At 41.1% G+C, this 114,556-nt stretch overlaps 3 protein-coding genes across 3 annotated transcripts; 2 read left to right on the forward strand and 1 right to left on the reverse strand.

The window, feature by feature from the left end:
• The first annotated feature begins 22,531 nt into the window (after positions 1–22,531).
• Positions 22,532–33,839, forward strand: rab4b (RAB4B, member RAS oncogene family). Its single transcript, XM_044354384.1, has 8 exons — positions 22,532–22,736; positions 26,100–26,180; positions 27,394–27,508; positions 27,724–27,786; positions 30,406–30,560; positions 30,726–30,821; positions 30,975–31,151; positions 31,256–33,839. The coding sequence occupies exons 1-7, from the start codon at positions 22,721–22,723 to the stop codon at positions 31,088–31,090; spliced, it is 642 nt and encodes a 213-aa protein (XP_044210319.1). The 5' UTR covers positions 22,532–22,720; the 3' UTR covers positions 31,091–31,151; positions 31,256–33,839.
• Positions 33,840–34,617: 778 nt separating this feature from the next.
• On the reverse strand, positions 34,618–41,045 carry ap2s1 (adaptor related protein complex 2 subunit sigma 1). The gene is made up of 5 exons (XM_044354701.1): positions 40,880–41,045; positions 40,221–40,370; positions 39,627–39,740; positions 37,129–37,188; positions 34,618–36,292 (listed from the first exon to the last, which is right to left on the reverse strand). The coding sequence occupies exons 1-5, from the start codon at positions 40,880–40,882 to the stop codon at positions 36,191–36,193; spliced, it is 429 nt and encodes a 142-aa protein (XP_044210636.1). The 5' UTR covers positions 40,883–41,045; the 3' UTR covers positions 34,618–36,190.
• Positions 41,046–46,776: 5,731 nt separating this feature from the next.
• Positions 46,777–112,871, forward strand: arhgap35a (Rho GTPase activating protein 35a). Its single transcript, XM_044353269.1, has 7 exons — positions 46,777–47,553; positions 87,529–91,378; positions 97,508–97,649; positions 103,228–103,305; positions 104,931–105,062; positions 106,521–106,626; positions 108,552–112,871. The coding sequence occupies exons 2-7, from the start codon at positions 87,641–87,643 to the stop codon at positions 109,033–109,035; spliced, it is 4,680 nt and encodes a 1,559-aa protein (XP_044209204.1). The 5' UTR covers positions 46,777–47,553; positions 87,529–87,640; the 3' UTR covers positions 109,036–112,871.
• Positions 112,872–114,556: the final 1,685 nt, after the last annotated feature.

Here is a 114,556-nt window from a genome sequence, read left to right on the forward strand (position 1 = left end):
ATACAGTATATCTCCCTTTGGAGGTTTTCTTTCTTCACCAAGACCATGAAATTTCCCTAACCTTAACCAGGTGCACTGAGTTCCTAAACATAACCATAAAAAACATGAATCATGCTTTAGTCCCTATGAGCGGATATTGTTTGAAAGATTAGATAATGTAGGGAAAACAAACTAAATACTGTATGTTGTCAATAATCATTCAGCCACTTAGAGAATATGTTTATTACAAATGTTTTATGTGTTGACAAACTGTTGTGTTGACAAAAAAGGTAATTTATGTGGCATTGCCTTTCTGTCCACTTCTTCAGCTCTCTTTTATTTAAATATTTGCATTCTTTATTGCCCTCCATTTTTTAAAGAGATGAGCACTATTCCGGTCATTACTCTCTGTTTGCTAAATTATAATGAATTATGCAGCACATTCTACCTCATTTCACATTCATTTCCCTGTTTGCCTTAACAGTAGGCTTTACCTCTCCAAATATCTCCCCTGTCATTCACCAAAAAGCACACACTCATTCTATCTATTCCCCCTCTTTCATTTAGACATCCTGCCATTCTGTGTAGCCTAAAATGAATGTTTGCCTGGTGACTGTGTTGGCCAGCTGCTGCAGATGTCTCAGTGGGCCTATAGATAGACTCTCTCTAGACTGGCAGGCCAATCTCCGAGCTGAAATCAGCTCATCAAACTACACACACACACACACACACACACAGGGGAAATGTGGCACGGTCAGGCAGCACTGCTTTCAGTGAAATCCAGATGGATTTAAGGCTGCAAGACATATCACACAATACAAAAAAACCCAGCTTGAGTCCCTGTTGCTTGATATTCTATAATATATTCAAAGTGGAGAATAGAAGCAGTTTTTACATGGCAGTATATCAAATACCGTAGTACCCTAATTGTAGTTATTAGTATCACGTTGCCGCCGAGTGAGTTAAAGTTGAGCCAAAGCACTGTTAGCCATGGAAAACTTGAGTCCAAGTGACACCTGACATCTGTTTAAACAGTGTTGTCATCAGGGTGTCTGTCTGCTGTTTCCACCTGGGTCTGTCGGAATAACAATGTGTCTTTATTGTACCAAACTGGCTCACAATCTCTTATCTAAAATAATACAAGCCCTGGGCAATCAGCTGACTGCGGAGACTGAACATTCAGTGCAGTTAGCTTGTGGAAAAGAAACCAAAGAAAAACTGCACGCTCCTACATGTTATTGAAGAAACATGGGTGGGATGCTATTTATAAAGATATTATACTGAGTATGTTTGTGTTTTTGAATGGATTTTTTGTTTTGTTTGATGGAGGTGGAACACAAATGGGAACGTTTGGGGGGTTTTGGGGGGGTCAGCTGGTGGGAATGAGCAGCAGGTTGACGAATGACACAAAGTCTATCTGTGTCTCTGTCAAAGAGCCTTATTTATGAGTCGTGAAGCGTAGACGCAGATAAACAAGAGGCGGCATTCTCCTATCCCAACATGTCACAGCATGGAAAGACAGTGTACTGTATGTCCGCCCTTATGCATTACCCCATCCTTCCATCAACCACCCCTTGTTACATAACCCACCCCAAACCTCAGCACTGTAATGTACTATTCATCCACACACACATTCACACTCCAGTGAACAATGGACTAACTGATAGGCACACATGCACACAACCCACAGACCTTTGCAGTCAAAAGTCCCATATTTACTGTACTGAGCAGAATTTGCACATGATTTAGAATCCCCCATGCACTCTGTGTTTTATAGTCTAAATCTATTAAACAGACTTCTCTCAGACATTTATCCAGCACTCGCAGCTGCTTCAGACCCCACTGACTGCAGAGTGAATCACACACTAGAAACACCCAGTAACATAAATATAGTAAGATAAACACAGCCGACAAGCTGCTGGATGAGGCTGCTGCGTTATATAAAGCTGACGGCCTATTTAAGACATGGTGGCTAACGCAAATGCTGTCTCATCTCTTCGGCTGAAATTAGACATGCAACCGTGGCAACTTACACCTTACTACCAAAGAAAATATAGAAAAGATGTCATACCAACAATATAGTAAGTGATATAGTCTGTGAGCTGATGGAAAGTGGGCAAGGTCGGATGAGTGCTGTTTTATGGCCTGTTGAATGACAGAAGCCCCAGGCTGCAGACGGAGGGTATGACGTAACAAGGGGATATAGAAAAAAGGTAAATGATGGGTGCAATGGTGCGACTCCAGGCAAGACACTCTGGGGGGAGAAAAGGGGTGTTTGAAGAAAGGAGATAGTGGAGGACACTAGGGGGGTGGGAAGCAGACCAGAGGGGGCATAAAGAACCGATAAGGAGGTGGGAGTTGACATAAAGTTTAAAAAAAAAAAACAGTGTGGAAAGTTGGAGAAGAAGAAGAGGAGTGGGGGAGAGACGTTATCATAAATCTTTTGTTAGTGAAACAGATACAGGCCATAAAAACTGTCCCCAGAATGAATTGCTGTGAAATATACACTTGAGCCGCAGAAACACTCATCAGTATCTCTGACGTCAGAGTCTCTCAGTATAAGAGGGAGAACAGTAAATATCAGGCTGGTTTGGAAAGTGGTTTGTGAGGATTAGGCCTAACAAAGGACACCTGCTTACCATAGCTGCCGCTGTGAAAGGCGGTAAGGCCGTTTACTGGAAGTCAAGCACACACACCCTCTCTCTCTCTCTCTCTCTCTCTCTCCCTCTCTCTCTCTTTCTCTCTTTCTTTGAAGGGTTATTATGGTGAACCTATAGTGGACTTTGTTCTCCTATGTGACAGAGGGAGCCCCTTCCAGCAGTATAGATAAGGCTTAAGAGGCCTGTGTGTCAGTGTGATCATGGAACCATGTAATAAAAACAGCTCTGGAATGCCTGTAGATGTTCATGTGTTTATTTAAGTCCACTGACACACACACAACACACCTGAGCGGCCACAGAGGTGTGGTGATGCAACTCAACTTGACCTGACTAATGCAATCAACCAACTCTCCACATAAACATTATTAATGTACTGGGTTTGTGTGTGTGTCCATGCATGTCAAACCCAAAATGTGTGTTGTTAGGATAGAAGGGTGATTCTCAGGTGTGACATGACCAGTAACTAAAGGCCGACGTATTCTCAGGTTTGAAGGACCTGTCAGTTGACTACATCTAAAGGCAAACATGTTTATAGCTGTTCCGAGGGGTATAACTTCACACACTTGCAGACAGTCTCTCCTGGAAGGTATTATTGGCATTGCACTCTGTTGCACACACAAAACGTGACAAAAGATGGCTTCCCTCAAACATATGCAACTGTGGAATCTCTTCTTCTTCGCTCTATTTCAGCTGCCAAACAACAAAACTGAGTCACAACCAACATCTGGCGAACGGTTAGACAAACACAGCCCAGTAAACATTAAGTTTTTCCCTTCCACTCTCTCACTCTCTATCACTATAGCCAAATTCACAACTTAGTGGCTCTACTAAACTGGTTATTTCTATTGTCAGACAACTTAAAAAGCATGAAATAGTGATTTGATCACAGCTCATAAATGATACCTGTTAACCAGACAAACAGTAATTCCTGCATTGAAATTAATACAAGTTAATGACAACAGCTGTATTGTGTGATTGCTATATTAATATTTAAAATGGGTGATCACAGAGTGGGATAGAGGTAACAGAAATAAAGCTGTCCCCTATCTTTACTTCACAATGTCTGTCCACAGTAAAACACAAGGTATCCATTTTCCACTCAGGAGAGAAAAACAAGCAATTTTTAAAATTTAGCCAGCTTAGTGTGGACATAGTCTGATATACAAAACATGTGATGGACATCACTCTGTCACATTTGTCCCCTGACTCCCTTGAGAGGAGGAGAATATGGACAACGAGGGCTGGAGAGAAGAGAGAGATTAAACACCCCTGCCGGGCCAATGAGGGCAAATAGGGGGCATGCATGTCACACTGCTGAGAGCAGAGCCCCTTTAAGCCCAGTCGCAGGGGTTTATCTCACAGCTCAGAACTGTAAACCACATATCAGCCTTCATGCCAAATATCAGATTTAAGGCTATATAGAGCATACATGTTACTTAGAATACTTCTTTAATGTTTTTGGCTCTCATCACTCCGAATCTAAATGTGAGTGTCAGCAAGGTCAAGTTATATCAACACTTTCTGGTTCTTTGGAAGTTTCCTTTATCCAAAGTGATAAGAACTCAGTGTTGGAAATGTGTGTTTGGTGTTTAATAAATAATATCCCCTATGCTCTACATTGCCTTGAGTCTCATGTTTGGCCTAAACACAGACACGTGTTTGATATGAGCCAAAACACTGTCGCTGTTCAAATATGTTTTGGATTTACTGAATATCAATAAATTCTTAAATAAAAAGTCAGGACACATCAAAAATGGTCTCAGTACTTAGAAAGAAATAGGTCGTCTATGAGATTTTCAGGTTTCTAGTCCTGGAAACATTTTGAATGCTTATTTTCCTGATCTCTCCCACTCTCTGTCCCACTGTCTCCATCATCCCCTCCAAACAAATAATCTCTATGGGACACATTATTTGCTCAGTCAGTGGACTGTTTGGAAAACAAAGATTTCATCAGAACCTTCCTGTTTGCAATGTGACCTCAGGACCAGGACACACACACACACACACTTTGCATTCGTGGAAACACACAAACACGGGCACGTGTTGACGGGCACACACACAAACAGGGAAACAGAGGAGAGACAGATGCAGGAGTGTAATTTAATGTTTGTAGTCAAGCAGTATGCTCAGGACAGCATGAAGCAGCATTGTTGTGGTTGGAGTGCTGTGAATCATCCTGTTCAAATTCCTGACATTTAACATGTGCTCTTGAGGACACTAGTGTATTGATTGTCCACTTGTGAAACTGCCCCTCAGATATGACGAAATTACTTGCACCTGATTCAAGCGCAGAGGGCAGTTAAGGCTCAAACTCGGATCCATCATCCTCACAGATTTAGCGTGGGAATCTCGTGACAACTGCTATCTCTGCGTTAGACATCTGCCCCTGGACACTATCATGTGTCACATATGTATGCAACACACATAACATATGCACATGTATGAAAAAACACACACATACCATGTTCCCCAGCTGCTGTGGGTCACTTGTTTTTGTCACAGTGACCCATGTCTTCTGTCACTTGGGAGAAAACCAGAGCTCGTCTCAGGTTACGCTCAAGCATCTGCCACGTTTGACGCATATCTTACCCTCTCTGTCTTTCTCTCTCCCACTCACACACACACACACACACACAGGATTTATCATACTAAATGACTGCAGTAAAAGTAGCAATTCCACCTTTTAAAAATACAAGTAAAAGTTATGAATTCAAGACAAGACTACAGAGGTACAAGTACATTGCCAAAAGTATGTGGACACCCAAATCTTACACCTAATTCATTAATTCATGGGGATTAATTAGCTACTATAACAGTGTACGCTCTTTTGAGAAAATTTCCACAAGAAAGTAAAGTAAAAGTACCTAAAATGGTTCTTAAGTACAGTATTGGAGTACACATACTTTGTTACCTTCCACCTCAAGCCCCATTGTGATTGTGAGGGTGAAATTTTAGCTCCTTGTGCCTTTTTTCTGAGTTGGAGAGATTACTCAAACAAGACACAAAGGGCCAAAACATTTGTTTAGGGGGATTTTGAAACCTGGAGTATTTACATAGTGCAAGCTGTCCTCATGACAGAAAATCTAAATCAACTCTGCCTTAAAATTGAGAAAGGAAAATATCAGAAACACGATATCTTTCCTGCTGCCAGGCTGTTCACCAAAATCCCCCTCATTTCTCCAAGAAAATCTCCATTGTGCTGATTCCCTAGAACAACCCCACCACCCTCCCTTTACTTTGCTGAAACTGAATGTTTCACTCACAGGGACTCATGTGATATGAACCATTTAGCCTTGTACACGATCATCATTACCTGCCTGGCTAAATGAGATGTTTGCGCGTAATGAAGAACACATCCTTACATGAACTTCTCTCTGTATCTGTGCCAGCAAATGTTTTAATCCAGAGTCTGTGATTTAGTGTAATTAAAGAGCAGGCAGAGCAGCTCATTTGAGAGAGTTATTGCATTTTTTTAAAACTTTTACTCAGTGTTCATAGAAACCACACAGGTGAGTCAAACACTGGTGTTTATTTTCGAATGCATCTGACACAAGTCTGAAAGATCTCCTCCCCACCTTATCTTTGTATCAATTAATCAACGACTCATGTCTGTTGCAGACACACAGACACACATTCCAGCGCTGATATGAATAGCAGCCATTGATGCATCTCCCTTTGAGGCCTGCTCCCAGCATGAGTGTTGTGCTGAGCAGGTAAGTGGTGGTGGGTAAACTGATCTACCCCTGGGCTCTACAGCACCCCACCTCCTGCAACCACATACACACGCACACACACATACACACACACCGCTGCTATTGTCCCTCCCTCTATGTTTTCCCATGTCTCCCTGCTTCCTGGGCCCCTACGCTACCTGCCGGCACATTCCTGCCCAGCCGTGTCAAATCTCTTTATGTTCACACTCTTTGTTGCTCTGTTTCCACTGTCACTCTTTTTTTATTACCCTGTTTGACTGTTCCTCTTTCCCCGCCGTCTGCGTGTGTGTTATCTGTTATGCTCTGTCCACCGCTGACCAAACACAACATGACACACTGTCAGGACAACACGGCAGTAGGTGTACATAGACTCTGATCAAATATGACCACTTATAATTTAATTTCATTGTATTTCCTGCTAACACAATCTTGATTTACCATCATTTGACTTTATTTTTTAAAAAGAAAGGCCTATCACTTCTGTGACATTGAACGCTTTACTCATAATATTTAAAATATTTAATTTTGAAAATATTTTTACTGACACAACCTTGTAAAAATTCATTCATGTTGTATGATTACTGGCATTTGCCATATATGTTTTTTTTTTTCATTGTGAAATTTGAATGTAAAATGAATTTCTTGGTGTGTTGTGAGAACCTTGTGAAAATACATTCATGCCATAGAATAACAAGCGTTGACATTATTTTAAAAGAAAGATTAACTGTTTTTTGGAATTATAGAATTTAATTGTAAATTGATGGCAGAAAATCTAAAAGCAACTATTAACTGTAAATTTATAGACATTTAACAATATTCTTCAAAAATGTGAAATGCAAGTAAAATGATGTGAAATTTTACCATATTGTCTGTAAATTTACATGTATTTTTTTACAGTTAAGATCTATATTGCAATGGTATATTTTTAGGGCTACAGAGGTTTTCTTAAGCTTATAACTCCCTCATGTAATCTGAATTCACCATGCATTGCAATGATAAATACATAATTTTCAATTACATTTAAATTGTCATATTTCAAATAATAACATTTCTCAGTATTTAAGTGCCAAAACCTTGTGCTGTTTGTTTTGAATACTTAAGCCCATTAACTTTAAATTGTGTAACTTTGAGTAATAAGCACACCATTATGATTTTACATTGATTTCCTTCCTTCCAGGCAGCCATTGACTAACATTAATTTCAGTAAGGTATGAAAATCTTAAAACATTATTGTTTTAAGATTCTTTTCCTGCCGACAGTCACAGAGGGGAAATAAACTGAAATTGCAATTTATTTAATATGTGCATATCATTAAAGTGATATTTTGAATCCATTTTTTAAAATCACATTATTGTGTGGCCATGCATTTGTTACCATGTACATTTTCAAAACACTCCTTGATGGTCTGACATCTGAGAATTATTAGTCAGCTGTCAAAAGCACCACAGTGACGAGTGATGCTGTCAGAAAATCAAATCCAAAACAAAACATTAATTTCAAGAGAGAGATACTGTAAAGTGGAGGTTTTAGTTTCTTGCAATAAATGGTTGCTGTCTATCTGTAATCAAATACTACTCACAACATGATCACACAAAAATAATGTAACTTTGACAAAAGGATATTGGTGAAAGGTGTCTGACAGTGCCTACAGTAACCATTCAGAAACACTAGTGAGACTTTACAGCCTGATGATGTGCTGGCACAATCTGGCAGCTTTATTGGGGGTGCCTTCCTGCCTGGTGAATGCCCTGGGACCATTATTTGGTAGGTGATAAAGAGAGATTTACAACTCAGGGACAAAATCAGTCTATCTTCACTCCATCAGTCCTCCTCACTCCTGCACCAATGTTATCACTTCACCCTGTAGCACCAACCATACTTCAATCAGTGAGGTTCTTCATCTTTCTGATAGGGAGGAGCAAAATCACACAAATCAAGTAAGACCACATCCTCAGGTGAGGATAAGAGAGATACCAGTTTCAGTACAAGCATATTCCCAGATGTCAGTGTTCAGTGTTTCCCTGTCTGTCCTTTGGTGGTTTAATGAGGCACTAAGTGACCCCGACACCCATTCACAAAGTTTAAAGCCCCTTTCACCCCTCCCTCCCTCTTTCTTCCCATCCTCCGCTCAACTCTAAACCCCACCACCACCAAATACATGTCTCTGATCTTCTTCCCCTTCCCTAACCTGCCATAATGCTGTACCCTGAAGTCATAGCCCCACACCCATCAGCCATCTTATCCTCAGGGGGCCCCCTAAGAGCCTGACTGGGTGGTCCCTCCCCCCTAGCCCAATCCAACCCCCCTCTTCAAGGTCAGAAGTCAGAGGTGAACCCCAACAGTGTGTGAGAAACGTGCTGCACCGTGTGCTGTGCTGAGCCAGGCAAGGAAGAGAGGAAGGAGTTGAGGCTGCCCCGTTTCCTCCCTGGCCCCTACGAGAGCCAGTTAATGGGGCTCCTGGGGTCAGCGGGACAGAGAAACACAGGCGTGGTGCTGGTGTTGGTTACAGATTTGATTTATAGGACCAATTTCTTCTCCAAACGTGAGTTTGTTTGGGTTGAGAGGGAGGCAGAGCAGACTGGCTTAGGCTGAGGGGATCAACAGAGACGCCGTACAGGATGATGAGGGGAGATTGTGTGTGTACTTGTCTCTGTTCATGTGCTTATGTGTATAAATGTGTCTGATGTCTGTATATGTGTGTGGCAACCTAGATCCCTTTGCTGAGTGTGCGCTAACTTGAAGCATTTATTAGGGACTGTCTAGCCAGTGCCGTGTCAAAGGAGCTTAAAGTGATTTATTTGAATGGCTAGTAGAAGCTGGTTATTTAACTGGCAAATTGCTGTGTATTTTATAAATGATGGCCTTGATGCTGTCCAGCAGAGGATAACAAGCCTAGCTGGCAGGCAGAACCTATGCTGAGCTGGAAAATCTGTGATAATAACCGTTTCGGATGGATAACTGAGATAATATGAGGCCACCTTCAAAATATTTCTAAAAAACACAAATATACAGACTGGAGGTGGAGGAATAACTGTGAGGTTCATGTATTACACACACATGCCAACATGCAAATCCATGCATGTAAGCATATTAACAATCATTTTAAACTGAAGGGGTGTAATTATACACACATCATGTGCAGTAGGTGCAAGGCTAATAAAAACGGCATCAACAGGAAAAGAGTAACGCCTGCACATATATTCCAAAGCCACAAATATCTTCAGATTTAAAACATTTCGATCCAAGTTGGATCTCTGTCAGATCAAAATGTTTTAAAAAATACCAATAGGCTGCCAGCCTATTCGATCCAACTTGGATGGAAGTTTTTAGATTGATGTTGTCTACTTTCATAAATTTATGGCTTTGGGGTAAGTATGCAGGCGTTGCTCTTTTCCTAACAGTAATTTTGGAACAATAATACACAAATTTTAAAAAAAAGAAGAATACCTTCATGTTCTGTCCAATCAAAAGGAAAAGTGTGTCTATTGGTAAGAGGAAGTTCCTTGTCTGTGGTCTTATTAGACAGTTTGAATCATGGTTTGACAGAGATTCATTTTCTGGATTTTGATTCAAAGTGCTGAAAATGTCCACAGTTTTAGTAATAATCAGAGATAATAGATTGGGACAGGGTCATGAGCTACAGAATGATGTTCTGCCTGCGTGACTTCCAGCACTGGTCCAAATAAGGCCCATTATATGCAATACCAGCACACCATTCATATTATTAAAGACATATTAATTTTAAAAAAGTCAAATACATGTATTTAAAGCTTATTTAAAGTATATATATGAATATATGTTATATATGACACATCCCTGTAATCTTATAGGCTTTCTGGCACTGATTCCAGTGAAAATTAAAAGCGTATTCAGCTCTGTGTTGCTTTCAGCCTCTTTTAGCTCATTGTTTTGGTTTTCTGGTCGATAAAGTTGAATTATTTTAGCTCTCACAGATCTCAACCATGAAAAGTAAATTCAGAACATATAAAACTACAAGAAGCTGCTCTCTGCATAGAAGGCTACTACTCAAGGACATTTTTGCGGCCTTTCCTAGCTAACTGCCCAATTTTAAGCTAGCCAAAAAGATTCAGATATTTTTCTTAGGAGTGGGTTTACCAGAGTGAATATCAGACTTGTTTTAATATCAGATACATTAGCTAAGAAACTTAAGAAGTTGCTGTATTATGTCTTGGAACACTACTGTGTTTGTTTAAGAGTCTTCTTTCTGCCCTCCAGCAGTTAATAAAAGAATACTGTCTCTATGCAGGTGTGTGTGTGTGTGTGTGTGTGTGTGTACAAGTACCTGTACCTGTAAACATACTTATTATTACAAAACACATGCCTTCATTCAAAATCCATATGTGCTGACAGATCTGTGTCAGTCCACAGTTGCATTTACAAAAGGGAGCATTTATGGCTGTGAAGCTCCACCTCTCCAGTTCTGCACCTTTGTTTACGGGAGCCCTCCGGTGATTTCATCACTTCTTCCCAACATGTAAGGAATATGCATTGAGTAAGTGCAGCATGATTTAGTAATGGATCAGAAAATAATCACATTTTCTGTGATGTTTTGTAGAAAATGTGTTGTAAGCATAAAATCATCCAAGTTGTTGATTCTAAGAAAACAATAGTATACAAGTAAAGTAAACCAGATGAGTGATATTCACATTATTTTACCAATGAGCTCAAAATATAAGAGGAGACACATTTAAATACAGGGGACAGTCATTTTTGTGTATTCAAGTGATTCTGCAACAGTTTAGTTTCTGAAATTCACTTGCACAACCTCACACCCACAATGTTTCATATTGAAAAGTATTATATTCATATAATAGTCTTCATTGATGTGATTATAGGTGTGACCCATTTAGATTGAGGCGTAAACAAGTAAAAAACAATAAATAGATTAATTAAATTGGATACATTAATGCCTAAATAAATGGTGGTATTTTTTAATCAAAACAAAATTGCTTTTATAAAAGGAAATTACACAGATAATTCTTCAATTTGCATTTTGATTTTCAACTTTACATTTTCATTTATTAAGTAAATGATTATTTATGCTGCACGCTGAGATCTGTGATTTATTTGTACATGTTGAAAGTTTAGTCTGAAAACAAGTACAGGTTAAAACCAATGTTTTTGTCCTATTAAACATAAATCAATAAACTTTTGGGCCTTTCATACTGAGTTCTTACAATCCATTGTCCTGTGGACCTGAATCAATACAAAACCTTGAAGACAAACAATCTGTGGAAGCCAGAAGCAAACTTCCTGAGTTTCACTAACAGTCCCTCTGTCTCCACTGAAACCCACAACAACAAACACTTAAAAATAGAAAGATGTTAGTCACGTGTGTGGTGTTGTTTTGTAGGCTTGAACTTTAGTCAGTCAACACACCGGTAATGTATGTTTTGATCACCAACTTTTCCTTTACATTGTCACACTTGAGTGCTATCATCCATCTTATATGAACATTACTAACTTTAAAATTGCAAGTAAATGTTGAGTGGAGCTTTTTAAATACAGGTTTATAATAGTTGTGTGTGTTTATGTGCATATACGTGTGTGTGTGTGTGTGTGTGTGTGTGTGTGTGTGTGAGGGGATTCTGAGAGGGGAAGTGACATCATGGAAAGTGATTGCTGTGCAAACAGAGGCTGCAGCCCCCAGGTGGGCTCTATGATTAAGAGATTAAAGAGGAAATGAAAGAGCTTCACATACACACACACACACACACACACACGTGCATACACACATGCATACCCATGTCCCGATGCAATAACTAACCTGGATGTCTAGAAAGTACTGGAAGTTTGTTTGTGTGTGTGTGTGTGTGTGTGTGTGTGTGTGTATTTATGAGTCAGAGTGTGTCTAGAAGGTAAAGGAAGTTAGGTCATCGGGGTTGCCTGTCCTGGCCTGCAGCCACTCACAACTCTGAGTCAAGAGTGGAGGGAGCTGATTCAGCATGGCTACAGGCAAACAAATCCCAAATAAGCCTCATCCTACATCCATTCATACAAATTAACACACACACGAAGAAAGATACTGTTTCCAACAGTGATTTCATTCTTCATCTTTGACAGTTAAATTCCATCTTCCACACAAGCACCACCCAGATCTAACATTTTCCACCTGAGTGACTTTGTTCTGCAGCTTCACGTGCTGTGTATACTCTGTTGCCATTAGTTACATGTGTGGTGATCAAAGTGAGGAGCTTACACAGTTTCCACTGCAATCACAGCATCGAGGCGATATTTGGCTTGGCATCTAATCAATACCACATTTACACCAGAGAGTAATTGCGCTCTCATTGAAAACTTTACATGTAAGGCGAAGAAGCAGGCATCTTGTGAGGTATATGCTCCATATGTTGTCCATATGTTCTTATATTGTTTACTGTATGGTTAAGTCACACTTTAAGCGCCAAAAGGTTCTCAAGTCTTCTCCATGCCAGCCTTCAGCTGCTGGACACGGGAACGTGATCAGCAGCTCTGCACCGCTGAAGCCTCCTGCTGAGCCCTAGTGGAGGTTATTTGTTTCTGCCTTTAAGGGGGACTGGGGAAAGGGGAGTGGGTGTTCTGGTAGGGGGGGGGGGGTCCCTATAGAGAAACTGTCACAGCCTGAAGGTCTGCTTTTGTCTTAAGTGATGAGCAGGTTAATCAGTAATTAAGCATGTGAGACCGGGGGGAGTTCATTATGGGGAAAAAGTGGATGAAGTGGATTATAATGTGATGCATGTTTATGCTTGTGTGTGTGTGTGTGTGTGTGTGTGTGTGTGTGTGTGTGAGAGAGAGAGAGAGAGAGAGAGAGAGAGAGAGAGAGAGACAAAGAGGGTGAGACATTGTTGTCACAGTAACTAAAGAAGGGATCGGCTAAATTGCCACTTTCCCAGGTGAGCTCAAAAGGCCTTCTGACCCCCCTTACTTGGCCTCAAAACTTGTCACTTCCACAAAAGATAATGGCTTTGCTCCATTGTGTCCTGTCCACCCACCATTCAGGCCCCTGGACAGAGTGGTGAGACCAGCTAATGTAAAGCTGGGCTTCTAAAGGTCTACTGTTGGGCTAGGGTTTAACTTTATTAACTGAGGGTCCTTTGAGGCAGACAAGTCAGTCCTGATCCTTCAAGGAAATGAGCCTTTATGAAATAATACAGGAAAATGGTGACAGAGAGGCTAAAGAGAGAGAGAAGCCAAGATTAATTGAGCCAAGATGACAAGTCTGTGGGCTGTGTTTTGCGGCGGGGACACAAGGCTCAGAGAGGCAATGAAAAGAGAGGAGGCTCAGTAAACACAGAGAGGCACACTCCTGCTTGAAATGAGAGACAGTTTTGTTTGCGCAGACCCCGTCATTTGAGGTGAAGAGCACCTGCAAGTGAGAGGAAGTAAAGACAGGGCAGCAGCTGGACTACCTCAAACTCAGAAGACAAACTCGTCATCACCACATCACCACAATAAGATGTTTTTTCTATCCTCAACTGACCTTGGAATTTTGTTTAGACTGTTTTATTTCTATAAGGCAATTGTCTCAGTCAGAAAACTCACCCACATCGAGGCATCGAAGTTTTGTCTCAATGCACTGTTTCATAGTTGATTTATATTTTACTATTGATTGATTATTTAAATAATCCTTTTAAAGTCATGTGTTGGCCAAATCGTTGCCTGAGACTGCCAAGCAGCAATGATATATTTGAACAGAGAGACAAAGTTCAGCCTCTGCAGTGAGACTTTATAAATTACTTCTGATAACATGAAACTCTTTTTTATATTTACATTGGTCCTGCTTTTTGTGGTTGTTTTTATTGTTTTAGTTCTCTGCTCTACCATAGTTGTATTTCAAAATGTACTCAATAAATAAAGTTTATGATTATTCCAAACCATACAAAAATCATAAAAAGAAAAACATTTCCTTCCTTCCTATGAACAAGTGACTATGAATTCTCTTCTCGTTCTTTCAGTTTGATGATTGAGTGCACATAGAACGATACTTTATTGTCCTTGGATGTCTGCACGTCTAGTAGCTCTATTGGCAACTAGTCCATTACATATTGAAACAGTACACATTCCTCTGCGTGAGAAGAAATGAGAAGAGTAGAATAAAGGGGAATGGCAGCATGAGGCGGGGCTGAGTTTGTGTTTGGAGCTTTTGGAGGGGATGTGGGATAAGAACACAATTAGAGGAGCTTAAAGGAGAGCAGCGGGGGGAGCAGAGCAGTGGGGAGGGAAAGGGGATGAGGGTGAGCTGCACACTCACCTGCACAAGCGGTCCGACCAAAGCACAGGTGTTGCACACCTGGGCCTTTGGGTGTCCCCATTAGCCATAGATTAACCCGTCTCACTGAGGTCAATGACCCTCTCTCCTGTTACAAATAGAGAGGGGATTTTGTGAGGTGGAATTAGGACACATTAACAGGTTCAAGCTTTTGACAGCTTTTCTGTTTACCTTTATTACATCAAAGGCTGAAATATATGATTATTTTTTGTTTTGGATTAATCTGATAATTATTTTTTCAGTTAATCAATGAATCATTTATTTTATAGAAATAGTAAAAAAAAAAATGCCCTTCAAAAATCTCAGGTTGATGTCTTCAGATTGCCTGTTTTATACCAACAGCCCAAAACCCAAATGTATTCAATTTACAATGATATAAAATAGAAGAAAGCAGTAAATCTTCACACACTTAGTTGACTAGCGAAATCTTGAAAAAACAGATTCATTTTCTGTCAGTCAACTAATCGATGAAGACTAGAGTTTTCAGCATGACTGACATGTTTAATGAATTAAACCTTACTTTGCATGTTTGTTTGTGTGTCACTGGTTCAGAATTACAATGGAAAGAGTCAAAAACAACTGAATCAAAAACATTTCTTTGGTGAGTAATTCCAACTTGAAATTATTCCAACTTTTTCAGACACAAAGAGGATGTGCCCTGACATCTCTTGATTTGTGGACACATGGGTGTTGTGGTCAGTGATGTCATCCATCACTGCTCCTGACATCATCCTTAGGGGGCGACTGTTTTCTCTCACTTGACACATTGCTGCAGGGCCGACCAAGGGCATGCATGAACTTGGGAGAGCACACAAATGAACCCCACGGCTTGGAGAGAGACTCCTGTTCGCATACTCACATTTGGATTTCATTACAGATAAGTTCCACTGACCTAGATTGTGGCTGTTATCCTAGGATTTATTATATCAACTTCAGTATGGGATTTGTTTTAGAAACGGGCCTTCTTTTACTGCTTCAGTGTATACCTGTTAAAGAATTCACTACATAATTATCCCTTCAGGCAGGGATTTGTGTAACATTTGCATTTACGTGTCACATATAGTAGGGAATCATAGAGTAAAAATACATAAGTTGTCTTTACATAACAAAGTGAGAGAGTGGGATATGGGAGAGATATGAGATTATATCTGTCTGAAAAGGATAAATTCTTAGGCTTTCTGACAGGTGTGAGAGGAAGGAGACGGCTATAGAGAGGTGTTGGGTATATATGTGTGCCTGGGGGAGGTATATGAGCTCGCTGTGACTCTGTGAGAACGTGAGAGATAACCTTGGAGATAGGAGAGTTAGTGGCAAAGAAAGCAATTCAAGGAAGGAAAAGGTAACATCAAAGACAGATTGAGTAACTAATAATTAGTGTGATGTTTTTAAGTTTGTTTTTGCTCTACGTACATAGATACCATATCCTGGAGTCAGAGAAGATAGGTAATGAGGATTTGTGAGCAGCAGGGATTTCCTCCCTCCTCTGCACACACACAAATACATACAATGTAACGGAAAGACCCTTTTCTTCCCAGCAAGCATTAAGCTTTGTGTATGTGCAGTCTGGCATGTTCCTGAAAGGTTTGATGTTTTCTGGAGGGGTCTTTTCAGTTAAGTGTGCGTTGAAAGATGAACTGACAGTCACATTTGCAGAATACCCCTGAATGAAGAAATATGAGTTTCTGTTATTTGGAGTGGGAGAGAAAACAAGCACTAACAGTCAGCTACAGAAAAGGGGAGATGTGGCACCTTTGGCTACCCTTTCACTTTTTATCCCTGAGGAGCTGCAAGACGATCTTCGCAGCAGTATGAATTCCACACACTGTGAATGACATTATGCAAAGATTCCTTAACAAGTTACATCCAGCAGGCATGCACTTGGATCAGATGATAAGATTTTCCATATGTCAATATGTGTCATAACATGAGGCGAAACACTGTGATTGGTTAATTTAATGGGGCCAAGAGAAGACAGGAACAGATCAGGGCATGTTACTAATTGAAATATCATGTGGTAATGTTTATTTCCTTATGATTTCAGCGATGGTGATTCCAAACTTTTACGCAACTGTGACTGATGCAATATTGATGTTAGCTGAGATTTGACTGAGCCTCTTTGGAGAATGCACAACAGGAACCTTTAGCAGTAACATGGTGAGTAGGACAAGGATTATGTGTCTTCCTTTAAGATGTACACTGCCATTAATTTTCCTCAATAACTTCTACAATGCTCTTTTTTACTTTCAGCTCTTATTTTGACATGAAAGCACGAGTTTTCTCCAGATAGTACGGAGTGAAAAGTTAGCAAATGCCACACTACTGCCGTCAGGCTGTAGATACAGGACTCTAAAGAGCTCACTTTGGCAGGATATATACATTCCAGACTCATCTGTGAGTGCGTGTGCAGGCACATGTGTATGTGTTGGGATACAGGCAGGGGAATGAATGTTATGTGTTTATGTGTATGGGTATGTTGCAGTGTGGTAACATGTATGTATGTTTCTGTGTGGAATATGTACAGGCTGTGAAAACAAATTTCCTGAGGGATAATAACGACTGTACAGTAGGAGTCAAAAGTTTGAACACACCTTCCCTTTCACTTGAATGAGAAAGTGTAAAGCAAATTTATTTTCCGTAATAAAAGGTTGAGGAAATGTTGAAGAGCAAATTAAAAAAAAAAGATTCCAGATATATTAAAACTATGGCCAGTTTTGAAGACAAGGATTAAGTCTAGTTTCAAACAGAACAGACAGACATTTTGACTTGTCATAGGAGGAACACAGGCGTTACTAATGATGTTAACAATGGCTTCTGTTCAGGTGTCCCAGTAAGCCATGACAGTGTGACAGTGACCCAGCATGCACAGTACCAGAACCTGAAACTGTAGCAGCCAAATGGTTCAGCCATCATTAGTTTTATTATTTACACGTGTGCTTCTCTTACAACGACATGTCAAAATGTCTTCTTTTAAAAAGGACTATTATTTTAGTCTAGGACGAGGCTTAATCCCTGTTTGGGAAACTGGCATTATGTGTTTACACCCACAGATGCAGAAACATTGGCTGTTGGTAGATTTGAATATGTTTCTTTTACTCATTTTACTTCGCAGTGAAAAAAACAAATCAGTTGTAGCTCAAAAACCTGCCTGCTCTTAACACCGGACCACAAACAACATTTGGCTGCCCTCCCCGCCTCCAGGCTGTGGCCTGACAGTGTGAAAAGCGGAAAGAGACCAGAGTTAGTGCTGTGGAAGTGAGGAGAGGTGAGTTTGAGCACTGATAGCAGAAGATGATTGAGTGTGGAAAGTATGGTTGATGCTGCTGGGGTTTAGATAGTGATCTGCCGCTGGAGAGGTCAGCAGGATTCTTTCTGCTAACACAGCTGGTCCTGTCCATGCTCTTAACCCTTGACCTCCACTAACAACATCTCTACTTTAACTAACCTAAGTCTTAATCACAAAAACAATATTGGTTAAAGAACCCAATAAACATATTTAATCTGCCCTTAATAGGGTGGACAAAATATAACTAACACCTCTCAATATAAATCCTCCAACATGGCTATAAAGTTGAATCAACACCTCTTTAAAACAATTTAATAAAAAACTGAACATTAGTTCCTCTTTACTTTGATCATTTTCTTATTTTACACTATATACATATATATCTGACATGTGTGTGACACATTGATCTTGTTTTGTTACTGTTTTATTTTTTATATGTTTGTAAAAATAATAGAAATATAATAGAAAAAACTGAACATTATAACCTTTGTTAATATGAAATTTGTTGTACGGCTGTTGTATTAGACTGCATTATTTTTAGTTAGGTGTACCTAATAAACTGAGAATTAGCTATACTTCAGAAAGGCATTTGTACTTTTTTGTTTTGCTGCAAAATCCTCTTAACTCTGTTATTTGCTGCAATATTCCTTCATACTTTTTCATTTAAGTGGTTAAAGTTATATCATTTTGGCTTCACTGTCACTTTGCCTGGGCAACACCTTGGTGTGACCCTGTGGTAAATGTGGACAAACTCTATTTGACTCTGACTAAATGGGTCATAAATCCTTGGTTCATTCAGGCAACTCATGTGGAATGGATTAACTATGTGAATACTAAGTACATAGCTGATATTTTGTGTCTAGGCTCTGACCTTGTCACTTCCTGCAAGCATACAACAAGCTTAGCACAGAGGAGATAGTGGGGGGGGCTAACATGATATTATGATATCCATGTTAGCCTAAGCAACAAGTACAGAGCTTGTCGAAGTGAAGTAGTGACCCCACAGACACAAGCTCCCAACAACACTGACAGAAAACTGCTTTCAGCTTGAATTGGAACAATTATTCTTCCTAAACACTGAGCTAAAGTGACATGGTCAACCCCTTAGCATCACACTGGGTTATGGAAGCAGTGGTATGAGATGCCTGCGTTGTTGCCGTTCTGGGTTTGCTTAGACCCTTGAACTCATTGACATTCTTCTGTTTCTTTGGTGCTTGGTCTCACCCCAGTGTCTCCTCATGTCTCCTACAGAGACAAATGAGCACTCAATATGTGCGAATATCTTAATGCTGCAGTTCAATCTGTAGTTGAAATCTACACCAACAATGTCATACATGTTGTAATGTCAATTATCTGATATACAGTCACTTAGTATAGACGTGTGCTGCATTCAATATTTATGAGATCTGAAAGATATGAATTTATGTTATTGTGTAACTGAGAAATTCTAAATGGCATTAGCAGTAGCTGTCTTCTTGTTTGTAAAAGCACAAGACGCATGTCTTTCCCTGCCTGGTGTAAACCAATAGGTCTGTAGGTCTCTGGTTCTGTTCTATTTTGGACCTGTCTGCTGTGGCCTTAAAAGAAGTTGGTTTTTAGTACGTAACCTTCACGTCAGAAAGACTTCTTATGAGGAGAACAGTAGACGTGACCACATGCTAGCCTTCCACCCTAAACCAAACTGAAACAAACATGTCCAGATTTGTCTGTCGTCAGAAATGTTTCATGTCCCTTTTTTTCCCTCTTTTAGCAGTGTCAGAACAGACAGGTGTTTAATCTGATCAGAATAATATTAATGATTTGAACAGCAGTCACACAAAATATGAAAAATAAAAACATGACACAATAAAACTATATTATAAAAATGATACTGGAATGATAAGATATCCGTCTTTTTTATGGTCTTGTTTTCATAGATAAAATGAAATGATTGTAGAGTAGACTGTTGTCTATTTATAGCTGACTCTAGGGCATCCACAGCAGCACATCTCTCTTGATAAAGATGAAAGAGCACTGAACTATGAATAGCTAAAAGGAACCTGATATGCCAGACCTTTCTTTTTTTATGTGTGACCCCCAGTATTACTTTAAAAGATGCTCTCTAATTATTATCCCGCATTTCTTGATTTCAAAGACTGCAGTTCTCCTTTGTTGACGTGTGGCTCCCACTCCTTTACTTACAGTAAATCAAATAGCCTGGGGTGTCTGTGCTAATGTGTAGCACTCTACTAGGGGTTTACTGATATGAGTAGTGCAGGGTGCAGTTCAGTAAGGTGGGGTAGAAACTGAAGTGGATGCCCTGGCTGGCAAACAAACAGTTGCACAAGAGCTACTGTGTAAAGTATGCACATAAATACACCCCCTCAGTCTGAATCAGAGCTGTACTATTTGTTCTCAACCCCAACTCACATGCAAGTCTGTCTGAATGCCCCATTCAGTTTTAGACAGTAGGTTTTGAGATTTTTTCAGTTTTTCTGTTTCTGCAGTCACAGTGCCTCTGTAGTTGATGCCTGTTAGCTGTAATAAAACTCTTCTGCCAAAAAGCCCTCACAGAATTCTCATTAATGCATTCACACCTCATGCCTATTTTTATAGCGCTGTGTGTCTTAATAGCCCTTACTTCATAGAATCCCTTTGTTTCTGTATATAAAACAGCAGGTCATCACAAATCCCTCTGTTTTACTGTATGACCAATGAGTCATGATGTGACAAACACCTTTATGTTTTACAGCGATGCCAGCCAACTGCAGAGCTCACCTGTCTTGAGAAGTGAACCGCTCAAATTATCCTCTGGAAAATGACTCATTGTTTGTTGTAAACATTGTGAATGTCACTTGGTTTATGTGGGGCTTCCCTTATATGATCATCATGAAAACATTTCTTTTGATCTTGGTTTGAAACTGTCTGCAAGGGGCATTAAAAGGGTCTGATTCTCCCCCCTCCTCCCTTCACGTGTATTTGTCTCATGCCTCTCTGAAAGTATGCGTGAGTCCATCAGTTCTACCTGCTGTTAGTCTAAACTGGCTGTTAGAGACACAATAGTCCAAGGTCAAAATCCCCCAAAAAACCCACACACAAGCCCAAACAAATATCTGCTCTGACGATGACACCTGCAACGGACAAGAGGACAAGAAAGAGAAGAGAAACAATGAGCAATGAGACACCCACAAAGGTAAGCAGGGCAACTAACGGAAGCAAAGGCCTCCCTCTATTCTTTCTGCCTGCCGCACACCTTTGAGGTCATCCTTTCTTGCAGCCCACCTTAGGAAAACATCCGTGCCCCCACACGACGCTGAGCCTTGTGTTTCCTTCTGTCTTTAATCTCAGTGAAAAGAGCTTTTAACAAGGCCGGGGAGGATGAGGGGATCTGCCAAAGCAGAACAAAGGCAGGGAGGAACTAGGAGAGATAGTAGCAGAGTGGAAGAGCTCTGTAATTTATCACCTGTTGCCCCTGGGCGGCCCTGCACTCCACGCCCCGGGCTCTGTGCGATTGTGTCTGTGTGTGTATGTGTATGCAGGTATGGAGAGGTGATGAATGAATAAGCAAAGAACAAGAAAACAGATATTCCTCATTCCTCTAAAACCTCAAAAGACATTGCTTTGAGCAATTATCTTCAGGGGAAAGTAGTCATCTGCTTGCCAAAGACACCACATTTATGCATAATTCTCTTTGCCACAGATTTTGTATTCATTCATTCATTCATTCATTCATTTTTGACAACGCACATTTATATTGTGATTACAATATAATTTAAAGAGAATATCTGATATATTTCCCCAAAATATGTAGCGGTACAAGCAGTGTGGCCAATAAATCAGTTTCCATCGCACATATCTTGAGTATAACAGTGCAAAAAAGAAAAGAAAAAGAAGTAAAATGATAAATACAAATGACCCAAAACTGTATATCATGTTATGTCACGTCATGTTGAGGCTTTAGGACTTGCAGACTGTACAACTGCTTTGACTACATCTCGCAGTCTCTAGAAAATTCAGTCCTCAAGTCACTTTATCTTTGTCTGCCACCTTGTGGCTTGCTGTTAGACGTACACTGCAGACATGTGATACTGTGTAAGTAAGGTTTAATTTTAGACTATAATATTAATTACCGATTCAACTAATTCTGACTAGACTAACATTGTGTTTTCTGAATAAAACTGTTTTAATTGATAATGAGAAATGCCGGTAATTAGACTTGAGTGGTAATGGTGCCTTCAAATTCTCTAAGTGGAGACTTTCTTTACATTACTAAAAACGACTTTTCGTGAATTTAGGTTAATTAACAATAAAACAAAATGGAAACTGTGGTATAATAGTCTTTTGTAATCTTTTGCTTTACTTAAAAATCCACGGGGACACAGTTTTGACAAACGGAAGGAAACAAATGCCAACTTAATAATAAATTGTCTAATTCCATCTAATTTTATTGTTGATCTTTGGGGGTATTAATGAGGTATACGATATAGACTCAGAATATGATATGTGTACAAACCAAATCTCATCAAATTCCTGTTACTCCAAAGAGACACCGGCTTATTTTCGACCATTTTATCGGGTTTGTGCCGTTGATCATGAATTAAAAATTCCAACATGGCCAACGATACGTGAAGGCAACACTAGATGACGAATTACGTAGCACGCAGCCGCTGTGTTTGGTTATGGTCGGAGCGAAGGTAGCTAGGAAGGGATCAAGGAAACCTCTAGCATCGTAGATAAATACACCAAAGAGGTGTGAACCCAGCGATCACAGCTGTCACAACACCGAGACAACAGTAAAAAAAGGTCCGACTGAGTCCTTAATACAGCGAGGGTCAACATGTCTGAGACATACGGTATGTTTGTGCGAGGCGGTGGACTAATTTCACGCTTGCTAGCTGTTACATACACTCAGCTCTGTGGTCTGATGTGACAGCAAGCTAAATGAGTAGCTTAGGTTAGCTGCTGGCTAACCTGCCACCTCATCATGTCTGATTGTTTTAATAGTGATAACTACTGTTTGCTGCTGACATTTCATATGAGTAAACCGCCGTAACTGATGTGCTTCATGTGTATTAATTGGCACATCTATCCTACGATGGCGGAGCGCAGTGCTTCCTGAAACGGTCAGTAACATCAGCAAATAACGTTAGATGGTGATTCATTTCCAGGTAAAAAAAAAAAAAAAAAGTTAGGACAAACTTCAGACACAGAGCTGCAGTAACATGTCGATACTTGAAGGACGTGTACACAGACGCTGAGGTAACCCGAGCTTGCTGAAAGTGAAGCAGATTGGGTGACCTTGCAAGCTGTAATAATGTTGCATGCAATCATAGGTGCTGTGTATTTTGACAGAAGTAACGTTAGCTATTTAGCTGCAAGGCCTAAATGAGGAAGTTGGGTAGCTGTGGCTAATCATCCCTCAGTTACCTGTCGAGCAGTTGCAAGAAAGGCGTGGTCTCCACCACATCCTCAATCCCTGTAGCTTCACCTCTGTACTGCAGACAGTCTAAACTAATGTTTATAAAAAAAACATAGTTTTACCTGTCTGCGAGCATTGGCATTATATGCGAAACCACTAGTGCTACTGACAGGAAGGTATTTCTATCCTGTATAAATTCATTTAACACGACTCTGTTTGATAGTAGGAGTTGCACAATAGGCCAGACACTGTAGACTGAGTTGTTTTGAAATGTCACACCATCAGTCTGTGCTGTTGCATCCCCCCCCTCCCCACCCCCCTCCATCTCTCTCACACACACATACTCTCTCCATCTGTTTCTACTTGTTCCCTGTATCCCTCATTCCTTGTATGAAACTTTATCCCAGTGGGCAGTATTTATGTAAAAGTGCCAGCGCTAATGGTAGCTGTAATAGCCTTTTATTGATTTCTGTCTCAGTCTCCTGTGCTGTCTCCTCTCCTGGAGGGCCAGTAGTCTGGCCAAAAAAAATATATATATATTACAGTAAGTACAATAAGTACATGGCCACAATAAATTTTCCCAGAATTTCATTACATTTTTCATTCTTTATGTTTTTGTTCCTTCAATAGTTTATTGTATAGTTATAGAATTTTTTTTCTAAAAATCAAATATTATTATCTGATAGATTTTACCCACTAATGTATTAGAAGTCATTTTTCAGAGTGATTCTGAAGTAAAGCTCTACATGGATACTACTTTGATAAAACAAAGAATGTTTTTTAGCATTTGTTTGGTGTTATTGTTTAGTCTGTAAAATGTCAGAAAACGGTAGTTGATGTTGTTTTGATCAACAGTCCAAAACCGTGAATATTAAATTTATTGGGATATAAAACAGAAAATAAGAAAATCCTCACATTTGAGAAGCTGGAACCAGAGGATGTTTTGTGTTTTTGCTTCAGAAGTTACTGAAACAATTACTTAGTCATCGAAATTGTTGGCAATTAGTCATTTCAGCTCTATTAACATCATTTAACATCATCTTGCGTATAAAAAATAGTATGTTGTGTTGCTTTGCATTAACTTTAACCATTAGTACACATGACATTTTGTATCATATTTTATTACTAGTGAAATTAAATCTAATATCTCCAATATCCATATTTGCCTTCTGTCTTGGGCTGCATTCATGGATGAAACAGATGCATATGCAATCAAGTGCCCTGTGCACCAGACATAAACCTTAGGTAGATCTGGGCCTGATTGTGTTAAATGTTGTCACAGTGTAAGTGAATGCACATACCACTGATAGTCTGTCTCCCTCAGGGGTTATTTAATATTGATGTGTAAAAGAACACAATAGCCTGAAAGGCTGCCATTGAGGAGGGCAGCGCTGCACTCTTCTCTCCATATTGCTTTGACATATTGACAGCTTGATTGTTGTATGCAGATCTCACAGGGGAATATGTGATGCCTGTGAAGACGCCAAAAAGCTGAGGCAAGCTTTTAAAACAGAGCTGTTAGCTTTTGATCCTGTCAGTTTTGCTGTCACGGCCATTGACGACGCGTGTTTGAGATGTTACACTGACTGCTGTTGCAGAAGAAAACTCAAAGTGCGTGTTGGCACCTTCGCTTTGCTGCCGCCACTCTGTTACCATGTATTCGACCTCTAGCTCGTGTTGCTTGAGAAAACACCTGCTTCAACAAACAAAGGTGCACTATAAACTGTGCTGGCAGCGTGTGTGTGTGTGTGTGTATGTGTGTGTGATAGCAGATGAAGGTGGCCTCAAGAGCACCAGCATAATAAGTTTAAATGTCACACAGGAACAAAAGATCAATCTCATCCGCTCTCCCTTTTTTCCTAAACAACTGCCTCTTCTGTTGACCTTGTGTGGAGCTGAATATTCACAGGATGTTCACCTGGCTGCTAATCTCAACAGTAGTCACTAATCATTTGCTAGGCCAGCACCCCTGCCTGCAGAGCCAGCGCTTAAACTTAAACCGAAAATTGCTTACTGTCCTTAAACTCCAACTGAAGCAGGCTCTCTAGAGGAAAGGTGTAGTTTGCAATCAGTATTTTCTTAAACACACCACCACTCTCGGATTTCCTGTTATTCTTTTACTACCTCTCTGTGCATTACTCACTAACACAGACTCAACTTATGTGTCTCCCACCCATACTTTTCATCTCCTCAATCATTACATTGTTTAATATCTCATGGATCTAGTCGGAAGTGCGGCATAGCCTACGTATGTAAATGCCTCTTGCCCTATCTTTAGTCACAGCACACAAAGACTGTCTTCACTTTGGATGGCCTTGCATGTCAGGGGCCTTAGTCATTTGGGCTCTGGATCATCTGTGTGGGATGGGTTGTACTCTCCGGAGCAAGGGCCCACTCTTCACAACAAAAACAACATCTGTACAACCAGCTGGCTGTGGTCATTGAATCCCTGTGCAAGTCAGTTACCCCTAAGCCATGTTTAATAACTCTAATACCTTGGCTTTGCTCTAATGACATGTATTATTAAGTGCTTCTTCAAGGTTTCAAACACGGTCATTCTCCACCTCAGACAAACAAGCAATTAAATTAGAATCGTAAGCAGCATGTTATACTGATTGCATGCAATGCCAGGTGATTAGAAGGCTAATTTGGGGTTGTTGGACACTGTGAAAGTAGTAGCTCAATGGGATTAAAAGGATTGTCTCTGAGGATGGAAGAGCACAGAGCAGCAGGTTTAGATTCATTCCTGACATTGGTGGTGTTGCATTGATCGCTACCTCCTCTCTTCTGCTTTCAGACTTCCTGTTTAAGTTCCTGGTGATCGGCAGTGCCGGGACGGGGAAATCCTGCCTCCTCCACCAGTTCATTGAGAACAAGTGTAAGTTCTCCTTCATTAAAGCCCATTAGTCACGCCGGGGATCTATTACAGTAAATATGTAATTGTATTGTTACACAGACACAGAAATTGAAACGGCCATGTAATTAGTCATGTTGATTTCATAAGTCGTTTCATGCCGTGCACAGTCAAGAGGTGACAGAGAAGTCGCAAAACAGTCACTCTCACTCTCTGCTGTGAGGTTGCACTCACAGTTCCTCCTGAGAAAGTCATTCTTTCACAAAGGAGCAGAATAGTTTCGCGTCTGCCCAGATTCCTAACGTTAACAGACAAACATAAGGCATGACGCCACGATTCACTGGTTCAGACTGTTCCGGACATGCAAGACCTAAAAATAAAATACTTTTCAGGATGCAGAGATGAAAATTTATCAAGCTGCACAGTTAATCCTCCGTGGTGGTTTGTACTTTCCATCCACGCCCATATACATACACAGCTTTCAGTATGAGCAGTGAAGCGCATCAGTACAATCCAACAACACTGTCACATTGAGTCAAAACAACACCTCTTTAAAACAGTGTCAACAAACATTACAAGTGTCATAGAGGTAGACTTTGTGGCAGACCTGTTGTACTGGATTGTATTAAATTATACACAGAACCCTTGAAATTAGGTGTTTTGTATAAGATTGGTGGGTGGCTTATAACTAAAACTTTTTTTTTTTCGTTCCTGCAGGTAGTCTAAATAAATAATCAGTGTGATCTATGCAAGTAGTGGTCTAAAAATCCACTAAAATCACAAAAAACTCAGGCATACACACAACCACTAACACACACATAGATTAATTTAATTAAAGACGTGTTAGGTCCCTGTGCTGTCAGCAGAGAGAGAAAGGGAGGGCAGGTTGACAGTGTTAATCTCCTGGATTCCCTCTGGTCCTCTGATGTGGATATGAGCCGTTTGAAGATAACAGCTCATGTCTATTCAACAAGCACAACACACCAACATATTATAGATTTAAACTGAGATTCTTGGAGCAGAGTTGAAAGTGTCGTCTCCATTATACCGGTGCACACGTAGGTTAAATGGAAAGACTTTACTCTTAGTGCCACTTTTGTTCAGAGTGTTGCAAAGAAAGAATACATAAGTGCATTTTTACAAGACCAGCACCAAAGTTACTGTTCTGCTCTGCTAATAGCTCACTTTCTCTGCATTTTTTCACTCTCTTTTCTCTTTCTCTGTGCTCTTGCTGCAGTCAAACAGGACTCCAACCACACCATAGGCGTGGAGTTTGGCTCCAGAGTGGTCAATGTTGGTGGGAAGACGGTCAAACTGCAGATCTGGGACACTGCTGGACAGGAGCGATTCCGGTAATGTTCTCCAATATTTCCTGCTTAGAAACAAAGTTTTTGAAAATACGAAGTTACTGTGAATTGCTGAACACACATGCTTCACAGTGCAACCACAACTTATACCGCTGAGCAGCACCATTGGAGTAGATAAGTGCTGAACTATAAGGCACCTTGATGATGATAGTAATTCTGAATTCAGTATTTTAACTAAGATGTCTGCGTTCCATCCACAGTTCTGTGACACGGAGCTACTACCGAGGAGCAGCAGGAGCGCTCCTTGTCTATGATATTACCAGGTAAAACAATCACTGCATTCTTCTAATTTTATATACTCCCCATTGTGGGATACACAAGCATGCTATCCACATTTTCTGCCAGTGTAGGAAAGCATTCAATGTTCTATAGACGTCCATTCTCAGTGCATGTGTATTGGAGGCTTCAAGTTTCCACATTACACTTGAGAAAGTTGCCTCTTTGACCAGGATCGGCTTCCGAACTAGTCGTGATGTCACGAATCATGCTCTTTGGTACATGTCTTTAAACTCAGATTTAAGGTGAGCTCAGAGAAACTTTCTTTCTTCAGCAGACGAAAGTGAAAACATCCTTCTATTGTCAAACTCTGCACATACATCATTCTGCACAGTGAAGGTCAAACATCCAACTGAAGGAACAAGACGAAAAACAAATATTTGACAAGAGGTGGACTTTAACTTTTCCACAGGCACCTTGGGACAGCTGACGTTTACTAAAGATAGCGTCCAAAACAACTTCACATAGTGTTATAAGTTAGCATACACGTTGTACTGTCTATTTAGCCTTGTGCTTCACAATGCTGAAACAACAGCAGCAACCTGGCTCCGGTGGGAGAAAAGCATCTAACGGCACCACAGGCCCGCTGTGTCTTCCCTTCTAGGTAATAGATCGGCCTAGATCTGCCCCATTGTCACCGATACCCAATCTAGCTACTTTAGTCAGTATCGTACCAGATATCCGATATTAGTATGCATCCCTACCAGGAACACAGAAAACAAGGTTTTTTGCCTAAGTAGTAATCACACTGAGTAAACTTAGTGGCCTCAACAAAATTTTACAAAAATGTAGCTTGTAATCATTTTTCTCCTCTCTCTCAGTTTTTTAACTTTAATTTACACACTTTATTTTTATGAGTGGTGTAAATAAATAGTGTCCATACCACCTCAAGAAATTGTGCAATTTAATGACTATGTACCAGGACATACGGCGATGTGAAAACCAGAACCCACTCACAGGCTTCTGTTCCATAAGCTATGGGTTACAATAGAGAGGTTGTGAAATCAAGATGGAGTGAATTCAGTAATGCAGAGTGACAGGAGTGTAATACAGTTTGTGTTTGTGAGAATGTATGGGGTTTTGTGGAGCAGGGAAGTGGAGCGCAGACTGGCAGGAGCTGTAATATAGTGGCATCCTCTGGCAGGCAGCAGTCTGGGGAAAGCAGAAGTCCATCACAGAAAGTGTCACTTGAGGAAAAAACAGGGAGAGCGAAGGGAGAAAACTGCACAGGGAGGAACTAAGAGGAGGAGGAGATGGGGGAAAACAAGAGCAAGTGGGAGATGGAGACATTTTATCACTTTTTACAGGTGAAAAGGTTAGCAGGAAGATGGACAGGAAAGTAGATGAAGGAGTGAAAGAGTTTGTGATTTAGATGGTGACTGAACAGCCTGGGTCCCATCAGCATGTGAATAAGGGATGATGTCATCCTTTAGCCGTTTGTGAGTACAGCTGTTAAACATAATTTTCTGCTGACCCGCACCCACACCCTCATGCTACCATGGACACCAGGGTCCTGTCTCCACGGTGACCGGTGGCTTCAACCCAGAGAAGGTTCCATGAAAGTTCCCTCTGTGACTCAGTCTCTATCTGTCTAACCTTTAGACCAGCTGGGTTGTGAATAAAGTTGGGTTGAGTTGAGTTAAAGTTTCAAAACATGTACTTTTGTTTGTTGCAAAACTGTTGCTTTGTAACGACATGCACAAAGACGGTATAAATTATTACCCCACCAAGAGATAGGCTATAAAGTTTCAAAATTTTATTTGATTGGCTAATTCAAGTTAACTGACACTAACTTTAATGTCCCTTGAAGACACAGTAATTATGATATATCTGAAATATTTCTGATCTCACACTCTTGCAGATAGTATTTTTTCCTTGGATGGGAACAATCTCTGGCTATTAAGCTAGTAAGCAAGCGTTTATGTTAAGGTGTTTCAGGTGTTAAGATGAAGGAGGAGGCCACTATTTGAGGAAGAAAAATAAAAATCCATTTTAAAGGATTCAGTAACTATTGTTTAAAGATCCCCTCCAGACATTTTTGTGACATATAAAATTACCAAGTTGAACATTGTTAAAATTACATCTCCTCCTTCTCACTCATTAAAAAAACCCAGAATCTATGATTTGTGATGTCACAAATAATGCTTGTAGGTACACGCCTTAAACTCAGATTATCGGTGAGCACAGAGAAACTTTCCTCCTTCAGTAGATGAATGTGAAAACAGCCTTCTAGTGTCAAACTCTGCACAGTGAGGGTAAAAACATCTAAGTAAAACAACAACAGGCGAAACACATCTTTGAGTGGAGGGCGGCTTTAATAATTTAATTTAATAAACAGAAATGGGAGTGCATTCTTTACCACACAAAGTCCTGTAAACGGACACCGATAGCATATGTGCATGTGGTTCCATATATACTTATACTTACAGGTGGACATGTTTACAGGTGTAGTCAATGTGTATGTCATGTGAATCCTGACGACTATGGACATGATCAACATTTGAACTTAACATGCTACAGGGTGACGCTTTACCCCAACTATACAACAAACTTGAATGTGTCCTCTCATCCCACTATGTGTTCATCTGTCCCGTCCTGTCTTACAGCCGAGAGACATATAACGCCCTGACCAACTGGCTGACAGATGCACGAACACTGGCGAGCCCAAACATTGTTATCATCCTGTGCGGCAACAAGAAGGACCTGGACGCAGACAGAGAGGTGACCTTCCTGGAGGCCTCGCGCTTCGCTCAGGAGAATGGTAACTGATGTTAAATCCACATTATCTCACATGTCAAGTCTGCATCTCTACTTCTTACTTCTTCCACTTGCTTGCCATTATTTATGCTTCCTTATCTTATCTTTTGTTTCTCCTTTTTTTTCTTCCACCTTGAATGTGTGTTTTTTTTTTTTTCTGCATACGTAGAGCTGATGTTCCTGGAGACCAGTGCTCTGACGGGGGAGAATGTGGAGGAGGGTTTCCTGAAGTGCGCTCGCACCATCCTCAACAAGATCGATTCAGGTAACACCTAATCATTTGTTTGTTGAAGAGGTGTCTCTGACTTGGGTGTTTCTGTGAGAGTGAAGCCCTGTGGATCTTCCTGTACGGCTGCATGACAGTGTGTAGCGTATTTGTCTTCATCTGTGACATTTGTCGTTTTGGTTCATTTCAAAGGAGAGTTGGACCCTGAGAGGATGGGTTCAGGTATCCAGTATGGAGATGCTTCGTTGAGGCAGCTGCGACAGCCGAGAGGCAACACCACACAGAATAAACAGCAGTGTAATTGCTAGGGATCGGGGCCCCACCCTCACCTCAGCATACAGGCCCACACAGAGAGGATGTCCCCTACAGGTCAGTGGCAATGCTATCATTTATCTTTATCTGGAATCTCCCAATATTTTTTTTTATTTTACTTGTTATAATACTTCTACTTCTCGTCTCCTTCCACATCTCAGCTCCAGGTGTTTTTTGGTGTGTGGTGCCCTTCTCTCTGCAGTCTCACACACCTTGGATCACCTGGATGAGTGGTCACGGAGATCACTGCAATCCCTGACCCCTGACCTCTGGCAAGAGTCTCTATTTCTTGCCTGAGGAGGTCAGCTTTGCCCCTGCGTCTGGACAGGGAAACCCCTCAGTGTGAACACACTGGGATCATAAAGAAGCTGAAAAACGGTTTCTCAGTTGCTTACCAGACAAGGACAAGTCAAGGGTTGTGTGTATGGGCTGCCCCACTGTTGTTTTTATCTCTGTGCTTTTCTTTCTGGTTTTAGTAACATGCTTTCTACTTTTGCACATCTTTGGTTGTAAATTATTATTGTTAAACTGTTCTGCATATATTCATAATTCAACCTGTCCAGATATGATTCATGAATAGCTTGGTCAGCTTTTTTTGAGTTGAAACATTGATATTTTGCTTTTTATTAACCATTTGTTTGAGTCCTTATTTGCACTCAGTTTTCCTCTTTATAACTTCAGTCTGTCATTGATAGTGACTAAGTGATAAACCATCTAAACGTGTCCTCTGATGAGTAAAGTGAAGTCAACATGCACAGAGTTTGGTTTATAATTACTGTATATAAATATAAACCAGATATAGTGTGAATCTTTTATAGGGTTTCTGCATTTGTTGTCCAGTAGTTTTTCTCAGAACTGATCCAAATTGAAGCAGCTAACTGGTGGCATAAAGTGCATTTTTGAAGTAATACAGATCCAAATGTAGAGCTCGAGGCTTTTACTAACTCTAGAGTGCGTGTTACATTGAGTCTGTTGAATTTTTGCTTTGCGTTAAAATGCACTATTATGCTGTAGAGTATTGGCCATAGTGAAATACTCAATATTGTGAATTTTTAGCACTCCCATCACCGTGTCCCCAAAGGGAATGGTCCAGTCACTCCACTTTCCACAAAATGAGCTTGGGGTTAGGTTAAAAGCACAAAAAAGAGATATTTTCCTCTTTATTTTACTCCAATGGGTCCCAAAGTCCGTAGATTTCCATGATCAGATTTAGCCCATGTTGAAATCCCTGCATCTCTGGTCTCATTACAGTAGAAGGTTAAGAAAGGGTCATCAATTCTTTGCAAAACTAACAATGTCTTTGACTCCTCCTGCTGGGCTTTTTTCTCCATTTTCTTGACCTCCCTTTAATTCATGCTGGTCCTCATGCACATACTGTACAAGGGACGTCACAGGAAACCACAGTTGGTTTTGCCTCAGTGCCATGTTTGGGGAAAAGTTCCTGCCGCCCACCCAGTTCCCTCATAGAGGCTTGACACAGTTTAATCGTGCAAAGTTGTACGCGAGCCTTGATTAAAGTCAGGATTCTGTTTTTAACCCTGCAAGTAGTTTTTACTTCTCCTTTGTTTAGCACAGAAGCAGCTGTCTGCTCTGATACATAGTGAGTTTGCAGAGCTGACCCAGATGTTTTCTCCTTAGATCAGACCCTGTGTTGCCCCAGAGAGTAGGGAATTTCCACTGAAACATGCTTTCCTCCTTCCACGTAACACTTGACAGTAAGGTCTGTGGTGGTGCTGGAAGAGAATGCGAGATAATAACTTTAAAAACTTCCCAAACTCTTGCCCTACTGTTGAGTCAAATGCACTGCTTCTGTCTGAACCACTGAGAGCAGGTCAAACCGACCCAGCCAAGAGGAGATCAAAAACAAACTGCCTACAAAAAACCTATTTCTCATGTCTTCTCCTCATGTGTTAGCATATTTCCTCTCAGACAAACCATATGAGTTTCAGCTCAATTGAGCCAGCACACCTACAGGAGGAAGAAGGTGAATGGTGCAAACAGGATATAGGACATATAAGATATCAAGAGACAGATGGTCAAAAACATTTTCACAAAATCTTGGCATTGTGTGATAGTTTGTCTCCTTCTGCAAGTGCACTTTTACTTTTTTTTTTTTTTTGTTCTGTTTATATGCTGTAACTACAGAATTGTACATTTTATTTTACTTGAACTGTATACTGTAATAAAGATTTTAATTGTAGATGTTATCATCATTTCTTACTAAATAACAACTGAGATCTTAATTTGATTCCCTTGTTTGTTGCTGTCAGGAGGCACAACTTGAGTGAGAACTCCTGCTGTCTGAGGTTTAATTTGTTTATTACGCGCTGCTGACGTGGAGGTAATGATGAGAGGATGTTGACTTCCTGTAGCTGTAGGAGGCCATCAGTAGCAACTCTGATCACTCATATTCACAAGTTGTTGCAGACATGGCACAGCCTCTTTATCTTTACTGTTGATCTGTACGTATTATCTGTACAGTTCATAATAAGAGCTCATAAAAAAAGCCATATAAGGATTATTTTCTGACTTCAACCTGTATGGATTCAGTCATATCATGAACGCAGTCCAACTCAGTTGTTTCTTAGTAACTAATGTTATATAATCCATTGAAATACTACTGTACATCTCAAGTAACCTATGCTGTAAATAAGATTTGTCTATTGTCCATTGAGGGTGAGTGTTGCTCATTGATTGTAATGATTATGCAATTCCCAGTAAACTTGCTTGGTTTTTCAGTTAAAATCTTTCACCTGTCTCCTGGATGTTAATGAATCTGTGCTCAGGTTGTAGCCCGCAAGAGTTACAGCACACCAGATTCTTGAATATTAGTGTACTGTAACTGCCTTTCCTGTATTCACAAACGTGAGCAACGAGTTAGTGCACATTCAATTGATAGCCAGCTGAATAGGCGAGCCGTGAAATCTAACAATAGAATCCATGTCCATGATTCATTTGGCTCATCCGCCATTCTTCAGTCAAATCGTTTCTCTGAGGCAGTCTGGGTGAGGTTAGGATATCAAGAGGACTCAGGAGTAAATGCCCTTCATGTCCAATTGTCTGGATTTATGCTCCTGGGTCGATGGAGCAACGGCTAGAGTGGTTTAATGTAGCTGATGTGGATATATTGACTGATTTATTGATCCTAGACAGGCTGTCAGTATGACCTCATAACCAAATAGCATAATTTACCATGGAGAGGCTGATATGACATGCCACCAGATGGTGCTAATTCATTGGATTTAAAACATTAGAGTTCCTGTGTTTAAAGATTACTTTTACAGGTTAATTTATGAGGTCAATTGTTTTCTTTTTTCTTTAGGTCTTGTTAAAAGCTGATGCATACTGAATACTTGCTAAGCCGACAAATATGTCAAGGAAGAATATTAATTACCTGAATTTTAAGGAATTTAACTCATTTTCAGGCAATAAGGTCTAAAAGATACAATTCCAATTTTTAATTTTGATGCAATTCCTTTTTCATATAAGATTATCGTCAATTAGAGGAAGAGACCAATCAATGTTCATGTATCACTTCATCTTTTATTTTATTTACATATAATGGGACATATTGAAGTGGGTAGTTGAGTAATACATACAAACACACATCTTCCATCAACAAACTCACACAGGTGGACGAGAAGGGAAGCAGTACATATTTCACTATTGCCTAATCATTAAAAAAATTCAAAAGTTCAACAACAGTAACATTTGAAACCACCTTTGATACTTTTGTGACTGGATATGGTTAAAACTAGAGTTTGACAGGTAGTCTCAACAACATAAAAGTCGATTTTTTTTGGCTTGTTAAAGAAATTTAAAAGCCTGTTTATTTTATGTGATGCCAAAGGAATTTCATGGTTTTAAACAAGTAAATACTGTTCAGATCATACATAGAGTGAGCAGGAATCACTCTTTCTGGAATGAATGTGGTAATTTCACAATATTCAACGTACGCAAGATACACGGTATGTACAGACCATACGAAGCAAACTTCACAGTACTGCTTTATGTAAAATATACTTTGTATTTCCAGGTTGGTTTCCGTCTGAGTGTGTTTTAAGTGTTTTAAGTGTGACCAACAAGCACCATTTATTGTAGAGTTGCATCAGATGATCTGCATTACTTGAGATGCCATCATAATGATTACAACATCCAGAGTGCAGCCGTCTGAGACAACATAACCTACACTGTTTATCATCATCAGTCGTGAGGATGTCTGACACAGCACAGGTTGCCATAACACACCGTCAAAATGGCACTCATCTTAAGTACTCTCCATTTAATTATGAACTTGCTGTGGTGGGTCAATTGCTCGAAAGGGCTTTCTAGTTGTAGTTTGCTAGCACTGTGATCCAGATATAAAATGCACAGTTGCCATGACGAGTCTATTACGACATCACTGGCAAGGTCTTGGCTTTACACAGTTTTTATACAGGCGGCTGGCTGCAAGATTGTTGTAAGTCAGTCAAGTGCTGGATGCACATGGATGATTATAGGCGGTTTCTCTTTATATATGGTGCTTGTTAGTTACAGTAGTGCCTTTAAACGAATATTGAGGTTAATGAAGGGTAGAGAGGAGGGGGGGCACGGGAGGGCAGTGTCACACTGGTGGATCTTTTTCAGTGTTTCCACACTGCACAGCAATAAATGCAAACAGGTACTCTATGAAATAACTAATTCCTGCAGCCCCTAGATTTGGGAAAAGTTAATGTAAGATATAAAGTTAATTGTAACTCAGAGCGGTATATGAAATGTCAAAAGGTCATATCTGCAACATGTTGAAATGTACTGCCTTTATACGAGGCAACTTCATTAGCCGTACAGATACAGAATATTGCAACACATTGATTGCTATGACAAACAGGTTACCTTAACTTCCATATTACATATATCCATTTGTAAACAATATTATGCATTTCTATTTCTAAACAGTCCCCTCCTGAAGTTCTGTAAGGGGTGTCGTCTGCTCTGTCGAGGCAGGAAAATGATAAGGGGGGGAATCCTTTCCAGAGTGACAGGAATAAAGGGTGGGGTTAGTTTAGGTGCCAGGGCAGCAGATTAATGGGCAGATAGGAAGGATGGTTATCTGTTTTCTACTCAAGCGACTGGAGCATGAGGAGCTGCTTGAGGACCTTGGTCTGACTGGTCTCCCTGATTTCTCCTGCTAGGAACATCTCATCTACCACCGTGTACACCTGGAAACAAAGACAGGCCATGTATTAGAGGACAGAAGTGCTCCATCGTTGCGAAGAGAGGAACAGAAAGACTAAAATAAAGTATGAATATGACAAACCACATGTAACATAGCTGTGACTGAAAGCAAAGTGACACTACCTTCTTCCCTATACTTGAAAGGATTGGGTTTCCTGGGAAATTGTCCTAAACAATGCTAAGTCATCATCTAGCCTGTTGTTATCATTGCACAACTTGACCTCTGTGTCATCAAAACATTAAAAATAACCAGTTGATGACTAAACACACTGAGTGGCTAATGTTAGCGCAGACGAATAAACATGGAGAATATGAAATCACAAACTTGAAAGGAGTGGGTGACTTGAGATTTTAAAATAGTTTTGGCCTAAGAGCAGCAGTAGATCAGTTTCATTTTCCAGAAATGAGGATTTCTCTTTTTTTTCCTTGTTGTAACATGTCAAACAGTGCTGTGACAAACGTGGGTGGTGCTTTGCTTAAGTGAAACATGGAGGTGGATGTTCAGACACTTTATTTAATTAGCAAGAAAAGTAGCAACAGGTGGGGGATGCTCAGATGTCTTTGCTGCTTAGCATTTACATATATGTATGTATGTATGTATATATATATATATATATATATATATATATAAATTTAGTTTAATTTCACTGAATGACTGCTGTGGTTGAGAATTACAGTGCATATCAGTTGCCATGGTATTACAAGGAAAGACATTTTCTCATCAGCCTTTTGTCCTCCTCTGCTCCTCCTGTCTGATCAAGGTGTTTTTAAAGTAATGTGAAAATCTCACAAAGCAAAAATTATCTCTCGACGTCCTTACCTTGTAGAAGTTGAACACAAGGTCCAATTCACACACATTGTGAAAATACTCATTCAGCACCTGGCAGGAAAGAGAGGAACAGTTTTTATTTAATCAGATAACAGCCAGCACATAACTAAATAGTCTACTTTGAGAAGGCATAAAGATATACGGTAATTAGTTGAATGTGATGCATTAGTGCAGAAATACAATGACGCTGTAGTAGCAGCAGAATCCACTTAACAACCATGTAATAGGCTGATTTCCACTACAAGGACATCCATCTAAAATATGCCAAATTAAAATTAATGTGGTTCTCGTCTCATCTTGTTTCCACAAGAGATGATTTTTAAACTGATATAGTATCGTTTACAATGGCACACCTACTGACCTCTTGTTAAGAATTTGCTAATGAGAGTAGTATTGAAGTACCATGATGTCCTACTGTGAACTGTTGTGCAATTCAACTCCGTTTATCTTAACCTGATATTTTCACAGTTTTCAAATCATTGCATTGATTTTCAGATGGTTATTTGTCTATGAATCTGTGGGCAAATCTAACAGCGAACTTTATAAGCACTAAGTAAGACTGTAAAACGCACTTAACATGCATTCCTTCATAGTCAAACATTACATGAAATGACCTTCACCCCTGGACTCTGGATAGAAAACAGTCTGTTTGTTTTAGCCAAAAACAAACAGTAGATCGTACTTCAAGTGCACAATTTCAGTCAGTACTCTTTAAATAAAAATATAAATTGGTTAGAAAAACAAACAGCTGTTAAACAGCTCACCAACTGACTGAACAAGATGCAAATGAGCTGCCTAATGCCACCTTATAATTACCAAGTTTTATAATAAACATAGCTAGTTATACTGACTAAGTCATTGATTTAACTAAATAATACATTAATTACCAAACTAAAGAGTTTTATTTCAAATGCATGAGATGTCCACCATTCAAGAAAATGACACCATCTATCCCATATGGACCAATAGCATGAAGGTCTCCAGAGGCAGAATAACTTGTGTTACGTCATTTATGCTATACTGGCTGACAAAACGAATAAATCTGAAATCTAGATTCTGCATTTCTATAATGAAATCCTTCAGACATTTTTGTGTCACCATACATTCCTTCAAGCAACACATGGCTGGTATACAAATTTGTCAAATTATCATACATAGGGGGGACCTGTTGTGTAAGTTTCTATGGAGTTAGGCTCTTTGAAAAACTGCAATACAGACACATTTGTCAAAATGATGACATTGTAAATACTATGGTGGAAGGTAATAATACACAGCAGTTACATTGAAGGATGAATTATGAAAAGAGCAAAGATCAAGGCAGGCCAGGGCACACATGTCCTGAATGGAGTCTTGTTTTTCCATTAAAATGACATTGTCCTAGGTCTTGGGCCATGATGTCCCTACTGATCTTCATCAAGCATATTTAGGCCTTGTGACTCAGTTCACTGAAGATATTATGTAAAAAAAATAAATAAATAAAAAAGTCATGGGTTCACTTAAGGGCCATGACATTTGTCACATGTCATCTAACCTTTATTTATTTGCTTGTTATAAATGTGTAATTCAAGAAAACAATTTACAAAACCACTTTTCTCCTGATATACTTGTGAAAGTAGCATGACTGATTCACTTAACTGAGTTCTATCCACATACACTCTCCTTTAAGTAGGCTACTGTTTGAAGAAAGCATTTAATCTATGAACAGCAATGATTATGCTTTCACGATTAAATACACTAGAATTATTCCTTGTTTATAACCATACACTGATGTTTTGGAAAACTGTATTTGTGAGGCAATATCTACCAATTATAAAACAAAATAAAAAGAAACGCCCAGAATCAGATTATATTATTTGAGTATCTGCTATCAAGCAATATCTGAAATGTTGAGTAGGAAAAATACTGAAATGTTTTCAGTTTTTTTCTATATTTATCTGTCTGGGTGTGGTGGTATTTGTCATTTCAGTATCTGTGCAGTCAGCTGCTGTTTGTGATTGGTGATCAATTTGCTATTCTATTGCTGAAGGCTTATTTCCAGCATCACTTGACCTAGCATTACCTAACACTGATTACAGTTAATGACACACCAAACATAAAAGGAATTTGAATGTCCTTGCAATGATCTAATAATTTTGATTCTGTTGAAAACAAAATGTTGGATATTTATCATAGTGATTTAGATACCATAGCGTAGTTAGTGTAGAGCCACCTTGTATGATGCTTAATGTGAGGCATATCACCCATAAATTTCAATATTGAATAAAACACAATTAATTTCCTCAGCTACATGTCATTTGAGTCTAGTTCACAGTATAATTCTCACAAGAATGCAGGTCTGATATTAGGAAGCTGTGAGACAGTAGAGGAGGGGACATTTTGAAGAAAATCATTAACAGACATTCCTGAAAACAATCAGACCATGAAAACTAAATCATCATAGTTCGCTTACTGAGTATCTCCATATATCATGTGTTGTGTGCGTCAGTTACCTCTACAAAGTTGTGGATTCCCTCGAGGTATGCCAGGTTGTTATCAGTCACATCCACACAAATGCAGAAGTACAGTCCAGCATAACGCCGGTAAATGATCTTGAAGTTCCTGAACTGTGAGAACAACACAAATAAAGCCTTTTTAACAACATTGTCTCTCATGTAACGACAACTACGGTAGCTTCACTTGAGTTTAAGTTTCCCAGCTTTGAAGTGAAACACACCCAGTATATTTCTAATGACGTTGAAAGAAATTTCCTATTAAGTCTGACTGATAGACCAGGTTTTTGTTTCTTTGGATGGTATACTGATAAAATGCTACGTACTGGCTTCAGTGACTTTTTCAAATTGCTTCTTAAATGTGAATTCTGCCTTATCATTTTTTAAGTAGCTAGTGGAACAATAGTTGTAATGTGGGACACAAATGAGTCAACCAATTATTTCACTAAGAACTTGCCACAACAGAGTTTGCATGGTTTCTGTCATTATACTGTGGGACTTGATGGGATTTAGAAAACGTTGGTCCAACTGATCAAAATAACGAACTGAGGTGTGTCAAAAATCAATCATGCATACACACAATATGATACATACCTCCACAAAGTTGGTGTGCTTGGCATCCCTGACAGTTACCACAGCATGCACTTCCTCTATCAACTTCTGTTTCTCATCATCATCAAACTGCATATACCATTTGGCCAGTCGTGTCTTTCCAGCTCGGTTCTGGATCAGGATGAAGCGGATCTAAAGCAATGCAATAACGCATTTTACAAAACAAGAGGGACAAAAAAACGATTACAGCAGGAACAGTGTAAATACAATGCTTGTCCTAACTGTCTAGGTCAGGTGATTATAGTATACAGAAGATTCACAAGTCATGACAAAATTATCTAACGTTACCTGTTTGGCTCCTGACTGTCAATCGTTTTATAATTTGACGTTAAATGTGTTTAATATGTAGCAAACTAATAGAAGGGCGTCTAAGAAGCAGTTATTTAGATACTAGTAGCATTAGCTGGACCACACCCTTTAATTTTGACAACAAGCTTGCACAAGTCTTTTGACAAAAGTAAAAACTACTGTCTTACGACTTATTTGCTATAATTGGTGGCTGGTTTCTGTTTTAAAAACATCGTGACATCAATTATGTGGCCTTGGCATGCTAACGAATGAAGAGGTTATCTGGCTAAATGCTAGCCAGCTAGCGGTTGTATGCTACTATGAGAAGAAAATAGTGCTGTGTTCATATTTACCATTTTCGTCTCCTAAATATGGACCTTATAAACTCCAGAATAGCACGTTCCTGAGCAATTATGCTACACTTTTACATAAATACATCAGTAATTTTTTTCGACCGCTTCTCCGCTATCTTTCCCCAGCTAACAGGAAGTGAAAATGTACGCTAAATGACGTTGCATGATGGGGAATGTAGTGTTTGTTGTCCCATTTAGAAAACATGGAATGCAATACGCTACTACAAGTACCAGCATCCATCTGCGGCTGTGTCGTACTTTGGATCACATGAGAAGCAAAAGGGCCGTTACCATTATTCTCTGTGTTCCTTATTTGACATATTTTTCAGCTCTGTAAAATCTCCTCAAAACCAGAAGAGTATATGTAGAATCGATTATTTTAATCATATTTTTGGAAACATATAGAATTGGCTTTATTTTATAACTATTTACTGTACTTTTATCATTATTATCTCATTTAATTGTCTTTGTCCATCTATTTTGTATTTCCTGTTATAAGACTTAATTATAATTTCAATTCACAATGGTTAACATTTGAACTGTGATGAAATGTAATGTGTTATGATAAATAAAGTTTTAATTTTAAAAAAGGGGTCACTACTGCTATTTTCTGTCACAGCTACATTTTGATGTATAGTTACTAAATACAAATTAAAACAAACTGTGAAGATAGTTAAAGATGATAAACATTGAAAACATTTTCATGTGACACTTAACAAAACTGATCAGACTTAAAATGCAAGTTTCTTAAAGGGAAAAAAAGTTTTATTGAAATTAAATTGAGTACACTACAAGATTGTCCTGCTCAGGATCATCAATATTTTTTATATGAAACAAACTTGAGTATTTTCACCAAATCAAATAATAACAAATATGCCATCTTCATTTTGAAATTTTAAAAGAAGTATTTTAGCCATTTCATAATAGGCCTAATTGTGTCTCAGTGTTTATGTGTGTGTTTATGTTTAGCCCACTACATTTGTGCCAAAAAAAATAGTGATATATATTTCCACCCTCTTGAGGTTACATCCAAATTGTGGCTGTTTTCTGCAAAGTCAGGGCTCAGAGTTTGTTTACTGGTCTGGTCGGGCAGCCTATTCACCGCAGAACATTGCCCAGACAGCTTGGACAGCTTGCCTCTATGAGCGTTCTGGGCATTTAGGGAGTCAGAGGGGGATGGGGGAACCGTGATTGTCAGGGATTGCACAACTGTGAGTGAAGGAATGTGCTTGCCCTTGGGACCCAGAAATATTTCAGCTGCAAATACAGAGAGGGTTGAGGTAGGACTGGGAAAAAAATAAAATGAAAGGGAAAACTAACCAGTGGCTAAATGAAAAGCACAGAGTTTTTCTCCCATGTAATGTTTGCAGCTTTACTTTATTCATTTATTTATCAAGGACAACATACATTAATTACCACCAATATGATGTAAATGTTTTAGATTTAACCAAAAGGCTTATTTTCATCTGCAGTCCCTGGGCATGTTGATGTAATACATTAAAAGAAACAAGCCAAAAGCAGACAACATCAAAGCACATATAAGAGGATAGAGCATGAATTAATGAAAAAAATACATTACGGAACAAATACAAGCACATAAAATGTATCAGAAGCTTGCAGCAGACAAGGTCAAACATCCCAAAGGACCACAAAACTACAATCTTATAAAGAAATGCAAAAAAAAAAAAAAAAAAACTCAAGGCAGGCACATACACACACTAAAAGTTGTGTTTTGACGTTAGTGAGTCCAGGGTAATAAAATCAGTGCACGTGTGCTACTGTTTAGATAAGAATTAAAGAGTGCAAATAGCCTTGTGTATCATAATTTAATAGTTAAATGAGTAAGATTTCTGTGATAGCCCATAACTGAAAAAACTGAGGTAGGAGAAAGGGATGTAAAACAGAGGCAGATTATTCAACAGAAACTTTGACCCCTGCTAATCTTGCTCTGTGTGATTGAGGTCGTGCAAATATTGCTGAGAACACAGTGACTAATGTGATTGGACAGAGGCTTGTGGACTTATTCAAACGGAGGGCAGTGCACCTTGAACCCTGCCTGGCTGTGTATTTAATGAAGGGTCACTTTTCAAACTATCAGCACACATAGTGTATTACTTTATACTTTAGTTTTATAAATCTTGTGGGGCAAATAGAACTTACAAATGATTATTTCTTATATGGTTTTTCATGCAGTACTTGTTTACCCTGAATTTAACTTAACATGCTTCTGAGAAGATGTCTGTAGTGTTTCCAGGGTGCAACGTCTCAGTTTTAAATATCCCTTAATGCGTCAAATTTAATTTCAAAATCAATCAAGTGGGTTTTACAATGCTATGAAGTATTTGTTTTCATATCACTCAGAGTTTAGATTACCACATTGGAATTGCATGTTCAGGAAGTTCAAGTAAGGACTAACAGAGGCAGAGAAACAAGAATTCCAGGAGAAAGTCCCAATGCAAGACACTAAACATCTGTTTGAGCTGTTAGTACAGGCGCACTATTGCAGACACATCTTCAAGTATGTCGGCTGAAAGCCTGAAATCTTCCTTAGAATCTCATTTTTATCATTTAGTGTGTCATGTGTTTATCAGACAAAAATGTCAAAACATGGCCTCCCTGTCTGTGATATATTAAGTTTCTGAAATCATCAAAGCAGAGACAAATTCACAACTGTTTTACCAAGTGGGACCACCACTCAGTACACAATACATATAATTGAGAATAACCTTTGAGATGATTGATTTTCTCAGGAAAGGTTATTAAATATTTTCCCTCTGTGCTGCTTGATAAGGTTTTAGTTAGGAGTCCTCTACAACAAATCTATTACATGTGATGAAGCCCTGGAACATAAAAATCTGTTACGGGATAACATGAGTTTGTACAGGGAAATGGGGATCAGTTGTGAAAGGAAGTGGTGTGTGAGACATGGGGTCGAGAGGGCAAATGGACCAAAAATAAAGTCAATTAATTACAACCATGATGACATGAACACATTCCTGTTGTTTTTTTTCTGTAGCTCAGAAACAGTGTTGCAACAGAGCAGACTGGAATAGAGTGGAATAATCTGACATCAGTGATTACATAAAGAGAAAAACAGTCCCTACTTCTCAATGATTGTGATGAACAACATTGTTTATGGTGATTGTTTATTAGGATGCCTGATAAAATTTAGATAAAAAAATGCATCATATTTTATGAGCTGATCACGTGCTCTGTGAGTAAAACGTTTTTCAGGTGACTAAAGTTGTCAAAGGTACAATAAAACAATAAAAAAAACCCACAAAACAATTAAGACAATTGTAATACAAATAGTTGCCTTTAATTAACTTGTACTGCAGGGCGGGTCGGTTTCTGTCTCCATTCATTTATTAAGTGTTGTCCTGCCGACCAGATTATTGATTATTGCAACTGTTCTGATAACCATTGCATCTGTCTGAACTTCTGTTTGTTTGTTCCACAAGCACATGAGCTTTCGAGCTGTGTGCCCCTCTCTCTCTTCTCTCCTTCTCTCTCCCTATTTTCTCCTCCTGTCCTCTCATGTCTCTCAGGCATCTCTTGCTGGATCAACATCTATCCTGGAACCGCTCTGCATCCCTGGCTTTCTTATCCTTCTCTCTCTCCTGTGTGAATAATGTCTTTTCTTGCTTCTTCTCCCATGTATGTGAATGGTGTGATGTGAGTCTCTCCCGCGTGCATGTGTAGTCTGTCCTCCCTCCAGGTCTCCATGGTGATGGAGGTCACGTGGCTCAGATCCTATTCTGTCCAGGTGGCACCTGGAAGCTGCTTGGCGTCCTCTTTATCACATTCTTTATATATATTGTAAATGCATAATAATTTTGTTATCCTGTTCAATGCTGTATTTCTGCAATTTGTCTTTCTTGTTCTATTCTATACACAACATCTATTGCATGTCTGTCTGTCCTGGGAGAGATATCCCTCCTCTGTTGCTCTTCCTGAGGTTTCTTCCTTTTTTCCCCTTTTAAAAGTTTATTTTTGGGAGTTTGTATTTATTTGAACTGAGGATCTAAGGACAGAAGATATTGTATTGCTGTGCAGACTGTAAAACCCCTTGAGGCAAATTTGTGATATGTGATAGTGGGCTATACAAGTAAAATTGACTTGACAATATTTCCCTAAATGTGGTGGAGTATAAGCATAAAGTAGCATCAAAGTACCTAAAAATCACTGGGTTAACATTTTACTCAGTTTGGGTCAATATAGCACCAACATAATACTGGGTTAATGTTACCCAGTAAGCCACTCAAGACAAGGGGTCGTTTTGGCCCAGTTTTAGTGTTATTTTTTATTTTAATGTTGGGTTATTTACCCAAACAAAAGTTTTTAATAATCCACTCTTTTTAAACTTACATCTCATGGTTTGTCATTGATTGTAAATAACTTCTGAATGTCATATGCACATCATTTTGTAGAAGCTCTTTTCACTTAGAATATATTTTTACTTTATTTACTGGGCCTATATTTTGTTTTTTAATATAAATTGTATTTATGTATTTACATCTGTCTTTTGTGGTGGTTGTAATTTCTCTTACTTTGTATAGGAACTTGTGTTGTTCTCTTATCTTCTATTTTTTGATTGTTATGCACCACAACATGAAAGCAAATTCCTTGTAAGTGCAAACCTACTTGGCAATACGTGTGTTTCTGATTCTGAAGCTATACTGTTTATAGCTAAAACTTGTTGTGTTAAACACCAGATCAAAATAGCAGAGTGCTACTGGGTAAAGTTAACCCAATGTTGTGTTGGTGCTATACTGACCCAAACTGGGTAAAATTTGATCCCAGTGATGTTAGTGAGTACTTGAAGTAATTTACTCTGGAAAATTACTTCTGTACAAATGGTTTTCATATGTTTTACATATATTCTTGTGTGTGGTGGTTATTTGTTGAGTGGAAATTTTTGTTGAGTTGAGTGGAAATTTTTAAGAATCTCACTGTGTTGTTGCATCATATTTTATAAGCAGATCATGTGCTTTGTGTGTTTGACCAATAACAAAGCTGTCAAAAGTACAACAAAAACAAAAAAAGGAAACATAACAATAAATAAAAGTGCAACGTGTCCCTAAATATCACAGAGTATATGTATACAGTAGCATCAAATGGAAATACTCAAGAAAAATATAGGCTTACTAGTTGAAGTAATTTACTCTGGAAGGTTATTTGTAGAAATGTTTTTCATATATTCTTTTGTGTGTAAACTTGTGTGTATGTGTGTGTGTGTGTTTGTGGTCCAGGTATTCCTCATGTTGTGGGGATGTAAATCTGTTTACACAGTCATGTCGTGGGGACTCGCCTCCCTTATTAGGACAAAAAGCAAGTCCCCTTGATGTAAATCATTAACTTTAAGGTGAAGACTTGGCTAAAGTTAAGGTTAATTTAGGGTTATGTCAAGGTTAGGGTAAGGCAAGTAGTGGTCAGGCTTAGGGTAAGTCTCCAGAAAATTAATGTAAGTCTATGTAATGTCCCCAAAAGTGACCATGATTTGATGTGTGTGTGTGTTATTATTTTTTGTGTGGGCATTTTTAAGTTACTCACGTATATTTTAGTTTTCTTTCTTCTATATAGGCTACTTTTTTTCAATTTCTTTATTTTTAATATGCATACAAAAACAAAAATTCCCCTATATACAATTAAAAGACTGTATGGATGTATAAATGTATGCATGAAACTGCTAACTAACTAACTAGAAATAAGATTGCTTTACCATTTTAGGCTGGTGTAACATATTATTAAGCATTCAATTTGTAATGTTCAGGATAGGCTGTTGAAAATCAAATATATTTAACAGGTGATTATTTAAGAGTGCATGACCGTTTACATACAAGACTAAGCAGTCATATAAACAGTGCGTGTGTGTTGTAATTGTGTCCATGAACCGCTGGGCGAGACTCACTCACTCACTCTCTCTCTCTCTCTCTCTCTCTTTCTCTCTCTCTCTCTCTCTCTCTCTCTCTCTGTTCTCTGTGAATAGGAGGGGAGATGCTGGATTCAGGAGAAGGTCCGCCATTATCGGGAAGCTGAAAAAAAAATAGACTTAAACACACCGTCACACATTTAGCCTGTACGGGGCTTAACATTAGAAAGGAAAATACAACGCTTTCTCTGTACCCGTTGTGCACTGAAAACGGCGCTTTGGTGAATGAAGGCAGAGCGTTACGGTCGCGTTTGCTACGGACTCTTTTTTTTTTTTATTTTTGACACAACAAAGGAAATAATAATTGGTCAAAACAACGTGGTGGTGAACCAAGAAAGGAAAAACACACCGAAACAGAGCTTTCCAACGCCTCCCCCTTTTTTCTCCTCGCAAGACGTTTCCAGTCGTGGTGAGAAGAGAGTTTGAACAGCATTTTCTCCTTTCCTGAGGAGAATTTAGTTGTTTTTTACCCTTCTCAGACACACACACACACACACATAGAGAGAGATATGGATCTCGTTTCTGAAAACTTCAGACTGATGAAAATCAGCAGTTAAACATGGGAAGCAATACAGATAGCCTGTTTGCTTAGAGAAAAAGAAAGAAGCGGAAAATAGTCGATGTGAGTGCTCGCGGGGAGTGTTTTTTTGTCTGTTTTTTAAAAAGTCTCACCGGCTGTGAGTCGCAGAGGACCAGAGATAGAAAGAAAGGAGTGGATCTGGAGAGAGGGATGAATGCTATGGTATGTAGACTATACTCTTCCTTTGCACCAAATTATACATGTGAACTGGCCATTTTAGAGAGCTAAACAATGTTGGAAATCTATTTGGAGGCGTTTTTCCCTCCTCCTTTTCCCTTACATTGCAGCCTTGGTAGATTTCTTTTATTGAGGTGAATAACAAGAAACTGGGAGTTAACCTAGTGTGATTTGAAGCCCCTAATAGTAATTATTGTTATTATAATGATGATGCTTGTGTGTAAAAATGTAGTGGGTTACGTTTTCCCTGTGCATGTTTTAAATGGGAAGTTTATGGGGGGTAGGGGGGGTCATAAAAACATGGATCTAGTCCAAACATTAACATTGTTTGTACAACAACACCTGGAATGTATTGGTCTTGTCAGGCCTGGAGAAAGTCCCCAGTATACCTTGGAGCAATAAGGAGTAATAAGGATACAATTGGGAGAAGGGAAATGGGATATTTGGGTTGGACTGTCAAGCAACTACTTGATTCGTGTTTTAAAATTAAACGAGCCGAATTGTTAATGAGGTTTGGTTTAGTCTTAAATTGTCTAAAAGGGGGGAATTATTGGTCCTGTTTTGCCTTTTTTGAAGCCTCAAATCTTGATCTCTTGAGGTTTTTTTTTTTTGGTTATCTCTTTTTTTTTTTGGATATTTCTTTTATGAGTAATCATTTTCGCCCTTATGAGATGTCCCACTAACTATGCAAACATCAAACCTGCTTGTACTGTACTGGTCTCCAATGTGTGTACGCCCTCCTTAGTTCCCTGTTTCATTTTAACTGTACCTGTCACACAAATGACTCAGATCTGTTTAGACAGGATGTAGTTCTACTTATTATTCCACTAGTTAAATATCTCAAGTGAGGATTTTTTTTTACCTTGACACACTGGATGCTGCATGTCTTGTTTACCCTTACATGTTTTTAGATAACATACAGACTAATTAGGGTTATCTGATAATGACATTTATATTAACTGCTACTAATGTCATTAATCTATTTTTGTGCCAGAATTAGTCACCAATGTGTCACAGTTTAATCTCACTTGCCACTGCAAAGTGGTCATTGCTCTGTCAGCCACTCCCTTGTTGTCAGAATCCTTCCACTGGACTTCCATACTTTGTTATTTTCATTCCAAGAGAAATTTCTCTCTTACCTGTGTGTGGAATATTGTTTTAAGGTGAAGGATTGTAAAGAGTGAGATAAGTGAGTAAATGTCATTGAGACTTTGAGATATGGCCTTATGGGCTGTGTACTGCTGTGTCACTGCCAGATAGAAAGGGCATTTTCAAAACAGGAACTTTGTCATTTGATAATGGATATTTGGTGTTGTGTTGTGCTTTTTACATCCTTTTCAAGCACATAATCTCGTATTGCTCGGCGGTGTTTCGACTGAGTGCTTTTTGATGACTTTCTCTCACTTTGATCTTAATCAACCAAATTGGGAGGACAGCGCCAAGAAGGAAGTAAACACACACACACCCACACACATATACACACAGGTTCTTTGGAAAAAGACAGTATCTTTGCTCTCAGGTAAATGCATTAGCAGCTGTCAGCACTTCTGTTCTCTGCTTGATTGGGCCCTTTGCAGTGCAGTCACACCTCTCCAGGAAGCCTCTTCTTCCTCTAATAGCCGTGCCATTTGCCCAGGCAGCAGACTAGCTACCGGCGTACCCACTCACCCCTGTCTGTCTGCCTCTGGGCTGCAGATCGTGTCGTGAGTCCCTGGACTAGAACATGTTCCTGGGATTAGAGGAGGACAGGCTTTGCTCGTCAGGATGTAGGCCAGAGATGTGGATACATCCTTTGATTAGGACACTGGGAGTGAGATTCTGTCCCATATTGCATGGACAGATAAACACAGGGTTTGGCATGCTTGGTGACAGAAACAGTATAGGGATATCTACTCTTCATATCACATCTAATTCTACATCTTCACTTGACATCTCAATGTTAGACCAGTAATCAAATGAGAAGGGTAATTGGGAAGTACTTGAGCCTTTTAGCGCCAAACATGTCCTAAATCAGTAGGACCTAATGTGTGCCGGTTATTTTAATAAGGAACGATGTGTTTCTGGCTTGTAATACCACTCAATTTGAAAACATGCCCCATACCATATTATTTCCACGTCAACCCAGGCTTTTATTTCCACAAAACCACCGTGCCGTTGAATTAAACGGTGGCCTTTCACCTGCTCATTTGCAGATTTCACAGCTAGCATACCTGTCAACGCAGGGTGACTCTGTGTTTGCCAAGGATGGAAAAATTCTCCCTGCTCATTTAAAATCATGCCTTTTTCGCTAAAATCTCTCTTTCTCTCTCTCTCTCTTGTATTACAGGATAGGTTTGCTTGTGAGCCAGTGTGAGCCTGTGTTTGATGGAGAAAGGAGCTAATTATAGCGGGCAGCTTTGGAGTTTGGTGGACCAGATTACAGTCACTCTCCTCTCAATGGCTGCCTTGTTCTGGTGGCCGATTATTAGGCAGGGAGAAGTGCATTCTGGGATGATTGTATCTGAATTTCCATTAGAAAGTGTGCCTGCCTCGGCTGAACTGAGGTTCTCTTCTCTCCCCACTGTTTCAGCTCCCTTGCTCATTACAGATTTGCAGATGGGGGCAGTTTGATATAAAGGCCTCTGTAGTGTGCCCCTGTTCTGTTTCAGAGCCAGTTTAACTCTGTATCCTGAATGACCGAATTATGTACAAGGGAACTGACCCCAAATCAGCCATGCTGACATTGCCTAGTTTATCTTTTAGGGAACAAAATAATTAGAGGGATCACCAGTATTCCTCTACACATATATCAACCTTTTTTCACAAATAGCTCACCTAAGAACTTTGAAAATAATTCTCCATGAAATCAATCATTAACAAAGATTGCACTTTCCCTTATATTCCAAGCCCACCTTCTTATGGTATTGCTTTTCCAATACAAATGCATTATTAATGGATAATTCTTTTGGAAAATATGGGCTTTAGATATGATTAATGGTCTAAATGGTGGCTATAGGGTTCTGTTGAAATAGTTTTAACTAGCTTCCATATTTCCTTGTGAAAAAAAAAGAAAAAAAAAAGACAGCAACAGTGTTTGGAAGCACGGTGACCATGGAGATGAAGGACCAGGATGTAAGCCACAGAGGAATGGTGACCTCTGGACGTGAGCGGCTCTGCTTTGCTATTCTAGATACAATTACACAACAAGGGGACAAGGGTAATGGGCTATGGTAATTTGGAAGAGCTGCAGAGAGGGAACATGAGGAGAGAAACTAGGAACAGCAAGAGAGAGAGAGTGACACAACAAAGTAGGTAGTCAGTCGGAGGAAAAGAGCTGCAGGAAGGAGAGAGTAAAGTAAAAGCGCGAGCAAACTGTGCTGCCAGTTTCTGCTTCAGGCTGTGTTCCTGGTATGTGCCCTTTCAGCTTTGTGCTGAGGGATCAACCAATCAATGACAGCCATAAGTAACCCTGCTGCTTGGCTATTGGCCACAGCTGAATTCCATGACTCAGCATGTCTGTAGATAAGATGTTATGATTGAGTTGTTGCCAATGAAATGAGGCCACTGCCCGGAGTTCAATAGGTTGGACTTCTGCTGCTGTAATCGCACAAAAGTTTGTACCACCTACAGAAAGTGCCAACACTGTTCTTAACCATCCAAGTTTTTGGTCTTAGAAGGGAGGTTTCATATGTGTATATTAACACGCTAAGGGTATCACAGTCTGTGATTGTTTTTCAGTGAGTCAGTGTTTACGGTGAGTGTACTTAGGTGATTTTGAAAGGCTGTAGACACTGGAAATCTCTCATCCTCAGAAACAAAGAGAGACTGCCCTGAAATCCACCTACGCAACTATTAAAGGATAACTTTGGGCATGTCTGTGGACACACGCTCACACATCTCCCACAGAAACCCGATGCTTAGTTTTAATTTTTGTCTTAACCTGTCATGCTGGCCTACCCTTTTTCTCATTTGCAAAGTCCACAGACTTTGCCCAAATTGGGCTGGAGTCAGGAGAAGTCCCTGTGTGTCATTGTTAGACTTTTTCTCTGGAGATTCTCCCTCGTGGCGCCCCTAGGTTTCCTGTAGGAAGTCCACCTACGATGTCTGGTTGTGTGTGTGTGTGTGTGTGTGTGTGTGGGTGGGGGGTGGGGGGGGTGGGCAGGAGAAGTGGATAGGGTGGAGGAGAAGAGGTGAGGGGAAGAATAAGAGGAACCTTTTTAACTCTACTAATAATCAGAAAAACAGCCAAATCAGAAAAACGCCTAACATAACCGCCTTGATGAGGACAAACTAGCCAGTACTGACTGAAACATTTCCTTTTATAGTTTGTCATGTAAATGCTGTTTCCAATTAATTGCTATTTTCAGATACTTTCTGCACATGCATGCGACTTTGAGTCATGGCAGGTGCCGTGGGTGGCAGAGCTTCTTCTGTTAATTAGCTGCGGGAGTAGTTCTGCTTATTCTCATATAACTTGTTAGTTCAGTAGAGCAGTCAGGAAATAATAGTGCCAAGCACTCATCACATGTCCATCATTTCCCATCCTTTTCAAAAGTAAAGCGCGGTGGAGGGCAGGATGTAGCATATTGTGTAGGTGAGAACACCTTTCCGATTACCAAGTGTGGAACATGTCACCATGTCAGGACACCTTGTGCAGTCATCTTATTTAATGCTGGAGTTCTTCTTCCTTGGCCAGCATTGGTTGGATTAATTTTATTCAGAAAGAGGAAAAAAAGAGGCTCCTGTAACATAAACTTCAGTGTGTGTGTGTGTGTGTGTGTGTGTGTGTGTGTGTGTGTGTGTGTGTGTGTGTGTGTGTGTGTGTGTGTCTGAGAGACTTGAGGAGTGGGGGTGTTATCTGTAAAGACCGGCAGTGCATAAATAGCCCTTTTCCATACACGTGTGCTGGCTTGGTTTGACTTGGTTTGACTCAGCGCAGCAGGGATTTGCATCTCCATTACAACAGGGCTACCCGCTTGAAGATGTGTCTTCAACCGATGATGTGCTTGTCTTGAGTCAATGACATTTAAAAGCAGCGCCCTCTTAAGCGCTGTTTACTCAACCCCCCAGGAAATGTGCAAGGCTGTGACTAGTGGTCAAAGGAATGGCTGTAAAACAGTGGATACATCTTTTTGAGCATCACAACCCCCACAAAATGACTCGTTTCACAATCAGAATTGGATCCATTCGGTCCGAGAACATTTGGAATGTCTAGAAGAGCGGCACAATTGAATCATTTTATCCTGATTCAAGTTAGCGGAGGGCTAATCCAGAAGTTAGCTGGCTCATCGCTGAATGATGACAAAGCCCATGTGATGTCACCGCAACCTGCTTGGAGGTCCATCTTGGGCATGACTTGGCGTAACTCAGTGTGTTTTAAACTGTTAATGAAAACGCAAATCAACACGGCATGGTTTACTCAGTGCGGCCAAAAGTGCCAATGGAAAAAGGCTAAAAAGCTGCTCTTGTTGGGTATAATATACAACTTTGTCACCCCAGCTCCTTGCCTCTACTCAAAGTGTTCTGTAAACATTGTAATTAGAAAGCTATTTTCTTCTTCCATTGCATTTTTACACATTAGTCATAATGAGGCTTGTTTTTTAGTAAGTAAGCAGTAAGTTGTCTGTCTCTTTGTGGTTGGATTTGTCCCTTGTCGAAATATAACCACTTTAGGTATGTGTATGTGAATGCTCATGGTTAATGCATATTGACACTGCTGGAACAAGATGTTTTGTTTGTCTGTAAACCGGTTGTTTATCACAATGTCTGTTACATGCTGCTCCTGTCCAGTGTTCTGACAACTTTATTGTAAGTGTCTTCATACACCTGCAGCGCTCAGATAGAGAAGAGAGATGGAGAGAAGCATGCAGAGAGGTTATTATACTTCTAACATATTTTAATTAAAGCTGGCAGGTAAAATTACAGACTAATAGGCATCACAGAAGAAAGGACGGAAGTAGGGAGGCGAGGGAAGGGGAAAAGGGCCAGCGGACACAGACAACCTTGACCCTAAGTTTTTCTCACTTTTCTCAAACCTCTAAGGTCTATCGATCCCTCTTGTTGCACCCTGCTTCTTTCTTTCTTCGCTTTCCCACATTGTCACTGAATATTTATATCTGTTTATTTCTGTTCCCAATGACTCTCTGTTCATTCCTCAGTTTTTCTGTCCTTGGAACACACTGCAGTGTTATTGTCAGCTGTGGTTAAAAGTATACTATGCAAGATTTCCTAAAAAACAATGTATAGACTAATACAAAAGTAATCCCTCTCAATCATCACTTATGATACACTAGAAATATGTGGCAGTTTATTTATCTGCAGAGACCCCGCCCTCTGCCTGTATTTTTTTTATTATTTTGCTGTGTTCTGGATGCTTCTGGCTGTCAACCTCTGGGCAGTGGGTGTATAGCCCCCAGCCAATAACAGTGCACAGGGTGTGAGGTCTGGACTCGTAGCGTAGAGACCAGGTTACATCACTGTCTATCTCTCTTCTCTGCTCCGCTCTGCTCTCTGTCTCTGTGTCATGGATGTATAAAGAGCTGCAGGTCTGTGTGTCTGTTTGACTGAGGGCGGGGCTGAGCTGCACGCACGCAGAGCAGAGAGGCCACCGCAGACAGGATGAAGCTCTGCATTCACAGAAAATCTGGCAATGTGGCAGTTTCCCACAGAGTTGTGCGGAGGTGTGGGCGTATTTATTTGTGCTTTAGAATATAACCGCTGTGAAACAATCAGAAAATAACGTTTTATTCATCTGATTCATGGCTTTGTTCTCACCAGCGCTGCTCACTCTCTTCATTCACTTTCTAGCTTGCTCAACCACCGCTCGCTAGTTGAGCCAGGAGGAGGGGCCGACTTTAAATGCTGTGTATTTACAAACACCAACTGACAAATCCTGCATAGTATTAAGGACACAGGAAGGGTAGCACCTTGTCACAAGATGTTTGTCTCAGATGCCACTTCAGGGGGATCTGGCCACCACCATGGTGGCCTTTGGCGTCTCCCTAGTGAACGTGCGCTGACACCATCTCTCTTCCACACATACAAGGACACACAAAAACCTTGATATGTGGACAAAGACATTTTTTTTTTTACAATTTTGTGATTAGGTGTTCTTAACATGGAGCATGCCCCAGGCATTTTAACATTTGCAAATCATTACCTGGCTGTTTTATGTTTTTTAATATTCATGGTGGATGCAACTCAACTATGAAACTTTGGCATTGTAAATGGAAAACTGTTGTTTTCAGTCAAAAGGGCATAAAAACGGCTTGCAAAATAAATACACTAGTCCACACACACATACACAAAGACACAACGTGACCAGCAGGGGCTGACACCTTCCCACCCTCATAACATAACTGCCAGAGTGGTTCTGGCCATTAGGCAGCTGTGTGACAGTGGACATCATATCCTCTTTAAGGTGAGAAGATAAGGTGGCTGTTCATAGCTATTTGTTATCACAGGCAGCGAGGCCTTGACACCTCCACATCCCTTATCTGGCCCAGTCCCAGTTTCTGGCCCTAGCTGAGGATCATGCAAGCCGTGGGCTGATGAGTAAGCACTGCTCAGCCTGCGGATGGCTGGGCCTGACATTATCGATTGCAGCGCCACCGCCTGTCATCCAGCCACCACTTAGCTAATGATGTCCATACTATTGTCTCACAGCTGGGAAAACGGCCATAAAACAGAGAGCGGCAACTAACGTCTGCGGGAAAGATGGATTTTACCGATAGAGGAGGCACAACCAAAGCAAGCCTGAGTCAAGTGGTTATATTATCTTAGGATAGTAGCACTGTCATTCTTAGTATTGCCTCCACTCTCTCTGTCTCTGCCCCCCCTCTTCTTTCTTTCTGTTGTTGGCTGCCTTCATTTGGTGCTGGTTGGTCCATCTGCATGGAAGAAAGACAGACTACAGTTTCTGACAGCCTGCCAGTCTCTGCGTTGGCCCAGTTTTGACCTTGTTAACTGTGAACGTAACTGTTGTTGGGCAAACAGCGCATTTGTTTGAGCCAAATAAATACTCGCAGTGATGAATCACCTTGAATGGCTTGAATCTAGAGGCAATTAGCAAAGGCTGCCATGAACGCTGTAAAGATATATATCCACTGTGCCATTTTAGAGGATTGTAAATGGATTTTGCTCCAAGTTGGGTTTTCGCAGGGGTGCCACGGGTCGTTTCTCTTCTCAGTGCCATAATTTCCCAGGATGCAGTAGGGGCCCCGAGGTCCACAGCTCTTATGTCAAAGTTCATTTCCTGTTGCAGTGCTCCAGCAGCTCCTGAGGATCCACCATTTTGTAACATTGCTGATGAGGACCAGAGAAATGTCTCAATTCACCAGCCATTGCTTGCAAGTGTGGATTTTTCCCTAAAAACATATTTCATAGTTTTCAACTATTTAGGATTAACTGACTAATTAGTGATGTGTTGCCATACCACAAAAACTGCAGAGAATTTCTCACAAATAATCTAAAGATTTGAAAACTCATCATGTTACAGTCAGCCTTGCAGTGAATAAACTGTAATTGTAGCTGACATCACACTATGCCTAATATAGTAGAAGTGTGAAATCCAGACTAAGACTAGCATAGTCAAGTCACTCTACAGGAGGCACAAAAGTTAGACAGTTAAATGTGATAGCTCACAACAGTTTTTGCTGATGTTTCCCTTTCTAATAATACTGCTAATGCACCATCATTGGTTTTAAATATGCCACAATCCTGAGTCTGCAGTCGTCCTGCCTTTTCCTTTGTTGCTATGCTGACTTCTATGTATGTCATAAGTTGCAGAGATAAAAGTAAGGGAAACATGAGTGAAGAATGTAAACATTTCTAGGGAGTTGTTTTCGGTCCGAGGGTTGTTCAGGGAGAGGACAGCCTTGCCACACCACGGCTCGTATTAGTCACAGTCGTCGGAGAGAAGAGAATGCAGACCTTTTTGCCCAATGAGGGAAAAGGTCGATGAGAATGCAGTTTGTCAGGTCAGGACGAGCCGGGCCTGTTGTAGCTTAAATCCATGTGACTACTAGAAAGAAGAAGAGGCAGCGAGAGAAGTGAACCACAGCTGGGCTCATTTTGGGTGAAAAATACATTGGCAGATCACTTGAGTGTGCAGTTTGTTTATTGATTGTTATCATCCTAGATATTGGTGTTGTGCAAGAAATGTGTTTGCAGGTACATTTTGGTTTCAGTCACAGTTTATTAAGTGTCAAAGCAGACTTACATTCCCACAGAGATCCTATCATTGTTCTAAAGAGAGGATTGCTCTGGTGAGTATAGTGAGGAGGACGGGGTCTATATTGCAAAAAGGGTAGGCAGCATTTCACTCTGTACATTTGGATTAACATTTGATTTTTGCTATTTATATGGTTTGAAATGAAATGTTGCATGTCCCCATAATTTATGTTTTCTACTCATTAGAAAGTGATAGATCTATTATTACTCTTTATGGGTGTATGCAACACTGTTTTTAATATTTTTTTTATTATTTTAATGATGGGTTAGGGTTAGTATTAATGTCTGGTTTGTTGGCATTAAACCTGACCTCTTGATTCTCAACAGTGAGGAATACTCTTAACTAATACTAGTCTGAAGTCGCTGCACATGAGAAAGCCTGTCAGTATTCATGGTAGGTTGTAATGTTTTCAGTCATGCAGCAAGACGCAAAAGTAGTTAATCACTAATGACTAATGGGGTATTCATCCCACAGTGTTTGTGGTAAATGCTGTTTAAGAATTTCTCTTGTTCTCAGTTGTTGATCATATCTGGTCAATGAGAAGAAATGAAATCATTAATGTCTTTTGATAATTAAGAAAGACACTAAACAAGCTCAGAGACATCATGTCATCATGATTGCAATTCGTCCTTGCCAATATTCAGCTTATTTGAACAATTTTTCTAATGGGTTATTTTCACTCTGACTATGCCTACAGTGTCATACATTTGGTCTCATTATAAAATGTTTAGTGTTCCTGATATCAAATTTAAGGCATATCATTTAAAAAGAATTTATTAGTGATTGGATATGCTTTTACACAAGTAATACATGAATCCACAGCCTGGATTAGTCCTCATTCCTCACCTTGCTATAGCCGCAGAAAGACTGAACAAAAAAGAGTTCATCCAGAATTTAAAAAACAACCAATTTTTGCTCCAATTAGAGACTACTGTGTTCCCAGTTAAACTGCCGCCTCAAAGAATAGCCATTTGAAGTTTTCTAAAACACAGCCACATCGAAAATGATTAGAAGAATAAATGCTGGTAATTAGAAATCCATTCTACTCCGCTACTGAAGTGCGGTGCGGGGGTACTGAACTGATGGTATTTATTTTAACTGTAAGTGTTGGATATGCTGCTTGTAGCTTTGTAACATCACTTGAGACATTAATATGATTATTGTAAACAAATACGACCATTTTCAAGGGGTTAGCGGCATTTAGCAGATTCGTCATAGCCATTTACATTCTGTGCAGAACAGCTTTTCTAGATATTATACATGATTGATAAATGGCAATGACATTGATGTTTTTGCTTTCTAACAAATGCACAACTCCAGTGCTGTTTTGCTCTAACTGCATAGTTTTAGCTTACATTTTCTAAATGCATATTCATTGTAATCAAGGGCTCATTCCTCATGTTGCAATACACAACAAATACAGATGGTGATGAAAATGGGAAAACATTTTTGTGATAGAAAGCAACAGAATATACGTGAAATATCTTAATTTAGTAAAATACAGAATGTAATAAGTAGCACCTTTTTTAAATAATGATTTTAAATAAACTCAGGCATGATTTCTGGTCATGTCTGGGACATGTCATTGGAATTATGTGCCATTTTAATCTTGGAAGACCCAGAATGAAAATTCAGAATCACCGTGATCGTAGTAATTGGAAATTACGTTGCCTTTATGAGCTTCCTGTCAAACCTCTGCCAGAAATGACACATAAAACTGTCATTATGGGGATGTTGACGTTTCCATTATTTCCACCTGCTGTGTGTGTATATATATGTGTGTGTGTCTGTGAGAGAGAGAGAGTGTGAGAGTGAGATCAAGAGTGAGAAAAAAGTAATTTAGAATAGCAAGACCTCATAAAAAAGAAGAAATGTAAGAAAAAAGGAAAAAAGATCTAAAAGTATTTCGGAGCCATCAGCTCTGGCGCTGACACAAACATGTCAGATCATTTGAGTCATGCTGTCTTGATTGCAGGGCACTTCTTGTTTGTGTTCGATTTGGTTGAGCAAACCAAACAAGTGCCTGAGACTAGTTCAACCTGTCCTTGAACTGCAGCTCAAGGTATTACACATGAGCGCACTTACTGTCAGACCTTAAAGGTGACATATTATACTCCTTTTCAACAAGTTAATATAGGTCTCTGAGGTCCACAAAACATGTCTTTGAAGTTTTTTGCTGAAAATACCCCTGAGATTATGCATTCTGGCATGCCTCTATGCTCCTCTGTTGCAGCCCTGTTCTGGATGGGCTGTTTCTGTGTCTATGCAAATGAGCTCCTGCTCCCCACACCCCACTCTGGAACTGGTTGTGGCTTTCCGGCCGTGATACAATGCGAGATTATATGACCGCAACAGGAGAGACCTAGGGCTGTTGACAGTATTCATATTCATACTGGAACTGCAACGGAGCTGCAGTAGCGTCACTAATACCAGTATTATAATAACACCAAGGGTATCTGTGGATCAGAATGGATGTATTAGCTTCGGCTTGACTTTACGCACACTTCCCAGCAGGCCACTACAGCTTAATGGTCTATACAAGTTAGCTGCTGGGTGCTAATTAAAGTTACACAACATTGCCAAGCAAAGGAATTCCTGCAGTTTTATCATTTCTTTTTCACACGTGTATTGTTACCGTCATGGCAAGTCTATCAAGTAAATTTACATAACGTTACAGCAGCAACACACACATACTGGCGAAGATCATGTAGCCGAATGGGCTAACATGTGACAACAAAGCTAGCTGAGCTAGCGCTGCAGTTCAAAGTTCCACAAAAAGCAACATGAAAAATGAGTTACCACCATCCAACCTACTACTCTTGTTATTTAGTTGGCTTCAAATGAGGCTTAACATTTACACAGTTTCTCTTGAATGTCCCTTAATATTACAACATTTAGTCCAACGTTACTAGCCATATTAGCCGCGCAACATGCTAATGCCAAGTTCAACAGGCTAACCTGCTAAACAGTAAAACAGCATAAAACATGGAGCATCCAAGTTTGAGGTTGGGTCACTGACAGCGATATTGATCCATCACACACACATCCAGCAGTTTTCCAGTCATAGTGGGGACATTTCTATCAAAAATTATTGTGAATCCAACGGGTCTTCATTTCCTGAGATGATGGGAGAACATAAAGACTGTTGTGTTGGTTCTTGCAGCAAACAACAGAACTTTGATTCAGTTGAAAAATTGACTCAGTAGGTTTCAGTGGGTAGGGACCGTCAGCCTCGCAGGGGAGGTCTGTGTTCAACAGATCCCTTTATGACGTTATAAAGGGAGCCAAATATAAATGGTGTTTTTGCATACACATTTACTGAAAGATGGAGCAGGAGAAAAAGAGAGAGGATGGTCTTTTCTCATAGTTTGGGGGTCTCTAGACACACCAGGGACACACATTTATGTTGAAAAGACGTGAAAAAGTGAATTTTGCATAATATGTTACCTTTAAGCAAACTCTGTTTCAACATACTGGCATATTACACAGACTCCCATCCACAATATTTCAGTTTTTACTTCACAACTATGTAAATATATCCTCTCTCTGTCCCACAGTCTCTCTGTGTTTGGCCATAGTGGATCAGATTCTAGGAAATTGTGCAACTCTATTCACATGCAGCTTTTAGACCATGGAGCAGAGCTTACATCAAGGGCTGTGCCTTTTCCTCCCCTCCTTTCCCTTCGCCTGTTCCTCCAGAGGTCATAGTTGACAGGAGACATGGGTGGGTGATGTCAGCCCTCTCCTTAGGGATCGGGGGTGGTCCTTTGAGGTTGGCCACCAGCTCCAAAGCCAGGATGGGAAGCAGTGATGGCAGAGAGAGGGAAGGAACAGCTCGCTGTTGTTCTACTTTGTTTGTTTTTTCACGTCGTGCTAAAGAGGGAGACACAGGATGTCGATGGTTAGGGCTTCATAGCCAAGAGCAGCTTATTCATGATCGATATGCTAGAGAAGGCATTTGGTAAACCATAAGGTTGCCAGATGTGAATTTAAATTATGATTCAGTATTAAGTTTGTGTCATCTTTCTCTGGTATTTCCTTGTTTTTGCTGCATCGTCTAGTCTAGTAAAACTTGTTATTTACACTGTAGGAGTTTGCCACTTTTCAAGCAAAGGTTGTTTTTTGTGCACTGGGTCGTTGACTTGTTCAGAGGGTTTATAATGTTCAACATCATGTGCTAAACACTTGTGCAACGGTTGTGAGAGCTCTGCGAGTGTGTTAGGCGGTGCTCCTGGGGCTCCCTGATGATTTACCATGGTAAACAGCTCCCACTGCTTGCACAGCTGGGGCACACTTGATGAACCTCTGCAGTGCATATACAGGGGGAGATGGAGAGAGGGATGGGGAGGAGGCAGACACACATGAGGGGGGGAGAGAGAGAGAGAGAGAGGAGAAGGGGAAAGTGACTGGACTGATAAAACACAGGAATGCTGCGAAGGCCTTCGGGGCGGGATGCAAACTGCAAAAAGGACAAGCGAATGCAGGGGAAACAAGAGCAGAAAACTGATTATAAATGACAAATCCCCAGCTCTCACAACCAAATAGTGTTAGCTGCTGTATCCTGAGGGTGGGAAAATGCAACAGTAATAGCTCAGACTCCAATCCAATCTCCTGTATGTATTTTGCGCACGTGTGTGTGTGTGTGTGTGTGTGTGTGTGTGTGTGTGACTGTGTTTGTGTATGTGGCCTCCTGAAATTCAGACAGACAGAGACAGGAAATTTTGCCCCTCTCCTCCTCTGTCCTCCCTTCATCCTCTGCCCGTGTGCTCGCTGCCTGACGCTGATTGGCTGGGGGGAAAGCGAGGGATGAGGTTTTGTCGTCTAATCTGCCAGCAGATCGCCACTGATGGGTCTCTGTAGAATGGCTTTGGTAAATTACTGTTCCAGGGAAGGGCAAATCCCTTCTATCAGATAGCGGCTCTCTCTTCATCTCTCCCTCCTTTCCAAGTCCCACACTCTCTTTCTCTTCACTACATCAGTCAGGCTTTGACTTTATCTCTTTATCGCTACCTTGCTCTGCTTTTCTCTTCTCTGTAGCTGTTGGCCTCTACTTCTTTTTGTTTTTGTTTTGTTCTTTCTTTCTTTTCTTCATTTGTTCTTTTCATCATTTAAATACCCTGTTTGCAGTGCACCTATCTGTGGGTCTGCAGTAGAGTGAATGAGATGAGTTTGTGTCAGAAAGAGACACTGTGGATTTTGCTCTAAGGCTTCTCATTGACATTGCTGCGTAACAGGCTGTGTGTGAACGGTTTCCCTTATCCCCTGGCGCATGTTAACAAGATGGACCAGTTTTTAGGGCGGCCATCTTACCTTGCCCAGTCTGAAATCACACAAGAGATAATACTGTACATCCTGCCTCAGTGCCTGGAGGAAGGTGTTTGTGGAATAAGGGAATAGTTGACTTGCATATGGTTTTGCATATACGTTACAGAAGGTAAAACTTAACAGGGGCAGAAATACAGACAGTTGGGGAGTGAGATAGATACTGAAAGAGAAGGGAGTGTTTTTGTAAACCTGTAACTGACTGCCTGAGGTGGGGAATGTTGCCAGGCATGGAAAGCCGAGTGGAGCTTCAACTCCCAGTGACCTCCTGTGTTTTGTTGCAACTACCTCTAACCCCTCCTCAATCACGTGAAATGGCCAACATTGTTGTTCTGAGCTGACATACGGCAGCCAGCTATGTCTGATGTCACACCACACTGATACTACAAGAAACTCCAGGTCCTAACTACGTAATAATTAGCAGGTGGTGTGTAGAAAGAGGTGGAGAGGCCACACACTTTTCATTTAAAGTGTGTTTTATTGGTGTGCTGTTTGTGATGGGGTGTTTAATCAACCAAGATTTACAGTAACCCAACCTGACAGATCTGGTTAAGGTGGTTGCTGCTGTTGTAACAGTTTTATAATGAGTACTTTTAATATTTATCCTGTTTTTGATCAATTTTGGGACATGAGGTGAGAAACCTGGTTATTCACAACCCTGTATGATACTTTTAACACTGTTCAGTTATCTACTCGTGTGCGGCAGTGCAGGTTTGTCTTTGATTCTATTATATCTCAGCCATTTCTGTACCAACCGGGTCATCTCAGCAGTTAAGGATGAAACCCAGTTTAGTTTCAGGCTGTCATGAGACTACTGCTACATTTACCGCTCTGCTGGATCACCAGTTACATGGAAGATGAGAGCAGCAATACAGTTTACCCTCCACATTACAGATGTCTGACTTTCATGTCAGTGTGTAGATCATCATTATATTGTCATTATATTTCATCAGAATAATTATAATTGGAGTTGAGGACACGTCTGCACACATGCCCACATTCATGCCACAGTAACCTGGTTTCTATTGGAGTATGCCGGCTAGCAATCGAGGTTTCACAAGAGCTGGTTTCTGAAACCAAGATGTGATGTTTACATGTTTACATGTAAAACATAACCAGGATACTCCAAAAACCTGTTTGAAACCAGCATACTCATGCACATTTTAACCCACTTAATCACTGTGTAGAACTGAATTTAACAAACAGCTAAATGCTCAGCAGTGGAAACAGACGTATTTAGACTTCTACCCACTTCTTTCGTTTAGTTTCCGCCTTAGTCTGACTTTGGACTCCGTTAAATAACTTCTCCTTTCATCCAGCCCCCCTGCTGCTACTTTCTATTTCTGCAGTTAGAAACCCAGTTACAGTTATTCATATATATGGTAGAGAAAGCTGTGGAAATCAGGTTTCTTTAACCCCCTACTCTGATTTATAGAAAGCAGATTTCTTGTTTACATGCTGTTTTAAGAAATCAGTTTATTGAAGAAAGCCAACTGTAACCAGGTTACTTAGGTGCATTTAAGCGCACTGAATGTGTTGATACAGATTCTAATAATGATCAAACTGTATGGCCTAATTCTCGCTAGTGTACCACCACTCATTAGAATAACAGGAGGACTCGTGTTTGGTGAGCCCCACCCTTCTTTATCGACTCTCTTTCCCTGCAGTCTGAAAGGAAGCATCTGCCTGCCCCTCTGCCTCCCCACTGCTCGCCACACATGCTCTCTCCCTCTCTCTCCACAGCCCACACTGCTATCGCCGCGGCTGTTAGCTATCCAGCTCGCGCCGATGTCAGAGCCTCTAATCTCTCTAGCATAAAGGCCATGCAAAGGGAATTTATGTTAGTCTGCCACGGGAAGAAAGGGAGAAGCGGAGAATCGTTTGAGCAGGTTGACAGATAAGGCTCTTGTGCTTTCTGTGTGGTGCTTTTTAAGCCATGTTAAGCTGCTTAATTAGACATAATCTACAGACCCCAGACTGAGGCGGAACTAATGAAGTTAAAAGACTCAAATCCCATCCTACCATCACACTCTCCTCTCCTCCACACCATCACTCGCGCCTCTCTGTCTCATAACTGCACTCCTCCTGTCTGCTGCCTACCATCACACTCTCCGCTCTCCTTCCTCCTTACATCGTACTCTTTTCCTTTCAACACCATGAATGTCTCCCATCACACCCAGACGTTCTGTCCTGCCCCAAAATAAGCTGATAATTTCTTGATCCCTTCGACTAGTGAAAAATTTTCTGATTAGTACCAGCATGTGAAAATGTATAGGTCGAACTCCAGAAGTAGACAGAAGAAGTAGACATCTTTATGTAACTGTTGGCCCTCCTTTGATGTACCTTTGTAGCACAAGTTCCTGTTGGCAAAGAAAACTCAAGATGAGAAAAATGTAGTTTGTAAGTTAATTTAAACTGGAGCTGTGGAGTTAAAAAAAACTCTTAACTCTGAAGAGATTTTAGTTCTTTAGTGATGAATATGCACAAATATTGTAATACAGTACCCATAATATGGGTATGTGATATGGTCATCATCACACAAATTAATGAATGCTGTATGTTGAAGGTAGTTTAAGAAAACCTGAACACCTCTTGCTCAGGGTTTATACAATTATTATTTTAGTCAGTGCTAGGTATCCAGTGTTATCTTGACAGAAAAGGAATCCTGCAAACACAAAACAAAGAAAACAATATAATGAGGGCTTTCTGAGGTTAGGCACTAATGGTTGCAATGATCAAAATTCCAAAGGTTGAAGCCAGACTGAGAATCTGGGGGAAGTGGTGAGTGTTATAACAACTTACTTGGCAGACTTGGCCGTCTTTTAGCACATTTCCATCTCTGCTGCAGTTCTGCTTCCACGCTCTTCGCTGCCCTTGTTCTTAAGCCTTCCCTCTCCCTTCTGCAATAAGAAACGGATGTGTCCCTCATGTCACTAACATACTTCCCTTTCCCTAATCTCACCATGACGCAAATCTGTGCCCTTGCAAAATGTATGAATATTCATCTGTAGGTGAGTTTACAGTACACTTTGTTCATACACCAGCTTTTGATGAGCCCCCTGTTGTTGCTGTGGCATGTTTACATATCTTTCCTATCTCTGCATCTTGCAGGACCAGCTTCTTTGTTGTGTTTTGAGTTCTCCCTTAAGCTACACAGCAGTTATTTTCTTCACAGAGGAGCGGCTGGCACGCTAGCTGTAAACGCTCGGGTCGCCTGACCAGGAGGAGATTGCAGCTGACCATTGTTGGGTTTCATCATAGCTGTGAATGCGCTGCCTCGCTGGTGATGGCCTGTCAGAGAATTTTCTTTACCCCATTATCTTTTTGCTTCTCCTTCATGTCCTCCTTTAGCCATCCCTCTTGTCTCCTGGAGTGGTTATGGCCTTTTGTACTGTCAGACATTCTCTCCACTAAGTCCTACATGTTCTGGTGTGTATTTACATTCATTCAGATGAGGCAAATGTCAACACTGGCCGAACCTTTAGAATCAAAATTACCTTTAGTTCATATCAGCTGCAAGAACTTTACAGGTAATATTTTCCTGAGCGTATTTATTCTTCTCAGCCTCATTAAATTCTGCCTTCTCTGTCTCCTGTGGCCTCTACTCCTTATGTGACAAACCTCTCCCCTCCTTCCCTGCTGCCCGGGTCCCAGTGCTGCCTGGTATCATGGTGCTGTTGAGTGGATCTGAGGGCTGCTGCATTCTGGTCTTGCTTGATTAGCCAGCGTGTGATGCTGTAGGCAGCTTTGTTTTGTTGCTGAATGGGCTGTTCCACTGAGAGCATAGGAGACGACGAGGAGGCGATGGAGAAGAGAAGGGTGGAGTGGAAAAGGAAAAGCAGGAGAAAGCTGGGAAAAAAAGATAAAAGCTAAGGGGGGGAAGGATATAAAAGGAGAGGTGGGGAGGAGATAAAATGAGACGGGAGAAAAGGCTGGAGCAGAAGGGGGAAAGCAGAAATGAAGAGAAGAGAAGATGGTGATGCAGAGGAGAAAGGGGGGAAAAAAAGAAAATTACCTCTCCTCCTGTGGAGAGGGAAGATAACTGTGAGTGTTTAGAAATGCTGAGGTGGACAGAAGCCGTATCTTCCACCAACACAGCACCTGCTAGTCTGCCTGCCCCCTCCCATTCATTGACCGAGTTTTTATTGTGGGTGTTTGTGTGCCTATGTGTGTCTTTCAGTCTGAATGTGTGGGTGCACATTATTATGCATACAGTGAGTATACCATTTTTGTTTCAGCCTATAAGATAGGTGATTTTGTGCTCAAAACATGTTAATACTCAGACACGACAAATCCCAGAGTCCCTGCACTGCACCACTTTAATACATGCATGATGGGCTTTAGCTAATAGATTTTCTTGTAAAATATGAAAGGAGGTCTGTGCAGTAGTTCCTCCGTTGGTGTCTTTACATATCAAATTTGTACATAAAATACAGCTTTTCTGTAAGCCTAAGGGGCCAGGAGCATTGAGTTCTTTTAGATGTCAGATTGGAGGCTCTGATAGTCACACTGCAGGTGCAGTTGGTTAAGGGCGTGGTCACTGAAGAGGCAGAATAACTGAGAGGAGTGACCATGTTTTAGGGTGGAATAATTTGAGAAAAATATATAAATCCTTTTTTTCTGACCAAAATCAACACATGCAATTTTCAAAAAAAATTGTGATTAGGCTATATTATCTATAAATTAAATTACAGGTCTGTGTTTGTGGCCTACATATTACAAAACAAGCATAGTTATACCTTGCATTATCACAAACATATTTTGATTTGTACATGAATAGAATCAAAGAAAATAATGCAATTAGTATGACATTACTCAGTAATATTCATATTTAATTGTGAAAGTGGCATTATATTTATATTAGGGTAATGGTTATGGTATGGTAATGACAGACTGTTGGTATTAGACAGAGTACAGGAAATGTTACTGTGAATTGCTCTGCATTGTAAATGCGCAAGCTAGAGTTAGCTTCATAGACTGGCGGGACAGGCTGGTTCACAGCTTTTAATCCTGGAGAGCTTTTGTAGTGATAAGCTTATAAATCACCAAGATCATTTATAAAGAAAAAGAGTTGTCTCTCTGCTGGTCTTTTATAAATTGCAAAAAAAAAAAGTGCCCCGACATCTAAATTATACAGAGGGGTTTTTCTTCTTTGACTGAACAACACACAACAGCCTAATGTTTACTTTTTATAAGATAAGATATTCTTCTTGTCCCCTTAAGAATGTTTTTTCTTGTTGTTTCACCAACTCACACAGCTAACTGTATTAGCTACAGCTGAGTAAATTCGCCGGTGGCAATTGTCATTAAACTTACTACAGCTTATTAAGACACTGTTAATTATGTTGGTTAAAATTGCGGCACTTGTGATTTGGAAATTGCAGTCTTTCCAATTGCTTGTTGTTCTATATAAAAACCATTAATCATTCAGTTTTCCTTTATAGTCACTGTTCAAACTTCAGGTGACAGGCTTCAGACGACCACCTCATGCAGATACAAATACAGAGTCTTGTAAGCGTGGACCCAGAACACTTTTCAGCACCATCAGCCCTCAAATCCTCACCTGCTCTCCTAACCTAGCTCATCCCATCCTCTGTCTGCTGCCACTCTGATGGCTAGACTCGGTGTTTATCTGGGTGTAGACAGATGGAGGATGATGAGAGAGTCCAGAAAATTTGGGTTATGTTTTCATTTCAGCATTAAAAAAGAATGATTTTTGTGCTGCCCAAGCCCTTCTTCCCGAGATGTTTTTGTGTGAATTCTGTACGTCAGTGCCAACGTGTATGTTTGGTTTCGTGGAAGCAGACTGTGTTGTAGATGGAATAAAGCCCACTGTGAGTGTTGACAGCATTGGCTTGTTAGTGCTGATGGGGTGGATGAATGCTGAGCACTGTGGGCTAGAATGGAAAGGAGGATCGGCAGTGTTTTCTTGTATGCCTGTATGTGTCTGAGTTCTGCAAATCTCTCCTGATAAATTCAAGGTTGTACATTAAAATGAAAATATGACAATGATAAGCCCCCTTGAGCTGCTTCTTTGCCATCTCTGAGACTCACTTCCTCTTACATTGGCTTTCTGTTCTCACTTTCTCTTATTCCTCTGTCCAATAAGTGATTCCTCTTTTCTGCCTCCTTTTTCCTTGTCCTAAAAACCCCCTTGCTTTCTTTCTTGGTATCTCTATATGTTTCCACTCCTCCCTTTTTTACAAATAGTCTGTTTAATAGGCGATTGGAAGAACGCACACACATACAGCACACATCCATTCACGCACAAGCGAAAGACTGAAATAAAGAAGCCCTTATCTCTCCTACCAGAGACACTTCGTTCATGTGCTCGCATGCAGATGAATAATATATGTGGACACAAGCGCGTACACACACACACAACGCACAAGTAACCCTATTCGATTGGTGTTGATGCTGACATGGGCCGTTGTACTCGGGCGCTTTTTGTAATGCAACTGTGTACATGTGTGTGTGTGCTCTGCTGACTGCTGTCACTGTGAAGGGATGTGGAGTCTCCAGGGGCATGGTGATGAATGGGAGTGTTGTCACTAGTCAGGTCCAGCTGCCTTTGTGCTGTCTTTATGCTGCATGTTCTCCTATTATACCACGAGTGTTGCGCGTTTGGTGTGTCTGTGCGATGCACGGAGAGCAAGCGTGGGTGGGTTTTGTGTTAATGTGGCTTGAACGAAACAGCTCTTACGTGAGATGGTGTTAAGGTGTTCATGTGTCTTACGTGTGTGAACAAGCTGTTAACATGTGGAGGAAAAAAAAGCGTCCTCATCTTTGTCTGCAACATGTAGACATGCGTAGACATGTGTGGACGTCTGATTGCACCGGGCACTCATCTCCTACATCAGATGAAATAGCTGTGCTCTGTTCATTTGCATGGATAATTGTGCAAGTGTGTGTGTGTGTGTGTGTGTGTGTGTGTGTCTGTGTGTGGGGGGGGGGGGGTGTCTCCTGTGCCAACGTCTAGATGTCAGTGTTTGAGCAGTGGGCTCTGAAAAAAATGCTGTCAAAGCAGAAGCTGAATAATTTGCCTACAGACACATTCATGATACGGTGACGTGTGTGCATAAATTTGTCTTCCAGTGGACCGGTTGTATGATGTGATATCAGAAAACTCACACTCTGTGTGGTGGTATTGCTTCCTGCGGTTCTATACTGTATATGGATATGGGTCCCACTGGGATCTCTCTTAAAAGACAAGGACAGTATTCGCACTATAGATACCATATTACACACTTTTACATGAAGAGTTTTATAGAATTTATGCCTTCTTCTGTGCTGTGTGAACTGGAATACTAATACTAATTAATACAGACCAAATGTAAATTTTAGCCCTTGACTACGCAATATGTCAATATGTGATGTCCAAGCTTAAAAGACAGTCTGGTCGTGTTTTATTTCGTTTTAAACCTGTGGATCCCAAAACTGCAAAACAGCCTCCACCTATTGCTAGTAATTACTGAGGCATTCAGAGCTGGAAAAGTCAGTCGTAAAACCCATGGCTAACAGACATAGAAATGGTGGTTGGGTTTACATAGCGGGGATTCATCCTTCTGTACAAGCACATCTGGCCAGAAGGGGTTTGATTGATCACTTTTATTAGCAGCAGTCTGGACCAGATAAATGTAGAATAGCATCATCTTGGCTAATCATGTTTTCTCTGTCTCAGCAATAAGGTGTTGTGGTCTGTTTCATTCTGCATTTGTTTCCAGTTTCCGAACATGAGTCAACATTGTTTTTTTATTTATTCATTCTTCATTTTTTTTACCCATTACCACAATTGTCCCCTAACCACTTGGCTATTATTGTAACCATGAAAACAACCCAGATCATAAAACACTTATGTGCGTCGCCTGGAGTGCATGGACCAACAATTATATGCTGTTGTTTAATTTGTTGGATAATGTGCTCTGGTTCTAGTAGAGTCAATGAGATTATAGCATGACTCAAAATGAATAGGCAGGTTTATGATTGGAAGCATTATTCTGACTGTCTAGGAAGCAATGATGGACAGTTTTGAATGTTATTGAAAAGTGTCCTCCAGTTCAGTGAGACTCACTGCTCATAACTGTAGATTGATGCCTTATAGAGGCCTTACAGAATTTAGCCTACAAGCCACATTCTGTAAAACATCCACTTTCTGACCTGTTGTGATGCGGATGTGAGTATAGAAAGTCTTCTGTGCCTGGTCTGAGCCCAAACTGTCCTCTAGAAATCTAGTTGGTATTAAGCATGTATCTGTATATTAGTTGTTTCACTGCAGCTTTACCTTGCTGATATTGCAGAGCAAAGATACTGCAAGCCTATCAAGCATAACTTAAGAGGCAACAGAGAGGACTTGCTGGCTTTGCAGTGCACCACTGCCTTCCTGCGAAACCAAATCCCAAAATTTGGTGCACTCATAATGCCTTAACATCTTCACCAACATTACAGTCAACGTTAATGTCGTTGGAACTGAATGTACTCGTGTAACTGGAGCAGGTGGAGGATTGCTTGATACACGTGGAGCGTGGTAATTTGCATGTTATCCAGAAGTTTTGCCTTCGGCTTGAATGTAGCCTGCATGTATGCTCCACACCTACCATACAGGATACTCGCTGTCATCTTACTCAGCTCAACCTCTGTCGTTTGTGTTACCTTGTTAATTTGAACTTCTTTTATTTATGAGAAAACTGGAGCAAGACGGGAGTCAGACTAAACTAACTCATTCCAGTGTTTATTTTGAAAAGCATTTAGCAACATAGGTGACGATAACAAAATTACATGAGGGCTTTATGTTATTTTCGGACACACGTAACACGCTCTCACCTCCCTCTGCTTCTTCAGGGATCTAAATGGGAATCTGACTGGAGGTAAACACGTCATTGTGTAGAGCAGCCCAGCAAACAGACAGCCTGACAGGCCAGTTAATGGGAAGATGAAGGGATAGGGTTTAATAGGCAGCAGAGAAAGAATAGTAGATTTATTTAAACAGGGCAATATTTACCAGTCTGGACAATGTCAGATTGTGTTTAAATTGGCCATCGCTGTTCCTCGCCGTGTCGTTTGTCTTTAAATTCTTCTTATTTAATTCCACTCATTCATTATCATACTCCCCCTGATTGTGCCAAGAGTTTGATTTAGCTTCTATCATAGGTTGTTTCTACTGAGGCAAGAGCCTCACTTTAAAACCTAAACATCAGAGTGGCTTGTGGGACGGGAGCCAGGAGCAGTCTGCTGCTACTGCCGTGCGCCGCAGCCACTGAAGGATATTAGAGGTTATGGGACACTAGGAACTAATATTTTAGGCAAGTGGCCGAAATTAACTTTTTGACTCACCCGCCAACGGGACTGGTAGATGAAAAAATCCACTGGCCAAGCATATTTTTTACCGACCAAAATAATAATTAGCCTTTTTGTGTCACATATACTATATTTGTTTCAGTACATTTCATTGAGATAATAAATATTGCCAAGCGCCAAATGAGGGTAGATTTTTGGTTTTGGTAAAACTAGGTGTGCTTGAGATGGTGACTGGCTCTTCTTCGTCTCAGACTGTCGCGAGTGCTCTGACAGTTTCGCAGCACTGTTAAGACGCACATAAAAAACAGGGTATTTACACTGTATAGAGACAAACATGAGTAATTTCCTCCGAGCCATCATGACAGATATTTTATTACATGACTATTTTGGTACAAACATTTACCCACCAGTGTGGCAAATAGCCCTATGAGATTTACTTTCCAAACAGAAAATCTGCCTGCATTTGGTGTTTGGCAGGTGTTAATTTCGGACTCTGATTGTAGGCATGTTGTTTCAAATCTATGTAGTTGATAAACTGAAGACATGCTTCTGGCTGCTGAACAGACTTTAAATGAATCTTTTATCTGTGATTAAGTTGTGTATAGCTGTAGTAACAGGTTTCCGTTTGTGACTGGGCTTACCACTTTCCCTTCCTTCCACCTCTAAGGGCCCTCCATAGCTCTCTTTCCCTACTTCTCCTCTCTACTGCCATAGCGGAAAGTCTCCAGTGTGCAATAGGAACGAGGCTTTATCTGGCTTAATTCGTTTATTCCTTTCTTTCCGGTGCCCCCCACCCTCCCCTCTCCAGTAGATTTTATCTCGTTTGAATGTTTGGTTGTGTCCCCCCTTGCTATGTAGATTGACTTTATGAATGAGCCCACACAAGGTCATTTGGTCATTGTGCCCGTTGAGGCTTTGCACACACAGCTCACACATATTTCTGTTATCTTTTCATATAAAGAAAAAAAAAACTGAAACTTGTTGACTGGCTCACACCTCCTCCCCTTCCTCTCTCTCTGCTCAAATCCCCATGGAGACAGGGGAGGAAAGAAAAAGAACCAAAGTGGGCTGGAGAGATTGAGAAAGAGAGAGATAAGAGAAAAGAGAGAAACCCTGATGTGTGTTGAGTGGACGCTGGCAAAATAAGCCCACTTTACCTTCACACGACAATCACAGTAATGACCTTAGCTTTAGCACTCATCAATAGATAGACTTGCATCTTCGGGGGGGGGGGGGACAGGTGGAGTGTATGAGACAGTGTGTGTGTGAGTGGCCCCCTCCTTTGTCTGAGATCAAGGATTAGAGAGGCTTAAGGATGGTACGCCTAGCCGGCTGTGTGCATTTCTGTGTCTTTGTGAGGTGAGCGTTATCTAAGATGACGTCAGCACTGAAAGGGAATGGTGTTGCATTTGAAACACTCGAGTGTAGAGGCTGCAGTAATAACTGCCCCAGTAATGTTGTGAATGGGATGTTTTAAAGACAGGGATATTCTTTTGGTTTCATTTTTGCAAGTCATGACAGACTGTGATGTCATTATAACTTTTAAAACAGGATTATTTTTGTCCCTATTCTCATTGAAAACTACCAAATTGGCAACACTTCCCCTACGATGCATCTGTTACTGGTGCATCAACGGTTAATGATTGTTTGATAGCATAGCAAAACAGAGCATAATATATATATATATATATATATATATGATATATAATTATACATGAGAACAAATCCTTATAAAACATGTATTGCTTATAAATCCTTCTCATGCAGGTTTAAAACAGCTAAAAATGGCAACTGTTTTGGTAGTCATTTTTAAAGAGAGATGTAATAATGTGTTACTGGTTACACAGGACATTTTATAAGATATTTGTTGATGATGCTCAATATCTGTATTGAGTGCTTACTTTGATCTTTAATGTTAGATTTCTAGTTTAGATCTTTCCCTTACTTATGAGTTAGTGACGCTCTTCAGGCTGCTGCTGCTTAGGATCACCAGTGGGTCCTCCTCTGTGTACAGCTGGGATGCGTTTAAACAGATGGGAGACAAGCCAGAAGACAACCGCTGCTTAGAACCATAACCAGAGCAACTCACCTGCCATCCAGAGAGAGACACACCGAGAGCAGGCTGAGCGGCCAGAGAGCAGAAGAGTTTCTGCTGAAAACAAGCACCGAGACCTTGGGAGACATGAGAGCAGCTGCTCACTAACAGCTACGTGTGTTTACACAGCAGAGAGCAGGAGGGAGGACAGACGTCTCACTCCGCTACTCTGTGCTGCGACTCTGCTGCTGCAGATGGTCACGGAGCAGACACTTTGAGTTTATAAATGTAACTCCGTTGTATTGCGCTGATATGCAAAAATTAACTAAATGGTTTTTATTTCTATTTTTTAAACAATGGTGGCGGTATGCCCGAAACCCCCCCCCCCCCCTCCCCCCACTGCACACTTCTTCATCCTAAGGCCTTTTCATCTGGCAGAGCAGGAAAAACAGCAGTTCTCCCATTCATTTGAATGGGAGTAGTGTGTTTAGGCTGTGAGGGATCAGCAAAGAACCGCCGTCCAACAAGAAGTTGAACCAGAATCAACTTTTACTGAAACGCAACCCCACGTTACGCTGTGGTGTCCAATCACGAAAGGCGTCGATTAGACCGAAGACGCACATTGGAAGAAAAGAGAGAGAGAGAGAGAAAGAGAGCAGTGGTGGTCAAGCGAGCTAGAGAGTGAATGAAGAGAGGGAGCTGCAGTAGCGAGAACAAAGCAGTGAATCAGAGAAATAAAGCTAAAAACGTTATTTTCTGATGGTTTCACAGTGGTCAGTTCTAAAGTACAAATAAACACACCCACACCTCCACACAACCCTGTGGGAAGATACTGCATTGCCTGCCTAGGGATCCTTGTTTTTCCTTCTTCAGGCCTGTGATGTCAGTGAGAATTAGGACCTCTTAAAGCTACCAGCATGATTGGCCAGTTTGCTCATACGAGAACCCTGGGATATGAGGTAGTGGGGCGCAACAGTGCCAATCGAAGGGAAAAGAAGCGATGGGTGGAGAGAGAAAGGGAATGGTGGAAAGAAGTCTTGGCATCATCACCAAGTACAGGAATTTAATTGTGTGTGTTTTCATGGAGTGGGAAGTACTGTAGGGGCAGGAGAGCTGCTGTAAAATCCAACCTGGTTCCTTTCCTGTTTCAGCAGAGATAATGGTCTAGTTTTCACCCCCTGTCTTTTTCCTGAGACATTCCTCCTCTGGGCCTGAATAGGGAACAGGGCAGGCATAGAAACTAGTTTGAAGAATAAATAATATAGTACATATAACTTTCAGAAGTGAGGGGGAGGATGAGGTCAACAGAGGTCCATATTGATTTTTTTTTCCTATATGGCTGCATCTGTGCTGGTGTCTGCTATTATGTTTACCACATTGAACGCATTGTGCACCATTGCAAGAAAATAACTTTGACTTCTCTCCTAGTCTGCAGCCTCTGTAGCACTAATCTGATCCACAGCCTGTCTTGACAGATCCGGGCTTCTAGTTCAGACTACTGTTGTGACCACTGGTGGCCTCCAGCTGCCACGGGGAAAGGGTTTTGGAGAGGACAGTCCCCCTCTAGCCCATATATTTATTATGAATAAGTTTCTGCATTCCAATAATTAGCTAGCAAGATACTGTGCGTAGGCTTGATGTGCTTTATCGCTATGTCTTGTAAATATAGCCTATCGTATGGTAAACAAATTGGCTGACTTTAAAACAGAAAAGATCATATAAAGAACACAAAGAACATATACTTTTAGAAAACAATATTTTTTGATTTATAAAAAGACAAGCAGTGTTGTACTGATGTCTCAGTACAATGTCCAGTCTCTCCATTTCCTCAGTGTTGCTGTCTTCCACTCCTCTCATGGCCATATACTATTACGAGAATAAAAGACGATGTTGTTGCGATAACATTAATCAAGTGTTTATAACCGAAGTTTTACTGAGCTGTGTCTTCCCACTTCTATTTCACATAACACCAAAACTAGAAGCAATGAGTAGATAATAGCAGCTACAGTACTCTAGTGATGAGGATATTAACGAGGAGCACAAGACGGAAATTGAAGAAGCCTATTTATGGGTTGTACAAGCACAAGGACACGCTTACAAAATATCCAGCATACTGCATAGTTTTATCTCAGTGTGGTAAAAGCTAACCCTGAAAGGCTGCATTCCTCAGACTTCGATGTAGACAGGACCGACTGGGCAGTGGACACAGCTAAGTGAGCCTCGGTAGGGCAAAGCTCGGCCTTGGGCCCTAATACTGCTGCAGCTGCAGGCAGATCAGAGCAGTCTTGAGCTGTAATGGCGCTCCAGTGTCTGTCTAGAGACTCATTTAAAATGGATGGCCAAGCAGTAACCCCTGTAACCTCTGGACTATCTGCCCCAGAGCCTGTCAGCTTCCTCCACTCAGACTGCAGAAGGACCTCAGAGGTGACAGTCCCACATGTGCACACACATGCGCTGCTTTAAGTGTTCAAAGGTGATGTGTTACATATGCATAGTCTGTTGGAGCTTGCAAGCTTCATTAGATTAGATATGCTGTAGTAAGGTCTCATTCATTCATCTCTGCGCCTTAATTTGGTTCATTTCTTGTCATTGAAGAGACGAGGCAGAGACTATTTTAGTTAGGGGTTATTAAAGCATGGAAATGTTTTATTTGTTTGGCTTTCTATTACCCCTGCATGAATTGCACTTTGATGGAGCTCGCAGGAGGGCAGAAAGAGAGAGTGAAGCTCTTGGAAAAAAAGAAAGTGATAGAGGAAGAGGGGAAGGGAGGGAGGGGAGGAACACTAAGGGGGAAAAAGCCTCTGCAGCCATCTGCTTTTGTGCCAACAGTTGGTTACTGTGGCAACCAGTAAAAAGTCATTATCTTTAATTGACACTGTGGCAGGTTCAGGTGTTTTCAATTGTATCATTAGCTTTTTTTTCTCTCTGCAGTGACTCACCCGTCTTTGGCAGCGTCCTCCACTTCATTATGGGGCTTTATTTTTTTCCCCCGTGTCATCCTTTCTTTTAGTGTGCTGTGTACCTTTCTTTTAGCCGCTTCAGTGGGTGATTTAAGGTGTGTGTGTGTGTGTGTGTGTGTGTGTGTCTCAAGCACTTGTCTCCCTCTGTAAGGTTATCTCATTCCTAGGTCATGCACTATGATGCTACTGTGCTATTTTAGATGGTGAGAAGTATTGATGGATGACACAATGACAGATAAAGCAAGAAGTGATAGGAGAACAATTTAAAAAAATAGCTGAAAAAAAAAGACAAGAACATAAAAATTGGAAGGCAGCAGAGATGACAGTCAGGTAGGTGGAGGGCAAAGAAGTGGAGAAAGTAGTTGTCTGTCCTTTTTTAGCAGGTCCTCGTTTCTTTCATGTTGAGGCTTGTCAGGACGGCAGCGGCAAGAAGTGCAGATGAGCAATCGTAAAGTAGCCCAGTCTGTATACCATTAGCCAACCGCAAGTGCTAAGCACTTACCAGAAGATGCCTGTGTTAACCTCCTCCTCTTCTCCCCCAGCGCTACACCACATTACATGGCCAACTCTCTCTTACTCTCCGTCTCACCTCACTTTGCTCAAAACTCTTCTTGCTCTCATAATATTTTTCATTGCCTCTTTTATGATCTCAGACCCTCCTCTGCCCTTTGCAATACATCCACACCTAACAAACTCTCATTATTTTTCTTTTGCTCATTTCATCTCTCTTCTTGTATAGTGTGACACACCCAGGCTCTTGAAAGGGTGAAAATAATTTTGTCTCTCGCAACTTTGAGTCGCTCAGAATGAGAAATACAATTTTGCGCTGGTGTCAACAAACAATACAAGCATTCAAAAACTATCTGCAGTTTTCAAATCCATTTTGTTATAATGAGCCATTTCTCACCACCGCCACTAGCTCGGTCGATCAGTTTGTGGGTACAAAATGTGTCCAATTAAATGAAAAAATAATTACACAAACAAAGCAGTATTGGGATGCTTTGTCTACAACTATTGTTTGAATCTGGGTTGCGCCTTCAACTGTCGCAGAGCCTGTCAAAACCAGTTGGCATTGCAGTGTCCAGGCGTACCTTTTTATTACTGCTCGCTGCTTTATTAGCTTTCCGCAGAGCAGGGAAGGATTGAGAGGATTGACTGGAGATGCAAGTGGAAGTGGCACCTATTGACTAGTTTGTCTCCTCGTGCTACTGGCAGGGTGCAATGATGCTATAAGGATACTGTTGCCCAGGCCAGCCCATTAGCACTTAGGCTGCACACATGAGAACATGACAAGAACAGGCCACATACAGTGTGGCATTCACAGCCTCTCATTGATGCACCATAGCTGCTGGCAGACGCCGTTTTCACAGACAACACTTTATGTTTCTGAACTTACACTTTTCTTGCATTCTGTAGAAATTGGTTTATATTATCTTTCATTTCCCTCTTGGCCCATCCTTGTTCCTTCATTTCTGTCACTTTCAGATTTAATTGGCCTCAAGATTCAGCAGCGCATGAACATTTCTCTTGGTGAAGAGAGCAAAAAAAAAAAAAATGTATTTAAACTTTTGCTATTCAAGCAGAGAGTAGGCAAGTTGAAGGGCATGTGTATGTGTAAAATGTGAACGTGCACAATCTACGTCGGAGCATACGGTGTAGGTGTAGGGTGGCTCTTTTTGTGTGTGTGTGTGTGTGTGTGTGTGTGAAGACCATCTGTCACCTAGTAACAGTTTGGGTGATCTCTGGTTGATGTAAGATTTCCCTGTAGGGATCGTAACACCTGATTATATACCAAGCCTGCAGGTTACACGTCCAGATGGAACAACTTTAGCAGCATTACACTTATGTTCTGAGAGTTGATCAGAAGGAAAATAATTGTGTTGTGAAACATGTTCAAATGTGAAACTTGGCAGCAACATTTTTACTGAATCCTGTGTCCTGGTGTCCTGGTTTTTGTATTATATTTCTGGGTATGAGGGTCATTTTAGCTGATGATTTTCAGCAGGTGCAGGAGTTTATTAATGACTGTCTATTTGATATATAATGATATACACCTATGATAAAGGCTATGGCTAATTGTGCTAAATCCTTATTTAGTTGATATTATTATTGATGATATTATTATTTTGGTTGTATGGTGAGTTAAAAGGCTAAATATTGATAAATAATTTTGATGATTAGATAGGCTTTGCTAGCTAATGGTGTACCATCATATCTAAATGAATGTAAATGAAATATGATTCTGTGTAATTTTAGCAAGTGCTTTTTGAAGTTTGATCTCCCAGTAGCAGCCATTTTGCGCTCCCCATCCCTCCACAGCCTGTCCATAGTAGGAAGCAGGCAATGCAGGAGACACAGGTGAACACAGCCCATATGCTGCACTATGGAAACTACCATACTATCATAGTAAGGCAAAACAATGGAAGCTTTATGGCTGTAATCAAGTAATTATTGCAATCAAGACTGTACTGTGAGTTTGGTCTGGCTGTTACAATCTTCGCAGCAGTAGATAAAGTGATAAAAATTAAACTCCGGTGGCAGCAGCATCGCTCTGTGAGTGTGCACAGCTTTCCCGTCTCGTTCACCATCTGGAAAACACACCCAGCACATCTATTAGGTGCCCGCTCCAGCTAAGGATGAGCGCTCCACTGAAAATGGGTTAATAATGACAATTAAATTGAAGGTAATGTTAGCAGCTGATCTGTCGCTCACAAATCATAGTATTTTATGTGGATGGTTTTCTCTTCCCGAGAGTGGAATTGTGGTTTTGAATAAGCGGGAGTCACTGAGCCGAGTTATTGAAAAACTTTGAAATGTAAAATCGTATTTGTTTTATCAAGACATCCTCTTACTACATGATGCCCTTCCACTCCAGGTCAGAGTGCAGAGTCGGGTACAGTAGTTATTTGGGAGATAAAGGGGATGAAGTTCTGCTCAGCTGCTGCTCAGTTATTCTATTCTTTCAACAGTATGAGAACTCCTTTTCTGGTTTATGGACTCTTTTTATTGAGGAAATCTATTATGCACGGTCTAATTTTATTTGTAAACAGAGAGAATGTGTGTGCTGGAAGCAATTTTCAGTTTACACTAATGCACCAAGACATATACATATATATTAATACAGAGAGATGCAGAATTTTTTTCCATGCTGTGTTTAGGTATGAAAATCTTCTCCAAATGATATCCAGCCCTGGGTACTGAAATATGAAGGGCATCCCCAGTTCTACAATGAGACAAACACACATATATAGTACACAGAGCATTGCTGTCAAACCAATTACACTAGCAGTTACAACTGGAGGCTCTTTAGGTGGAAGATGAGCAGTTGGCTTTGAAGACCCACCTTCCAAACCCCCTCTACAAAGAAGTGCTGTCATATTAGACCACAAGTCTGGTGTGTGTAGGATGCAAGCATTGCCCTATGTCTGCATTTAACACCCCCTCCTATTGAGTCTGTTTAACATATTTGTGTACGGTCTATATCTGTCTGTGTTGTAACTGTTTGTTTGTGCTGTTGCATCGAGTTTGGCTGGGAGGACAGGACAGCTGTATTGGGTGTCTGGATGTGTGTGTATACAGTTGTGCTGATGCTGACAAGCCTTCTAGCAGGGGAGCAGGGATCAGATGTATGCTAATATTACCAGCAGACAGTCTGCTGGTCTGACAGGGGCTGGGCCGCCAGGTTACTGCTGCAGAGGAAGACATAACTGAAAGAGAGAGAGGAAAGGTGGGAGCAGAGGGTTGAGGGGGGGATATAGAGAGAATGAGACAACGGCCAGGGGGAGTAAGTCAGTTCATGCCTGGCAGAGGGAAGTAAAAGGGAGGGAGGAGAGAGGCCCACAGATGAGTCTTTGTGCCAAAAGAAAACACAGGCCTGTCTGTCTTTCTGACCTTGCATGTAAAGCAACAGTTGTTGTTGTTTATGTTGTATAACCTGTTGAACAGAGAATTTCTGGAGCAAATATGTCCATGTACCACAGTGCACAACTTTCAACACCAGTCAGTTAAGCTACTTTTCACATGTCTTAGTTGTAGATCTACATGCCATCTCCATCAATGACTAATACACTCTCTATTAACTGTGAAAATAATAGTGAAAATGTTCATAATCATAAGTTCCTAGGTTCCAAAGTGACACCTACAAATGACTTGTTTTTGTCTGACTAATAATCCAAAACCCAAAGATACTCAGTTTACAGTCATGTGAAACAGAGAAAGGAAGAATGTTTTCACATTTGAGAAAATGGAGAATATTTGATTGAAAATAAGTAACCTAATTAATTACATTTTCTGCTGTTGATTAATATTCTGTTGATGGACAGAATTGACAGAGTGAAATTAAAACAATCAATCAACAATTTTTTTCAGCTCTAACAGCATTATTACCTCGTGAAGGAATGAAGAACAGTAAATGGTAAATTACTTGTAAAAGAACAAGTACATATTAGAGACTAAAATTAAAGCTGGTGTTGAAGTTGGCCAAGTTGTGGCGGAGAAACACTGTAGCCTCTCACTCTTCACTTGCTTGCTGTCAGCCTGGAGAGAAATGACCTTATCATTGAAGAAGGTACCGTGACTGTGAGTACTTGTGCATGTATGTCTGTGTGTGTGTGTGTGTGTGTGTGTGTTTGTAAGAGTGGACTTATGTGGCAGTAGTTCGAATTTATAGCTGTCATTGTCCATGTTTCTGGCACATTATATTTAGCTGTGCTATCAGTGAGGCCTTTTGGTGCAGTTGAAGAGGTTAAACCGCAGCGACACACTCCTCCTTTCTCTCATCCTTCCACTCTCTAAATAGGCTGTCTTCTGTCGAGATCCTTTCTTTATCTGACTTAAACCTTGCTCTTTCCTTTGTCTTCACTCCGTGAATTGTTTAGTTACAGTGTTGAATTTCAGATTGGGCTGTGAATACGGTCTTCTTTGCCCTCTTCCTTCTGTCTTATTCCTGGTATCCTTTCATTCTCAATTGTTAAGTGTGTTTGTTTATGGTCTTTGTCCTTCTTATCCTTTTTTCTGCCCTTAGCCTGCATCCTTCCTCCCTCTGTCTGTCTGTCTACCTCTCTCCTCAGGGGGTCTATCAGTAACTGGCTCTCTGTCTCTAGTGTGCCAGGCGGAGGGAGGAAGTGGAAGTGAGCTTATAGCTAAGAGCTTGGTGAGACTGGCGACATGGCAGTTCCACTTTAATTTACTGAAGACTATAATTCAGAGATAAAAAAGGACATGACAGATTGGTGTGAAATGAACAACATATCCTACTTGATATCTAAAATGGTGCAGAATTAGAAGATATAGAATTGCTAATCATTTACTTCGTGCCCATATGTGTGTTTCTATTCCTGTGTCCCTGTGCGCATGCAAATGTGCTGTGTGATAGTGCAGCCGAAGGGGGGATTTGTTATCTGTGTCTCCGGCCTTTTATTTTTTTCATGTGGTTATATCACCATGCCATCGGATCATGCTAATGCACAGACAGCGCCACTTGTGATCCTGCAAATGGAAAGATGCAAATAGCCGTAGCTAATCCACAGAGTGTCCATAATCCCAGTCACAACTGACCAGCTCTGCTGGATCAGGATGTGATGGCTGTTTGGGTGCTGCATTCATATTTTTGTGTATGCATTTTGTATGTTATAAAGATTATATTTTTAACATTTTTCTATGCTGGAGATATAGGTTGATTAAGTGCAACTGTTTTTCTTCTTATCTAAGTAATTTATTACTGTTGGATTTGCTCATTTGGTTTGGTTTGTGTATCTGCCCACATGTGAAATGCATTAGCAGCAGTACAATTGCAATGTTTATGTTTTTTGTCGGTGTGTGTATTAATACAGTAGATGGAAAGAGTGAGGAAATTTGTATTTCCTGTTTGGTGAGTGATGGATGGAGGTGCCACATTTGTGGAATAGACAAATGACTTCTGTTTTAGTGACGGATACACTGAATACTCTGCGCCACAGAGCACCTCATGCTAAGTGCAATGAAGGTGATGTGCTGAGGCAAAGCTTGTTGAGTAATTGCTAATACATGTGTGTGCAGCAGTGCTTATGTGCTGAAAATAAATTTTTATGAAGATGTGTTGGACCTGTCATCATCAGCCTCCATATCATATTTATAATCCTCCACAACATTGTGTACATTCGTCTGTCAGTCTATACCCGTGTCGAGTGAGAGCACAGAATGAGCAGGAAGTGGTATCAGTGTAAGGAGGACTGCTCCCACCCACCCACCCACAGCCCCGAACCCCTGCCCTCGACCCCAGCTTCTACTAATGGACAACAAGTCTCCAGAGAGGGGGAGAAGAAGGGGGGAGGAAGAGTGTGGGAGTGAGTGATGGAGAGAGAGAGGAGTCATAATGAAAAAAAGTCTTGACAGTTGGGGATGGGAAATCCATATGATGAAGATAATGTTGTGGGTGAGAGGCAGAAAAATAATAAGGGAGAGGAGAACGGAAGTACAACTGGATGTAGGCTTGCATCATGCAGAAGGAGTGAAAAAGAGAGGGAAAACATTTTTTTGGCAGGGAGAGCTGGCCAGCCGTGTATCTCAGAGAATAAGGGAGTGCAAGAGTTTTTTCCCTGCTGCCTCTCTGTCATCATCATCACCATCACACTGCTTCATGACTATTTCATGACCTTTGTTTCTGTCAATTCCCAGCTTTCCTGAGTGTATAATACTGTACGACCAGAGGGCTGGCTGGGAGACCATGCAAGCAAGATTTCTCGTTTATCCTCGTTTAGCAATTTCAGTATAAACTGTGTTGCAGTCAGCACGGAATATCTTATAGTTTTTCTCGCTGTAGTAAAGAATACCATTAGGAATATCTCTGAGATATCTCTGAGGTGCACTCACATAATATTCATATCATCTACTAAATACTACACTTCCACATAACATTTATTAGTTCCCTCACATCTACTTTTTTTTTGATTTTCCCCAAATCTATCCATGTAGTTCATGTGCAACATGTCAAAGCGATAACGAGTTCTTTGGTATATCAAAACAGGCCTTACTGATCAAGACTCCCCTCAAACTCCTGGCCGATGCTTCCTTGCTAACTCTTCTTCTTAGCTCTGTAATGAGAGGAATGCAGCCATCTCATGAAGGCTGCACAGTCCCTCATCATGCTGCTTCCCTGCTGCCCTTTGTAGCACGTGTTTTCATGAACTTCACGCCCTGCTGCCCCAGCATTAGCTCAGGCTACACTCCAATACCCTACAGATGCATACTATCTTTCCCAGCTTCTCTCGTCCTTGAGACAGTGAGTGACCTAGAAAGGGCTAGTTCAGTCGAGGCAAGATTGCTGTCATGTGTGTGTTTCGACAAATTTAAACCAATAAGTTAGAAAACATTTGTAAGGGAAAGGTAGGAGGAAAAAGTAACAAGGAAATGGAGATGTGGTATTTGGGTAGGCTCTGGTTGTAACACTGTTTGTGATTAGGCAGGGAGAGAGTGATGTGACGGGTCAGACCCTGACCCTTAACTCATCCAGGCCTCGCCACACCCTGCCCCTCTTCCCTGAGGGGATTCCAATGTGCAGCTCACATGACCCAGGCCACTGACCTCTCCCCTTCCCCTCATAGCCATTCTTCTCCATCTGCACTAACTTCCCACCCTCTGTCCCCTCCCCCAATGCCTTCCACTCCTTCCTGCACCTCTTCCACCTCCACCTCCTCCTACTGTCTATCCCTCTCCTTTTTCTGCTTACCCTCCTGTTTCAGGGTCAGAGGCAGATGCAACACAGGCACTAACCTATCTGTGCCTCAGCTTTAAACAGCCCTGGGCCTCGAGACAGTGGTATGTGGCTGGACATGCGCACCAGACACCAGGCCTCAGGCCTCAGGGTGAACTGGGAGACTGGCTGCCTGACTGCTCTACAACTGGGCTGCTGCACTAAAGCTAGTTGAGCTCAGGCAGTGGTGTCTTTATAGGTCTACAGAAAGAGGAAATGTATTCCCACAATGACTAGATCTATTGTGTATGAAATGCTGCACTTAGTCTACCAGTAGACGGGCTGTTGAAACAAGCTGAATTGTGCAGTTGTCATATATATTCTACGTTTCTGTCAGTCTCATGAGGCATTTTATTTCCCTCCATTATCTGCTGCTGCTGTGTTCCAACCATTGCATCCTCACATGACTTAAGACTCAATTCTGAGCTGTCTGTTTGCTTCTCACAGCGACATGTCACCCGGACAGACCAGACAACAAAGAAAACTGCATTAGGTCTCTTTTGTACAAAAGTACCATGGCTCTTTGTCACATGCACATGTCTAGCTTTAGTTCAAAGTACCCCACTGCAGTAGTAGTTGTCACAAAATGTGTATGAACTTGCAGATTCACATTCACTAAGCGCACATGCAAACATTCTTAGAAAAAGATAGGTGGGGTCAGTGAAACAGATGTTAGCTATGCATCTGTGAGAATGTTGAGCCTGACTAGCCTCCAGGTCCACAGGAACTTTAAGAGTGCTTGACTTAATTTAATCCAGACACTCACACAACTGGTCACAAACATAAACTATTTCACACATGACACGATGATCACCCCCAGCATGTTACATGGGATGAGATCTGAGTTGCCTGTGTGTGTTTTTGTGTGCACATGAATGTGTTTATGTTTATGTGTAAACTCATATAGGTCACTTGTGCTAAAGTGGGTCTGCACTAAGGCTATCTGTTAATGTAACACCCTCTGTCAGCTCAGTAGGCGGCTATGTCAAGCATGTCATAACAGTTCAGTCTGCATAGAGATGCAGTTCACAGCAATGTCTGCAGTAGCAGAGCACACAAACCTACCTGAAGTCCCTTTTGGTTGAGCTCCAAATAGATATCCACAATTTAAAATGCGGTCAATTCTTGGCTGACAAAAATAACAGACACATTTACAGAATGGGTCTTCTACATGTCAGATATTTATTGATGGATTCCACATACAACCTTTCATTTTTATGTCTGTGAATCCCAACAGGAGGGGATCATGAAGATACAATATATGAAATATGATGATTAGCAGACTAGTTACATGTTCTGTTTAGCCAGTAGACCATATCCAGGGGATAGTAGGTCATGTTTTTCATGGCTGATTGTTGTCAAGACTGTCTGCTCTGTAATGTGAACACAACTAGGTCAGGACACAGGTGCACTTTTAACCTGCTGACTCTACCTCAATAGATACCACACCTGCAGGTCTTCTCATCTAGCCAAGGCTGTGTACACTGTACTGTTTTTTTCTAACCGGACATGTTCAGTGATCACAGACTTCACACATATGTGCATGCACACAACACAAATCATAGACTGCATAAACTGGTGTGTGCACACACACATACGAATGAAAGACAAGCAAATACACTAATGTGGAGCATACATTCTTACAAAGAGGGTCTGGAAAGAGAATACCATGAATAAACCACAATTCTCAGGTCGTATACCAATTCGTATGTGTCGACCAGCAGGTCAGACTGAGCACAACACACACACCACACTTTATCATTATTATTATTATAGGGACTAGGTCTATCTCAGGATGCCTTGATACATTTTTCATGCATGTTTCCTCTACAAATATCAAAAAACAAGACATTCTTTTTGATATTGACTCCTTTTTCTTCTGGCACTTGGTCATACACCTGGACTGGGAACTGGGAAGGTCTAGCCTCTGTAATGTTAATTCACAGCCTGATTGATATTGGCTTTACAGAAACTCTGGCTTTCAAGGCTTTGCCATAACTGTCAGCTTTCAACTTCGATTAGCGGCACTCAGCTTTTAAAATCAAACTCAGAAATATGGCAGTACATGCAGTAGTCGATACATGGCAGGTGTGAGGTAGTATTTTATCTGCAGTGTGTTCCACTGTAGTGAGTTTCTTACTCCTCCTATCTTTTCCTTTTCATTGCCTACACCTCTTGTATAGCAGTGCTGGACTTTGAAGTTCATCTTTGTGCATCCACAGTTCTCTGTTGTCTGACAAACTCAATTCAGAAGCAATGACGGCTTTGTCTGCTTTTGTGCTCTTTGTCAAAAGAGCTATTCATGATTAATAGTGGTTTTAATGTCTGTTTTACTACATTAGCTGCTCAGTTATGACATGGAGAGGGTGGTCTCATACTGCTAGTCTCTGTGTTGGCTGTCTAACAGCTTTGGAAGATTTTTCTTCCTTACAAATTGTGCTGTCAAAGAGGGCCATTCCATAAAGAGCATCCCCCATCCCTGGTACTGTCTCGCTTGTTAATTTATTTTTAGGTCTGATCTACTGATGATAGAATAAATTATATTGAGATTGGCCAGTCAATAAAGCCTCTAGGTGTATGTGCTATATATCTTGACAGCACAACACCAATTTGTTGTATCTACTGTAGAAAAATATGTTGAGACATTAGTGATGGCACATCAGCCAACTCTGATCTGTTTGCAGAGTGCTGTTTGGTGAGAAAAATAGGAAAACATGTTTTTGATGGAGATGAGTCAGCCAACAGGCAATGCAGGCTTTTAAAATGCAGATGGCTTTCCCTAGTTGGCCAATTAGTAACTTTAGCTCTGGAACACTTATCTGCTTTCATCTTCTTGTGTGTGTCTTTCATTTGGGGTGCAAGGAGCTTAGTGTGCCTGTTTTCACAAGTGTGTGTGGTGTTGTATGTGTGTGTATGTGTTTGTGGGCACATTCATTTGTCTGTGTTCCGTGATAGTGAAAAGCCCACATAACTTTATTCTACTGCTGCTGGCAGGGAGACTACCAACCATGCTGTTAGATAATATAATAAGCCAAAACACACATTGAGTCTCAACGAACATAGGAATGAAATGTGGAAGGCACCACTGTTAGCAGTGCTGTTCTGGCAGTATAAAACCTAAATGAGTTAAATGGGGAAAAATTGCCTTTTACTGAGCTACAGCTGGGTTAAGTAATGTGCAGCATTCCAACAGCTTTGCCACTGACCTCAATCTTTTCAGAAAACATTCAGTGGAGAAATAGGATCACAGATTAAACATTATTAACAGCACATCGGCACACAGTAGGAATTTAGATGAGAGACACAATAGCTCTCTAATAATAAAGCCTGTCATTGAAATGTTTTTTTCTGTCTGTATTTCTCTAGATTAATTATATCTCCCCATTCTCTCTCTCTCTCTATCATGCAGGGCCAGACCCCAGTCCAGTGAGCTCCTCTTGCATGGAAAGCCTCCTTCTTTGGCAGCCTTCTCCTCTCCCTAGAGCTTGTGGCCAGCATGGCAGGATGAGCCTCTGCCAGCGATGATGATGGCCAAAAAGCAAGATGTCCGGGCACCCACCTACAACCTGGTCGTGGTTGGGCTGTCCGGCACGGAGAAGGAGAAGGGCCAGTGTGGTGTGGGCAAGTCCTGTCTGTGTAACCGCTTTGTCCGGCCAAGTGCAGATGACTTCTACCTAGACCACACCTCCGTTCTCAGCACCAGTGACTTTGGAGGCCGCGTGGTGAACAATGACCACTTCCTGTTCTGGGGAGAGGCTGGGCGGACGATGGAGGAGGGGCCAGAGTGCCGTATGAATGTGGTGGAGCAGACGGAATTCATTGATGACCAGACGTTCCAGCCACACCGAAGCACGGCACTACAGCCTTACATCAAGAGGGCAGCTTCCACCAAGCTGGCCTCGGCTGAGAAGTTGATGTACTTTTGCACAGATCAGTTGGGGCTGGAGCAGGACTTTGAGCAGAAACAGATGCCTGAGGGCAAGCTTATGGTGGATGGCTTCTTACTCTGTGTGGATGTTAGCAGGGGTATGAACCGTAGCTTTGAGGACCAGATGAAGTTTGTCACCAACCTGTACAACCAGCTAGCCAAAACGAAGAAACCTGTGGTACTGGTTCTCACCAAATGTGATGAAGGAGTTGAGCGCTATATTAAAGACTCACACACCTTTGCCCTAGCCAAGAAGAACCTACAGGTGGTTGAAACATCAGCACGCTCAAATGTCAATGTTGACCTAGCCTTTCTTACACTGGTTCAGCTAATAGACAAGGGTAGGGGAAAGCCCAAAATTATCCCTTACTTTGAGGCACTGAAACAGCAGAGTCAACAGATTGCCTCCGCCAAAGACCGCTACGAGTGGCTGGTCAACCGAATTGTGAAGAACCACAATGAGACATGGCCCACTGTCAGTCGCCGCATGCAGTCAGCCCCTGAGTACAAGGACTATGTTTTCCTTGAGGGGACTGCTAAAGCCAAGAAGCTCTTCCAGCAGCATGTGCATAGACTTAAGCAAGAGCATATAGAGAAACGTAGGAAGGCCTATCTAACTACTCTGCCACAGGCTCTGTCTGTGCTGATACCAGAGTTGGATGAGATAGACCACCTGAGCTGGTCTGGAGTTCAGAAAGTCCTGGAGACAAAGAGAGATTTCTCCCAGTGGTTTGTAGTGTTAGATGACACCCCTTGGGAGACCACACCACACATTGATAACATGGAGGATGATCGAATCCCCCAGGACCTCCTGGAGACCCCTGCAGCTGAAACTATCTATGAGACCCACCTGGAGCAGCTAAGGACTGAGCGCAAACGGGCTGAGATGAGATGGGAGTTCAAGGAGAAGCTAAGTGTCTCTCCATTCATCACACCAGGAAAACCCTGGGAGGAGGCCCGAAGCTTCATCATGAATGAAGATTTCTACCAGTGGCTGGATGAGTCTGAATATCTAGATATCTACAACAAACATCAGAAGGAAATCATTGACCGAGCCAAAGAGGACTTTCAAGAACTGCTTCTTGAATACTCTGAGCTCTTTTATGAGCTGGAAGTGGATGCAAAGCCAAGTAAAGAGAAAATGGGAGCCATTCAGGAGGTGTTGGGTGAGGAGCAAAGGTTTAAAGCACTGCAGAAGCTTCAGGCAGAAAGGGATGCTCTGGTATTGAAACATATCCACTTTGTCTACCACCCTACAAAGGACACCTGTCCCAACAGCCCCCATTGTGTGGACAGTAAGATAGAGCAGATACTGGCCTCCAGATTCCCTACCCGCTACCCGTCATCAGACAGTTCAAGACTGGATGGGGGGAGGGCTGAACGGATAAATCTTGTCATCTTAGGGAAAGATGGGCTAGCCAGAGAGATGGCAAATGAGATAAGGGCCTTGTGCAGCAGTGATGACCGGTACGTGTTAGATGGCAAGATGTATGAATTAGCCCTGCGTCCCATTGAGGGCAATGTACGTCTGCCAGTCAATTCCTTCCACACACCAACCTTTACACCTCACGGTTGCCTGTGTTTGTACAACTCAAAGGAATCCCTCTCCTATGTTGTGGAGAGCATAGAGAAGCTTAGGGAGTCAACCATAAGTAGAAGGGAAAGGGAAAACAGCTTAGCCCACCTCCCACTGTCCCTCCTTCTGGTCACCAAGCGGGGGGTGGGGTCCATAGGGGATATTGGGGGGGAGACAGCTCAGACTCTTATCCAACAAGGGCAGCAGGTGGCTGGAAAGCTTCAGTGTGCCTACCTAGACCCTGCCTCCCCGGGTATGGGCTATGGGCGCAATGTCAATGAGAAGCAGATCAACCAGATGCTGAAGGGCCTCTTAGAATCAAGGAGAAGCATAGGGAGCAGCTCTCCTCCCTTACCCCCTCCATCCTCTACCTTCAGAGACCCTCAGTCACAGCCAATGCTAGAGGCAGACCTGAGGATAGTCATGTGCCTAATGTGTGGAGACACGTATGACCTAGACCAGCTCCTTGCTCCCTTCCTGTTCCCCCAGCATTGTCGTCCAGCCTCAAGCCTCAGCAGTGGCACCTCCGTTCTGCTGGATCTCAGTGTAGGAGGACAGAGGCAGAATATTGAGTTGTCTTTGCTCTCCTTCCATTCCTCATTCTCCCTCCGCAAAACCAGGCTGGTCCACGGCTACATTGCAGTTTACTCTGCTCGCCGTAAGGCCTCTATGGAGACATTATGTGCTTTCCTTTGTGAGGTCCAAGACATCATCCCAGTCCAGTTGCTAGCAGTAGGGGAGAGCCAGATGGAGCTGTCAGACTCTGAATCAGCTAAGGAGCAGATCAGTCAGGGAGAGGAACTGGCCCATGAAATAGAGGCCAGGTTTAACACAGTAATATGTGGACATGGTGGGGTAGTAGGGGGGCTTCATAAGATAGATCTTTTCCAACACTTTCTCAAAGAGGTTGTGGAGAAGCGTACTATTGTTGAGGCTACACACATGTATGACAATGTGGCTGAAGCATGTACCAATGAGAGCATCAGTCCTCGCTGTGGCTCTCCCAGTCCAGTTAACATTCTTATGGACTCAGAGGATGATATCGACCCATCACCACCTTATCCAACCCTGAGAGAGGATGGTAGTCTCAGCTCCCACCTTGGAAGCCTAAAGCTGACAGATCTGGATTCAAGTGATACATTTTCTGTCATTTCTGAGCTCAGCACTTTTGAGAGCAAGCTGAACAACAAGGTTCCCCCACAAGTTAGGCCCAAACCTGTCCGTAAGGTCAACCTTGGCCCCTACATGGACCAGCAGGGTGGCACCAACCGCCGCTCCTTGCCCCAAGCTGTCACCTGGGCTCCAGGTAGCGATGGTGGCTATGACCCCTCAGACTATGCGGAGCCAATGGATGCTGTGAGCAAACCTCGACCTACAGAAGAGGAGAATATTTACTCTGTCCCTCATGACAGCACACAGGGCAAGATCATCACCATCCGCAACGCCAACAAAGGTCACTCCAATGGGAGTGCTGGGGGGAATGGGTCAGACAGCGAGGCTGATAGCAGCTCACTGGAGCGCAGGAGAAAGCTGTCAGCCATTGGGGTAAAGCCGAAGCTTTACAGAGACAGATCCAAACGGCTCGGCAAGTTCAGCAGTTTTAGGACGAGCTTCTCAATAGGCAGTGATGATGAGATGGGAGGTCCACCCAAGGCTAGCCAGGATGAGGGAGGAGCCCAAAAGGACAACTCCATTGAGGAGAGTGAGGACCCCAAAAGAAGAAATATCCTTAAGAGCCTGCGCAGGAATACAAAGGTTAGTGTTTGTGCATCCATCTGTATTGAGTTTAATATGGGTGACATATGGGCTAAATATGAAAAATAGCTATGTTAAGTTACTGAAAAATCTTAATCTTAAATTGAGAGCATTTAAATTTAATTGGTTATTTGAACTATTCATGAACATAGCAGTTAACAAATGTTATTCCTAGATGTTGCATATTTATAAGAAAAACATCCATTGCCCAAATACTAAGTACTTTTGAAATATTGAGTTTCTTAACCAAAGCTTAAAATAACCTCATAACTGAAAAGTACCATTTCCTAGTAAGTTTTTTGGCAGGGAAAGTGTCACTTGTTTACATTGTGGAAATCAAATTTTTCAGCAAAACACTGACAGCAAATAGTATCTAATGACTAATTCAGCAATACAGGATGTTGTGCACATGTATGTTTATATTTATTTCTGGGTAGAACAGACAAAGTATAATTAGTTCTTGGCTGAGATTCAACACCTGTTTGTCTTGGTGGATAACCATGTTTATCAGTACAAAAAATAACTAATGAGTTCAGTATAATCTCTCTGCTTTCTGAAGCTTAGCTCAGTGAAAACATGGCATACTTTAGGAGTTCCTCTGAAAGCATGTCTGCCACATTTTCCCCTGACCACTCTGTGGGAGCCCTCCAAACAAGCCTGATCATCAGAGGAAAGAGACAAACTCCAGTCACTATAGTTCTGTACCAGAAGGCAGAAACTCTTAATGAATAGGGAAAGAGCGACAGTATACACTGTGCTATTTTATTTTGTTTGTGCACATGTGTATGTCTGCTTGGTTGCATCAGGTTTCCCATTATGAAAGCTGGCATATTTATTTCAAACAGATTTTGAAAGCATCAACAACTGTCTTACATGAGATAAGACAGATAAGTTCACATGACAACAAATTAGAACTAATGTTAACTTTCAGAAAATTAGCTGTGATCATTCCTTCAGGAAATTATCGTACTAACAAGCTAAAAAAATAGGGAGAATCTTATTAAAATAGGGAAAATTGTAATTTACAAAACATGACTGTGCTATCACCTTGTTTGTAGCCTCACCTTTACTCTGGCTCTTCACTGTTGATAGCTTAAATACCAATGGGTGCACTGCACGCACCATTAGTGATCTTGACATTAGGCGTCATCTAGTTAAGGCAGTGTGGTTTATTGTTCAGATACTGCACTTGTTCCTTAGTCTCCAATTCTTTCCTGTCAGCTTGACTTTCTTTGCTTCCTTCCTTTCATTCTCTCATATTCAGTGTTTGTCTTCTCTTACTGCTGATTCATACTGTCTGCTTCTCACATTCCTGTCACACACCTCTCTCTCTCCCCATTATGTTCTCCTCATATCTTTCCTTCCTCTCTATTTTCTGCTGGAGTTTTTTTTTTCTTTGCACACACAGGTATCTCCCTCTTCTACTTGTTCCCTTGCTCTGTCTAGCTCTCTCTTTTTCATTTCAATGCTTGTCTCTCACACGTGTTGCAGTTATACTTTTGACCTTACACTGTTTGGCTTATCAGCCCGGTATGTTGTTCATTCACACACAGCGTGGCACAGAAGTGCCAGCTGAATAAGAGGTACAGCTGTGTATGTTGTGCTTGTGCGTCTGTGATAATTACCATGGCTGTCAGTAGGGTGGAACAGGAGGCAGATGATTAATGTTTTCACACATTCAGCTGTGATGTCCAAGTACCTGTATGATGGCTGTCTTCTCACATAGCTTTAAACTATGTTCTCTTCTTGCACTAACTGATTTAGCTTGAAGTGTACACAGTGCCATTTGTCCATTGTGGTATCTTCGGTAAAAAGCATGCAAGGACAGCAGGGTAGTTTATTGGTTAAATACACTACGAATGAAATGGACAGCCCAGTTCAAGCCCCACACTAGCAAGCTACAAGCTCCAGTGGCTCTGACTTTTACTTGACCCTATCCTTTAAGGGGGGACAAGTGGGAAGATGGATCAATAAAGTATCACATGACACATTCTATACCTACATGTTTCAAAACAAATCCCCAAGAAAATTGAAGCCAACAGAATTTAGTTCATCATTACTCTGATTAGTGTCTCTGATTTGAGCCCTACAGTAGGTCTGGGGTTCTGAGTATCCACATTACAGGCCATTATGGCTTAATTGTGGCTGTAACAAAGTGATCGGGTTCCATCACCTGTTTTCCTAAGCAGCTGTCTCAAAGATAAGACTCCATTTCAATCTGCTACAGCCTGAAATCCCCTCAGGATATGTTATTGAGTTATTTGGTCATCTCAGGGAGATGTATCATAGCAGTGACCAGGGGTTGGAATAAAATGCCTTTCCTGTTAGTGGCTTGTCAAGGTTAACACAAAGTCTGATTTTCAGTTGGTTTTAGGGTGAAGGTTTGGGTTTATGCAGTGTAAACACTTCTCCTGGTCCCGGCCTTAGGGTACTGTCTACTCTGAGTCATGTCGGGTAGGAACAAATAATTGAAACTAGACTCTGAGCCCATTTAAAAAAAAAAAAAAACCCTTTACCTCGGGCAATGACCAACTGTGTCTCCGTCCCGCCCGCCCTCCCTCAGCAAGAGGCCGGAAATGTTTCCTCTCTCTCCTGCAGCTTTTTTCAAACCTCCTCAGCCAAGGCAAGTGGAATGTTTCAAATTCCTCAGTCACCTAGTTCCAGTCTAGTGTCCTCATGCAAGAAACAGGAGGGAGGCAGACAATCAAAGAAAAGGAGAAAACACAAACCACAGAAAGAGAATAAAATGGAGCCAGACAGAAATAAGAGTAATGATAGAGCTGATTTCTTTTTTTTTTTTGTTTTGTTTTTTTTTTGTTTTGCGGCTTGGTGTTTCAGCGTCCTACGGCGTGCGGTGTATGTAAACGCTCAGCATGGTGTCTGTATGTTATTATTAAGGATGTGTTTTGTTTGTCTTTTGTGGTAGAGGTCTGTTTTGTCTTCTTGGTGCTGGCAACATATCCTGTCTCAGTCAGCAACTAAAAGGAATGGCCAGAAGGCAGAACTGCAGGGGGAGAAGACAGTGAGAGAGGAGAGGAGAAGGAAGGCGTGGGGTGTGGGGGAGTAAAGAGACAGTCTGCTAAACTGAGATAGGGCACAGATATACAACACAGTCACTGTGATAGGACACAAATAAATTATGAGCTTCTATTTGGAGCTAAAAAACCAAGCTGCCAGTGAGCAATGACAACACAGCTCTGTGTTACCACAAAAGCTGTTGTCTTGTAGCATCATGTCTATTATTACTTCCCCTTTAATTCAGTTTTTTTGTTCACATGTAAATGCATAAACACACATTTTACATGTATACAGATATGCAGCTAATGGCCACATGTTTAAGGAGTTCTGTATGTTGAGAAAGGGAGTGTCACAGAGGGGATCAGGCAGGGCAGTGAGGGAGGTAGCTGGGAATGATAAGTGAAGGAATTCCAGTCAGGACAGTTTGAGTTTTAAGAGGACCTGCTTATGTGGGGTTGTAACAGAAAGATAACTGGGCAACAGTGACTGACTTGCTAGGAAAGTCTGCAATTATTTAACCTTCATGTTTCAACACAGGACCTTCATCGGCAATTGTTAAATGCCTCTTTCAGTAAGTCAGTCACTGATGCTGGGTTATTTTTGAAATTTTGTTTTCTTGTCACTTGAGCATCTGAAGTAGTGACACTTCAATCTTTCTGCAGATTATTATAGACCCAAGGTAGAAGAGCTTGACTGATTATTGAATTTTTTAAGCTTTTATTGGAATAATAAAGAAAACAATAACAATATATTGACTTATATTCTACAACAATTTTGTGACAGTTGATCAACAGGCAAGTAAGTATAATAGTACATTAGAATAGTAAACATTATTAAAAATGGAATTATTTGGAATAATAACTACAAATAAAAACACATAAAACAAAACTGTTAAACTTACTTTGGGAAAAATTTGATATTGCTGCCAATAAAACACACATTTCTGTTAGGCCTCTGATATCTCTTTTTAGTGTCTGCCAACATACGCTTTGAAAATGAACCTTATATCACCCAGTAATATTGTCCTGGAGATGTAATGGTCAGGATGTTTTAGGTTGAAGCCTAATGAAAGACAATGACTTAGCACTGCTGAGCTAGTTGAAAGACAATATAGATAAACAAATTAGTAAATTCACTAAATGTTCAGACTACAGGCAGCACAGAAATATGCCCAGATGAGCCTCTCCTCAGTCTTAATTAGTGTTTCCTTGCCTGTTTCCTTGAGTACTGCTGTGAGTGATTGTGTATATATGCAGTATCGAAAATGTTTGGTGGAGTGCAGTGAGGTCAGTATCTGGAGCAGAGGGCATGTCGGGCTCCTTCCCTCTAATGAGAACTCCTCTGCTCCTTTTCTGTGTCTGTCTGTCAGGCCTGCACTGCTCCCACAGTCTATGTGCCCACCCAACCATACATCCCTGCCTAACCACCCAGCCTGCCAGGGCAGTGCCTCCGGGGGCTGACAGACTTACTAGAGATCCAGGCCTCAGGGGCCTTCAAAACATTCCCTATGAACACCATTAAAGTGCAGTACAATTACGGCTGATGCCTCAGCCATACGGAGGCAGGCAGAGAATGTTGACAGAGTGTATTAGAGGTCTCTTAACAGGAGCTGGAAAGTAATTAAACAATGAATAAGAGAGTGATTATCTGAGAAATGTGGTGCAGTAGAGAGAGAGAGAAAGAGAAACAGTCAATGCCAGTGTAAAGAGAGCAAGAAGAGATGAAGAGCCGGAGCGATGAAAGAACTGATGTATATCTTACGGATGAACAGAACAGGGCTCAAGACAGGAATGTGTGATCACTTATCAGTTAAGGTTTGAAGGAATGTGCGGGATGTGTGTATGTGCATGTGTGAGTTTGTACAAGTAGATACTAACATGAAAACACAGTTACTTTTAAATAAGGTCATTGTATTTTCCATCTATATCAAGTCATTTTAAGTACAATGCTTGTTGGCTCAATGGGCCTCATTCACAAACAGTGCGTATGCACAAATGTTTTAAGCATTAATCTGGGATTCATCAATATATTCTTACCTGAATTTGTTTTTACTCTGTGAACAAATTTAGGATAGCCTAAGAACATCAAATCATAAATGTCCCACGGTCTTAAAACATGATATAGTCAATATTTATTCAATGTAAACAGTATATTAGAATCACAATTATTTAAAAAAAACATTTTAAAAACAAAACACATTTAAAATTGTGAAATTGCTAATAATACACAATTTATTGACTAATTATAAAATTAATTGCTAAAATGTTGTAATCTATAAATCATCATCATGAATGTAAGGAAATTATTAATATGTTAAAATTGTCCAGTTCCCACTTTAAGATGACAGTAGCTTATATATCGGAATTTCCATATTGGAATGTGAGAGCGATTCATTCCCCCCATCAGATTTGGCTATGTGATATCTGCAGCTTGTTGTTAAGCAGCAGCCTGTTCAGTGTACTCACAGTCTGACAGTTCAGTAGTGGTACAGGGAGGGGCAGTCTGCTTTTGGTACATCACGGCTTGTTGTGGACAGAGATGAAACATAATGTGCACCTGGCGCAGCAGTAGAGATTTATTTAGGTCAATTCCACAGATCTACACATTTACTAACTTTTTATTTTGTTACGGACGTACTGAGTGGTAGTGGTGCAACAGGTATATAGGCTGTATACAGGATTCACAATTGGGCTCCAAACAGTTGTGCCAATGACATGATTACCAGCCAAATCTGCCTTTTCTGGCTTCTACTTTGAAACTATTGTTTATATTTCACTAGCAGTAAAGTTTTTCTACATTTTTACCATCACAGCCCTCTTTGCAATGACTGACAGCTCTCTCCACCACTGCACCGCTCCAACAGGGCTTTCCTTATATAGAGAAATGGAGGCATGGTGGTATGCTAATAAGTATTGGTAATTTTGCGTGCACACTTATTTTGTGCGCAAAGTAAGAAATTTTCTACGCACATATTAGTGAATGAGGTCCAGTGCCATTTTTGAAATGTGTGTCTGTGTTAATCAAGTTGACATAATATAAAGTCATGAAAACAGTTTTCTCTGATTCCTCCCACTAACCTTATCTGTCTTCTATTTTCTTTTTTCTTTTCAGAAACCGCGACCCAAACCCAGACATTCCATCTCAAAACCCATTGAAAGCAACTACTTTGGTATGCCGTTGATCACCGTGGTCACTCCTGAGAGGCCAATCCCCGTCTTTATTGAGAAGTGCATCCGTTTCATTGAAACGACAGGTAAGAATCTACGTGATGGTAATGTTGACTTTGTAAGGACTGCAGATGCTTATTGTTATCCAGCAGGATGCAGTGCAGGCTGTTGTTTTGAGTCATTTAAATATTAATTGTATTGCAAAGGATCCATTCTGTCTCCGCGTGTTCCATACCTGCCTCTCTTGATTTATCCATTTACTTTTCTCTGCATTTTTGTCTTATCTTAATCCTCCTCCCTGGAGGGATTGTTACCTACTCTGGTGTTCACTGCTGAGAGTGTAATTCCGTAGTCCTCTTTAAATCACACACAGCCTTTGTATCTATGTGCGCATGCATCTGTGCTTTGTGCAAGTTTGATAAATTTAGTGCTCGGCTGAGCTGTAGGCTTTGTAGGTGGGCAACTCCAGAGATATGAACCATGTTGGCATGTCAACTTACTTTTTCGTAAACTCGATAGGTTCCTTATTTGCAAATGCATTTTGCAGTGATATTTGTATATTTAAATTCCCTGCTGTTTTTGTTGGAGAGATTGTGTGACACCTCCCAAACTGTGATCATGGTGGCTTCTGTTTCCAGTGGTTACAGTCCTTTTCTTTTGTGCTAACTTTAGAGTCAGTCATCAGAGCCACATTCAGAGCAGTGTGATGATGAAAAAAGCCAAGTAGGATCTTTTTAAGGAATAAAGTTTGTTAAGGAGTCTAATGTTAAATTAGTTCTGTGTATTTTAACTAAAATTCTCTCATCTGCTTAGATAAACATTGGTGTGGATCAGTGTGTGTGCACAACTGTGTTTAGCTAACAGGTTTTCAGTCTGTTGCCCCCGACAATCCTTTCCCCTCTCCTCTCTCCTCTCTCCTCTCTCCTCTCTCCTCTCTCCTCTCTCCTCTCTCCTCTCTCCTCTCTCCTCTCTCCTCTCTCCTCTCCTCTCCTCTCCTCTCCTCTCTGAGTAGTGGGAGCACAGATGTGGTTGGATAGCCTCCCTTAACCTTGCTTTCCGTTGCCCAGATGCTAAAAACCCCCTGCCAGGCTGCTCTGGTGCCCCGCTGCCCTAGGACTGCCAGCTTGCCTCACACTCAGCCACCAGCTGTTACACTAAACCAGAGGCGTCTTAGTGCAGGGTCAATGTGTTTCTATAGATATAGAAACATTGCATCTTTCTACACTGAAATACAGTTCTGTGTTTTGTTTACAGCTAACTAAAATGTGGTTTAGAAAACTTTATCATACATCTTAGTAATGTCTAAAAAATACTTTAACACTTAAGATTTTTTTGTTTCGTTCCATGAAGTGAGTTGCTTTTGAGCAAGTGAGTGTGTCAAAACATTGCTGTTGCTTACTGACATGCCAGTGCATTCCACTGTAATCTCTGTCCTGATTAAAGACTCTGTATTTGTGGATTACTGAGGCCTTACCAAACATTGACCATCTTCCTACGTGTTGGAGTGCAGGGGCACGGCTCTAGATAACAAGGCATCACGTTAGATTTAACCTCACCCTGCTCAGATGTTAACTGGAGCAGTTACAGTATTCAGTTCTGGATGAGGGAGATAAAATGATTCAATATGCGTTTATGTACGTACACAAGCTTGTGCACACATGAGGATGAATGCTCCTCCTGCAGAGGTGTTTTCCACCTCTTACCCTCGCTCCTTCAGTATTTCCCCCCTTTCTCTCCTCCTGTGTCCTTGTTTCTCTATTTCTTTCTCCTGATTCACTCATCATTCTCTCTCTCTTTGAGTACCTTCACCTGTCAGATTTGATTTCTTTCATCTTATTCCTAACCTATATTTCTATCCCTCCCCTCGTCCTATCGTCACCTCTCTCAATTCACTGTATTTTTTCCTGCTCGTATTCCTCAATCTCTTCATCCTTTGAGCATAGTGTGTGTGTGTGTGTGTGTGTGTGTGTGTGTGTGTGTGTGTGTGTCCTGTGTTTCTTAGCCAGGGGGTTGCCAGGTAATGTTCTGCCCCATAGCTCCCTCTGTTCGATCAATATCACAAGGTAGGAAATTGGAGGATTGTTTGGGCTCAGCTGTTTTCTATGTGTGCATAGCTTGCTCCTATGTTATTTGCGTGTGTGTGTGTGTGTGTGTGTGTGTGTGTGAGGAATGCTGCCTCACAGATATCTGACAGTCATATCCAATAACAGTATGTGACCTAAAATATTTTATTTACATACAAAACACATGCTGTGCTGAATGGCGCACCCACACACTGGGACGACTGGGAGGGGAAATGAATAACAATGTGTTATGAAATTTCGATTGTAGTCGCTGTAAGTCAGACTTTACTTCCCTGTATCTGCGTCTACAATCTGTGCATGTAATGGCACTTACAGGAAATTACCGTATAGCGCTGACACTATGTTTGTCACTGTAGTGTTGCTGATAATGAGTTATGTTGTGAAGCTGACCCTGAACCTGTGGCTTTGACCCACATCCTCCCCTTCTCCCTCCAACTCAAACAAAAATACCTTCAGCTAACCAAAACCCAGCGTCCCTGCTTTTATTTTTATCTTTTTAAATGCCATCGATAATCTTCTTACAGACTCGTGTTCATATATCTTAAAAAACCTTGACTTTCTTCACTGTGATAAGAAATATTTTGGGATCCCTGTTTAAATTCTGGTCATTAAATTTTGAATGTATGACTACAACAACCAAATGTTGTTATTTTATACATGTCGGAGGCATGTGTTTGGCAGTATGCATGATAGTACTATTTTCTGGTTTCATATTTACTATTCAGAAGTCCTATTTCTTTTGTTGCCTCTCTTATTCATACTTCATAGCTCACTCCCTTTGTCCTTGACAATAATGGGAGTGGATTTGGTATTTTGTGTTATTTTCATGCACACTGAGCTTGTAGAAAAGCAGCTATATAAAATCAATCCATAGTGACTGCTGTTATCTCTCCTCAGCTCTAGCTTTCTCTCAGCGTGGTAGCCACAGTGTGTTCTGCTCTTGGGTGCCGAGGTGATGAATGTGTGTTAGCGTGTGCGGGCATATCTGCTGGCCGTAGGAGCCTCCATAGCGACGTAAAGGGCAGCACCCAGCGACTGGCTGTCTCCATGGTGAACGATGAAATCAGCCTTTGGGCTGCTGAACCCAGAGAGACGCTGGAGTGTCGTCAGACAGTAACATGCTGCAGGAGCGCAGCCGCTAACTGCAGGAGCATTTATCACGCTCTCAGAGTTTGTGTGATTGCAGGTTCACACAGGTGTGTTTTTGGCCACTTGAGTGCTGCTGGAAGCTGTGAACTCACCATAGATGGGTGTATTTTTCAGTCTCTAATCTGTTCATGTGTGTGCAATGCATGAGGATGTAGGCACTAACAGCTAAAAAAGTGTTACAGCTAATAGGGTATTTATTGGTCTTAATATGCACTGTAGTAAGGATTAATGATTGCCTAAGGGAATCGAGAGTTATTAGTAAAAGTTAAAGGAAACATAGTTAGAGGATGCAGATAAAACATGTTTGTCGCAGGAAGTGCTCATATTGATGTTGACCCCAGGAAGTGCTCGTGTTTTGTTTGACCTCAAAGGAAAAGGAATGCTGTTGTCTGTTTTGGAGAAACTGTAAAAACTCTTTTATTCACCTTCTGTATCCACAGACTTTTCTTCCCCGCCCTCTGCTTTGTTGCTTTCTTCCATTCTTTTTATTCTCCTATAACCTCTGTCTTTTATGTGTTTTGCTGTTTAAAGTGTGTTTCCTATCCTTCTATATACCTCTCCTTATCTTAATCCCTTTATTTTTTTCTCATTCTCTCTTTCATCAGTCTGACCCTCACTCCTATGCGTCCTCACACTCCCCCACTATTTTTCTCATCCTTGGGTGCTTGTCCCATTTTGCCCCCTATATCTCTCCCCCCACTCACTGCTGCATTACTCCCCTGTCCCTATCTCTCCTCCCATCCCTGTTTTCCTAGTGTCTGGCTAGAAAAGCTTTTGTGGATAATTGATTGGTAGAAGGAGGAGATCGATGCTGTATGCCTTGACTGAGAGCTCTCTCATTTCCTCCCTGCCTCTCTCTATCTCACCCTCTTTTTCTGCCACTCCCTATCTCTCTCACTCCCTTTGGACTGCTCTTTGTCTCCCTGAATTGCCACGAAAGTGTGAATATAGAGCAAATTACAGGGTAGGGAGGTGGAATCTTATTTGTTTTTAAATTGGAAAAAATACTAATGAACCAAAATGAAGTGAGCCTCCATTCACACCTACAATCTATATGCCTTTTCATGGTGTCAGTGTGCCACTTTGACTCAGTTGCTTGCGTGTTCTGAGTACATGGCTGTATTTCTGAAATACAAGAAGGATAAGGGGAAAATTTACTTAGCCTACCACAAAGGGTGTAAAGTTTTGTATCACTCCAGTCTTTCAAATTGGGGGCCAATCTGCAGTTCATCAGACATGCTACATTAAATAAGTCCTGATGCCAGGCTGTCGAAGGCATGTTTTGTGCATATCTGGAAAACTGTGGAACTCAAAACAAACTGTTTTCTGCTGCTGAACTTGAAATATTTTGAAACTGCAATAGTACTTTTTTCCCCACAAGAGGAAAGTTATACAACATGTGAGGAAATTTTATAGCTTAGTTAGTATTTGTCAGCTCAAAAAAAGATAGTCTATTTAATTAAATGCTTCTCGGAGTTATAAAAGTTCAGTGTGGGAGATTTGTCCTTAAACTTTAAAACTTTAGAGTACATTAGATTATCACACTGTTATAGAGTAGTATTGCTGTAAACACTTAATAAAATCCAGCAGACCTCCTTAGTAAGTATTTGATTGGCTGCTTCAATCATACCACACTAGAATGCACCTGCTGTGAGCCATTAAAAGTCAGGAAACATACATATTCAAGCAGAAGGCAAGGGAAACAGAGAGGTAAAATTAAGTGAGAAATAAGTTTGTTGCATTGCTGGTCATTAGTCTTGTGTTTTTATGTTGCTGAACTCCTATCAGTTTATTGATTTCTATGTCTCAACTATTACTGAATATGGACCCAAGTTGTTTTATCACTCATCATTCCTCTCTGGTATTTCTATTGGTCAGTGGGCACCTGGAATACCTTAAACACATATGAGCTCAAACATGCACATTTTAGCTGTGCTGCTTTTCTTCCATTTTCCAGCGCAACACCTCCTGTGCGTCCTTTTAGTAAATATAAATACAATTTCTGTTGAGCATCTAAAAATGGGCTGCAAATCCTTTGTAAACAGCCCCTTGGGAATGACTTTGAGAAGGAAAAGCACATGGCATGCACAGTTCCTCAAGTCGTTTTTATATGTGTGGCACTAAGGTACCCTCAGCTCGTCACTGTGCACCAGCAGGCTCTTAGCAGGCCTGCAGGAGTGCTTTATGGGTTTAATAAATAGTGCTAATAGTGTGTTTAGATGGAAGGGAACATAAGGAAAGGCCATTAAAGCAGCCTGGAATAACTACTTTTTCAGCCCTTAACAGTGCATCTACACACCACATAATGATATATCAAAGGGTTCTTGGAGGTGAATGACCAGCTATTATAAATACTTGATTCTTGTTGCAAATTAAAGGCATGAAAAGGAGCGCTGTGCTGATAATGTTACTTGCACTCTCTCTCCACCAGGTTTGAGCACAGAGGGCATCTACAGGGTCAGCGGGAACAAGGCAGAGATGGAGAGCATGCAGCGGCAATTTGACCAAGGTGTGTTACTTCTCATATATAGTACTCATATGTTCTTGCTCCAGCTGTACACTCACTTGCTTGGCGTGAAGTAAAAGGCCATGAAGATGTGTGTGGGTGTGTGTATGTCTGACTCTGTCTATAACAAGCTTGAATTCCCTTAATTAACCAGGGAGCGCTAATTCTACCGAGGGAATTGGCCTTTGCTTCCTTTTAGACTGTAGAGCTGCCTCCTCAATCTTCAACCTGCTATTGTGTGCGTGCGCCTGTACACACATGTACATGTACATGTGCTCTCACTGTGTGTGCCCATGCGTATGTCTATCAGGTGTGGGCAGTTAATTACCTCCAGATTGGTTTGGTTAATGAAGCATGTCACTGGCGAGATAGATGGCAGAGCAAGATGGCCTGCGAATGCGTGCGTGTATACGCATGTGTCCATGCATGGTTGAGGTTAAATCCAGTTCAGGTAATCAGAGTTGAAGCCCTGCATGGAATCATTCTGAGCCTCGGCCCAATGGGACAAGACAGTTACAGGTGAAACTACAGTGCAGGTGTCTCATAGCCACACTGAAGATGGCACTTCATTGGCTCCCTGAAGATTCTGATAACTCATTACAGGAGAAAGCAGATTCAGAAGCACCGCACTCTCAAAATGGGAGCACGCCTCAGACTGTTCAAGAACTCTGAACAGTCTGAGGAGTATCTGTAGTCCTTTTTTTTGCCTCTCTTCTTCCCGCACATCCCACCTTTTGTAAAGTTGTAAAGTAAAAATTTATCAGAAAATGGCTTTTTTAATTAAGTCTCTTGCTCTATCTGCTAGAGTGGTGCTCTAGTGGCTCTGCTGTCTGGACTGTCTCTTCACTCATTTCAACTTAATAATAGTCTATAGTTCATTCTACTTCTATATGTTAAATAGAGTATGTAATTCAAAATGCTCAGATGGTGCATCATCAAAGATGCTATTCATTTTCTATTTGTAAGTGGAGTCAAGTCAGATTTATTTATATAACCCAAAATCAAATCAGACAAGGCTTTACAAAATCTGCACAGCAGATGACTCCCTCTGTCCTTAAACCCTCAGTTTGGATATAAAACTCCCCCAAAAAACCTAAAATGGGGTCAAAAAAGGGAGACACATCAGGAAGGGCAACAAAGAAGACATCCCTCTTCCAGGACAGACATGCAATAGATTTCATTATACAGACAGAAATAACAAGAGTAACAATTCATAGTCTATTCATAGTTTGTATTTATTAAATGATAATGATGAAATAACCAAACAGGAATTTGTGTTTTTTTTAGCTTATCCAGCAAATTGAATACTTGACAAATCAAGGTACTTCATTACATTGATGAAAAAATCGTGTGAAAGTCCAATATTAACATCAATATCAAAAATTGCAACATTGTCCACAATGATCTGATATAACCAGAGATATTAAAGGGATAGCTACTTTGGTAGAACATGTGCAGCAAAATCTCTGGTTGAATCAACATCACGAGCTTCACAAAGGTAGTGTACAATATGTGATTATTTTGGAGTGCATGAGATTGTAAGGTGTTTCTGTTATATATACATGGTCTTTGTACTTCATGAACTTCCAGAGGCTAATGTATTTTTCCCTCTCTATCTTTTTCACCAGATCACAACCTGGACCTTGTGGAGAAAGACTTCACCATTAACACAGTTGCAGGAGCGATGAAGGCCTTCTTCTCTGAGCTACCTGAGCCTCTGGTACCCTACAGCATGCAGGGAGAGCTGGTGGAGGCCTTCAGTAAGTCCTGGGGCTCTGGTTTGAGAGGACAAGGGGGCTAAGGGAGGTGGGGAGGGTTCACTAAAACCCGAGGTGTATTGGATTTTGCCTGAAATCCTTTTCCTCCTTCGTTGTAACTTTTCTTCAACTAACAAGCAAAACTCTTGCAATCCAAATCCATCCATGGGGAGAATTGGATTTGTCACTCGGCAAGGAGCTGGGGAACTGAAGAGAAAGGGATGGAGGAGAGAATATTTAAGGCTTCGGGAAGGGGAATGTGGTGGTGATTGCACATGATGGAGGGATGCAGGAGCACTGTGGATAGCAGGGTCTGGATGAAGTATGAGAAAACAGTCATGTTAGATAAACGAGTGTGCTCCTCCGCTCTCTACTGCCTCTCTTTTTCTCGTTGTGTCCTGTAATCTGTCGGAATGGAGATTTAAGGCATAGCTTAGTCTTGCATCGCGCCAGAGAGATTTACCCGCGGGCCGCAAGGCTGCTGTCACTCACCGAGCTCTGCATGTGTGTATATGTGTGTTTTTTAACGACTCCAGTGAGACCCTTCAGCCGTGACAGAGACCTGATAAAGCTCCTGCAGTCTGTGCCACAGTAGAGGAAAAGAAGAAACAGTGAAAGAGAAAAGTGAGGTTGAGTTAGAGACAAGAATATGCAGTTTGAAAGGAAAAAAAACAGCAAAGACGAAGAGATGGAGGAAGAGGGAGCTTTAGGAAAAGCTGGGCGGATGGATTTCAGTGACGTTACTTGAAATAAGATGTAGGAAGTTAGTTAAGTTTTGATCATTGATGATGGATGTGCAGCAGGAGGAACTGGGACTGTGTAAAGTGATTCCGCCTCAAATCTGTTTTTGATCCACACTGACCTCATTGTGGGAATACATGCTCAAATTCTCTGATTGTAAATCATGTTTGTGATGTGGAGGAGAACATCTGCTGCTCTCACTGCTGCTCTCTGCCTCGCTCACATACACACTGGACGGACTGTGTTAGCTGGTGACGTCAGCTTTTCTGACTCACTCCTCGCTGCCATCAGGCTTAACACACCCTGTGTGTGTGTTTATATGTGTGTAACTGGGAGTTGTTGCAATCTGCAGGACACTGTGATGGGTGTATGCGTGGTATGTTCCTCCGCTGGAATGTGTGTGGTCTTTGTCTGATTTTTTTTTTTTTTTTCTTCTGAGAATTGTAGTTTGGCATCATTATGAAGTGTATGTGTGTGTTTTCGTCCGTCACTGGGATGTTTGAAACATGTGCTGTTGTAGGATGAAATCACTGTGTCTCACACAGATTTTTTTTGAGAGCTGAATCCAATTGCTTTCACTATGCTCTTCAAACTCTCCTCTTCACCATTGCACTCCCCCCCTCATTCCTCTTCTCCTTTTACTCCCTGCTTTCACTCTCCTGACATCTTTTCTTTCAGCCACTTTCCTCTAATCTCTTGTCTCTCTGTGTCTCCATACAGAGATCAACGATAGGGAGCAGCGCTTCCAGACGATGAAGGACATTCTGCGCCGCTTCCCCAAGGAGAATTATGAGGTCTTCAAATATGTCATCAGCCACTTGAACAAGTGAGTGAGTGACGGGGTCAGAGACGGCCTCTGACAGCCGTGCTGACTACACCGCCGGTCACCCAGTCAAGTGACCCAGCGGTGACATCACCGAAACCAGCTCACTGACAGAATAGGGATTTTACTCGGGTTGAGTCATGATCTGTGTTTTGTATGTGGATGCCAATAGATTTATTTATTAATAGTTCTACATTATCCCAGGTATTAAGGTATTTGCTGTGCTGTTTGTTTCTACTGTGACAGCTTAAAATATAAGAGTTAAGGAACAAGTATGACTAACTGACTACTGTGCTACAAAAATGCAGGAAAACTTAATAATCTATGTTCAAACTTTTGCATAGTTAGGGGTCCAAGCAGCAAAGCTGCTGGAACCATATTGTATTTGTTAGGATGATTATTATTATTGTGCCTTAAAGATATCTGGGTCTCAGAAACTGTAGCAGCTACAGTTCCCAAACTTGGCAGATAGGTTTGGAAATCTCACCTACTACTCTACCAGAAAAAAATATTCCGATTGGCCAGATGGTGGCGCTATAACAACAAACTTTACGTTATGGTCTATAACTTTTGAACCGTAAGTCTTAGCAACATATAACTATCCATATAAGCCACGCCCATTTGCATCTAGATAGATTCTTGCCATTTTGAATTTTGTCCAAATATGCTTTTTCACTACTCCTCCGACAAATTTTGAGCAATCGGCATCATATTTGGCATATCTGGACCAAGCTGGAAAACTTTTTCAGATTTTGGTTATTCCATACCATTTTGAAATTATAATATAATTATTATTTTTAAACCTGTGTCTTTAAGTTCAATAAACATTCATAAATCAAAATTGGCTTTAGTTATTGTAACCAAACTTGGAGCACGTGTTTAGATGCTAGGTCTGAGCTTCACTGTGCAGTCCTGGCACATTCTGACTCAAGGGGTTGCCACAAATAAGAAAAAGTTTATATCTCGTAATTAGCTGCATGGATTTGAGTAAAAATTTTTCCACATGTTCTACAGTCATATTCAATTAATTCAATTAATAACTTTTGGTCATGACTGACGACTGGTTTATAACCGTAAACCTGCATTTTCATCAATATTGCAGTCAAAACTTCCAAAAATCATTTAAATTTCACCATAGGTCCTAAAGAGCTGAAATTTTTTTCAGCACATCCACAGAATTGTGACAAAAGTTTGCCTCATTTTGCAAAATACGCAAAATCAGTTAACATCTATGTCTCAATATTGTGATATTGATTTCAAAAATATTGCTCAGCCTAATTTTCAAGTCAAAAACATGAAAGGGATATGCACAGACAAGAAGGGTGAAACAGCACTTAATGTCTGAAAGGATGTGGTCACTGTAATTCTATATATTTCTTATTGTCAACAAATCCCGAGAATGGACTGAAACCAACAATGTGTTCATCTGTCTCTCAATACTTTCCTACCCTACGTCCCTACATTGTCTGTGGCACTCAGCCCCATTCATTCATTCATTCTAAAATCTGTAAAAACTGGTCACAAATATATTGTTTCATTTTTAAAGAATGCTAAGTTGATTCTTCATTTTTTTAATTTTACATTTTACATTACTCATACAGCAGTAATTTGTAGATATGTTGGGAACTTTTTTCAGCCACAAATGAATACGAATTTGGTTCTAGTGAGTATTTACAGCAGCTGGACAGGGTATGTGAGAATGATTCAAAATAAACTACTGTGCCAAAATGAATCTTAATGATGGTGTGGCTCAATTATGTGTTTTTAATAGTAAACTACTACACAGAGGAATTAGCTACAGTACGTTGGGCATTTTGACCATGTGAAAACTTTTTGCTAGTGTATTAGCCTGAGCTTATGTGATCAAGAGTTTTCTTTTGTTGGTTTGTGTCTCATTTTGGTTTCTCTGTGTTATCTTACTTGCCCAGGGTGAGTCAAAACAACAAGTTGAACCTGATGACCAGCGAGAATCTGTCCATCTGTTTCTGGCCCACACTGATGAGACCAGACTTCACCACCATGGACGCCCTGACTGCTACCCGCACCTACCAGACAATCATCGAGAGCTTCATCCACCAGTGCGCGTACTTCTTCTACAATCAGCCACTGGCTGACGGCCTCCCTGGCTCCCCCACCTCCACGCTCTCCTCTGGCGGAGGAACCTCAGCCTACTCCTGCATGGCCGGAGGCTACTCATCCTCGCCAACTCCGTCCCCCACTCCCTATGTCCTCCCCGCCACCCCTCCTGTCATTCCGCACTATGGCCCTCCTATCCACCACCATCACCACCATCACCATCAACATCAGTCCCCACCCCACTCCCCACCTCCTACTCCCCAGTCACCAATCCCTGCCCTGCTGCCACCCTCCCTGCACCCCCATCACCCTCCCACGGAACAACACACGCTGTGAACCAGGGATCAAGGGAAAGAGAAGGAAAAAAAAACAAACAAAGAAGACGGATAACAAGATATAGAGAGATTTAAGGGGTTCAGAAAAAGAGATTTTGAAGTTTGGGAAGGAACTGAAAAAGATTAATTGAAACTAGAACAGGAGGTAGGAAGAGAAGTTGGGAGAGATTGAGTGAGATGCAGTATGTACAGGGAGAAACCTACATGTTTGGGAGAAGGGGGGCGCATCAAACACACACAAGGCAGAAAAGGGGAACACTGAAGAGCCTTTGAACTGGCAGTATGATCTTTCTCCCTCCTTGCCACTTTACCCCACTGTTTCTCAGTCTCACTTCATCTAGACCTGCCCTCCTTGCCTTATAGAGAACCTCTACACAAACACACAAATGAAGAGTGAATTGTTGCCAGTAACTGTTAAAGGGACTCAGGGAGGGACTCAGAAGTGAAGTGCACGGGGAACCCACAAACAAACACACACTTTACACAAACATCCAGTGGCCAGTGTGCCTCCGACAACCATTCTCCTCAATCCCTCAGCCTCTCTAACTCTGCTGGGAATTTAGGTGGGGTGGTGCACGTTTCTCGCAAACCGACCTACCTAACTGTACCTACCTGGAGGCTGCGGCTGGGGCAAAGTGGAGCAGAGTCCTGTACACGTGTTTGTTTATTTTACCACCATACCAGAGGACTTAAGCAAGAAACATGTGTTACTACTCAACTGACAGGATGTTCTGTTCTCCACGACTCACATATTCCTGTCTATCAACCCCTCACATGGCTACACACACACACACGCAGACAAAACAGTTTCAGTCGAAGCAGTATGCCAAGCACAGAAAAAAAAAAAAAAACCCAACCAACCGGATCTGCTGAGCAGCAGATTGGGGCAAAGGATTATGGGTGTTCTCACACCCTTGGCATTCTGGGAAGGCACCTCCCAATCTCCTGTTGGCTCTCTCTCGCTCTCTCTCGGTATGAACTTCAACCTCATGTCCTGTCCTTGTAAACACATGAAGAAACTGCTTAAAAAGTGGATTTTTAAATCTTGATTCTACACTCAGATCCCCAGTTTCACTTTCCCGATGTGTTTTTTTTTTTTTATTATGTCATCCTCTTATGCACAGAGAAATCCAGGCCTGTCAGTCAGTGAGTGGCCTTGTGTGTAAGTGTTTGTGTGGCTGGCTATCTTGTCTGTGTGCGCATGTATCCATGCCGTTTTGTTTTACCTGAATTTCCCTGTATTAGGCAGATAGTGGAATAATTCCAGTGTTGGACCTTCACCTGTCATGTTGCTTCTTTCACGCTGTGGTGGTTTTACAAGCGAGTCAGCGCTGCAGTTTTCATAGTAAGGACCTTGTTCATAAAGCACTTTTCTGAGCACTTTGAAGGCACATTTTAAATTGGAGCTGCCATGACGCGACAGCCACCGTTCACTTTATTGTCAGTCCACCCTACTCACTCTCTCTCTCTCCCTCTCTCTCTCTCTCTCTCTCTCTCTCTCTCTCTCTCTCTCTCTCTCTCTCTCTCTCTCTCTCTCTCTCTCTCTCTCTCTCTCTCTCTCTCTCTCTGGGAGCACACCACTGACATCTAGAGGAAGTAATGGGTATGACAGCCATAACCTCGCTTCAACCACTGCATGGGCGTAGCACCATTTTCCTACTGTGGTTTTTGTAGCGTCAGCTTCTCTTATAGGTGCAATTGTCAAGATTTATCTTCATTGTATGTCTGGTAAAATTATATTGAGAGCTCATGAAGTGTACATAAAACAGCAGCACACAGTTTTTAAATTTGGTACAAATCAATTGAGATTATATACCGCACCAGTCAAAAGTTTGCACACACCTTCCCATTCAGTTGAATCAGAAATTGTGTCCAAACTTTTGACTGCTGCTGTAGATCCAGGCTCTGTTGCCTCAAAGCATGTGGCCTCATTGCAGTTGATTAGACATGTGGTGAATGAAATTGCTTTTCTGTTTTCTACTGTTAGTTTCCACTTCCCTGTGGACACAGAGGCACTCAGCTCTTTTTAAAGGAGTGCATACTACTTCCCATATTTGAGTGAAAGGAAATGAAGACTTAGGATAGATTGGCAAAATGTAGCATTACAGGCCAGAAAGAAGAGCTGGAAGCGAGACTCGAGCGTTAACAGGTGGGAGGCTTATTGCCTGAAATAATCGGTAACCACTGCTCCTGGCCTCAGCACGCTGCCCTCTTAGGACACAGCATTATACCTCTGGAAGGAAGACTCAAAACCTGCTCTTAGTGGACTCGAAATAAAATTCGCAAGGGTGTAACCACTACACCAGACTGCCCCCGCTGGCACTGTTATGCCACCACATCCCCTTGTCATTCCCTGTCCAAGAGAGACAGTTGGGTCTGGGAGAGACAGCAGACAGAACAGACAGGCCATTCATCCGACTGCATGACTGGAATGGAGCATCACAAAATTCCTGGGCCCAGCCTGCTGTTACCGTAGAAACCGGCGAGATGGGGCTTGAGGAGAATTGCTGAGCCCTGATCGAAGCAGCTTTTGAAATGTGTGTGTGTGCGTCTGCGTCTCTGTGTGTGTGCATTTCTGTGTTTGTGTGAGCTCAAGAAAGAGTGTGCATGTGAACTTATGTGTGTTAATGTTAAGCAGATGCTCACCAAGGTCACTTATTCTGTTTGACACTGAATTGCATCTCTGCATGTCTCCCCAGACTGTCCTCTCTGCCCAAAAGGAGAAAAAAAACCTTTTAACCAATCACTGAACTCTTAAAGGAGCTTTTATCAGTCTACACTACCTATTTACCTTGTGCGTGGGTGTTTGTATGTGTGTGTGTGTGTGCGATGATAGATGAGGAGGAATTAAGTATGGGTTTGAGCTAACATGCTAGCATGCTGTGCTTGGCAGATGGCCAGACACCAGCGTGATCCAAACAAACGTGAAGGAGAGGAATGCAGTTCTCCTCGCGGTCATTACCCCGCTGTGTAACCCTGTTAGCTCGTCCAGATTACACACACTGATCCTCAGAGAAAGTGTGAGAGAGATGAGGGAGCGATGGGGGAGAGTGGGAGAGGGGGGAAGACGGACAGCGAGCGGGTGAATGGGATCATTATTTGGGAGATGGAGGGAGGAAGGAGGGGGTGACCACTGGTACTTGTGTGTGAACGCCGGCCAGTGGCGTTCCCTGTGTATATCAATGTGTTAATACTGAACTGACTGTGAGGCAGCCAAAGACTGTGGAAAAAAGGGTCGAGGGAGAGATGGGAAGCAAAGTGACAGTTTAGAAGAACAATTGAATTTAAAAATGTGACTTTGGTTCAGCGATAATATGTGGCTGCATTGCTTTTCTTTTTTTTTCTTTTTTTTGCAACAATGGTGACAGATGTCTGTTAAGTTAAAATGAGAAACAAGCAAAACTATATTCAAATGGTTGTTTATTTGTATGTTAGGGGGTCTAACACTTTGCCCTTTAGTCAGTGGTGATAGAAAAAAAAAAGTTTCTTTTTATGTTTTATTTTAATAATTAAAAAAATACAAAGCATTTTTTTTTTTAACAATTTCTTTGTGAACGATTGAGAGACCAGCCCAGTATAGTGCATGATTACTTCCCGACCAAGGAAGAGGGCTCCACCACTCTCACTATTTAAGAGATGATAAAAAAAAAAGAAATAATGGGTGGGGGGGGAATAATAAAGAAAAAAAATAATGAAGTACTGTAAACTGAAAAGATAACATCAAACAAAAAAACTGTCATTATTTGCTGAGTATGGTAATTTGTCTCAATGGGAATGGTGTATACAGCAAGGCCTTATGTGATCTGTATCATAGTTAATAAATCAAATCTTGTAAAATTCCTGCTTCTTGCCTCTTTGTTACACAATGACCTGCTGACATGTGGTGCAGAGGAGGAACCCTTGACCAACTTTGAGGAAAAAATTGATAAAGCTTTGGAAAAAGTTGGTATGTGGACTTGAGTTAAGAGGTCAAACTACTGTTTTCAAGGTCAAAAATGAACCTCTAACTTGCTATTTATAAACCACGTGTAAGAGGACTGAAACACATTGAAAATTGCAGAAAAGCATAATTACACTGAACTGTATAAGCAGTATAGATGTGAGGATGCTGTTATTTTGTGTTTTCAAATGAACTAGTTTAACTTAGAATTCTGACCCTGAACACAGCAGACAAGTAAGAGGCAGGCTGGCTTTTCACGTTGTGATATGCAACAATGCAACCTGATAAGAGGAACATCAACAACAGTAAAACCACCATCAAATATTCACCTCAACTTCTTGCTGAGTCACGTATTGCAATACATTAGAGTCATTTGGCAGATGCTTTTGTCCAAAGCGACATACAAACGAGGCAAGACAATCAAGCGTTAGAGGATAATGACTCAGAAAGAGCCGTGGTACAAATTTTGAAGTACTGTAGCTGACCAGGTACAAGTGCAATGAAAAAGAGCACTTTGTTATTCATTAAAGTAATAAACAACTGGAACTAGAAAAGTCCATAAGAAATACAATAAACAGTGCTCAAAATAAATTTGAGGTTCAATGTCTTGTGCAAGGACACTTCAACACTCCACTGGAGAAAACAAACCCAATTATTAATGGCCAACATGCTCTACCAACAGCGCTTTAGTCACGCCATATACAGTAGAGGAGCTAAATACACTGCAACCCTGATCCACCTTTACAAAGACAGGCCCTACTGACACAGACATCAACGCATATTGACACAAGAAAAGTATGTAAAGAGCAATCCCCGTAATTGTTTATTGTTAATCCATCACACACAACACTGGAACTGGAGCTTTGTAGTTTAGTTTGTGTAACACTGTTAGTAAAGTATATTAAACTGTAATAGATGTAATTACAGTACGACTGCAACTAAAGGTTTTCATTATCGATTAATCGATTAGTTGTTTGGTCTATAACATCTTAGAAAATGTCCATCGTTGTTCCCAAAGCCCAAGATGCCATCTGAAATCCTTGTTTTGTCTTGACCAACAGTTCATAACCCATATATATTCAGTTTACTATCAAAAGGGACTAAAGAAACCAGAAAATATTCACATTTAAGAAGCTGGAACCAGAGAATTCTAACAGCTCTTTAAAAAAAAGCAATTGATCGATTACCAAAGTAGTTGGCAAATAATTTTTTGTCGATCATTGCAGCTCTAAATTACAGTCGTAGGAAGATGTGCATGAATTAACTTTTTTCAGCACTGTGGTTCCCTTTTCATCACAAAGTTTACTTTCATACAATATGACATAGTTTATTCTCATTGGACCACAGTTTGTTGCACTGTTCTGCACACTGTTTGTTCAGGGACAGTAAAGCCACAAAGGGGGGGACCAGACGAGGTCACGGCGGCCCACGGGACTGTCCTGGTTCCTGAGAGAGCGGGCCCGGAGAAGGGCTCAGTCTGTGCCATTTCAGGGTGATGTAAGGATTCTGGTCCCTGTGAGGGCGATGTGAAGGCCTCACTGCCATTTCATGATGCCCTCATCTGACCTTTTCATTGAGTCAA

Source organism: Thunnus albacares, chromosome 6 (assembly GCF_914725855.1).
Source record: "Thunnus albacares chromosome 6, fThuAlb1.1, whole genome shotgun sequence".
Classification (NCBI taxonomy): Eukaryota; Metazoa; Chordata; class Actinopteri; order Scombriformes; family Scombridae; genus Thunnus; species Thunnus albacares.

Coding starts and splice junctions, on each gene's coding strand:
- rab4b (XM_044354384.1), top strand. Junction 26,181..27,393: donor CCAGTTCATTGAGAACAAGT/GTAAGTTCTCCT, acceptor CTCTTGCTGCAG/TCAAACAGGACTCCAACCAC. Junction 30,561..30,725: donor GCGCTTCGCTCAGGAGAATG/GTAACTGATGTT, acceptor CTGCATACGTAG/AGCTGATGTTCCTGGAGACC.
- ap2s1 (XM_044354701.1), bottom strand. Junction 39,741..40,220: donor AGCACACCAACTTTGTGGAG/GTATGTATCATA, acceptor TTGTTCTCACAG/TTCAGGAACTTCAAGATCAT. Junction 37,189..39,626: donor GAATCCACAACTTTGTAGAG/GTAACTGACGCA, acceptor CTTTCCTGCCAG/GTGCTGAATGAGTATTTTCA.
- arhgap35a (XM_044353269.1), top strand. CDS start 87,641: ATGATGATGGCCAAAAAGCAAGATGTCCGGGCACCCACCTACAACCTG. Junction 103,306..104,930: donor GCAGCGGCAATTTGACCAAG/GTGTGTTACTTC, acceptor CTTTTTCACCAG/ATCACAACCTGGACCTTGTG. Junction 106,627..108,551: donor GTCATCAGCCACTTGAACAA/GTGAGTGAGTGA, acceptor TTACTTGCCCAG/GGTGAGTCAAAACAACAAGT.